The sequence below is a fragment of the Phaenicophaeus curvirostris genome, chromosome W (assembly GCF_032191515.1).
Source record: "Phaenicophaeus curvirostris isolate KB17595 chromosome W, BPBGC_Pcur_1.0, whole genome shotgun sequence".
Taxonomy (NCBI): domain Eukaryota; kingdom Metazoa; phylum Chordata; class Aves; order Cuculiformes; family Cuculidae; genus Phaenicophaeus; species Phaenicophaeus curvirostris.
Genome location: NC_091430.1, coordinates 1,527,471 through 1,671,649, shown reverse-complemented (window position 1 = coordinate 1,671,649; position 144,179 = coordinate 1,527,471). Strand labels below are relative to the sequence as shown.

At 43.0% G+C, this 144,179-nt stretch overlaps 3 protein-coding genes, 1 long non-coding RNA gene and 1 other non-coding gene across 10 annotated transcripts; 4 read left to right on the top strand and 1 right to left on the bottom strand.

The window, feature by feature from the left end:
- Positions 1–54,720: 54,720 nt before the first annotated feature.
- On the top strand, positions 54,721–62,572 carry LOC138732935 (uncharacterized). Its single transcript, XR_011339340.1, has 2 exons — positions 54,721–55,546; positions 60,491–62,572. It is a non-coding gene; the product is annotated as an uncharacterized lncRNA (long non-coding RNA).
- Positions 56,153–60,852, top strand: LOC138732918 (uncharacterized). The gene is given in 2 exon segments (XM_069879699.1): positions 56,153–57,309; positions 57,409–60,852. Coding segments are annotated over 2 exon segments (3,345 nt in total). The 3' UTR covers positions 59,597–60,852.
- A 6,490-nt stretch (positions 62,573–69,062) lies between the features above and the next one.
- On the top strand, positions 69,063–126,810 carry LOC138732936 (zinc finger RNA-binding protein-like). 6 transcript variants are annotated; one of them, XM_069879724.1, is made up of 21 exons: positions 69,064–69,195; positions 69,452–69,536; positions 89,638–89,920; positions 92,309–92,453; positions 92,942–93,160; positions 94,404–94,654; positions 95,651–95,842; positions 100,609–100,909; positions 102,492–102,685; positions 104,809–104,928; positions 105,905–106,050; positions 106,432–106,594; positions 108,614–108,819; positions 109,047–109,197; positions 110,639–110,780; positions 115,692–115,789; positions 116,608–116,703; positions 119,638–119,749; positions 119,863–119,960; positions 122,840–123,049; positions 126,479–126,810. In XM_069879724.1, exons 1-20 carry the CDS (start codon positions 69,159–69,161, stop codon positions 123,017–123,019), a joined length of 3,219 nt encoding a protein of 1,072 aa, XP_069735825.1. In that variant the 5' UTR covers positions 69,064–69,158; the 3' UTR covers positions 123,020–123,049; positions 126,479–126,810. The 6 variants fall into 6 exon arrangements, 5 of the variants coding, with proteins under 5 accessions (XP_069735827.1, XP_069735828.1, XP_069735825.1 ...); XM_069879725.1 differs by lacking the exon at positions 126,479–126,810 and having other exon boundaries at positions 100,609–100,897; positions 122,840–126,003; XM_069879722.1 differs by lacking the exon at positions 126,479–126,810 and having other exon boundaries at positions 122,840–126,003.
- LOC138732934 (zinc finger RNA-binding protein-like) lies at positions 71,382–75,528 on the bottom strand. Its single transcript, XM_069879721.1, has 4 exons — positions 75,381–75,528; positions 73,138–73,257; positions 72,016–72,161; positions 71,382–71,634 (listed from the first exon to the last, which is right to left on the bottom strand). Exons 2-4 carry the CDS (start codon positions 73,174–73,176, stop codon positions 71,382–71,384), a joined length of 438 nt encoding a protein of 145 aa, XP_069735822.1. The 5' UTR covers positions 73,177–73,257; positions 75,381–75,528.
- LOC138732955 (small nucleolar RNA SNORA66) lies at positions 87,579–87,695 on the top strand. Its single transcript, XR_011339350.1, has one exon. It is a non-coding gene; the product is annotated as a small nucleolar RNA SNORA66 (small nucleolar RNA).
- Positions 126,811–144,179: the final 17,369 nt, after the last annotated feature.

Here is a 144,179-nt window from a genome sequence, read left to right as displayed (position 1 = left end):
TCCTGGAATTTATTTACATAAGTTTCCTCCCCTTGGCGCACGTGCCCTGCCCTCTGGGGATCTTGGGCTGGGGGCTTCTGGAGGAAGGCTCGCACTCTTCTTCACAGTGAGCTTTTCAACTTTCCTTCTTGCACACGCTCTTAGACTCTTTGGGCATCTCTTCAAGGTTGCATCTGGTCCTAGCTGGTTCTTCTTTCTCTTATCATTGCACTAGTCCTTGTTATCTGCCTTAATTAGATATAGTTACATTCTTTCCCATTCTTTCTAACTGCAGCCTTGTTAAAATACCTTATGTAAGCATAAGTATCCAGATGCAGGCTAGCTAAAAGTTATTATTCAAGCTAATCCTATGTTTTAGTTCTAAACTCACAAAACCTATACATAATATTCAAACATATAATAGGTTAGCAACATATAAGAAATCTCTTCCTTCATAGTGATAGGATGAGGGGCAATGGGTATAAACTGGAGAGGGGCAGATTTAGGCTCAATATAAGCAACAATTTTTTCACCATGAGAGTGGTGAGGTACTGTTACAGGTTGCCAAGGGAAGCTGTGGCTGCCCCGTCTCTGGAGGTGTTCAAGGCCAGGTTGGATGGGGCCTTGGGCAGCCTGATCTAGTGGGACGTGTCCCTGCCCATGGCAGGGGGGTTGGAACTGGATGATCTTTAAGGTCCCTTCCAACCCCAACTATTCTATGATTCTATGATTGCATAGCTTAAATTAAGTGTGAGTGCTGTCCTTCCATAAGAACTTTTGTTTAATTTTGTTGCTCTTCAGTTCCCTGGCATGCAGGTCTTCTTAGGGGTGGATGCTTTTGTGCCACAGCCTATTGGTGGTCAGTGCTGGGGAACAGGGTTGGCTGTTTGCATGCTCCTGCCAGTAATTCAGTTCAGTTGGCCCCCCCAGTTTGAACAGGAGTGGTGGTGAGGCCTCAGAGTAGCCCACAGTGTGGATGTCTGTCAGAGATGGGGCCACCTTTCTTGCAGAGGGGGTATTTTGTCCCTGGTTTTACGGTGACCTGCCCCATAAGGCCTTGCTTCTTCCTCCCAGTGGATACTCTGAGGCAGCCCCCAGTTCCCTCTACGTGTCTGGGCCACTGGGTAGGTACCACCACCATGGCAGGTGATGGCGCTAGTAGCACCACCGCTGCCACCATGGTGGTGGTGGGGGGGACGGGTATCACCACTGCCGCCAACGGCTGTGGTACCACGGCCGCCACCATGGTGGGGGAGCAATGGTGCGGGGAGCCCAACAGCCACTATTTCAGGGGGCATGGGGCGAGCGGCAGCGGCTCAAGGTGAAGCAGCGGGAATGCGTCAGTGGCGAAGGGGCAGGAGGGGAGGCTCCCGGGGGAGATGATATCGGATGCCGGGCCACAGGACTGGGAGAAGCAAGAGATGAGCCGGAGAGCACTGTGAATGCTGTCAGGGAGCTCGGCCGCTTCTACCTTCTCTCATAACGCCGCCGCGGGGGGGGAGGGGAGCTGCCTGGCCGGCTGAGGTGAGACTCGGTGCATCAGGGATACGAGAGGTAGCCTACTGGGGAGTCCCACTTCTCTGAGCAGCCCAGCCAGGCCTAGCTAGGCGAGTGTAAGGACTTGGCGGATGCCTACTGCGGCCGGGGTAATCGGAGGCAGGTCCGGCCCGTCGTGCCAGTGGGCATGAGGCGTGCTGCCCATTGGGAGGCAGGATGGGCAGGCAGAAGTGGCCGCTGTGCTGCGGCAGGCCCCAGCGCCAGGTGTCTACCTGCACCCCCGCCACCACCTCCCTCAGGTGCTGCGCTCCCTCCTAGGGGATAGCGCCCAGCCTTCACCACCCTCTGCGGCCATCGCAGCGCTGGGCAGGCTTTCATGGCCGTGCCAATCCTGCCATCGTGGGGGCCGCCGAGGGGGGCAGATGCGGCTCTGTTAGGGCTTGGGCAGGCGGTAGGGGAAGCCTAGACCATCTTCCCTTGTCTGGGTCCACAGTCCTTCGCCTTGCTTGGCTTCTGCCTGGCGCCGAGCCCGGGTGCCGTGGGGTGCGAGCTGGGCCGTGCGTCGTGCCAAGTTTTGTGCGAGTTTTCAGGAAAACAGCCATGTTTTGGCTCAGGCCACTCTGTTGGGTAGGGCCAGTTGTCTTTTGTGGAGGCATCTATTGTGGTATTGCAATTTACATATTATAGCTACACACATATATAAGATCTATTATATAAACATATCTTTACGCATATATGTGAAAATAAAATTTGCAATGCTGTTGTAATGAGTAACAGAAAATAATTTGCTGATCAAGCCAACTAAACGAGCAGCAGTCTTTCTGTTTCAAAGCACAGGAACATCTTGTTTGGTAAGAAAGAGGAAGCCACAATGCTATCTTAATTAAAAGCTAAAGGTTACCATGACCATATACGTTTTGTATATAGATAGTATCTACTGAATTTTACAACTAAGCCTTTTGAAACCGCCTGAAGCAAGCACCAAAAGCAACAGATCACCTCGGGCCCCAGCAGACGTAGATTAGCCAGCTCAAAGAATGTGGCCTTGTGCAATTAAGGAACAAGTTGCCCAGAGATAAGAAGGAAGAGGAGGAGTTAGCAGCTGCTTGACAAAGCACAGGAGTACAACCTTGAAGATTGCTGAACTAAGACAACTCTGTAAACTTAGCTGATTTATTATCTGACCATATGGAAACTGCATGTACCGGGAAGGAATCAAGGGGGCGTCTTCAAAGATTTTGAAACAAACTCGGGGCGGGGGGATAAAAGGGGTTGCTCAGCTTACCTAACTTTGCGAGCCTTGGTGGAGCTGCGACTCCCCCAGCCGCCCAGCGCTGCTTTTGCTTTCCTATCTAAATAAATAGTAAATTGATCCACGTTTGGACTTTGTGTTGTTAATGCAACTATAACAATTTGGTGCCGTGACTCGGATCCAGACAGTTGACTCGGACCTTGACTCTGGGAGGGCGCCCTATCTTCGGATGGTCCCGAAGGAGAGTTCCGATCTAACTTACCTGGATTTTCCGAACTGAGATAGGAAAGCAAAAAGAAAGAAGAAATACTCCAGTTCCCCGTAATTTTCGTGCACGAAAAGCCAGGATACTGCCTGGTCGAACCAGGCGAAGACCCAGGATAGGGTGAATATATTTGGATACCGCTTGGTCAAGCCAGGTGAAGACTCGAAAAAGAGTAAAGTGGATACCGCCTGGTTGCACCGGGTGAAGACTCGAAAAAGAGTAAAGTGGATACTGCCTGGTTGCACCAGGTGATGACTCAAAAAAGAGTAAAGTGGATACCGCCTGGTTGAACCGGGTGAAGACTTGAAAAAGAGTAAGTGGATACCACCTGGTTGAACCGGGTGAAGACCCAGGATAGGGTGAGTATATTTGGATACCGCTTGGTCGGGGATTTTGGGTACCCGGAGTGTGAGTGAGTGAGACGTCCAACGGACTTAGGAGTCCACCGGACGAAGTGAGTGTGGACCTCCAAATAGTGCGGTTCCCATTGTCCGCGAGGACTTGGGCCACGAACGGAGGGAAGTGAGAGGATTGTGTGTGAGAAGGCACTTTCGGAAGATGGGCCAGAAGAAGAGTAAAGCCTCTGGTTCCATGCAAGAGAAAAGGGGTGGGGGTGGGCTCCCTGATATACCCCCAGATAGCCCCTTAGGATTAATGATTAAAGATTGGGATAGTTCCCCTCTCGAAGAGGGAAGTCCAAAGAGAAAATGATTCATTATTGTATGGAAGTATGAGAAGGTAAGCAGATAAGAACAGGTTTATATTGGCCGATTTATGGGTCTTTTAAAGATTGGATATGTCAACAATTAAATATTTAAGTTAACCACAAGCAATCCTTTAATAAAGAGGAGAGTGAATATGCCTTTTTATGGATCTTGAGTACAACTCAGACAGCAAATTTGTTCCCATTAAAAGAGAAAAGGAAATGGGGCGCTTATTAAAAGACCCACTAGGGGTCGCTGAACGTTTTGACCAATTTCTCGGTCCCAATATTTACACCTGGGATGAGATGGAGTCCATCTTAAAATTTTGTTTACTAATGAAGAGCGGGGAATCATCAGAACCGCAGGTATGAGGCACTGGGACCAGAGACACCAACACGGTTCTGCTAGAGATATAAAATGGCCCCTACAATGACCCAATTGGGATAACCAGGATCCCGCACATAGAAATAACATGGTTGATCTCCGGGATATGATAATTCAAGGAATCAGGGATTCTGTACCCAAGGGACAAAATATTAACAAAGCCTTTAGTGAACAACAGAAAAAGGATGAAACTCCTACCGAATGGTTGGAGAGATTAAGAAAAAGCTTACAACTATATTCAGGCTTAGACCCCAATAGCCAAGTGGGTCAAGCTCTTTTGAAAACTCAGTTTGTAGCAAAATCCTGGGTGGACGTAAAGAGAAAATTAGAAAAGATAGAAGATTGGCAAGAAAAAGGATTGGATGAATCATTATGGGAAGTGCAAAAGGTGTATGTGAGGAGAGAAGAGGAAAATCAAGAGAAACAAGCCCGAATTTTGGTAGCAGCCGTAAGAGAAGGGCAAACCCAAGAAAGAAAATTTAACCCGGACAGGGGATTTAATCAGGAAAGAAGGAGAGATATCCTCCAGGAAGGCCCAGTAAATCCCAGGAGAAGTTTTGGCCCCCCAGCAATAGAATGTTTCTATTGCCACAACAAAGGACACCTGCAGAAAAATTGTCCTAAGAGGCTGCAGGATGAGGAAATCTTTAAAGAAGATTAGAGGGGTCAGGGGCTCTATTTGCTGGGGACTCCTAAAGTTTCAGAGCCCTTGATAAAATTGGAATTGGGTCCTCAGCATGAGGTGTTCGAGTTCCTTGTGGACTCGGGTGCCGAAAGATCAACTGTTCAGAGGTTGCCCTCTGGATGTGTCGAATCTAAAGACAAACTCCAAGTAATTGGTGCAAAGGGGGAACCTTTCAAGGTACCCCTGCTAAGGAATGTAACTATAGAAACTTCCAATAAATATGGGGTGGGAACATTTCTCTTGGTCCCGGAAGCCGAATACAACCTTTTGGGACAAGATTTAATGGTAGAATTGGGAATCAGTTTAGAAGCAGACCAAGAAAAATTGAAAGTAAAAATTATGGGTTTTTTGACTGCGGAAGATGAAGCCAAAATTAATCCGGACACTTGGTATAGTCCAGGATCGGTGGGAAGATTAAATATCAAACCGATCACGATCTCTATTAATGATCCGCACTGACCAATTCGGATAAGACAATACCCCATACCTAGAAAAGGGAGAGAAGGGTTGCAGCCAATAATTGAGAGACTTTTGGCTCAAGGACTTTTGGAACCCTGTATGTCTCCTCATAATACTCCTATATTACCGGTGAAGAAACCGGATGGGTCCTATTGCTTAGTACAAGATTTGAGAGCTGTAAATGAGCAAATGATTACCCGGTTTCCTGTAGTGGCAAACCCCCACACTATACTAAACCAATTAAGTCCAGATTATAAATGGTATAGTGTTATAGATTGTCCTTTAGAAGAAAAATGTAGAGATTATTTTGCATTCGAATGGGAGGACCCTAAAACACATAGAAAACAACAATTGCGATGGACTGTATTGCCCCAGGGGTTTACAGAATCCCCAAACTTGTTTGGACAGGCTTTGGAACAATTATTAGAATCTTATGAATTAACCGAAGGCCTGATCTTGATACAGTATGTGGATGATTTACTGGTTGCCGGGAGGACCCAAGAAGAGGTTAGAGGAGAAAGCATCAAATTGTTGAACTTTTTAGGCCTTAAGGGGTTAAGTCTCTAAATCTAAATTACAATTTACTGAAGAAGAGGTAAAATATTTGGGACACTGGCTTATGAAAGGATACAAGAAATTGGATCCCGAAAGAATAAAAGGAATATTATCTCTAACTACACCCAGTAACAAGAGACAGATAAGACAATTATTAGGATTATTGGGGTATTGTCGACAGTGGATAGAGAACTATAGTAGCAAGGTAAAATTTTTGTATGAAAAACTGACCAAAGATGGGTTGGTAAAATGGACTCCCGAAAATGAAAGTCATTGGGAAGCGATACAAAGAGATTTAATAGAGGCACCTGTCCTTAGTTTACCCGATATTCGTAAACCCTTTCAACTTTTTATCAATGTAAACAATGGGACAGCATATGGGGTTTTAACCCAAGGGTGGGCAGGGCAGAGAAAACCTGTGGGGTATTATTCAAAGATACTGGACCATGTCAGCCGAGGGTGGCCCACCTGTTTACAAGCAATAGTGGCCACAGCATTATTAGTAGAAGAAGTCAGAAAAGTCACCCTGGGGGGTGAATTAAAGGTATATACACCCCATAACATTCGCGGAGTACTGCAACAATGAGCCGATAAATGGCTTACTGACAGCCAATTGTTAAAATATGAAGGGATTTTGATTAATTCTCCTAAGCTAGAGATAGAGACCACCTCTATCCAGAACCCAGCTCAATTTCTCTATGGAGAACCCAGAGAAAACTTAACCCATGATTGCCTCCAGGCAATAAATTTACAGGCTAAAATAAGGGAAGATTTAGAAGAAGAAGAACTAGACGAAGGAGAAAAATTATTTGTAGACGTCTCCTCAAGAGTAATTAAGGGACAAAGGAAATCAGGGTATGCTATTATAGATGGGCATACCTTTCAGATAAAAGAATCAGGGCCACTAAATAGAACTTGGTCCGCGCAGGCTTGTGAATTATATGCCTTGCTGAGAGCTTTAAGGCTAATAGGGGACAAGATCGGAACTATATACACAGATTCAAAATATGCTTTTGAGGTGGTACATACTTTTGGGAAAATCTGGGAAGAGAGGGGTTTGATTAACACCCAGGGAAAAGGACTAGTTCATGAAAAACTGATTTTAGAAGTTTTAAAAGCATTAAGGAACCCCCTCAAGACAGCAGTAGTCCATGTAAAAGGACACCAAAGGGGATTAAGTCCTGCAATTAGGGGAAACAATTTAGCAGATGCAGAAGCAAAACGGGCCGCATTATTGGTGGTACAAACACAAACCGTAAGAGAAGAACCCCAGATATTAACAGTAGAAAAGACGTTTACTCTCCAAGAACTGGAGAAACTGAAACAAATTGGGGCCAAAAGGGATGGGGATAAGTGGCTATCACCAGATGGTCGAGAGATTCTTCCAAAAGGCCTAGCAAGGGGAATATTAAATAAACTACACCTTAAAACTCATTGGGGGGTCCAAGCCTTAGTGGATCAATTTGAGACACACTATACTTGTATCGGGATATATGGCCTGGCTAAAAAGATTTTGGAAGGATGTTTGACTTGTCACAAAGTAAATAAGCGACAACTAAGAGAAAAACTCCAAGGGGGGCGTGAATTAGCTAAAAGGCCATTTGAAAAAGTGCAAGTAGATTTTACTGAATTACCAAAGGTTGAGAGATACCAGTATTTATTGGTTCTGGTGGATCACCTTACTTATTTTGTGGAAGCCTTTCCTGTAATTAGGGCTATGGCAAAAACAGTGATTAAAATACTCCTTGAAGAAATTATTCCTAGATATGGAACCATTGCTGTTATTGACTCAGACCGAGGCCTGCATTTTATTTCCAAAATAATAAAAGAAACAACCGAATTATTCGGCACGAAATGGGAATACCACACACCCTGACATCCACAAAGTTCTGGAAAAGTAGAAAGGATGAATGGAGAAATTAAAAAGCATTTAACTAAATTAATGGTAGAGACAAAAATGAGTTGGGTTAAGTGCTTACCACTAGCCTTACTCCATATTAGAACTCAACCAAGAACTGATACTGGTATATCCCCTTTTGAGATGTTATATGGAATGCCTTATGACTTTGGAATGTTAATAGAACATCCAAAAGTTGAAGATAAAATTTTAACAGAATATATTTTGGAACTTTCAAAAAGAAGACACGAGCTTAGAAGAAAGGGTCTGGTAGCACAGAGACCTCCTTTGGACATTTCCATACACCGAATAAAGCCTGGGGATCAGGTTTTAATTAAAACTTGGAAAGAAACCTCCCTAACACCCCAGTGGGAAGGGCCTTTCGTTGTTTTACTCACTACAGATACTGCCGTACGGACCACAGAAAAAGGATGGATGCATGCCAGTAGAGTCAAGGGACCTGTGTACCCAGAAAAATGGACTGTGACATCTGAACCAGGGGATCTTCGATTAAAGATAAAGGAGGAATCAAAATACCGACGAATGAGTCACCCCAGGAGGAAGTAAGACGCGACCTAAATCGGTGGTTCCAAGTATCCCCCAATATCCCTTACAAAAGGTATATTTCGCACTTTGGAGAAGGGAAAGAATACCTGATCAATCAGGAAGGACTGGATTATATAAACTCACAAGAACTTTGCAAATTTTTCTTTCTGTTGTGAACTAGAAGTTGAAATACTTAGAACTCCTAGGACTGAGAATTTGTTTGGAATACCGTGCCTGAAACACCCCCTTTCGGGTCATTGGGCTTGGGTGATTTGTAAATGTCTAAGGTGTGATAAGAAGTGGCTCTGTGTCTCGTTTAAAGGACAGCCTTATTGCATGAAATGTCACAGTAATACCATATATGTTGAAGAAGGAATACAGGCAGAGATCTATAAAATATTTTGTATGTGGGAACAGTTGATACCCGAATTTTGGGAAGTATATGAGGTGGATTGGCAGAAAGTGTAAAAAGGTGCGCTGTGAGGTTTGCTTGGAAAAGGCTTTGTAGCAAAACAAATGAATTTTGAAATAATTCAATAAGAACCAGGGATCCTTTAAGCAGGTCAAGGGGGAGGATTGCGTTGAGTCCACGCGGCACCGTAAATACAGGAGGATTAAAGAGACAACCTAAGACTTCCCTGAAGATTACCTACTGCCGTCGAGAAGATAGTATTATCCCGTTGCTCTCTGCAAAAGAGTAGACGAGGAAGATGGAGAGGTATCATATAGTGGGAACATGACTCTATTAATAACACTGGTTGTCATGCCCTGTACAGTGACAGTGGGCTTAACGCAAGACCGCTATCCTCACCAACCTTTTGAGTGGATCTTGGTTCGACTGGAGGATTCAGAAGTGATAAAAACGAATATCACTGCAGGTGCTCCAGAATTTATTGTTACTAATTATTAATAAACTTGTAACCTTTGTTAAAAGCAGGTTGGAAAAGGTACAGTTAATGGTGATGAAGCAGTCGGAACTCGAGATGAAAATTTTACCCAACGAAGATCATGAGCTGGCTGCCGCTTGTGAAGTGTTATCCAGGTTTGATCAGCAAATTACGGGTAAATAAAAGAAAAGGGGGGAATTGTAATGAGTAACAGAAAATAATTTGCTGATCAAGCCAACTAAACGAGCAGCAGTCTTTCTGTTTCAAAGCACAGGAACATCTTGTTTGGTAAGAAAGAGGAAGCCACAATGCTATCTTAATTAAAAGCTAAAGGTTACCATGACCATATACATTTTGTTTATAGATAGTATCTACTGAATTTTACAACTAAGCCTTTTGAAACCGCCTGAAGCAAGCGCCAAAAGCAACAAATCACCTCGGGCCCCAGCAGACTAGATTAGCCAGCTCAAAGAATGCGGCCTTGTGCAATTAAGGAACAAGTTGCCCAGAGATAAGAAGGAAGAGGAGGTTTAGCAGCTGCTTGACAAAGCACAGGAGTACAACCTTGAAGATTGCTGAACTAAGACAACTCTGTAAACTTAGCTGATTTATTATCTGACCATATGGAAACTGCATGTACTGGGAAGGAATCAAGGGGGCGTCTTCAAAGATTTTGAAACAAACTCGGGGCGGGGGGATAAAAGGGGTTGCTCAGCTTACCTAACTTTGCGAGCCTTGGTGGAGCTGCGACTCCCCCGGCCGCCCAGCGCTGCTTTTGCTTTCCTATCTAAATAAATAGTAAATTGATCCACGTTTGGACTTTGTGTTGTTAACGCAACTATAACACTGTGATAGATACTTCCCATAAAAGATGGCTCTGTGTGTGCATATGTGTGAAAATACATGTGGACATGTATAGTCTCACATGCGCACTGTCTTCTTTCCCTGTATTATGTGTGGGGTTTTTTAAATTTTATTTTGAGGTAGGGTTGAATCTTCCCTCTTACAACAATGGGAAGCATTTTGCCTGACATATCCATTGATGTAGCATTGCTATCCGGCTTATGGAGTGTTAAATCCAGCCTGAGAAAGTGGGTTACTTTAGGAGCTAGAGCAAAAGGTTTTACTAGCATTAATAGAAAACAAAATATAGTAACTCACTGGTTTTAGATACATATTAATGTCCTATTTAGAGGAAACAATTAAAGAGTAATCTTTAAGCTGTTTTGGGCTATAGTGTTTTCAGTATTAATAATGAGATATTTGAAAAAAATACCCTTTGGTGTGGGAACACTGTCCAGTTGATACTTTTTTGTGTGTGTGTGTGTGTGTGTGTGCATGCAAGAGAGAGGATGGAACCTTTTTTTCCTTCCTGCTTAAGTTCCAATACTTGTTTTGTGTATTGGACCCACCATTGGCCAGTCTGGTATATAACCCACCAATTTTTAAGGGGAATAAATATTGTGGCAAAGTGATCAGTATAATAAAATTGGTGCTGCTTTACTGGAGGACCTATAAAAGATTGCTGCAGATCAGAGTGATTGTGGTCTCTCATCTATCATAATGGTGGTTGTGAACCTGCTGCTGCACTGGCTTTTCCTGAGCACTGAATATCAATGAACTTTGAATGGTATGGAATGCTGTGTTAACCATAGCTGATTTTATACTTCTTATACACCAGATGTAAAAATGTGAAATGTATTTAGGTTAGCAAATGTATTGCTAGAAGAGCAATCTTTTATCTAGTTCTTTTGCAGGTAGCAAATGCTGCAAATATAAAGGGTTTCTAGTTTGAATAGCATTTCTCACAGCTGTTGTAGAATTAACCAGGAAAGTTCATCATTTTGGGGAATTCAAATAATTTATGAGTTGATAATAAAATAGTTGGGGTTGTTAACAAAAACCACTTAAATGTAATTACAGTGCAGCAGAGACAAAGGATTTTAAAATGTAGTATTTTCTTTTGATCATAGAATCATAGAATCACTAGGTTGGAAAAGACCTCTTAGATCGAGTCCAACTATCTGCCACTAAGCCATGTCCTTGAGTACCTTGCTGTACCTGATACTGTACTATTGAGAGTCTATGCTGTTAATCTTTACTCTGAAGCTGCAAAAAATAGCTTACTGAAGAAGCAGGAGGTAACAACCTGATTCCTCCAGCTGAGGCTTAAATCTGAACACTAATTTAGGATTAATAGGATTACTATCATGAGTTAGCAGTGCTGATACTGTTCCAGTAATTTATACAGTATGGTATGATGATATGTTCAGAGGTATGATTAACTTGCTTATCTTTCTTCACTATGGAATCCATCTGTGAACTGGACTGGAGTTGGGATAGTCTGTGTGGCCTTTGTAAGGGTGAGGAAGCATTGGTGCTGTTTTGCACGGACATATGAAAATGCTTGCACATACAATTCTATTTGTGAGAATGGTATCTGTCACCTGGGATGGTAGCTTGAAATATCTCTTCACAAGATGACTGGGCTAAGACTGATGCTCAGTAATGAATTCCTCATCATGTCTGTGGTATAATCTGATTTTCACCCTATCTTTCTCTTAAGAAAGAACTTGCTTTACCTTCTTTCTAATTATCTGTGTCCCTAACTCTCCTGATCCCATTCAGGGATTGCCCATGGAGTTCATAATTATGTTCTACACAGTCAAGCTTTCAGTTGCGTGCAGCTGAAAGAATTTGCTACTGTAGAATGTTGAGTGCAAATATCAGGTAAAATTCAGAATTTGCCCTTATTCAATGCCATATTTTTAACTATCTTTCATCATCGGAAGAAAATTGTAATAATGGTTTGTGATACCTGTCTATTCCCTTTCTGGAAAAAAATGCAATTCTTAATCTACAGTAAGGTTTAAATTCTTATTGTTCCAAATGTTACACTTACTGTAGTGCTGACTTCCAGTTTCTGATCCTCACGCTATGGTAAATGGGCCATAAGGCCATATAGTCAGGCTCTGAAATTTCTCAATTCTGTGTGCTTGCTGGTCTGCAAGCAAGTTTTAAGGTTGACTGACAGGGTTCTGTTGTTCATAGAACAGTATGGGTTGGAAGGGACCTTTAAGATCATCCAGTTCCAACATCCCTGCCATGAGCAGGGACACCTCCCACTAGATCGGTTTGCTCCAAGCCCCATCCAAACTGGCCTTGAACACCTCCAGGGATGGGGCAGCCACAACTTCCCTGGGCAACCTGGGCCAGGGCCTCTACACCCTCATTGTAAAAAAAAAAACTTCTTTCTTATATCTAGTCTTAATCTCCCCTCTTTTGGTTTAAAACCATTCCCCTTGTCCTATCGCAGAAGGTCCTGCTAAAAAGTCTGTCCCCATCTTTCCTCCTAGGTCCCCTTTAAGTATCAAAAGGCCACATTAAGGTCTTCCAGAGCCCTCTCTTCTCCAGGCTGAACAACTCAAACTCTCTCATCCTTTCTTCATAGGAGAGCTGTTCCATCCCTCTGGTCATTTTTGTGGCCTCCTCTGGACCCACTCCAACAGGTCCATGTCTTTCTTGTGCTGAGGGCTCCAGAACTGGATGCAGTACTCCAGGTGAGGTCTCACCAGAGCAGAGTAGAGAGGGAGAATCACATTCCTCATGCCATCTTCAGAAGGATGGAAAAAAGGCACATATGAACTAGAACAGGAAAATAAATCACCTTGTTGTAGGGATATGTTGTTTATCTGCTTTCCCTATGTATTGGGTTTGCATGGCAAGGTTTTGGTAATGTGTAGCGATTAAGTCATGGACCCCATCAATGAGGCAACAAGCGAGATCACCTTTATTGAGGGGATGCAAACCTTATATAGTGTTTCTGTATCCAGTCAGCAGCTACCCCAGTGAACTCCCACCCGTGAGAATCCCACAGTTACAGCGATAGACTGCAACCCACTATTTACCACAGATGTGCCCCTTATCTTCATGTTTTCTGTCTAATGCATTCTTTTCTTATAAACTCACGGATCTTAGTAAAGATTCCAAGGTCTCACCAAGCCAGCAAGCATGAGAACACCGGCTGTTTGCTCTGTGCTTGCTGCTAATATCACGGGTACGCCAAGGCATCGGCTGCTTGTCCCAGCATACATGCCACAGTGGTCCTTTTGCTCATGGCTTGTTGCGTGTCGTGTCTGTCCCAACCACGACATGACAGTGCTTCATTTACACTTCAGTTTTCTGACTGAATCTGACAAAGCTGATCTGGATCAGACACAGTATCTTTCTTTACACAGATAGCCTTATCCGAGCGAAGCAGTTGTTTTCTACTCCTAATACCATGCATAAGGACATACTGCTGCAGGCTTTTCATGATGCATCTGTTGATGCATAGAGACTATAGAATCTTATCAAACCACAGCCTAAAGATTTTCCTTACATAGTGGATTTCTTAGGGTAATACACAGGTGGCTACGCAGATGTTATAAACCAAAGAAAGCACAGGATTAAGGTGTCAGCAGCAGACTGTTGCTGTCATACTGGTTACTTTGGACCAGAGACAAACAGACAACTTTTAGCAGATTTTAAGTGTATGATTCATCCTGCCTAACTGTAAGTACATATGTACCTCCAGTAATCTACACAGAAAGCATTGAACAGGAGAGTTTCTATATTTTGCCATAAATTGGTAATGAAGTTGCATAATATTAATAGCTGTAGCCTAAATGACATTGTGAGGCATAGATTCTCTTTCACCTTTACTGACAAATGTCTCATGATGTCAAATCATCGTGGCTTTCTGTGAAAGGGGAACTTCATCCAGACTGGAAAAGGTACATTTTCTGGTTGCTCTGAAGTAGCTACGCTTTTTGTGGAATTTTCTACCTAAATATAATTTGATCATATTTTGTATAAACATATGTCATTCTTTAAGCTGAACAAATGTGCAGGTTGATTATTTTTTCTTTGAATGTGCTTTTATTTTCCAAAATTTTATTGGCACAAGACATATGCTCCCAAAACTCACTGTCACATAAAATGCAGGCTTGATGATAATATGTAACAGGATTATTTAATAAAAATGCAGTAAACTGATCTTATATAAGGATAAGGCAAGAGGATATATGTGTTTATGGAACAAACTGAAAACCAAATACGTATTTATAATTGATTTATGTTAAAGCAGTGAATTCTGTGGTATATCTGTTTATGTGTCTATGTTTAGATGGCTGGAAAATATACAGTTGCTTTAACCTTCATTTAAGTTTTTGAAATGTAGTAATAGCAGATGTTCAAAATGAATAAACAGGTTTTTTTGTGATTTCTGAAACATTGTGTATGTGGAGTTCCCATCATTAAATCTGTAGATGTATTTAATAATTTTTCATTAACTGCTACTGTTGAGCTACTAAATCAAAGTCAATTAATGGATATTAGACATTTTCTATAAAGACAAATGACATTTGAAAGCGTAATGAGATCAGGCACCATATTCTCAAATAATTGTTACCTTGGGGGGGGTTTCTCCCTTTAAAAAGGCATTTTACTTTGTGTGTCAAACTGAGAATCATTTACGAAAACTGACAAAAAAATATTTGTCTTGTATATTTCTAAAATTTAAGAAATTATAGAAAGTAGATTTCATATGCAGTATGTAAATTGGTTGGAGAATGCCAATATAAAAAAAGTTGCTCAGGAATTCCTCATTGTTTCTAAGTGTATTTGAAGGAAAAGTCTTTAAAATGTATTTTTTAAGTTCTTAATATTAAAAATGCTGGCTTTAATAAAATCTATTAATCTATTAAGATCAATATTGTTACTGAAATTTGTAGTTTTCTGATGGACTTTTCAATCTTCTGTTATTGTAAAATCTCTGCAGTGGTGTTTTCATTTTAGTGTAATAAAAGTTCTTGAATAAAATTCACAAAATATTCTAGCTTTCTTCATGAAATTTAGCAATTCCATTATATAATATAAAACAAGAAAAACAAAAAGCCAGACATCTGGCACAGTAGGATTGTAGGATGGGCTCCCACTGTTCTGCATGTGGAAGGCTCAGCAATAAATTCATTTAAACCAATGTTTATGCATTGAGCAATTGAGTCAGTAAATGCAGATGGTTCATGCACTAGGCCACAACTTTTACACTCATGCTTCTTTATGTGTCTTTGTTTTAAAAAATTATCTTTATAACTGAAATTCAGACATTGTGTGTTATCAAAACTAAAGTTTGATTGAGAAAGGTTGAGAATTTGGGAGTCCTAAGGTATATAAGCACTGCCCTGGTTAGTAGAAAGTACAAATCTGTGATCCATTGCAGCAAGATCAGGCAGTTTTCCTGCAAAACCGAGGCTGCCCTTCAGGGTAGGTGAAGTAGGCAATCTTTCATTGGCAATTGTGTCAAGCTACAGTGTCTGCGAATTACCATTCTAGGGAACACCATCACAAATCTATTTATTTTAGTATTATGAGGAACTGGAAGGTAATGGAGGAAAGCAACACAGAGCTTCCTGCTTTTCCCATCCTTGTAGGAGGTTGTACTGATACTCTTTACAGAGGAAGAAAAGAAAAAGGAAGAAATTGGTCATCAATTATCCCTCTCTTTATAATATCATCTTTCAATTTCTCCTTGTTGCACAGCTGTATTTAAAGATAACACCTCCTTCAGTTTTTTTTCCTGATGTGACTTCATTTTGCTGATCTGCCCTCACGCTCATTGTTGCTTAGGCCAAGCACAGTCTGCCATGCTCAACCTTAGAATTACTTTCTCTGCCAAGCATAAGAGCTGCTGTGTGAAGATGGCCAACACTCACAAAAATTATCACTGGTTTATAAGGATGAAACGTACTCACAATCACCTTTTTAATTAACACAAATTCAAATTTTACCAGAAAGTGAATAAAGATAGGATAGCATTGGATGATGGCACAATTAAGCTGTGAGTGCTAGGAAAATAACAATTAGTATATGGCGCTGTTGAAGTCAATGGCTGCTACCTGTGAGGCTGCAGTAGTGACCTCTCCCACTGGCATGTGTGGTTGGGCCCTGCTGGCCATGGAGGTGGGGTGAGGGGCAGGGCCCACCTGGCACTGCCCTAGACCTAGCCAACATGGCGTGGGAGCTTGGGTCACTGTTGTGGGGGTGCAGTTTGTCAGCTCGGCAGTGGTAACAGACCAATGTGATAAAGGGAAGTGGCTCCAGTGGGACAGGGTAATGGCAGTTGCTCAGGCAGGTGCAGGAGACATATCCTGCTCAGTCCCTGGGGTTGTGAGAGGTGAGGTTATTCTTCCTGTGATGGGGGCTTGCCCTGCCTGGGTCTGCTGGAGCAGCTACTGTGTGTGGAGCCCAAAGCTCCCAGAGGCCTGAGCTGACTGGGGAGGCCTGGAGGGTCAGTGTTTCTTCCTGAATGCCTGTTGTCACAGAGAGTTTTGATTGCAGTAAGATGTTTGTACATGGGGAGTGAAAAGAAGAACTTCCAGCATAGCTGTAGATTTCTTTGAAAGAGATCCAAAGGTAGAACATCTCTAACTTATGGGTTTTAATTAATATTTTTGAATCTGGACTCTTGTGGATGATTAATTCATAAGTGCTGTAACAGGTTGTAAGGGAAGTGATAGCATATCTAATTTATTTCAGGAAATTTTCATTCATTTACATTTTGGAGTTGGAAGCTGTCGTAGGGCAAGGAGGCTATGATGTCGTTGCCATCATGGAAACATGGTGGGATGACTCATATAACTGGAGTGCAGCCATGGAGGGGTGTAAACTCTTCAGGCGGGACAGGAAGGGTAGGAGAGGAGGCAGGGTAGCCCTCTATGTAAGGCAGGACTTGGATACCATTGAGCTGGATTGTGGTGATGAGGAGATGGAGTGCCTGTGGGCAAAAGAGGAGCCCAAAAATCAATCAGAGGAGCCCAAAAGAAGGCAGATTTTATGATGGGAGTCTGTTACAGACCACCCAGCCAAGGAGAAGCAGCTGATGAGCTCTTCTATAAACAGCTGGGGATAGTCTCTAGATCCATGCCTCTTGTTCTCATGGAAGACTTCAATCTTCCGGATATCTGCTGGAAGTACAATACAGCAGAAAGGAAGCAGTCTAGGAGGTTCCTGGAGTGTGTGGAAGACACCTTCTTCACACAGCTGGTGAGCAGACCGACAAGGAAAGGTGTTCTCCTGGACCTACTGTTTGTGAACAGAGAAGGCCTTGTGGGGGATGTGGTGGTAGGAGGACGCCTGCGACAAAGCAATCACGAGATGATAGGGTTTTCAGTTCTAGGTGAAGTGAAGAGGGTGGTTAGCAGGTCAGAAGCACTAAATTTCCAGAGGGCAGACTTTGAACCGTTCAGAAGGCTGGTTGGCAAATCCCATAGGAGACAGTACTTAAGGGCAAGGGAGCCCACGAGGGCTGGGAGCTCTTCAAAAAGGAAATCCTAGCAGCTCAGGAGAAAGCCAATCCCGTGTTCCAAAAAAAGAGCCGGCATGGGAAAAGAGCAGCTTGGTTGAGCAGGGAGATCTTGAGAGATATCAAGAAGAAGAGAAATGTTTACGGGCTTTGGAAGAAGGGACAGGCATCTTGGGCGGGCTACAGGAGGGAAGTGAGATTGTGTAGGGAAAAAATCAGGAGGGCTAAGGCCCAACTAGAAATCAGATTGGCAAAGTCTGTGAAAGATAACAAAAAATCTTTCTATAAATATATTAACAATAAAAGGAGGACTAGGGAGAATATACAGTCCCTATTGGACGCAGACGGAACAGCAGTGACAGGGGATGAGGAAAAGGCTGAGGTACTTAATGCCTTCTTTGCCTCAGTCTTTAAATGTAAAGAAAGTTGCTCCCTCTGTGTACAAACCCAGGAGTTATAGGAGCAGAATGAGGCTCCCATGATCCAAGAGGAGGTGGTCAGAGCCTTGCTAGCCCGACTAGACACCCACAAGTCTATGGGGCCGGATGGGATCCACCCAAGAGTATTGAAGGAGCTGGCGGATGTGCTGGCCAAACCCCTTTCCATCATCTTCCAGCAGTCCTGGCTGACTGGGGAAGTTCCACTGGACTGGAGGCTGATGTTGTGCCCATCTACAGGAAAGGTCACAGGGAGGATCCAGGGAACTACAGGCCTGTCAGTCTGACCTCAGTGCCAGGGAAAGTCATGGAACAGGTGATCTTGAGTGCTATCATGAAGCACATGCAAGAGAACCAGGTGATCAGGCCCAGTCAACATGGGTTCACAAAAGGCAGGTCTTGCCAAACTAACCTGATCACCTTCTATTACAAAGTGACTCGGCTGCTGGATGAGGGAAAGGCTGTGGATGTATCTTCCTGGACTTTAGTAAAGCCTTTGACACAGTTTCTCACAGCATTCTGCTTCGGAAACTGTCAGCCTCTGGCCTGGACAGGCGCACACTCTCCTGGGTGGAAAACTGGTTGGATGGCCGGGCCCAGAGAGTGGTGGGAAATAGAGTTAACTCCAGCTGGAGGCCAGTGACAAGTGGGGTTCCCCAGGGCTCAGTTCTGGGTCCAGCCCTGTTCAGTGTCTTTATCAATGACCTGGATGAAGGCATCGAGTGCACCCTTAGCAAGTTTGTGGATGAAACTAAGCTGGGTGGAAGTGTCAGTCTGCTGGAGGGCAGGGAGGCTCTGCAAAGGGATCTGAACAGGCTGGACTGCTGGGCTGGGACCAGTGGCATGAGGTTTAACAAGGCCAAATGCCAGGTCCTGCACTTGGGGCACAACAACCCTATGCAGTGCTACAGACTAGGAGAAGTCTGTCTAGAAAGCTGCCTGGAGGAGAGGGACCTGGGGGTGTTGGTTGACAGCCGACTGAACATGAGCCAGCAGTGGCCCAGGTGGCCAAGAAGGCCAATGGCATCTTGGCTTGTATCAGAAATAGCGTGGCCAGCAGGTCCAGGGAGGTTATTCTCCCTTTGTACTCGGCACTGGTGAGACCGCACCTCGAATCCTGTGTTCATTTCTGGGCCCCTTGCTACAAGAAGGATGTTGAGGCTCTGGAGCGAGTCCAGAGAAGAGCAACCAAGCTGGTGAAGGGGCTGGAGAACAGGTCTTACGAGGAAGGGCTGAGAGAGCTGGGGTTGTTTAGCCTGGAGAAGAGGAGGCTGAGGGGAGACCTCATTGCTCTCTACAACTACCTGAGGGGAGGTTGTGGAGAGGAGGTGGTTGATTCACCTTCCCTGGAGGGGTTTAAGGCACAGGTGGACGAGGTGCTGAGGAGCATGGTTTAGTGTTTGATAGGAATGGTTGGACTCAATGATCCAGTGGGTCTCTTCCAACCTGGTGATTCTATGATTCTATGATTTTAATGTGGTTTAGAAATTGCTTAAAATCTTATATATTTAAAAATAAATATGAAGTTCTCATTGGACAATGCTAGACATTCAGAAAGAGAATGTATTTAAATTATAACTTTTTCTGATACTTGCTTAATTATACTTCTAGTTAAATGACAGGTAGGGGATTTTGATGCTTTCATGATTTTGGAAACAGGATGGAAGATGGCAGTGAGAGTTGTCAGGGCCCTGAGTGTACCTTGATTGCCCTGAGCTTCACCTGAATCACAGAAACCTTTGGTTGGAAAAGACCTTTGAGATCACTGAGTCCAACTGTATCTGTCCACTACTAAATCATATCCCTGAGCACTCTGACAGGTGTCTAAGGAGACCCTCCCGTGGAGTCATGAGGTTCAAGACGGACTCCCTTGCTTTCTACGCGTTCTCTCAGAGAGGAGTCCAGGGGCGACTGGATCCATTTCTGGTTCCAGACCTGGTCGACAGTTTATGACTAAAGGATTATGTGTGTGTGCTTAGACATGTTTTGCCACAAGTCACAATCCGATTACCTGTGAGAGTTTCCTCAGAGACTGTTACTCACAGGGTTAATAAGTGTGGTTCCCACCCATAAGAAGGGCCAGCAGCCTTGCAGCAGTGCCTGTCAGAGAGACAATTTCCCAATGCTGGAGGCAGTAAGTGATTTAATTCAAGTGACAGATGAAAACAATTTTGGATTGCCTTGATAAATTCACTGGCTGCCTTAGCACTTAAACGCTTATAACCGGTTAATGATTAGCGCATATATATATATATATATGGAACAAGTAACAATTGAAACTCAGGTTAGTAGTTATTTTCCTGGGAAAACATGCAACAGAGGCAGAGGTGCAATTCTTACCATATGTCCCTCCTTGGTGGGGGAAGAGAGGTCCAGGCACATCCACCCATCCATCAGGTAAGGTGGCCATCTTTCCTCCCCCAAGGAAAGGGTTTCAGGTGCCAGTTTTATACCTTTTGCAAACTCTTTGGCACCTCTTGGCAAGGTGGGACTAAGTCAATTTGTAGGTGTTGATTGGCCCTTGGCAAGGCTGCTTGTGTCATCCAAAGTGGGGACTCGTCGGTTCCCCACACCTTGGAGGCAGGGAGCTCAGTCTGTGCTTTCTAGGGCGTTTCTGCTCTTAACTGAAGCAACACCAGGCTGTGAGGCCTCTGCCTCACTCAGGCATCACTCAGCTGATATAGCCACCACCCAATCGGTCTGTTTTAACAGATACAGTTGTCTGTTGCCAGCTATTCCCTTCACCAAATGCTCTCTTTGGCAAAAAAAAAAAGCTTACTTTGCAGAAACATGCTCGCCTCTGCCAACTCACAATGCCACAGGGCCTAGCCAGTCCATTATACTACAATCTCATTTACCCATCTTTTAAACACCTCCAGGGATGGTGACTTAATCACCTCCTTGGACAGCATCTGCCAGTGCCCAAGAACCCTTTTGGTGAAGAAATTGTTCCTGATATCCAATCTCAATCTGCCCTGCCTCAACTTGAGGCTACTCCCTCTCATCCTATCACCTGTCACTTGGGAGAAGAGACCAACACCCAGCTCACTACAACTTCCTTTCGGGCAGTTGTAGAGAGTGATGAGGTCTCCCCTAAACCCCCTTTTCTCCAGACTAAACAACCCCAGGTCCCTCAGCATCTCCTCATGAGACTTGTTCCCTTCACCAGCTTCATCGCTCTTCTCTGGACACACTCCAGGACCTCAATGTCCTTCTTGTAGTGAGGGGCCCAAAACTGAACACAGGATTCGAGGTGCGGCCTCCCCAGCACTGAGTCCAGGGGCACAATCATTTCCCTGATTCTGCTGGCCACGCTGCTTCTGATCCAAGCCAAAATGCTGTTGGCCTTCTTGGCCACCTGGGCCACTGCTGGCTCATGTTCAGCTGGCTGTTGACCAGCACCTCCAGGTCTTTCTCTGCCAAGCAGCTTTCCAGTCACTCTTCCCCAAGCCTGGAGCGCTGCACAGGGTTGTTGTGCCCCAAGTGCAGGACCCGGCATTTGGCCTTGTTAAACCTCATCCTGTCAGCCTCAGCCCATGGATCCAGACTGTCCAGGTCCCTCTGCAGAGACTCCCTACCCTCCATCAGATTAACACTTCCTCCCAGTTTAGTGTCATCTGCAAACTTACTGAGGGTGAACTCGATCCCCTCATCCAGGTCACTGATGAAGATATGGAACAGGACTGGACCCAGCACTGAGCCCTGGGGACACCACTTGTGACAGGGCGCCAGATGGATTGGACTCCATTCCCCACCACTCTGTGGGCCCAGCCATCCAGCCAGTTATTTACCTAGCAGAGGGTGCGCCTGTCCAGGCTAGCAGCAGCCAGTTTCTCAAGCAGAAAACTGTGAGAAACGATGTCAAAGGCTTTACTGAAGTCCAGGTCCACTACAGCCACAGCCTTTCCCTCATCCACCAAGTGGGTCACCTTGACATAGAAGGTGATCAGGTTAGCTTGGCAGGACCCGCCTTTCATAAACACATGCTGAGTGGGCATGATCACTCAGTTGTCCTGTGTGTGCTGTGTGATGGCACTCAAGACAACCTGGCCCATGACCTTCCCTGGCACCGAGGTCAGGCTCACAGGTCTGTAGTTTCCTGGATCCTCTCTCCGGCCCTTCTTGTAAATGGATGTAACATCTGCCTCCAGTCCAATGGAACCTCCCCAGACAGCCAGGACTGCTGGTAGATGATGGAAAGGGGTTTAGTGAGCACCTCCGACAGCTCCCTTAATGCCCTCCGATGGATCCCATCCAGCCCCATAGACTTGTGAATGTCTAATGGCTGGGCAGGTCTCTAACCATGTCCGCTTGAATCATGGGAGCTTTGTGTTGCTCTCCCTCCTTGTCTTCTGGTTCAGGGGGCTGAGTACCCAGAGAACATCTCACCTTACTATTAAAGACTGTGTTAAAGAAGGCATGAAGCACCTCATCCTTATCCTCATCCTTTGTCACTATTGTTCCTCCTGCGTCCAGTAAAGGTAGAGATTCTCCTTGGCCCTCCTTTGGTTGTTAATATCTTTGTAGAAACATTTCTTATTACCTTCCACAAAATTGGCCAATTTCAGTTCTAGTTGGGCTTTAGCCCTTCTGATTTCTCCTCTGCATGACCTCAATTCATCCTTGTAGTCCTCCCAAGCCACTTGCCCCTTCTTCCAAAGCTCATAGACTTAGAATCACGGAATCATAGAATAGTTAGGGTTGGAAGGGACCTTAAAGATCATCCAGTTCCAATCCCCTGCCATGGTCAGGGACATCCCACTAGATCAGGTTGCCCAAGGCCCCATCCAACCTGGCCTTGAACACCTCCAGGGGTGGGGCAGCCACAACTTACCTGGGCAACCTGTTTGAGTGCCTCACCACTCTCACAGTGAAGAAATTCTTCCTTATGTCTAGTCTAAATCTGCCCCTCTCCAGTTTATACCTGTTCCCCCTTGTCCTATCACCACAAGCCTTTATGAATAGTCCCTCTCCAGCTTTCTTGTAGGCCCCTTTCAGGTACTGGAAGGTCGCTATAAGATCTCCTCGGAGCCTTCTCTTCTCCAGGCTGAACAAGCCCAACTCTCTCAGCCTGTCCTCATAGGGAAGGTGCTCCAGCCCTCAGATCATCTTTGTAGCCCTCTTCTGGACCCATTCCAACAATTCCACCTCCTTATTTTGTTGAGGATTCCAGAACTGGACACAGTACTCCAGATGAGGTCTCACAAGAGAGGAATAGAGGGGCAGAATCACTTCCCTCGACCTGCTGGCCATGCCTCTTTTGATGCAGCCCAGGATACAATTGGCCTTCTGGGCTGCGAGTGCACACTGCTGGCTCATGTTGAGCTTCTCATCGACCAGCACCCCAAGTCCTTCTCTGCAGGGCACCTCTCAATCACGTCATCCCTCAGCCTGTATTGAAATCGGGGATTGCCCCTACTCAGGTGTAGGACCTTGCACTTGGCCTGGCTGAACCTCATGAGGTTCTCAGAGGCCTACTTCTCCAGCCTGTCCAGGTCCCTGTGGTTGACATCCCGTCCTTCCACTATGGCAACTTCACCACTCGGTTTGGTGTCATCTGCAAACTTGCTGAGGGTGCACTTGATCTCGCTGTGAGTATCATTGATAAAGATATTAAACAGCACCGGTCCCAGTACGGAGCCCTGAGGGACACCACTAGTCACGGATCTTCATCTGGACCTCGAGCCATTGACCACTACTCTCTGAATATGACCATCCAACCAGTTTCTTATCCACCGTACCATCCACCCATCAAATCCATATCTCTCCAATTTAGAGAGGAGGATGTTGTGTGGGACCATGTCAAAGGCTTTACAGAAGTCTAGATAGATCACATCCGTCGGTTTACCCATGTCCACTGCTGCGGTCACCCCATCATAGAAAGCCACTAGGTTGGTCATACAGGATTTGCCCCTGGTGAAGCCGTGCTGGCTGCCATTAATCGCCTCCCTGTCCTCCATGTGCTTTAGTAGAGCTTCTAGGAGGTTCTGTTCCATGACCTTCCCAGGCACAGAGGTGAGGCTGACAGGTCAGCGGTTCCCAGGGTCGTCTTTTCTACCCTTTTTAGAAATTAGTACAATGTTACCCTTCTTCCAGTCACCAGGGACTTCTCCTGATTGCCATGACTTTTCAAATATCATGGAGAGTGGCTTGGCCTCCACATCTGCCAATTCCCTCAGGACTCTGGGATGCATCTCATCAGGTCCCATAGAGTTATGTATGTTCAGGTTCCTCAGGTGGTCACGAACCTGATCCTCCTCTACTGTGGGATGGTATTATCCCCCTGGTCACCATCTTGCTGTCGCATGACCCAGGAGGGGTGAGGAGAGCAGTTATCGGTTAAGACCGAGACAAAAAGTTGTTGAGTCCCTCAGCCTTCTCCTCGTCTGTTGATACGAGGTCACCATTCCCAACCATCAGTGGCGGTACGTTCTCATTGACCTTCCTCTTTTGATTGATGTACCTGTAGAAGCCCTTCTTGTTGGTCTTTACTTCCCTTGCCAAGTTCAGCTCCAACTGTGCCTTGGCCTTCCTGACTTCCTCCCTACATCCGGGCAGCATGTCTATACTCTTCCCATGTTCCCTGTCCCTGCTTGCACTGCCTCTGTAGTTCCCTCTTCTTCTTTAGGTTAACCAGTAGGTCTTGACTCAGCCATGCCGGTCTCTTCCCTTCCCTGCCTGATTTTCTACATACAGGGACTGAGCGCTCTTGCACTTTATGGAAAGCATCCTTGAATATTTTCTAGCTCTGTTCTTGCCTCTTTTTGCTGAGATCCACTGAGATTTCACTGCTCAGCCAGGCTGGTTTTCTTCCCCTCTGGCTCATTTTCCGGCACACGGGAATGGCTTGCTCTTGTGCTGCCAGGATTTCCTTCTCGAAGAGCGTCCAGCCCTCTTGGGCTCCTTTGCCCTTTAAGGACTATCTCCCAAGGAACTTTATCAACAAGCCTTCTGAAAAGACCCAAGTCCGCATTCCAGCAGTCCAAAGCGGCCACTCTGCTGGCCCCTCTCCTTACTTCTCCTGTACTGAGAATTCCATCATCTCATGGTCACTGTGCCCCAGGCATCCTCCATCCGTCACATCTCCCACAGACAACGTCACATCTCCCACAGACAACGGGTCCAGGGGGCACCTTCCCTTGCCGGCTCACTTAACCCATTGTGTCACGAAGTTGTCCTCCATGCACTCCAGGAACCTCCTAGACGGTTTCCTCTCTGCTGTACTGTACTTCCAGCAGACATCTGGTAGGTTGAAGTCTCCCACAAGGACAAGGGCTAGCGCTCATGAGACTTCTCCCACTTGCTTGTAGAATATCTCACCAGCCTCCTCATCCTGGCTGGGTGGTCTATAGCGGACTCCCACCACGAAATCTACCTTGTTAGGTGCTCCGCTGATTTTCACCCATAGACACTCAACCCTACCATCACCATCACTGAGCTCCAGGCTACCAAACCACTCTCTAACATAGAGGGCTACCCCACTGCCTCTCCTTCCTCTACAATCCAGCCTAAAGAGTTTATAGCCAGCCATGGCAGCACTCCAGTTATGTGAGTCATCCCACCACGTTTCCGTGATGGCGATTATATCATAGTTTTCTTGCCATACAATGGCCCCAGCTTGTCCTGTTTGTCGCCCGTGCTGCGTGCATTGGTGTAGGCGCACTTCAGTTGGGCTGTTGATCCCGCCACGCTCCTGAGGGGAATAGTCTCAGTTCCGAAGTGACTCCTCACTGTCGTTTCTAACCCATCAATAACCTTTGTGTCTTTGCTGCCACTTGGAGTGCTGTTCCCCACTTCCTCTGATGTGGCAGAGCAAAGGGCCTCGCTGCCACACCGTTCCCCAGACACTAGAGTGCCATCCCCAGGCTATTTTCGATCGAGTCTGGTTTCGTCCCCCTCCCGCTTCAGACCTAGTTTAAAGCTCTATGGATGAGCCCTGCCAGCATCTCGGTGAGTATCCATTTGTACCCCATCATTTGCCAGCAGGCCTGCTCTTGTACAGGCCAACCCACGGTCAAAGAACCCAAAGTTCTGCTCCTCACAGCAGGTTCGGAGCCAGGTATTTATTTCCTGGCTCTTCCTACTCCTTCCCTCATCGTTCCCTGGAATAGGAATGGCAGGGGAGAACACTACCTGTGCCCCCAATCCATTCAGGATTCGTCCCAAGGCCCTGCAGTCCCTCTTAATTGTCCTCAGGTTTCCTGTTGGGGTTTCATTGCTGCCTACTTGGAAACTCAACAGTGGATCATAATGCATGGGCCTGACCAGAGTTGGAAGCTTTCTTTGCACATCTCTAACGAGGCCCCAGGTAGGCAGCAGACTTCCCTATGAAATGGGTCCAGTCTGCAGATCAGGCCTTCCGTTCCCTTCAGAAGGGAGACCCCTGTGACAACGACCCGTCTTTTCTTTGTTTTGATGGAGGCCGTTTTGATGGAGGACTTAGGGCATCTTAACCTAGGGAATGGTTCAAGGCTGTGAGACTCATCATCCACGTTAAGGTTGGGTTCCACTTGCAGAGCTTCGTATCTATTGCGTAAGGGAACCTGGGAGGCTGAGGTTGTCACAGGGCAGACACGGCTGTGTGCCAGGCAGGAACCTGCTGCCATTCCCCTCCATCTCCTGCATTTCTCTGTTCAGCTGGATGGAGAGAGGATGGGGTGTCCTCTGTCACACGAGGCACGCCCACCTGTTGGGTCTGAGACAGAGAGCATAGGGTGTTGCTCCAGTAGTCAATCTCCCTCCCACACTCCCTGATGGTCCTCGGCCTGCTCACCTCCTCCCTGAGCTCTGTCACCAAGCGGAGGGGTTCCTCCACCCGAGCACACCTCCCACAAGTGAATTCCCCACCGGTGTCCGATACCGGTGCAACAGGGGGGCGCGCCCTGCAGCCCGGCATCTGGGTGGCAGCTTGCATGCACTGGGGCTCTGTCTGGGAGGCTACATCAGCCATGGCCAGTGCAGAGCTTGGAGAGGCCTTCATGTTCTGCTGAGTGGCCACCATCTTTCCCTGGTACTTCTGGCCGAGCTCCAGCGTCCTGCCCACACCCTTGCCATCTTACCCTGCCTCTCAAACTGCCACATCACACCCTTCTGCTGGGCCACGCTCCTGTTCACTGCACTCCTGTTGCTGGTGCTCCTTAGGGGCTGTTATAATCTCCTGCAGATGCTTCCAGGAACTCCCTCTCCTTGTCAGCTGCCCGCGTGGGAGCTGCTGGGACCAAGAGTCAGGAGCTGCCTGCCCCTCCCTCCCTGCTTGATTTCCCTTGCTCCGGGGACCGCCAGCCTGCCTCGATCTAGCACCCGGCTGCAGAACTTTCTGTCCCTGCCACCAGTTGTTGCTGATCGAGATTGTGTATCTGATAATTTGTTTAGAAAATAATGTTTCAGGAGAAACTCTGCTTCAACTTATGTTTGTCCTATTTCGTTCTATCTTAATTTTTTTCACGCAGATTCTGCATGTGTTCATTATTTACTTTGTGACTCTTCAACAAAATAAATCAACAATGTTTTAAGTCTTGGGTTTTCAAAATATTATGTTTATCAAACTGAAATACTGTTTTAAATCTTGTTGAACTTCTTACAATTCCTGTCTTTGTTATGTAAAACTGGAAGAGGTCATTCTGCAGAGGGATATCAAATATATTGAATAATTTTGGCATGTGAGGAGTAGATAGATTCCCTTTTTCATTTTGAAGTGCTGATATACAAGGTGTTTATATCTAGAGCCAGAGGCATGAATTTCAAAGTCTGACTGTGAAAGGCATTCTTGTGTGGCTACCTTGAAAGAGGGACTGCTTCATTTATTTTTCTGATGATTAGACACTGGGAAAAGAGTCAGCTACTTAGAATAAGGGTTATATAGAAAAATCAGGAACAGTAAAACTTAAAAAATAGTGTCTCTTTGCTAGCAACTTTTTTCCCCAGATAGCTTGGAGGGAGGGGACGTGGTCGCCTCAGCAGGTCAAAGATAGCTTAGCTTGTAAGTAATTCTAATTTTGTGAGTATCTTAATTTTTTTTTAAAAAAGCAAGTTATACTATTTTACCAGTTGTCAAAATAAACTCAGTAATACTCTACATCCAAATTTTTCTTATTGCTTTAATTATGGAGCTAGTTAAGATGGTGAAGAACCAAAAAGTTGCATTTGGCAGGCTCATTAAGCCCACGTGGGAGCTGCTGGGACCAAGAGTCAGGAGCTGCCTACCCCTCGCTCCCTGCTTGATTTCCCTTTCTCCGGGGACTGCCAGCCTGCCTCGATCTAGCGCCCGGCTGCAGAATTTATCATCCCTGCTGCCAGCTGATGCTGATCGAGACTGTGTCAGTCTTCAGCTGACAATGTGCTTATGTGGGAAAGCTGGTAAATACTGACACATGCAGTACATGCATGGGGACAAACACCAGTATGTGGCAAGGGTAGTGGTGACTGGTTTCACCTAGATTTCTGTCACTTGAGCTACCTCCTGTGGTGTATTGTGCCTTTGCAGACAAGAAAGTGAAACCAACCCTATCTTTGCAATGCGATTCCATGCATAAAGGTGCGGTGTTGATACAGTATGTGGAATATGTCAAAGTGGAATATTTGGATTTAAGCTAAAGTACAGTTAAGTTTTGTCTAAGCAGTTGTGGTTTGAAAGTTAGACAGAATATCCCTCTGAGAGCATGTTTTCTTTCTCTGATAGCAAGTTTTCCTTAAAATGGTGCTTTTCAGACACTGTCCTTTCTTTGAACATGATAACGTTTTGGGTGAGGAATGATTTGTGCTAAACAGATATCTCCTCTGTAATCACCTCTGTTTGGAGTCCTAATTAATCTGAAAGCCAAGGTCAAGCAGAGAGCTGGAGTCTGCTCCAAATTAGCAAGAGTTCTGACTGTTGCAAAGTTTCATAACATTAAAATTAGACCTCGGAAAGTAATAGAATATGCATAAGATTTCAGGGAAAATGTATACATATGCATATAAGTGGGAAATATATTCTGTAACCAGCCTTTGTCCCGTTGCACATGATTGATGGACATGATTGATGCACATTCCCGCATGTTGCCCAGGCCTGAGAAAGGATGCTTGCTTTCTAAAACTCCAAAAGGAGTCTTGGAGAGTTTTATTTGCCGACATTTTTGGTATCATTTTGGCGACCCAGATGGGACTTGCTTTTAGGATTTCTGATCTGTGGGTGTTGAGAATGCTCCAGCCGGAAACTGAGAACTTCTCAGTGGGGGGGGGGAACCTCCACCCCCTCGGACTGCCTCTTTGAAGCAAGGATTCCACTGGTGAGAGTTAAAGAATTAAAGCATCCTTTTTGGATTTTGGTTTCATTGCCTGCTCATAAGTCAGTGGTGAAAGCTCTGCAGGGTTGGGCTTGAAAGGTACCTAATTTGGTTTTGGGTTTAAAGTCCCCAACTTGGTATATTTGGTATATTGGGTAATCCGGATTTTGGTATTTGGTATTTTGGTTTGGGCCCCAATTTGGTGCATAATCGTGATTTTGGTTTGGGTTTGTTTCTCGTTTTTCTTTTTCTGTGACCGTCTGCGTGAGGGACTCTCTGTTTGTAACTGTGTGTGTGAACAGTGACTGTGATTGCCTGTGTGAAGGGTTAGAGTCCTAACTGGTTTAAATTTGGAAAACTGACTTTGGAGCAGCTTGCTGACCTGTTTTATGTAAACTGACTTTGATGTGGTTTGTTGATTTGTTCTGTTTAAGATCTTGAGACTGCGATCTGTGATCTGTTTCGGTTTGCTTCTGATCTGCCAGCAATCACCTGTTTTAATAAGCATGCAGGTTTATTGCAAGGAGGTGTTTGTGTTGTTTAGAAATCCCCTCTGGGGTGCATTTTCATGCATTGGAAACAACTAGGTGGGCCTCCAGGAGGAACAGCAACAAAATAAAATTTAATTAAATACAGTAATCAGTGGTGCCTGTAGTATAAATCAGATGAAGGAGAACGATGGTCTGCTAAAGGGTCACTGAATTATAATGCTTGGTTGCAATTAATGCTTTTTCTAAGGAGGGAACAAAAATGGGACAAAACTATATATTCAGATATGTTTTAAGCTTTGTAGAACTACTCAGAGCAGCAAAAAGAATGTGGGATAAATTTAGTGCCTAGTAATCTCCTTGTTTTAGCCTTGGAAAAGATAAGGGAAAGGCTTTGAAAAAATGAAGTAAATGAAATAAAATGATGCTTGGGGTGGTCGATTGTTAATTGGAGCAGAAACTTTCAGTCCAATAGCAGGGTGAATGAGAGGTAAACAGGGAGAAGTTCTGCCAACTCCCTTATGTCAGACTGTGGAAAATGCAGAACCGGTGATTTATTATATAGTCTGTTTTTCTCATTTTTATTACTGATTTGAACAATTGAAAATTAGCAGCTGAAAATCATAGAGACAATTCAAATTGGATAGCTAGCGCTTTTGAAAGAATGATTAAAACGCAAGGCTCTGACTGGAAAAACATTAGGGCAATTCTGCAAGTGGTGTTTGATGACTCATAAACAAGAGATCAGGAGTTTTACGGACAATAGTGACTATTGTTTTCAAGGAGCTGAGGCATGAGACTCAGGAAAGTTATTGTGTGTTACTTGAGTGGCATACAGAAATAGGGAGAGAAAAAAGGATTGATAGTGGTGCTAGAAGGGAACACTTGTGGAAAAGAGGATATAGGAAGGATGTCGGAGTGGGAGGCGGACCTGGAGTAACGATGGAATCTCAATATGAGTATAGTCATTCTCCTTTATTCATACACACAACACTCCTTATATACTTATTCTAGCAGAGCACGCGCTAATAAACAACTTACAATTGGTTCTACTGTACTGTCCATACGCCTTAAACAGTTACAAGATTGGTTAAAAAGTACTAAGCACTCGAAGGGGGCTGATACAATGGTCTTGACGTCTTAGGGACTTTCCAGCGCTGAGTTCCGTTATGCACTTCCTTCTGTCAACATACCAAGGTCAGCTTAAAGGGGAACGCCAGGCCTAATCACAAGTGTTGAACCCTGGATTGTTCATTGCTATCAAATCATGTCCTCGGTCGTCGAGCCATTCTTCCACAGAAGGACACAGAGGAGGGGGTCAAGGCTGGAGCCCCCTTACCACAGAAAGTCTGGGTACAGCAAGGAGAAAATCAGTGTGCTTAATGTAAATAGGAGGGGCACTGGAAGTGGGAATGCCCTCTTTTAAATTAAGGTACCCTTGGAATCCCCTCTTCTCCGTAGAAAAGTATTAAGGAAGAACAGAGGGATTTTCCACAGAACCTCTGGTTAAAATCAAGCTGGAGGAAGAGGAAATTGAATTACTGGTGGACACCAGGGCTGTGTATTGAATACTTTGAAATAATAATAATAATAAGATAAATAATAATAATAATAATAATATTATTATTATTATTATTGGTGTGATGGGAGCCAGGGAAAGCTGACCATTTTTTTTAAATCTTTGAAATTTAAATTAGGAAAACAGTGGGCAACTTGTCAGGTTTTGTATTTGCCAGGCTCCCCAAAGCCATTGTTAGGAAAGGATTTCCTTGAAAAATTAGAAGCTCAAATAAGATTTGGAGAAGGGGAAGTTGAAGTTTCTATACCAGAATCTAAATCATAGGATCATAGAATAACCAGGTTGGAAGAGAACCACCGTATCATCGAGTCCAACCATTCCTATCAATCACTAAACCATGCCCCTTAGCACCTCGTCCACCTGTCCCTTAAACACCTCCAGGGAAGGTGACTCAATCCCCTCCCTGGGCAGCCTGTTCCAGTGCCCAATGACCCTTTCTGTGAAGAATTTTTTCCTAATGTCCAGCGAATATATCGAATTATATATATCGAAGCGACAGCTTTATTATTACAGGATGTCAACATTCAAAGAAAATAATCCCTCGAGAGTCTGGAGATGCTGTGGTCCCAACAGTGTGGGCTGGAGATACCTCTGGGAGGTCCAAGTGAGCAGAACATATAAGAGGTGATTTGAAACCAGGATCGGTCCCAGTAAGAATTAAACAATACACCTTAAAATTAGAAGCTATGCTTGAGTTAGTATCAGTAATCCAGAAATTCTTGAAATATAAGTTGTCAGCGGGATGTGAGTCAAAATATAATATCCCGATTTACTCGTGAAAAGGCAAATTGTAAGGGTTACCATTTAGTACAGGATCTTAGAGCAATGAATCATATTGTTCAGGACATACAGCCAGTGGTTGCGAATCCCTATACTCCTTTAACAGCTTTAACTGAAATAATAGGGTTGGTTTACAGTGCTAGATGTATAGGATGCCTTTTTCTGCATTCCCCCTGAAAAGGGAAATCAAGAGCTTTTTGCTTTCGAATGGGAAAATCATGAAACTGGCAGACAAACACAGTATACATAGACTGTTCTACCCCAAGGACTGAAAACCAGTCCAACAGTTTTTGGGAATCAATCAGCCAAAGAACTAGAAATATGGGAAAACGAAAATGATGGGGGAAGAGTATTACAGTGTGTGGATGATATCCTCATTGCTGCAACTGCTAGTGAAGATTGTTTGTAACTGACTATGAATCTTTTAAACTTTTTGGACTAAAGTGGATACATAGTTTCCAGAGAGGAGGCTCGAAGAACTGTGACTTGGATTTGAGATACAACAAGGACAGAGACAACTGGGAACAGAAAGAAAAGAAACTATTTGACATCTATCCCAGACATTTCATGAGTTGAGAACTTTTCTTGGGATGGCAGTATGGTGTTGGCTCTGGATTTCAAATTATGGACTGTTAATCAAACCTTTGTATGAGGTGTTGAAGACATCTACCCCTGAGCACCTGGACTGGACTGATAACAGCAGGGCAGCCTACAAATATTTGAAGTTGTCTTTAATAAAAGCACCAGTACTTGGGCTTCCACACTTATCAAAATATTTTGTTGAGAGGTATGGGACAGCCCTGGGAGTGCTATTGCAATTTCTGAGGGAGCAGAGATGCTCAGTGACTTCTCTGTCAAAACAGCTGGATAATGTCAGCCAAGGATGGCCGGCCTGCCTGAAAGCAGTTGCTGCCACAGTAATATTGATCTGGGAAGCTTGCAGATTTACAATGTGTCAGAAGACAGTATATGTATCACATATGGTCAACACTGTCTTGGAACAAAAAAAGAGGACATTGTCTCTCTCCTACTCAAATGGTAAAGTACCAGGTGATATAATTAGAGCAAGATCATAGAATCATAGAATAGAATAACCAAGTTGGAAGAGACCCACTGGATCACCGAGTCCAACCGTTTCTATCAAACACTAAACCATGTCCCTCAGCACCTCGTCCACCCGTGCCTTAAACACCTCCAGGGTTGGTGACTCAACCACCTCCACTCTGCCAGTGCCCAAAGACCAGTGCCAATGTGAAAAATGCTTTCCTAATGTCCAGCCTAAATCTCCCCTGGCGGAGCTTGAGGCCATTCCCTCTTGGCCTGTCCCCTGTCACTTGGGAGAAGAGGCCAGCACCCTCCTCTCCACAACCTCTTTTCAGGGAGTTGTAGAGAGCAATAAGGTCTCCCCTCAGCCTCCTCTTCTCCAGGCTAAACAACCCCAGCTCTCTCAGCCATTCCTCATAAAGCCTGTTCTCCAGCCCCTTCACCAGCCTTGTTACCCTTCTCTGGACTCGCTCCAGAGCCTAAACATCCTTCTTGTGGTGAGGGGCCCAGAAGTGAACACAGTATTCAAGGAGCGGTCTCACCAATGCCGAGTACAGAGGGAGAATAACTTCCCTGGACCTGCTGGTCACGCCATTTCAGATACAAGCCAAGATGCCATTGGCCTTCTTGGCCACCTGGGCCCCAGGTCTTTCTCCTCATGCAGCTTTCTAGCCAGACTTCTCCTAGTCTGTAGCACCGCATAGGGTTGTTGTGCCCCAAGCGTAGGACCCGGCATTTGGCCTTGTTAAACCTCATGCCATTGGACTCAGCCCAGTGGTCCAGCCTGTTTAGATCCCTTTGCAGAGCCTCCCTACCCTCCAGCAGATCAACACTTCCACCCAGCTTAGAGTCATCCGCAAACTTACTAAGAGTGCACTCAATGCCTTCATCGAAGTCATCGATAAAGACATTGAAAGGAGGTTGTAGAGAGGAGGGTGCTGGCCTCCTCTCGAAAGTGACGGGGGACAGGACAAGAGGGAATGGCCTCAAGCTCCGCCAGGGGAGGTTTAGGCTGGACATTAGGAAAAAATTCTTCACAGAAAGGGTCATTGGGCACTGGAAAAGGCTGCCCAGGGAGGTGGTTGATTCACCTTCCCTGGAGGTGTTTAAGGGACGGGTGGACAAGGTGCTAAGGGGCATGGTTTAGTGTTTGATAGGAATGGTTGGACTCGATGATCTAGTGGGTCTCTTCCAACCTGGTTATTCTATGATTCTATGAACAGGGCTGGACCCAGCACTGAGCCCTGGGGAACCCCACTTTTCACTGGACTCCAGCTGGATTTGACGCCATTTCCCACCACTCTCTGGGCCCGGCCAGCCAACCAGTTTTCCTCCCAGGAGAGCGTGTGCCTGTCCAGGCCAGAGCCTGACAGTTTCCAAAGCAGAATGCTGTGAGAAACTGTGTCAAAGGCTTTACTGAAGTCCAGGAAGATCACATCCACAGCCTTTCCCTCATCCAGTAGGTGAGTCACTTGGTCCTAGAAGGTGATCAGGTTAGTTTGGCAAGACCTGCCTTTTGTGAACCCATGTTGACTGGGACCTGGTTCTCTTGCATGTGCTTCATGATAGCACTCAAGATCACCTGTTCCATGACTTTCCCTGGCACTGAGGTCAGACTGACAGGCCTGTAGTTCCCTGGATCCTCCCTGTGACCTTTCCTGTAGATGGGCACAACATCAGCCAGCCTCCAGTCCAGTGGAACTTCCCCAGTCTTCCAGGACTGCTGGAAGATGATGGAAAGGGGTTTGGCCAGCACATCCGCCAGCTCCTTCAATAACCTTGGGTGGATCCCATCCGGCCCCATAGACTTGTGAGTGTCTAGTCGGGCTAGCAAGGCTCTGACCACCTCCTCTTGGATCATGGGAGCCTCATTATGCTCCTATAACTCCTGGGTTTGTACACAGAGGGAGCAACTTTCTTTACAATTAAAGACTGAGGCAAAGAAGGCATTAAGTACCTCAGCCTTTTCCTCATCCCCTGTCACTGTTGTTCCTTCTGCATGCAATAGGGACTGTATGGTCTCCCTAGTCCTCCTTATATTGTTAATATATTTATAGAAAGATTTTTTTGTTATCTTTCACAGACTGCCAATCTGATTTCTAGTTGGGCCTTGGCCCTCCTGATTTTTTCTCTGCACAATCTCACTTCCCTCCTGTAGTCCACCCAAGAGGCCTGTCCCTTCTTCCAAAGCCCATAAACATTTCTCTTCTTCTTGATATCTCTCAAGATCTCTCTGTTCAATCAAGCTGTTTTCTCCCCTGCCGGCTTTTTTTCTGGAACATGGGGATGGCTTTCTCCTGAGCTGCTAGGATTTCCTTTTTGAAGAGCTCCCAGCCCTCGTGGGCTCCCTTGCCCCTAAGTACTGTCTCCCATGAGACTTTGCCAACCAGCCTTCTGAACAGTCCAAAGTCTGCCCTCTGGAAATTTAGTGCTTTTGACCTGCAAACAACCCTCTTCACCTCACCTAGAACAGAAAACCCTATCATCTCCTGATTGCTTTGTCCTAGGGATGCTCCTACTGCCACATCCCCCACAAGGCCTTCTCTGTTCACAAACAGCAGGTCCAGGAGGGCACCTTCCCTTGTTGGTTCATTCACCAGCTGTGTGAGGAAGTTGTCTTCCACACACTCCAGGAACCTCCTAGACTGCTTCCTTTCTGCTGTATTGTACACCCAGCAGATATCTGGAAGATTGAAGTCTCCCATGAGAACAAGAAGCATGGATCTAGAGACTATCCCCAGCTGTTTATAGAAGAGCTCATCAGCTGCTTCTCCTTGGCTGGGTGGTCTGTAACAGACTCCCATCACAATATCTGCCTTCTTTTGGACTCCTCTGATTTTAACCCACAGGCACTCAATCTCCTCATCACCACAATCCAGCTCAACAGTGTCCAAGTCCTCCCTTACATAGAGGGCTACCCCACCTCCTCTCCTACCCTTCCTGTCCCGCCTGAAGAGTTCATACCCCACCATAGCTGCACTCCAGTTATATGAGTCGTCCCACCACGCTTCCATGATGGCAATGACATCATAGGCTCCTTGCTCTACGACAACTTCCAACTCCTCCTTCTTATTCCCCATGCTGCATGCATTGGTGTAAATGCACTTCAGCTGAGCTGCTGAGCCTTCAGCCCTCTTAGAGGGAATAGAGTTTATTCCCATTTGCCTGGTCATTGGAGTAACTAGCACCAGAGTGCCAATAACTTCTTTACCACCCCCATGTGTAATCGCCCCCACTTTCTGTGTGGTGAGGTACTGGTGGTCCTCACCAGCACACCCTCTCCGAATCACCAGTGCCCCATGTCCAGGCTCAGTCCTGTCTAGCCTGGTCTCATCCCCCTCCCCCTTCACATCTAGTTTAAAGCTCAGTTAATGAGCTTAGCTAGGTTTTCAGCAAGGGCTTTAGCCCCCCTAGGAGACACAGTGCCCCATCCTTAGCAACAAAGCCTGGGTGTGCGTGAGCCACCCCGTGATCAAAGAAGCCAAAGCCCCTTTCCTCGCACCAGGCTCGGAGCCAGGCATTAATCAAATTCTTCTTGACTTCCTGCTCCTCTGTATTTAGCCTTGGAATGGAGCAGAAAACTATTTGAGCCCCAGAGCTCTCCATCATTTTCCCAAGGGCCCTGAAGTCTCTCTTGATGGCTTTGGGCTTTCTATTCTCTATCATCACTACCAGTTTGGACTACTATCAGAGGATAGTAGTCTGTCTCATGGACCAGGGAAGGAAGTTTTCTAGCTACCTCCTTCACTGATGCCCCCGGTAAGCAGCAGACCTCTCTGTGGAGCGGGTCTGGTCTGCAGATGGGTCCCTCCATTCCTTTTAGAAGGGAGTCCCCTTTGACAATCACTCTCCTCCTCTTCTTAATGGAGAATGTTTGTATTTTTTTCTGAGGATGGTGCAGCTTAGGGAAAGATTCTAGGCTGTGGGAGCCATCATCCTCGTCCTCAGGGTTAGATTCCACCTGCAGTGCTTCGTATTTGTTCACCAGGGGGATGTGGGGTTTTGTTGTCTGGCTGAGGGAAGGAGGTTTCCTTCATCTGGCAGGAACTTGCTGCCACTCCCCATCTCTTGTTCCCCCAACCTTGCAGTTTGTGGGTGGACGGTGTTTGGACACACCAGCTCCAGCAGGCTGCTGAGTTAGTGATAGGGCCCTGCTCCACTGGTCTATCTCCCTTTCACACTCCCTGATGGTCCTCAGCCTCTTTACCTCCTCCCTTAGCACCTCCACCATGTGAAGGAGTTCCCCCACTCGGGTGCAGCTTCCACAAGTGGAGCCACAGTACCAGAGGCACGAGCTGGTGTGGGAGGGTGGCACTGCCTGCAGCCCAGGCTCTGGGTAGCTGCATGCACCCACTGTGGCTCTGTCTGGGTGGCAACATCCATCCTGCCTGCTGCAGCACACAGAGCAGCTTTAATCTTCTGCCAGGTGGCCACCAAGGTCTTCAGTGTCTTCTAGCTAGCAGCTAGCCTCTCTCTGCACCCTACTCGCTCGAACTGCCATACACCTCTTCACTGTGCTCCCTAGGGAGCGTTTAAATCTCCCGCGGTAGCCGCCGGGACCGCCCCCTCCCGTCAGGCACCGCGCGGGACCGGCCGCTTCCGGTTGTCAGGAGCCCAGCGCCGCCCGCCCCGCTCCCGCCTGGGTTTTCCAGGGCTTTTCCCGGCTCAGGGAAGTGCCCCACCGCCTCAAATGGCCACCCCGCCGCAATACTCACTGTCCTGCAGCCGGGTGCCGCCGAAGAATCATGGGTTTGAGTCAAGACAAGAGAGTCAATATATAGACAGATTCTAAATATGCCTTTGGCGTTGTGCATGGAGCCATACGGAAAGAGAGGGAGCTTTTAACAGCACAAGGCACTGGAATCAAGCGTACAGAATATATTCAAAATTACTAGCCAGTATTCAGAAACCTACAGAAGTGGCTTGCATTGTAAGGCACATCAATTGGAGACATCTAATATTGGATTGGGAAATCAATTGGCTGATAAAGCTGCTAAAGAGGCTGCAGAAACAGGTATAATGGGTTTTGTGCCAGAGAAAGAGATGAAATTGCCAAAACCAGCTCCTAGATAGGATAATAAGGACCCTAGATTGATTAAAGCATTGTAGGTGAAAGAACAAAATTATGGGTGGTTTGTCACCCCCACCAGGCAGGTGGTAATACCTCTTTTTCTTTTAAGGGAATTGGCCAAAAGGGAACATGATAAAGTACATTGGGGAGCAGAGAATCTTTTAAAACATTTGAAGAAACTAGTTATAGGAAGGGCCGTGACAGAAATTGTTTGTTCAGTTACGGAAAATGTCTGGTATGCCAAAGAAACTATCCCAATGCCAACAATCGAGTAATGTTTGGAAATGTTAGGGAAGGAAAGTCCCCTAGAAATTACCGGCAAATAGATTTTACTGAGTTATCCCAAAAAAGGGTAGAGATATAATCTAGTTTTAGTAGATACCTTTTCAAACTGGCCAGAGGCTTTCCCTGCTCGCACCAATAAGGCAAGAAAAGTAGTAAAATTTTACAAAGAATTTATTCCAAGGTTTGAGGTGCCTTTAGGAATGTCTTAGGACAGACGTCCTCATTCTGTGGCAGAAGTAATCAAACAACTAAGCAGTGTTCTGGGAATATCCTGGGATTTCATACACCTTATAGGCCTCAATCCAGTGGGAAAATGGAGAGAATGAATTATACTTTGAAATTACAGCTGAGTAAAATATGTCAGGAAACCTCTATGACCTGGGTAAAAGCACTACCTTTAGTGTTATTAAGAATTCAAATTCCACCTCGACACGGAGGCCTTGGCCCGTATGAAATATTGTACGGAAGGTCTTATCAGATGCCATATGTCCCAGGAGATACCACTGTTAAAGGGAATTTGGACATTAATAACTATTTGATATCTCTCCAGGAGTTGCAGAAATTTGTGACTGTTAACAAGTCTTTAGAGCTTGATACGCCGGCACATCCATTCCATCCTAGAGATTTGGTGTGTATATTCAAGTCCTAGGACTCGGAACCATTAACTCCTAAGTGGAAAGGACCATATCAGTTACTTTTAACTACGTTCACAGCCATGAAGCTAGCTGGACAAGGACCCTGGATTCATCATTCACGGATTAAGAAGGTTCTTGCTTCATGGACCACAGAACAACGATCCCCAGCTGCTCACCACATGGCAGCTGAGTGAGTATTGAAGCCTGAGTGGAAAATAACGGGACTCGGGGAACCCACTAAAGATGAGGATTCAAAGAATTAGATCACAATAAATTTCGGGACTATGTTTCAAATGACTGTTATTGCAACAATAACTGTGGGCAAAGGGGTGGACTACCTCAGACTCCAGACCTCGGAGAATTATTCCATTAAATTTTAAAGATCTTCAAAAATTGGATAATATCACCAAAGAGCTAAAACAGGTTAATGGGAGCTATTATTTAGATAGTGAAAACCAGTACAGACAAAGAGGGAGTGGCATACTGCAGGATACAACACTTTGGAGGCCAGGAAGTAACAGGACTGTCTTTGGGCACCATGCTAACACTCCTTGCCCAAAGGGGTCCACCCCATTAGACCACCATTTCTTAGACTGGGTTGCAGGGTACAGCGAGACACAAGCTGCTGGTGGATTAATGACCCTGTGTGTTACCAACTGCAGCCGTGATGTGACAGAAGTACAAGAATGTTATATTTTGAGAAAAGGCTCTGAGACTTGGGATAAAAGTTACAAGGAGATTGGAGATATATTTTGAATTGGTGCCTTAGATAGGGAAAGAAAGGTAAATTTGATTACCCCAAGCTGTCCTGGAACTGCCCACAGAAAATCACGTGCAACTTGCCAGGGGCAGATATAATAACAACAGCCTTCCCTTTATTATAAAAAGAGCATAAGAATTACAAGAAGGCTGGATTAACACTTCCAGCTGTTCACAGGTTGAAGTGCCAGCCCCTGGGTACAGTGTATGGGCATTGGGAAATGGGCCTTGGACTACCAGATTATCTTTTACTGAAGAAAATACACCTGTAACCTTAGGCCTCCTGGCACTGTGCCCTATTTGGAAGCAAAGACCTATAAATCCTTGGTATTGGGGGAAAAATCAAAAGAGCTAGTGATGAGGATAATTGACAAGGGCTGAGTACATCCACTGAGGTAGGATAGGGATTACAGAGTTTTTATTCCCAGAATGGACTGCACTGGAAAACCAGATTCTAATTGAAAATCTTACCTGGCAAGTGGAGACACCAGCCAGTTCTGTTGCTAAAGGATTCAAATTGGTCTTCCTGGACTTCAGTAAAGCCTTTGACACAGTTTCTCACAGCATTCTGCTTGAGAAACTGTCAGCCTCTGGCCTGGACAGGCGCACACTCTCCTGGGTGGAAAACTGGTTGGATGGCCGGGCCCAGAGAGTGGTGGGAAATGGTGTGAAATCCAGCTGGAGGTCAGTGACAAGTGGAGTTCCCCAGGGCTCAGTGCTGGGTCCAGCCCTGTTCAATGTCTTTATCAATGACTTGGATGAAGGCATCGAGTGCACCCTTAGCAAGTTTGCGGATGACACTAAGCTGGGTGGAAGTGTCAGTCTGCTGGAGGGCAGGGAGGCTCCAAAGGGATCTGAACAGGCTGGATCCATGGGCTGAGACCAATGGCATGAGGTTTAACAAGGCCAAATGCCGGGTCCTGCACTTGGGGCACAACAACCCTATGCAGTGCTACAGACTAGGAGAAGTCTGTCTAGAAAGCTGCCTGGAGGAGAGGGACCTGGGGGTGTTGGTTGACAGTGACTGAACATGAGCCAGCAGTGTGCCCAGGTGGCCAAGAAGGCCAATGGCATCTTGGCTTGGATCAGACACGGCGTGACCAGCAGGCCAAGGGAGGTTATCCTCCCTCTGTATTCGGCACTGGTGAGACCGCTCCTTGAATCCTGTGTTCACTTCTGGGCCCCTCACCACAAGAAGGATGTTGAGGCTCTGGAACGAGTCCAGAGAAGAGCAACAAAGCTGGTGAGGGGGCTGGAGATCAGGTCTTATGAGGAACGGCTGAGAGAGCTGGGGTTGTTTAGCCTGGAGAAGAGGAGGCTGAGGGGAGACCTCATTGCTCTCTACAACTACCTGAAAGGAGGTTGTAGAGAGGAGAGTGCTGGCCTCTTCTCCCAAGTGACAGGGGACAGGACAAGAGGGAATGGCCTCAAGCTCCGCCAGGGGAGATTTAGGCTGGACATTAGGAAAAAATTCTTCACAGAAAGGGTCATTGGGCATTGGAACAGGCTACCCAGGGAGATGGTTGAGTCACCTTCCCTGGAGGTGTTTAAGGCACGGGTGGACGATGTGCTGAGGGGCATGGTTTAGTGTTTGATAGGAATGGTTGGACTCGATGATCCGGTGGGTCTCTTCCAACCTGGTTATTCTATGATTCTATGAAATTGATCAGTCAGCAGGTACAGGCCAATACAAAGGCAGTATTACAACACCGCCTGGTTTTAGATTTATTATTGGCCAAAGAGCATGGAGTTTGTGGATATCTGAAATAGGACATGGATCATTGTTGCATCCATATCCCAAATGTAACGGAAGATTTAAATAAGCAGATAGAACAAATGCAGGCTGTTGCCTGACAAACTCGGGATATTAGAGAGGATGCAGAAAACAAATGGCTGAATAAATTTTTGAACTGTGTAGGTGGAATGCCGCTGACTGGATGCCTTCCTTGTCACAAACCTCAGTGTTAATCACTGTCATAATAGGGATAGTCTTCTCAGTATTAAGTTGTGTAAAATGCATAGTTTTGAAAAGGGATCACATTTCTAAAACAGATGTAGTAATCTATGTTGGTGTTATTCTGCCTTGCTTACTGTCCTGTGGGAAGAAAGGTGGTGTGCACCTTGAGTTGAGAATCAAAGGTCCAAAAAGAAAAGGAGATATTTATTTGATACAATATGTGGAATATTTCAAAGTGGAAAATTTTGATTTAAACTAAAGTACAGTTAAGTTTTATCTAAGCAGTTGTGGTTTGAAAGTGATAAATGGCAATTGTTTAAGCTTGTATACTGATCAATAGCAATTGTCTAAGCTTGTATATCTTATAGTGGTATGTGCCTTGAGAAATATTTTTCTAAAGGCAGACCCATTGTGCAAGGAACAGGCATCCCGCAAGATGAGATAAGGAAGCCTGGAATCCACACTGCTGCAGCCAGCAGAAAAGGACCGCAAAGTTTGGGCTGCACCCCCCTTAAGGTCAAAAGTTTAACAGCGAGGAAGACTTCGAGCCTTCATCTTTGGGCCCCAGGAGGGGTCCTCATGACCACTCAAAGGACCGACTGCATGTGCGAACGAGGCGTGGAGATATGTTAATGATTTCTCGAAAAATAATGAATATGTAATACATTTTCAGCAGATGAAATGAATATGCATAGATCTGTAACATAAAAGACATGCAGTTTACTTGCTTGGGGTGCGTGGTATTGGAGGATCAATCCCACATGCACCTAGCACTGCAAATAAAGGGAATACCTCCTTCATAACAACTATCCAGTTGTTATTGACTTATTATCTCAGAATCCTTGCCCAGCCGCACCTAGCCTCCCACTTTGGTGAAGAGTGTTAGAAATCAAGGGGGCTTGGAAACTCTGTCCTTTGAATCAAAAGTTAGACAGAATGGCCCTCTGAGAGCATGTTTTCTTTCTCTGATAGCATGTTTTCCTTAAAATGGTGCTTTTCAGACACTGTCCTTTCTTTGAAAATGATAACATTTTGGGTGAGGAACGATTTGTGCTAAACAGATATCTCTTCTTCTGTAATCACCTCTGTTTGGAATCCTAACTAATCTCAAAGCCAACAAGAGCTGAAGCCAGTTCCAAATTAGCAAGACTTTTGATTGTTGCAAAGTTTCATAACATTAAAATTAGACCTTAGAAACTAATAGAATATGCATAAGATTTCAGGGAAAATGTATACATATGCATGTAAGTGGGAAATATATTCTGTAACCAGCTTTTGTCTCATTGCACACGATTGATGGAGATCACTCCCACATGGTAAAAGAGTGGTAGTAAATGAGTTAACTCCAGCTGGAGGCTGGTCACAAGTGATGTCCCCAGGGCTCAGTGCTGGGTCCAGCCCTGTTCAATGTATTTATCAATGACCTGGATGAGGGGATCAAATGCACCCTAAGTAAGTTTGCGGATGACACTAAGCTGGGAGGAAGTGTCAGTCTGCTGGAGGGTAGGGAAGCTCTCCAAAGGGTTGGCTTTGAAGAAACAACAGCCTGGACCACTGATATGAGGTTTAACAAGGCCAAATGCCGGGTCCTGCACTTGGGGCACAACAACCCTATGCAGTGCTACAGACTAGGAGAAGCCTGGCTGGAAAGCTGCCTGGAGGAGAGGGACCTGGGGGTGTTGATTGACAGCCGACTGAACATGAGCCAGCAGTGGCTCAGGTGGCCAAGAAGGCCAATGGCATCTTGGCTTGGATCAGAAATAGCGTGGCCAGCAGGTCCAGGGAGGTTATTCTCCCTTTGTACTCGGCACTGGTGAGACCGCTCCTCGAATCCTGTGTTCATTTCTGGGCCCCTTGCTACAAGAAGGATGTTGAGGCTCTGGAACGAGTCCAGAGAAGAGCAACCAAGCTGGTGAAGGGGCTGGAGAACAGGTCTTATGAGGAACGGCTGAGAGAGCTGGGGTTGTTTAGCCTGGAGAAGAGGAGGCTAAGGGGAGACCTCATTGCTCTCTACAATTACCTGAAAGGAGGTTGTGGAGAGGAGGGTGCTGGCCTCTTCTCCCAAGTGACAGGGGACAGGACAAGGGGAAATGGCCTCAAGCTCCGCCAGGGGAGGTTTAGGCTGGACATTAGGAAAAAATTTTTCACAGAAAGGGTCATTGGTCAGTGGAACAGGCTTCCCAGGGAGGTGGTTGAGTCCTCCTCCCTCGAGGTATTGTTATAAATGACTACACTGCTAGGCCAATTCAGCAGCAAAGTATTTTATTATCCGGGGATGGGGAGCTGGGTAATACAGCGCTGAGTGCGCAGGGAGCTCCTGCCCCACCAACACGCACACTAAACCACGCTTGGCACGCCTTGTTATACATTTGTTCTCATGCATATTCATTCAGTTTCATGAATATTACAATCACCTGTGGGAATTAGCGATAGCAACATAGACCTGTTTGATACCTCTTTGACTTGGGAACCTTGAACTGACCTTGGGTTGTAGGAGCAGGAAGCTGGACTCAGGCCAGACATGGAATAGGTACGTGAGCATTGGAAAGATACAAATCAGGATGGAAATAGCACTTGGAGGCTGCGTGTGGGCCAACCAATCAAATGTTGGTTGCTAGTGCTTGCAAGCGCGTGGACAATAGGCTTGGACCAATCAGGTTGCTATGGGAAGCGCATGGACAGATGAGCAAAGATATATAAACCTGTAAATTGCAACAATAAACATCTCTGCTTTTACATCTATCTGGTGTCCATCTCGTCAGTCATTCCCGCAATCATCTTCAAGAATGTTCCTTCATGCATATTCATTTAGTTTCATGAATATTACAATCAACTTTGAGAATGTTCCTTCCCCTTAGTGCACCCGGCCCCTCCCGGCCCACCCAGGGACTCTCAAGAGCTCCTCCCCGAGGCTCCATGAACGCAGACCCCCCCCATCCCCACACACCAGTCTGCACAATCCAATACAGCTAAACCCTGCACCAATGATAAACCGCTAATTTTGTCAAACACTTAAACTTGAAGATAAACATTCACAACTTCACAATTGCCGCCATTTCCTGTCACGCTGACATGAATCTCTTTAATATCCATTCTCACAATCCCTCCCCTTCTTTTGTAATAAATTGATTCGTGTCTTTCAGAATTGGAGAGAATTAATTTTGTATTCTCATCTTCTTTGCTCTTCTTTAAAACTTTAATTTGGATCGTTTTGCCCTGTTTTTCAGGATTATCAGTTGAAATGACGGAAAAGGTGGCTCTTTCAATTATTTGTTTCACTAAATTACTTATTAACGGGATACAACATGGGAGCAATAGAAGGATGGACATCAATACAGTTATTCCTAGGATGATTCCTTTTAACCCTCCAAAATTCCACCAATTGTCTTTCCACCATTTATCAATGTTAATTCTGTTCCAGGTTTGGACGGGCACATAAGCTATTTTTTTTCATGTCATCTACCAATTGTTCAATGGCTTTTCCTTCCTCATCAATCTGTAAACAACAGTTAGTGAGACTGAATTTTCCACAGACTCCTCCTTCTTGTGCTAGGAGGTAGTCTAAAGCTAATCTAATTTGATATACTGCTGTTCTTATTTTTGTATTTTGTTTGGCCAGTAGGGTGAGGGCATTCCCTGTTTTATTGGTAATAATTTCTAGTACAGCCTGTAATCTAATCATTCGGTTCAGCATGTATATAGGTGTTCGATATCCCCATGACCCATCCTCGACCCAAGTAGCTGTATCATAGTATGCAATGATTCTTTCAGGTGGCCATTCATTATCCTTCCAATTTCCTATTGCTAATTCTCATTTTTCACGATTTATGTAAACTTGTACACCCAACTTTTCTCCTTTGTTTAAGGGTAACAGGAAAAAACTAGGTCTTATGGTTCCTAACATACATGTGCTGGTCCAATTAGGTGGAAGTATGGAATAGCATACTTTCCACATATCCAATACTGCCCCCAGGGAGCTTCCCATTTTTCATTTGAGCCCTTTCCCAAAGTCCAATCCTTTCCTTCTTTAGCTAAAGTTTGTGGTGTTCCCCAAACTGTCCAATTTGATTGAGTATCATTCCATACATATACTCCTTCACACACCAAATCTCCTACTGGTCTTTTTCCTGTCGGCTTTTGCCAACACGTCTAACCGATGATACTGGTTTGGAGGGCCCACTGCTTAGCCCTCCCTGGGTCAGTATTGTTCCATATGCTAGGATCCGAGAGATTTGACTCAAGATTCCCAAGGCCATCGCTCCCCCATATTGGTTCCTCCACGCATTTAACAATTGGTGACATTTAAAGATTTAGCTGTGTTTTCTGCAAGATTTGTAAAGAAGTTCTGGGCAACTGAGGGAATTTCATATTTGACTTCTGCGGCCATTTCCTGATAAAATGAATGAAATACTAGTTCGTTTTGCTCTTGATCTCTACGTTCTTCTTTAACTATAATGTTAATTATAGTTCCAGGATCCTTTCCCCTACCTTCAATCTGTATACCATAGATTGTTTCCTTTCTACCCATTAGAACTTCTGGGTTATATATAGTAAAATTTACAGGAGTACAAAAAGTAGCTGTGCAATTTGAGAGACTTATGGCCTGCGTCAATTGTGCCTTCAGTTTCCCAGAGTTCTGATCAAGGGATGTTTCTCTAGGATTTTTATCCCAAGTAGCCCATACAACACAATCCCAGCCAGGACAATAACTCCAATCTTCAGCATTAGAACATGGGCCATGAGGGTCACACATGTACTTATTACTTTTTATATAAGAATGCCTCCAGCTCAGGTCTCCAGAGTATCCCTGTATCCAGGCATTTTGGTCTATGGCTTTGCATAAATTGAATATTATTGATATAGGGCTTTTGATATTGATATTTTTTGTCTTTTCTATTAAAATCCCTTTTCTTCCCCTAATTTCCAAGTGCCATTTGTTGGGATTCATCCAGGGGTCATAACAGAGAATTGATCCACTAATATTACACTGGTGATAAATAGTCAAATTCAATTTACAACTTTCAATTTTGGTGCCTGTACAAATATAAAGGGTATGGTATACCAATGTCTGGGTAATTACATTTCCTTGTCTTGTTTCCTTTATACAAGAGGTGCATTTTGATTCCTCTCCGGATATAGCGACTAGTAGGAGCATGACTAAGGTAATTTCTCTTAAGTGAGGTCCAGTATGGGATCCGTTTCCATATCCAAGTGTTTAGCGGAATCAAACTCTATAACTCTGTTAAGGGTTATAAAGCAGGTATGCGTTTATTCGCCGGCAGGTGCGAGGGGTTAATCCTCCTAACTCGCACACCGTATGGTCTAACAAGCAGATAGTTATAGTGCAAAGACATGCCCATTCATAAGCGCCTATTACATATTCATGACCTTTCCCCACTTCTTATTATAATTAGATTCGAGAAGCTTCTCCCATACTCGCGCAGGCGCGGTGTCGTGGTCTGGGGCTCAGGGCTGAAGTAGCCTTCATCTTCCTCATGAATTGTCCCTGAACCCAATCTGTGCGCAGGCGCATTCTCATCCTGGTCGAGCTCCAAGACTGCAGAGACAGGTGCAGTCAGCTTTCTGCTGTTGTGCACATTTCAGCTTTCCCTTACCAGTGAATGTCTGTGTATGAGCTCCTCCCTTATCAACATCCAGGGTCTTCAAGGCCTTTACTAGCAGACAGTGCGTATTTCAGTGAGCTAAGCCTTCTAAGTTTTTCTAGCTTTTCCCCTATATCATATACCCACACATCAATTCCCCCCTGTCTTTTAAAATCAGGCAAATTCATTTGCCTCACACATGATCTACTTTTTGAAGGGGAACTGGATAGTATTTTGCTTGAAAAATACCTTTTAATGCATTCTCATGAGCACTAGACATAGAAGTCAACATTGTTAGTCGTTGTAGCATTCTCCAATTCCAAACAAACAACACAGTAGAGAAAACAAAGCTAACTAAAACTAACATCAACAGGACAATAATATATATGAGTACGGTCTTGTGATTAGTGTCCACATGGATCTCAACGTGACAGATGGGTCACTGGAACTCCAAAACAGTGTATCATCTCTTGTATTAATGTTCTGGTTACCTCTCGAGCCTTGGCTGTTCTGGTAGGCAATGCCTCTGGCCAACCTGGAAAGGTATCGGTTAGTACTTATGAATATCAATACCCTCCTTTTCTTGGAAGTTCTAAAATAATCAATTTGCCATTGTCATCCAGGCCTGTTGCCTTTCCTGATTTGGCCCATTTCCAATGTGGGGGTATTTTTGGGATTAGTCTGGAGGCAAATATCACACTGCTGAGTCACTCGTCTCACAGTAATGCATACATTTCTAGCTACAATTCCTCTAATTAGGCATTTCTACAGGGCCTCTGCTCCCCAATGCCTTTTTCTATGCTTCTCTTTTAATAAAAACCATATGATTAATTTACCTTGTAGGGTGAGAACTCATCCCTCCTCATTATGTGACCCTTCCAAATCTGCAGTGAGCTTTTGATCTTCTTTGGTATATTGGGGCTCTCCTTCCAGGGAGATTCGCCCATCAGGGGTCAAAGCCCCTTCTGTTTTTACCTCCCCTTTGGCTGCCTGTTTTGCCTCTCTGTCCACCAGCTCATTTCCTCTTTCCAGTCCCAAATTCACTTTCTGTTGCACTTTGATTTGTGTGGTTGTTACCTTCTCAGGGAGCTGGACTGCTTCCAATAGTTTCAGGATGTCCATGTTTGATGTGTTTACCCTGTAAGTTCAGTACTCTTTCTCCTTCCAGATTGCTCCGTGCGCATGTACAACTCCGAATGCACACCTCGAATCTGTATAGATATTTGCAGCTTTGCCTTTAGCCAACTCCAAGGCACGGGTCAGAGCAGTTATCTCTGCCTTTTGTGCAGAGGTATTCATGGGTAAAGGTCCTAACTCTGTTATGTCTCGACTAGTGATCATGGCATATCCAGCATGTCTTTTACTGCTTAGGACATAACTGCTCCCATCCATGAACCAATCTCCAGCACTTCCCATAGGACTGTCCTTCAAGTCCAGATGGCTCGAGTATGTTGCCTCAATAGTTTCCAGTCAGTCATGATGTACTGGTTCCCCTGTGTTTCCCCTAAAAAGAGAGGCTGGATTGACAATGTTAGTAATTACAGTTTTCTACCATTGCAGTCTGGTATTTCAAGAACCTTTGTATGGAAAGCCAGTGTCCACCTTTCACTTCCAATACAGCAGATATTGTATGGGACACCAATAGAATCATTCTCTGGCCCAGGGTGAATTTTTGGGCTTCCTGGATATCTAGTATTACGGCTGTAACCGCTCGCAGGCATCCAGGCCAACCGTTTGCAGTTGCAGCCGATTGCTTGGAAAAGTATGCAACTGCTCGGTGATACGGGCCCAGATCCTGTGCCAATATTAGAGGAGAAAAAATGGCTTACTCACATCTGGGAGTCCCAAGGCTGGAGCCGACATCAGGGCCTTTTTCAGTAGTTCAGAGGCCTGTATAGCTTCTTTATTCCTTTGAAGGTGTTTCTGTCCAGTGGTTGTTAGTGCGTACGGGAGTTTAACAAGCAGTCCAGCCACAGTCAGCACCACCCAGTCATTCCCAGGAGAATTTGTAACTCTCTCACTGTTTGCAGTCTCGGAGTTTGCATGTTGCCTCTTTTCGGGCTCATCCCAAAGTCCTCTGTCCAGCACTGACTTCATAGCCCAGGTAAATCATCTCGTGCTGCATTATCTGGGCCTTCTTTTTGGATTCCCGATATCCCTGGAGTCCTAGAAAATTCAATAGGCTCACCGCCCAGGTCATGCAAGCATCCCTTGTCCTGGTGGCAATCAGGATATCACCCACGTACTGTAACAGCTTTTCTTCCACAAACGGGGCTTCTTGGGACTCAAGATCTTTTGCAAGTTGATTGCCATATATAGTAGGGCTGTTTTGAACTCTGCAGTAATACTGTCCAAGTAAGCTGATTTCTGTATCCACTTTTGAGATTCTCCCCTTCAAATGCAAATATTTTCTGGCTGGCCTCATGGAGAGGGAGACGAAAGAAGGCATCCTTCAGGTCTAAAATGGTAAACTAGGTTAGTTCAGGTGTCAATACAGTCAATAGAGTATATGGGTTTGCCACCACCGGATAGAGGTCTTGATTATTTTATTTACAGCTCATAAGTCCTGGACCACTTGGTATGATCCATCAGGCTTACAGACAGGTATTGGCCGAATTTCTTCCCTGTCTTCTCTCTTTAGGGGATTTTATTTAATTCTTACCAGCTGCTGCCCTTCTTTGATTTGACCTAAACAGGTGGAGCATTCTTTGTTTTTCCAGGCACATCAGTGGCCCATACCCCAGGGTATACCTGGTTCATAATTTCCTCGTTGACCTTTCCTCCTGTGGGCACACTAGCTAGAGATAAACTCATTATTTGTATGTATTGCTGATCATTTACCTCCAGAGTAATTTCTCCTTTTGCTAATTTAATCACAGCCCCTAATTGTTCTAGTAAATCTCTCCCCAAGAGTGCCTTCGGGGAAGTGGGGCATGTACAGGAATTGGTGTATACCCCATCGTTTCCCCAATTTGTATTTCAAAAGTTTGCAAAAATATGCCTTTTCGCTTTGGCCAGTTGCTCCCTTTACCATCATGTAGCCATTTCCCAGGGGTATCAAAGCTTGGTTTAAAACTGAATATGTTTCCCCAGCATCAATTAAAATTCTACCTTATTTTACTCTTTCCCTAGCTTCATTATAACCAGAGGATCTGCTAGGGTGGATTTCCCAGATCTCCCTCAATATTAATTGCAAGAGGATGTTATAATCCATTGTCTCATTAAGTGGCCACTTTGCCCCATCATCAGATTTGTAAAGCGGCCACCATTGATTACAATGTTCAGCCGTGCGGACTGCCATTTCTGTAACCAAAAGAACAAGAAAAGGACCTTCCCACTTTGGGGTCAGGCTCTCTTCTTTCCAACACTTTACTAATACCCAATCCCCAGGTTTTCTTATGAATGCTCATCCCTAATGGTGTTGATTGAGCAATCCACCCCAGTTTGTGCATCTCATTCAAGCGTCTCACTATAACTGAGATGTGTTTTTGTATTGTCATATCCTCAATATCTGGAGTTGCAATCGGCCCCATACACAAATAAGGTAATCCATATAACATTTCATAGGCAGATAGGCCTGTATCACTACAGGGTTGAGTTCGAATATTTACTAGTGCTAATGATAAGCATTTTACCCAAGACATCTGTGTTTCATTCATCAATTTAGTTAATTGTTGTTTAAGAGTTTGATTCATTTGCTCAACTTGTCCTGAACATTGGGGGTGCCATGGGGTATGGAAGTTCCATCTTATCCCCAGCGCTCGCATCACTTCTTGCAAAACATTTGACACGAAATGGGTGCCTCTATCAGAATCAATAGCATACACCAGCCCAAAGGGCGGAATTATTGATTCTAGAAGTATTTTTGCCACAAATTGGGCTGTTGCTCGGGTGGCTGGAAAGGCTTCAACCCAATGAGTTAGTTGATCCACTATAACTAATACATATTTCCATTTACTTACCTTGGGTAATTCAGTATAGTCAATTTGAATCCTTTTGAATGATCTATAAGCCAGGTCCCTGCTGCCCAAAGGTGTTTTCCTCATTGCACCTTCGTGGGAAACCTCGGCTGCTCTGGGGAGTCAGGGTGTGTGAACTTAAACATTGGCCTTGAATAGATGCCCGTGTATCCTTGGAGAAGCTGGAAGGTGCCAAGAAGAGCCGAGTAAACAAGATTAGGAAGCTGTCAGGCTGCAGGTGGAATCACCCAATTATGAAGTTACAACTGAGAAGCAGCCATCCAATTATGAACTGTCGATCTCTAGCTAAACCAATCGTGCATGGATACGCAGCTCAAGAAGGGGTATTAAAAGTCTTGTAAAATCAATAAAGATGGCCTTTTGCCCACAACTTCTATGTGTTGTGGATTGCCCCGACCGCGACATCTGGTGACCCCGATGTGATCGCAGCAATTGGACCGTAGATGGTGGACCAGAGAGCTGTGAGGAATTGGACGGCAGATCCGGAGAGCCATAAGAATACCCAGCAAAGCTGAGCGGTGGAGGAGTGGGGCTCCAGAGCTGCAAGCTGAGTGGTGAAGGAAGAAAGTTTCCAACGCTGCCGGCTGACCGGTGGGGGAGAGAGTCTTCAGAGCTGTTATTAGAAGAAAGCACCTGGATTGAGGTGAGCTGCTGGGAGATATGGGTACTTCCTTAAGTAAGGAAGAGACAACGATCATTACTATGTGGAAAATGATCTTGCAAAAACGGGGAGTTAAGTTAGAAGAGTCAGTACTGTGAAAAATGCTCCTATAGAGTAAAGAACAGGGATGTGAAGCAACTACTGTAACTTCTTTTATTGTTTCTGTCTGGAAAGACGCGGGCGATAAACTGTTTGACTCTGCTACACGGGGGGATAAAGATGCTGCAGTACTTTTACTGACGTGGTGTCTGCTTTATGAGACTCTGAATGATTTTAAGCTGTAGCGAGACCAGGCGGAGGGCATGGCCTCTGCTTCTAGTACCATGCAGTGTCTTGCACCTCCCGTGCCATTCCTTCCAGAGGAACAGACTCCAGGGAGTAAACAAGATATGAACGCAAAGGGAACAACTGGGAAAGTAAAGTTAGAAGGTGAAAAGAAAGTAGATTGTGGAGTATGCCCTAAAAATCATGAGTTGCCTTTTGATGTTTGCTCAGCATTCAAGCAGCAAGAAACCTGGGATAGAATTGGAGTTCGAGTATGAGATCAAGCGACTTGGGCGGATAACGTGGCTATTAAGTTGCTCAGTCCCTGGAGAAATGATTTTGAAGCGCTAAAGGCGTATGTCTGCTCTAAAGAGCACAGCGATAATTCAGAGCCGAGTGCAGGATCGTCAACAACTGCACTAACCCCCCACTCTCCTGAACTGGCTGCGCTTGGTCCTGCACCCTCCGACGGGGGGGCGACAACCCCTTCGATCCGGGTCCGAGAGACCCTGGGAAGGAGCCCGATCCATCTCGCTCCTGTCCCTCAGACTGACGGGCACAAACCAGGAGGGAGGCGCAGCGGCGGGGGGACCTTGAACTGTTGCAAGCTTTGCCTGTGATCTGTGCATCAGACGTCGGTCTGCGCTGGGAGCCAGTTGGTTGCAAAGTTATGGAGGAGATTCCAAAAGCTGCAAAAGAGAACGTACGAACTACTCCGCAGCCAAGCCGCTCAGCTGAGGGGGGGCCGCTGCCCCGGGCCGGGGGGGGGGGCGGGCGCTTTCCCCTCCCATCCCCAGCTCCCGCGGCTCTACCCGGAGTGGCTGGAGCAGCCCCGGGTCATTTACAGCGCCCACAGGATGGTCCTTTGGGACCGAAGGGACTGCAACAGATCAAAATAAGTGAACCTGCAACGTACAGTACTCACCGAGCAATGAAAAAAAAATAAAAATCAAGTGTTGCATGTGCCCAGTACCGTGTGTAGTTTAAATATCCATGGCATCGAAAAATTGTGGATTCAACAGCGATAACCAACATTGTATGAATGTATTCAGCTAGCTGAGAAATGAGTGGGGGTGTGGGTGTTTGAAGCACTTCAAACGTTTATAAGACTTGCAAATTGGTTTTGATGAATCTTAGAGATACATCTCTGGGACCTTTCAATCTCAAATGTCCACTAAGCTGGCAAACAGGTAGATTTACCTGGGGACTTTTTTGGAACTAAAGGCTCCAGAGGGTAGAATTTTTAAATACCTAACAAAACAGAAAAAAAACCCCAAAACAAAACTGGAAAAAACCCCAGCCTTGCAGCTGTATGTGTGAGTGTGCCACCCCCCCACCCCCCCTTCCTTTCTCCCTGGATGTGAAGTTTTTTTTCTTTTCAGCTCTTTCACCAAGCAGTCCAGAGGAGTTAACCGTTTTATCTTTCTAGGGGAATGCCAATTTGTGAGAACACTCTGCATTCCAGTGTCCCTTATCAAATCAGCAGCTGCTGGGCCCTGGCACAGACAACAGTGAATGGGGTTTTAGCAAAGGAATAGAAAGCCCGATTAATAACTTTTTACAGCACAAAACTAGGAATGGAACGATATGCAGTGCTAAAAACCTTTCTCACACAGGTAAAATCGGACAATGGGCCAGGATGTAGAAGTGACCAACTTAGGAAGTTTTTCAAACCTAGGGAATACCACATGTCACAGGCTATAGTAGAGCGAGCCTATCAGGCACTGAAGAAAATGTTATCTTAGTTAACCTAGGTAATAGTGTTAGTTACCTAGGTAATATTTGCAGCTGCTGGAGGGATCCTAACTGGAGTGATATTTGTGTGTTTGATTTTGTGATAGCCTGAGAATTCTGTGTTAAATGTGCTGTGTGTGTGTTGAGACATAGTATTGCTGTGAGGGGCATGGCCTTGCTTGTGTGTTTGGTGCCAGACATGGGAAAAAAAAAAACCCAAAAAAAACCCCAGCCCCCCCCCCCCTAAAAACAGGGAAAAAAGCCCAAGCCTGTCTGTGGCTGTTGGTAGCCCTTCCCCTGGCTTCTCCTCCTTGATTGTGAAATTTTCCCCTTTTGGTCTGCAGGCGTTAAGTGTTAAAAGCTTTTGGCAAGTGTTTGCCTGAGATAAGGATCGGAGACTGGGATAGAGAGAAGGGGGGTTACAGGGGGACGGAAGGGACTGCAACAGATCAAAATAAGTGAACCTGCAACATACAGTACTCACAGAGCAATAAAAAAAAAAAAATCAAGTGTTGCATGTGCCCAGTATCGTGTGTAGTTTAAATATCCATGGCATTGAAAAAATGTGAATTCAACAGTGATAACCAACATTATATTGATACGGGGCAGGTGAATTAACCATTGATGAACAGGATAACCATTGTTTAGCAGCTCGAGATAAACACAAAGAAAGGACTAACGCTTAAGGGTAAACAGAATAGTAATAATTTAGCCGAAGCTGATATAGGGATTTGACATGGAGGGACCACTTAGAGATATAATAGTTGCATTAGTACTTGGACACTATGTACTCAGTGTGTGTGCCGATATCCTGTTATTCTATACACTGAAGGCCAAATGTAGAAACTATATCCTGTTATTCTATACACTGAAGGCCAAATGTAGAGACTATATCCTGTTATTTTATACACTGAAGGCCAAATGTAGAAATTGTGTGTGCTCGGCCTTGTACTTTGTTCTGTGCTAATTTCCTATTATCTCTGAACAATGCATACTCAGCAAACGGACTGTGGTCAGCTATATAACTTGTATACCATAAAAGGAAAACACATAGGATCGTGAGCTAAGGAGCTGACTGCGCAGACGCAAAAGCTAGAGGTTCAAGGAAAGGACAAGTGAGGAAGACTATGCTCGACCACCAGAAGACCCCTGAAGACCACCAAGGGATAGGACTGCGGCTGCGCAAGGACATTTGAAAATGTAAACTGATTTCCTGGAAAAATCATGAATATGTAAATGAGTTCTGAAAAAAAGTAATGAATATGTATACTTGAGCTAGATAAAAGCAGACAGTATTTGTGCTACGATGCACATGTTCGGAGGAGTGATCCCCCATGTGCCCAGCGCTGCAATAAAGAATACCTGCTGCTAGATCGTGTCTGTCTTTGACTCAATCTGGCGACCCAGGTGGGACCTTCTCTGCTCGGCTGCAAGACCTGCTGAGAACAGGACTCCCTTGGGTACCCCCGAGATTTTCTCGGAGGGACTCCTCGCCCCACCCGGATCATTGCAGGAGCAGACAAGGACTCCATCCGCTCTAAAACAGCACAGGTATTCTTTAATGTTTGTTTTGGGACCGGTCATTTGGGTAGCTTTCCATAAGACATAGAATTAATCTATGCGGGATAGCATTTGTTATACGATCGTATTTGTTTTCGGGTTGTTTGAATAATATTTGTTCTTAGTTTTGTTTTGTTTTGCTTTGGCTCAGAAAAGGTTTGGATAACGAATTCAGAGACAAGATTAATGGTTTTGGAAACTTATTGGTATTGGGTTCTTATCATAGGAGTGATTTTAGTGATTGTGGGTGTTTTGTGTTGTTGTAAGAAGTGTCCTGTTTGGTGTATAGTATAAAAGTATAAGAATGGGAGGACGGCAGAGTGGAGGAATTGTGGAGAAGAGCCCGTTGGGGTGTGTTTTGGCACATTGGAAAGACGTTGGAGGAGTTCGGGGGGGGAATGTGAATAAGAAAACGCTGATTAAGTATTGTAATCAATGGTGGCCATTATATAAATTAGAGAGTGGCGAAAAATGGCCATTTAATGGGACCCTGCAGTACAATACCCTGTTGCAATTAATGTTGTTTTTACGGCGAGAAGGGAAATGGGATGAAGTAATGTATGCAGATATGTTCTTTACCCTAAGAAATCATCCAGAATGGCAGAAAGAATGCGGGATAAATTTAGCCCCCAAGACCCTTTAGTGTTAGCTATAGAAAAAGAGCATAAGAAAAATGGGAGCAAGTTAAAGAGATGTTGCTCGGCTTGTAGCATAGGACAAAGGTGCATAAAACTTAAGGAAGTAGAAGAAAGACTGGAGGACTATGTTTCCCCGCCTCGACCCCCTACCCCTCCTGGACCTCCTACCCCTCCCAGACCTAGACCCCCTACCCCATCAGGAGAGTCAGTTGAGGACGAAAATTCAGAGAACTCAGGCGAAGGAGTAAGCGATGATACTCCTGGTAGTGCGAGCTTTTCCCCTATCACAGCTCGTACTCGGAGCAAAGTGGGTCCAATAATTCAAGCCCCATTACGGCAGGCAGTGGGGACAGCAGGACCTACCAGAATTAAAATCCCCTTTTCAATGAGTGATCTGGATACTTGGCGGGAGATCGTAAAAGGATATCGGGATGACCCCGAAGGGGTAGCAAAGAGATTTGAACTCATTATTAAGAATCAAGACCCTGACTGGAAAGATATAGATTTAATGTTAGATGCACTAACGGAGACTGAAAAACAATTAATAATCAAGAGTGCCCGCACTCAAGTCCAGATCCAGATTACGGCTGGGACCCTCCCAGGTACGGTTGAAGTCCACGTACCTAGGGACGATCCTAATTGGGATCCGAATAATGATCAAGAATATCGATTGTTGAAAAGATACCAAGAGTGGATCAGAATAGGCATTGAGACTGCCGTACCAAAGGCGGTTAATTGGTCAAACCTGTATGAAATCAAGCAAAATTTAGCAGAAACCCCCACTGAGTTTCTCGACAGGCTGAGGACAGCAATGAGAAAATATACTACTTTAGATCCGGTGCCCGATACGGGGAGGCAGCAGCTAGTGTCCTTGTTTTTGGGACAATCCTCAGAAGACATCAGGCGAAAACTTCAGAAACTGAAAGAACCTGATATTAGGGACTTAGAAAAATTACTGGAGGAAGCATGGAGAATTTACAGGAATAGGGAAGAACAGAGTAAGCAGAGGATGGAACAAATGATTGCGGAGGCAACAGTAGCAGTCTTAGAAAGACCAAGAGGCAGGGGACAGGGGAATAGACAAAGGGAACCACGTCAAACGTTACGACCAAACCAGTGTGCTTATTGTAAAGAAATAGGACATTGGAAAGGGGAATGTCCCAAATTAACCAAAAGACCTCCTGTATTAGCCCAAATAAGTTCAGATCAATGAAGGGGACCGGGGGAATCTACCCTAGCAGATCCCCTGGTTAAAATTGAGCTAGGGGAAGAGAAGAAAGAAGTAGATTTTCTCATTGACACCGGAGCCTCATACTCAGTACTAAACCAAAGACTAATGCCAAAAGATAAGGATTTTATAACAGTAATTGGGGCCACTGGGCAACCAGAAAAGGCTTATTTTTTGAAACCACTTAACTATCGATTGGGAAAACAAATTGGAATACATAGGTTTTTGTATTTACCGAATTCCCCGAAGCCATTATTAGGACGAGATTTATTAGAACAATTAGAGGCAAAGATTGTTTTTCAAAAGGGAAAGGTCAAATTTCAGGTACAAGAACAACAATTGGTAGAAGTTCTAAGTTTGGCATTATTACAGACTCAGCATCATTTAGAAATACCCACAGAAGTCTTAGATTCAGTATATCCAGGAATATGGGCTAGTGAAGTGCCAGGAAGGGCTAAGAATGCTAGCCCCATAATAATTAAGCTAAAATCAGAAGCAAGGCCAGTAAGAATTAAACAATACCCTTTGAAGTTAGAAGACAGGAAGGGAATCAAAGAAATAATTGATCGGTTTCTACAATATAATTTGCTGACGGAATGCGAATGAGAATATAATACGCCTATATTACCAGTCAAAAAGGCAGATGGGAAAAGTTACAGATTAGTACAAGATTTGAGAGCGATTAACAAAATAGTTGAGGACATTTATCCTGTAGTGGCCAATCCATATACGTTACTCACCAAGTTAAAAGACACGTTACATTGGTTTACCGTGTTGGATCTTAAAGACGCCTTCTTCTGCATACCGCTGGCTTCAGAAAGTCAGAAGCTATTTGCTTTTGAATGGGAAAATCCTGAATCAGGGAGAAAGACACAATTGACCTGGACTGTATTACCCCAAGGGTTTAAAAACAGTCCTACAATTTTTGGAAATCAATTAGCTAAAGATCTGGAAACATGGATCCCTCCGGATGAAAAAGGGGTTCTATTGCAATATGTGGATGATCTCCTAATAGCCACAGAAACTAGAAAAGAATGTGTTCTATGGACTATAGAACTCCTTAATTTCCTGGGACTAAATGGATATAGAGTTTCTCAACAGAAGGCTCAGATAATTCAGCAACGAGTAACATACCTGGGACTGGAAATCTCGAGAGGACAACGGGAACTCGGAACTGAGCGAAAAGAGGCAATTTGTCGCACCCCGGAACCCCAAACCGTAAAAGAACTACGAACATTCTTAGGAATGACAGGTTGGTGCCGCCTTTGGATATATAACTATGGTGTAATGGTGAAACCTTTGTATGAACTATTGAAAAGGAACCAATCTAAGATAGACTGGACCACTGAAGCAAGAAATGCTTTTAAACAGCTCAAGCAGGAGCTGATGAGGGCTCCGGCCCTTGGTTTGCCTGATGTTTCTAAACCGTTTTGGTTATTCTCTCATGAAAGACAGGGAATGGCTCTTGGAGTATTGGCTCAGAAGCTCGGTCCTTATAAACGAGCGGTGGCTTACTTCTCCAAACAGCTAGACGAGGTGAGCAAAGGATGGCCGGGATGTCTGCGTGCGGTAGCTGCAGTCGTAATTAACATCCAAGAGGCCCGAAAGTTCACCTTGGGGCAAAAGATGACGGTGATGGTCTCTCATACTGTTTCAGCAGTCTTAGAACAGAAAGGAAACCATTGGCTCTCGCCCCAAAGGTTCTTGAAATACCAGGCTATATTGGTAGAACAAGATGACATTGAAATAACTGTCACTAACATTGTGAATCCAGCCTCTTTTCTCAGTGGAGCTCGGGAGGAGCCAATATCTCATGACTGCATAGAAACCATCGAAGCCACCTACTCAAGCCGCCCAGACCTCCAGGAGACTCCCCTAGAGGATGCTGAGGACTCATGGTACACTGATGGGAGCAGCTTTATAAAGCAAGGACAACGTAGAGCAGGGTATGCAATAACCACAACCCAACGAATAGTTGAAGCTAACCCTCTTCCTATAGGAACCTCAGCACAGAAAGCAGAGATAATTGCCCTTACTAGGGCTTTGGAACTCGCAAAAGGGAAAAAGATAAACATTTGGACTGACTCAAAATATGCATTTGGAGTAGTTCATGCACATGGAGCAATCTGGAAAGAAAGGGGACTATTGACAACTCAAAAGAAACAAATTACTTAAAAGGTAAGCAAGGAGCAGAAGGGTGGGTTCAGCTGGAAGATGGCCGGATTGTAATACCATTCAATATGACGTGGCCATTGGTGAGGGCAGAACATACCAAGACACATTGGGGAGCAGACGCATTATACAAAGAATTAACCAAAAGAATATACTACAGTAAAGCAAGTGACACAACAATGTGAAATCTGCCAACGGAATAACCCAGATACAACTAGCCGGTTAAAACTAGGAACAATTGGCAAAGGGAATTATCCCGGGCAACAGTGGCAGATTGATTTCTCTGAACTCCCAAGAAAAGGGGGGTACAGATATCTTTTGGTTTTGACAGACACCTTTTCAGGGTGGCCGGAAGCATACCCCTGTAGGACTAATAAGGCAAGAGAAGTAACCAGGATATTGCTAAGTGAAATTATTCCCCGCTTCGGGATCCCAGCAACTATATCCTCAGATAGAGGACCACATTTTTGTGCTAAGATAGTTCAACAGGTAGGGAAAGCATTAGAGATAGATTGGCAGTTGCACACTCCTTATAGGCCTCAGGCAAGTGGCCAAGTAGAGAAGATGAATCACATGATTAAGCAACAGATAGCAAAAATTAGCCAGGAGGCGAATTTGACCTGGCCACAGGCCTTACCATTAGCATTGCTCAGGATACGAGTTAAACCCCGAACGAAGGAAAATTTAAGTCCTTTTGAAATATTATATGGAAGACCATATCAGTTTCAGTTTAAGGGTGAGGAATTAACTCAGATAGGGGAAGGATATTTGTACGAATACATGAAATCATTACAAAAACAGTTAACAAAAATTCATAAGAATGTCTTAGGAACTCGAGCAAGAGGATTAGATCAGCCGCTTCATGCTTTTGAACCTGGTGATTATATATATGTAAAGAATTTTTCAGGACACCCTTTAGAAGAGAAGTGGAAAGGACCATACCAAGTGCTGCTGACAACGTTCACCGCGGTGAAGATTAAAGAGCAACCAGCTTGGATCCATTATTCAAAGATAAAGAAAGCTCCAACAAAACCATGGACTACTACCCTCGCTGGACCTACCAGATTGCGATTCTCCAGGTTATATTAATTTATGGGGGAACTGAAGCCCGGTGGGATTTAAATATACACCTTTCTTTGACAGAAGGTATTTCACGAATTTTAAATAAGACAAACTGCTGGATATGTACACACATGCCAGAATATAGTGGGAAAAGAATCTCATTAATAGGTATTCCTATACCAGGCAATGAGTCATGGGTAACGTTCTGGGAAAACACTTCTTGGCCTAACTATACTTACAGAACTCAACCTTTAGAAATTTATAGCCCCTCAGTAAGAGAACCTTATTGTAAATGTGTGCAAAGGTGCAATCCAGCCAGAGGAATGGATAAAGGTGGAGGGTGTGAGAATACTATTTATGTAGGAAATCACGCTGGATGCAATAAGACCAACTACATTGGAGCCTCCACCTCTATTAACACTACACTTTGGCCAGTCCCAGAAGGAAAGGGATGGTATTGGTTATGTAATGATACAGCATGGAAGGTATTACCTGAAAATTGGGCGGGGACGTGTACTTTGGGAGCAGTGGTTCCGAATATAACCATCCATGATTATCTGTCAAAAGGTTGGCTCCAGACTCATATTCGGAGAATTGAGCGAGGAATAGAAAATCCCTTAGTAAAACGGCAAACAGCGTTTCACTCCTTTGCTAGGTGGTTTCTCCCATGGTTGGGGGTGAGTGAGCTTGAAAAAGCGATAGTGAATATTTCAGCTGTAGTAGAAGAAATTGAAAATAGAACAGTAGATGCAATACAAGCACAACAGCTTGAAATAAACAGTCTAGCACAAGTAGTGCAGCAGAATAGGATGGCATTAGATTTGCTATTAGCATCACGAGGAGGAGTATGCACAATTATAAATACGAGTTGTTGTATGTATATAGATCGGAGTGGCCGAATTGCTACAGATTTAAGTGAAATATGGGAACAAACAAAAGTACTACATGAGGTAACTAAAGATGATACCACCTGGGGATTCCAAGAAGTGTGGGAAACACTCACCTCATGGTTACCTAATTTACAGCGGCTAAAGCAGGCCTTCATTGCTATAATAGTTATTGTAATTTTAGTAATATTAGTTTGCATATCACTTAAGTGTGTCCTATCCTGTGGCCAACGGACTACCGAGAGTTATGAGGCCTGGAAGAAAAATAAACTAAAACATCAGGTAGAAACAGGAAGGTATTTTATTAAAACCTTGGATAATAATGGAGTTGTGTAATTGCAAAAGAATTTGCAATGTGTATAGAAAAGGGGGGACTTGATATAGGGATTTGACATGGAGGGACCACTTAGAGATATAATAGTTGCATTAGTACTTGGACACTATGTACTCAGTGTGTGTGCCGATATCCTGTTATTCTATACACTGAAGGCCAAATGTAGAAACTATATCCTGTTATTCTATACACTGAAGGCCAAATGTAGAGACTATATCCTGTTATTTTATACACTGAAGGCCAAATGTAGAAATTGTGTGTGCTCGGCCTTGTACTTTGTTCTGTGCTAATTTCCTATTATCTCTGAACAATGCATACTCAGCAAACGGACTGTGGTCAGCTATATAACTTGTATACCATAAAAGGAAAACACATAGGATCGTGAGCTAAGGAGCTGACTGCGCAGACGCAAAAGCTAGAGGTTCAAGGAAAGGACAAGTGAGGAAGACTATGCTCGACCACCAGAAGACCCCTGAAGACCACCAAGGGATAGGACTGCGGCTGCGCAAGGACATTTGAAAATGTAAACTGATTTCCTGGAAAAATCATGAATATGTAAATGAGTTCTGAAAAAAAGTAATGAATATGTATACTTGAGCTAGATAAAAGCAGACAGTATTTGTGCTACGATGCACATGTTCGGAGGAGTGATCCCCCATGTGCCCGGCGCTGCAATAAAGAATACCTGCTGCTAGATCGTGTCTGTCTTTGACTCAAAGCAACTGACACTTAAAGAATAGCAGAATAGAAGCTGCTCACACTTAAAGAATACACAGGATGACAGTTGTTTAGCTAAAGCAACATATTTCTATAAGCCTTTATGTGGGAAGGGGGTCTGTTGCTAGAAGATTTCTGATAAGCAGGACAAGTCATCTGGACCTGTGATAAGAGCGAAAACAACACTGATAAAGATGGCAAGGATCCAGAGAACACGGACGCAGATTGAAGCTAAAGGAAGTTAAGACAACTGACTCCATCCCTGAGATAACCCTGCACAGGCACAAAACAGGAAGACGACTCTTCTCAAACTTATTATAATAAGAAGCGGGGAAAGGTTATGAATATGTATAGGCGTTTTGGGGAATATGTAATGGTTTACTGTATAAAGCCAAGACAAGTTGTCATGATGGGTACGCACGTTGTTTTGGAGAAATAATTCTCCTGTGCGTCTCAGCGCTGAATAAACATGCCTACTTTATAAGTTATAGAGTCTTGATTCCACGTGTCAATTTTGGAGAGCCAGCCAGGAGACCTTTCTGCCGGCTGTGGGACCGACTGTGGAGTGGACATCCTAGGCGCGCCCCGAGCTTATTCCTCGAAGGAGCTCCTCTCCCAGCTGTTCAATACGGGGCAGAAAAAAATCACCTGTAGCAGTGGACAAACGGTGCGTTTAACAAAGGTTAAGGAGTTTGGGAAGGTTGGAAAGGTTGGGAAGGACAGTAAGTCATTGGGGACGTCCACACGTGGCTGGGGCTGCTGGTAAAGTGTGCAGAGACGTCTGGCGTACAGCATAGTTCCCCATATGGGAAGGAGGGTACCCAGGGTTTGCTGACCGATAGAACAAACGCTAGCGATCTTGGTGGTAGATCGAGCAAACCTGAGCTTGTTGCTGCATCCCAATTGGGAGCCAGGATGGACCTGCTAATGACTGTGAGAAGTGGGAGAAGGGTAAGCACAACCTCTTAGTTACCTAGGTAATATTTGCAGCTGCTGGAGGGATCCTAACTGGAGTGATATTTGTGTGTTTGATTTTGTGATAGCCTGAGAATTCTGTGTTAAATGCGCTGTGTGTGTGTTGAGACATAGTATTGCTGTGAGGGGCATGGCCTTGCTTGTGTGTCAAAGAGACAGTATTGGCATTGGTGCAGTAAAAAGGACAATTTGAAAATGTGAAATAGTAAAGTTTATCTGCAGAAAGGGATACTTGGTAACGTTTGGGAGGAAGATTGGGAGCGAATCTTAAAACAGTGTAAGAGGAGATTTGAGTAGAAGCTAAGAAAGAGAGCAATAAAGAGTAAGAAACAACTTTAGGAGTCAGAAATGGGTAATACTCAGAATAAAGAAATTTTAAGGAAGAGCTCCCTGGGTTGCATACTGATGCATTGAAGGGATATTGCTGGAACTGGGGGCACAGAGAATAAGACGACTCTTATTAAATATTGTGAAATGGTGATTTGTAAATGGTGAGGTGGAATGTCAACTGCAATGTATTAGAAACAAGATTAACAACTAAAATACTGATAACGACCCTTATGGTCTTGTCAGATAGAGTCCCTGAGACTGACTGCTGGGATATGTCCACACCTTAATGGCTCTGGGCGGGCTTGGTCTCATCTCCCTCTGGATATGCAGTGAGGTTCCAGGAAAGAAGCATGCTTGTCATTTGAATATGATATTTGAAATATGGATATGGAAATAATTTTGTGTATATAGAATTCTGAAACCACTGATTGGCAGAAGCACTCTGAGGACAAATCCCGAGCATTCTCCAGCACTGAATAAAGTGTACCTGCCTTAATGGTTAAATTAAACTGTTAAGTCTAAGTTTCTTTGTTTCAGATTTGGTGACCCAGATGGGACCCTCTCTGCCCGGCTGCAGGACTCATTGAGAACGGGACTCTCTTGGGCACCCCCAGGGATTTCTCCGGAGAGACTCCTCTTCTCAACTGGATCTCTGCGGGGGTAGACAAGGACCATCAGATAAAAAGGTATGCTTTAAAATTTTTTTTCTTTTTCTGGTTTGAGGACCAGTCCGTGTGGTTTGGCTCCTCATAAGTCGTTACTGTATAAGGCAGGGTGAGTGTATGCTGGACTGTTAGCATCTTATAGGCATACATTGAAGTTGTTTAGGTCTTAATTGTAAGAGGAGAACATTCGGTTTCTGTGAGGAGTCTTGGTTGTAAAAGCAAATATTTGGTTTTGCTGTGGACATCTTGATAGCAACTGAAGATCTACATGAATATCTGGTTTCTGTCGGTTTGATTAGGAGGTCTTGGTTGTAACAGGTGATATTAACCAAAGAAACTGGAGTTATGTGGAAGCTTGAGTGAATATTTGGTTTCTATGTGCCAATTTGATTTGTTCAAGTTAACGTTGTTGTGTTGTGTGTGTTATTTTTGCGATGATGCTGTGATGTTAAAGCCAGACCCAATTATCAATGCCAATTCGATTATTAAGCAGGGATGATTTTAATAAACAATTCTGGGGCACACATGGGTTAGTCCACTTAATGTGTCCCACTAATGAGTCCCCCATTGGCTGCATGACTTTTATACTGGTTGAACATGTATGTTTGTGTGGGTTTCAGGAAATGCTGGTTAAGCAGTTACATGTTGCATGTCCATTGCTTTCCGGGATGCATATCACAGTTTCTTTGTGTCTTCTCTTTGCCTCTGTTGGTCTTTATCTTATCTCACTCCTTCTTGTGTCTTCAGGCCTGTCCTGTGTTCCTGCTGTGGGAAACCCTTAACATGATTTATTCCCTCATTCAGTGAAATGGGGTATTTGTATAAAATTGTGGGGTTTTTGTTGTAGAAATAATGATGAGTTTTGTCCAGATTGTATACGAATGACTGGTGGGTGTTTATCGCATCCTGATGTAATGCATGTGGCGTAACAAGAAACTGTGGGTAACACATAGTTGGGATTTAAGTTGCCCTGAATGTAAGATCCAGGACAACAAGGAAAGATCCACCTATGCAGTGCAAGTGATTTGCATCTGGGAGACAGAATACAGAACCCATGAGATGGGAGGCTGGCAGAGTGGCTGCACTATAAAGAAGAGCCAGCTGGGATATATTTTAGACCACTAAGATCTCAGATTATAAGGGGATCAGTGGTCTACCGAATGGTGGACAAACAGAAAAACCCTGACAAAAACTTTTGATAATCAGTGGTGGCTGGTGTATAAGCTTGATTATGGGAAAAGTGGCCATAACACCTTGTTGTAATTAATGTTGTTCTTGAAGTGTAAGGAGAACTGGGTGAAGTAATGTGTGCAGATCTGTTTTTCAGTTTGCAAAATCACCTGGAGTGGCAAGAGAACGTGGCAAGAGAATGGGGTCCGGGATTAAGAAATAATCGATGCGCATACTGTAGAGGAATCAGGACCAGGTATTGTAGCTGAGCTTGAATGGCAGGGACCTGGGGAAGTTACCCTAGAGGATCCACTGCTTAAAATAAAGCTGGGGAATAAAGGTAAAGAGGTTATATTTTGATAGATACGGGAGCCTCTGTGTAAACTAGCAACTGATTCCTGCAGATAAAAATAAAATATTGTAATAGGAGCTACTGGCCAAATTGAAAAAAGCATTCTCTATGCAGTCTGCTAAATATGAATTGGGAAAACAAGTAGGTATATATGATTTTTGTCAGGAGCCCCTAGACCATTATTGAGAGGAGATTTATTAAAGCAGTTAGAGACGGAAATAATATTTGGAGCAGGAGGTACGAAATTTAAAGTGAGAGATCATCAACTAATCAAAGTATTGAGTTTGTCTTTAAAACAGGTGGAAAAGAAACACCGATAACAGCAGAGATTTTGGAATAGGTTTATCCAGGCATGTTGGCTTCTGAGATATCTGGCACGGCCAGAAATGTGGAGCATGTGAAGGTAAAATTGGCCCCTGTGAATGTCAGGTAATACCCTCTACGATTAAAAGATTGCAAGGGGATAGAAATGTTTAGTGACAATTTTTACAACTGAGATTACTAAAAGAATGTAAATCAGAATATAATGCCTGTAAAGAAACTAGATAAAAGGTTATAGGTTAGTGCCAAATGTAAGGGTCAAGAATAAAATTGTAAGAACAACTACATCCAGTGGTGGCAAATCCCTATACTTTGCTGATCAATTAAAAGATCAGTTGTGGTTTACCATACTGGATTTAAAGGAAGCCTTCTTATTGCCTGAAGAAAGTATATTAAAAAAAAAAAGAAAGTGATTTGCCTTTGAATGGGAAAACCCTGAAACTGGTAGTAAAACACAACTAACCTGAACAGTATTGCCTCAAGGTATTAAGAACAGCTGAACTATTTTTGGGAACCAGCTGGCTCGAGACCTGGAAACATGGGACTGGAACCCTGCTGCAGTATGTGACCTCCTGAGAGTTACACAAACAGTACAGTGTAACTGTATCGTGTCAGTAAGAATGTATTCAGCTAGCTGAGAAATGAGTGGGTGGGTGGGTGGGTGTGGGTGTGTGTGGGTGTGTTTGAAGCGCTTCAAATGTTTGTAAGACTTATAAATTGGTTTTGATTAATCTTGGAAATACACCTCTGGGACCTTTCAATCTCAAATGTCCACTAAGCCAGAAAGCAAGTAGATTTACCTGGGGATCTTTAGAATGAAAGGCTTCAGAAGGAAAAAATTTTAAAATACCTAACACCACAAACAAACCCCAAAACAGCCCAGCCTTGCAGCTGTATGTGTGAGTGTGCCACCCCCCCACCCCCCTTCCTTTCTCCCTGGATGTGAAGTTTTTTTTCTTTTCAGCTCTTTCACCAAGCAGTCCAGAGGAGTTAACCGTTTTATCTTTCTAGGGGAATGCCAATTTGTGAGAACACTCTGCATTCCAGTGTCCCTTATCAAATCAGCAGCTGCTGGGCCCTGGCACAGACAACAGTGAATGGGGTTTTAGCAAAGGAATAGAAAGCCCGATTAATAACTTTTTACAGCACAAAACTAGGAATGGAACGATATGCAGTGCTAAAAACCTTTCTCACACAGGTAAAATCGGACAATGGGCCAGGATGTAGAAGTGACCAACTTATCCGCACTCACTTCATAGCTATGCTACGTCACACACACACATTCAATCATACTTTCGTTTGGTCCCGGGGAACCCCCCCCCGTCTCAGGACCCTTCTTAGGGAGTTTGGTCCCGGGGAACCCCCCTGTCTCAGGACACCTCCCTACCCCCAAACCAGTGATATACTCACGACTCCAGCTGTCCAAACGTCTTCACTTGGGTCTTCATGTGCACAAAAATTATGGGGAATAACTGTACTATTACTTTTTTTTTTTTATTATTGTTACCTAGGAATCCCCCAAAATCCTCCTTTGCCCGGACCTGAAATATCCAGACTTTATGCTCCAAATAGGGAGCTGTAGGCGCCTTGCCTGGGTATTCCGAGCCCCAAGCGAGACTCAAAGGAGGATCCCGGATGAGCCCCCAAAATTTGTTATAAATGACTACACTGCCAGGCCCATTCAGCAGCGAAGTATTTTATTATCCGGGGATGGGGAGCTGGGTAATACAGCGCTGGCTGCGCAGGGAGCTCCTGCTCTACCAACACACACGCTAAACCACCCTTGCCATACCTTTTTATACATTGGTTCTCATGCATATTCATTCAGTTTCATGAATATTACAATCACCTTCGAGAATGTTCCTTCCCCTTAGTGCACCCGGCCCCTCCCGGCCCACCCAGGGACTCTCAAGAGCTCCTCCCCGAGGCTCCATGAACGCAGACCCCCCCCATCCCCACACACCAGTCTGCACAATCCAATACAGCTAAACCCTGCACAAATGTTAAACCGCGAATTTTGTCAAACGCCTAAACTTGAAGATAAACATTCACGACTTCACAATTGCCGCCATTTCCTGTCACGCTGACACGAATCTCCTTAATATCCATTCTCACAGTATTCAAAAGACGGGTGGATGAGGTGCTGAGGGACATTGTTTAGTGATTGATAGGAATGGTTGGACTTAATGATCCTAGAGATCTTTTGCAACCTAGTGATTCTATGATTCTATGTTGCCCGGGCCTGATAAAGGATTCTCGCTTTCTAAAACTCCAAAAGAAGTCTTAGAGAGTTTTATTTGCCGACATTTTTGGTATCAGTGCGACTGCGAGTGTAAAACACAGGATAATGGAGAGAGGAAGACGGCAGGCCCAGCGGTACGTGCAGCGCTTCTCTAACAGCAGCTCTCCTTCGCGCCTGGGCCTCAGGGGGAGAGACGACAGTTCCCAAGAGTGTTTGCACATCCCGCGCACGTGCATATGAGGATCTGCTTCTCAAGTGCAGCGGCGGCTACCGTGGCACTAAGCGCGACCTTCTGTGGGCGTGGGGTGGTGTGTGTGCAGTCATGGGCCAGACTACAACTCCCAGCGGCCTCTCACGTCTCGCGCGTGCGCACGGTCCTGGCCCGGCCGTACTCCGCCGTTGTCGCCGTAGGTGTGTGTGGGGAAGGGAGTAATCGAGACGGTGAGGAGGGGGGGAGGAGGGGGTGAGAGTTAAGACTTTAGTCGCTGTTGTCGCTGCCTGCTTGGACTCATGATCCCTATATGCCCGGTAGTTTCGTTCACCTATGGTAAGTAATGGCGCTCGGTGTTTATTTGTGTCTGTGCGTGTGGGGGTCGGCGATGAGGGGGAGGGGATGCGGCCCGCGTGCAGGGCGGGGGAACGGGGTCTTGAGGCACCGTGTCTGACCTGGCGCTCGCGCGCTCTTTCTGTCTTTTGTCTGTCTGTCCCCTTCTCTTCCTACCCTACCCCCGCTTTCTCCTCCTGCCGGGCCTCCTGTCATGGTCCCGACCACCGCCGCTGCCTCTTGGTTATCGTCGCCACAGTGCCCAGTCGGCTGGGAGAAGATGCCAAAATGGCCACCGGCAACTACTTTGGTTTCACCCATAGCGGGGCTGCTGCCCAGTATAGGTAACTGCCGCGACCCCGCCCTGCCCCTCCATCTGTCCAGGCCTGGAGCTACCTCTCCCCTCTTCGCCTCCAGTCCCTTGTCTCTGATCGGGATCTCCCCACCCCCTCGGGGGTGAGTGCTCGGGATTGCTCCCATCCCCCGCCCGGTGTGGGGGCCTCCTTCTGCATCCTACTTGTTCGGGATGTTTGTACTTGGGACTCTTCTGCTTGTCTGCCCTGCCCGCGGGTGTGTTTTCTTATCCTCCTGGCAAGGGCCTCCCTGTATCCCCAGTGGCGTGAGGGTGGGGAGGTGGAGCCGGGCACCACGGAGGAGGAGGAGGAGGAGAATCAGCATCAGGTCTCAAGGCCTTTAAATTAAAATGGCCACTTGTAGTTCACAACACTAGTGAGTTACTATCTGCTGCCTTCAGGCCCTTCTTCAGCTTCAGAGAAAATATCTATTGTTTCCTGGAAATGGACATCAAGTACATACATTATCATTTATAATATAATATATATAATAAAAGAAGAGGTTTAAATTTTGTTCATCTTCTAGTCCTTCTAAGATTAGGTGTTCACAGTATGTTTTACTTGATAGTTATAGCAAAATTTGAAACTGAGTCATCATGGGATGAAGGAGTTTCTAAATAGCATAGAGGATTTTTTTTTTTTTAGTAAATAAACACTCTTAAGTGAATAATAAATTGAGATCCATCTGTAGTTTTGAAGTGGAGATTAATTTTTTTAAATTATTATTCCTTTTATTGAGGTGGTTTATAGACTTAAGAACCTGAACAACTCATTTAAAATTTCCTTTTGAGTTGTAATATAAAAATATCATTGGAATACAGCTCAAGTTCAAAACTGTTTTCATAGTTAATCCTAAATGCGTTCTTGAGAAAATGGAAAAACTGATTGAAAGAAACTTTTTTCTTTGTTATCATAAGCACAAGATGCTATTCTGTTTGTGTCTTAGCAAAAGACTGCACCCCATAATTGGTTTCTATGTTTACCACATCTGAAAGTGAAGAGACATAGCAGTTGGGTTAAAGCAGTCCTTTCATAAGAATAAATTTAATATTTTGAGCAGAAAACACAGGATTAACTTAAAATGCCTAAAAGGGAACTTCTTGAAGCAGGTTTGGCAGGTCCTTAATAGCTTGTTTACGGAGTGCTACAAAATGTGTGTTCTACTCCAGTATAATTGAGAAAGAGATGGTGGTGGCAGGGGAAGATAATAAAAGACTTAATATTGCAACAAGTCCTCTATGATTCTTACTAGTATTCAAAGTAACAGTTTATAAAATAATAAAATTCCTGTGTCATTAGAAACTAGAATAATAGAGAATACAAATGGATGTTTATCTGGATAGTTAATACATAGGCGAGTCTCATAAATCTACAAAACAAAAAAAAAAATTCTGGCCACAGGACTAATCCACAGATTTTTAAAAAGTTGCTCAAAATAACAAGTTGTTTTGTGGACAAATCAGACACTTGAAACCGAAGACCTTAGTTTTTTTATATATGCCAATTAGAAGTCATAATGCTGTAGTTTTTATAGCAAGTAACAGAAACTTTGATAATAAACTTTGATAAGTCACATTTTTTGGGGGGTTCTTTCGATGAAATAGGTGTCAAAAATTCTGATGCACTGGCAGAACTTTAGGCTGCAGCTTTAAAGGAACCTCAGTCAGTGCTCCCTAATGATAATATATAGAATCCTGTTGATTTCAGCACTTACTTTAGCTAAATGCAAAAATTCTTTTTAGGATACAAGCCTTTCTTAGAATATCTCACAGTATGAAACTTAAATTTCATCTTGACTGCAGTGTGCTTCCTGATGCCTTGTTCCTGAAGGGTCCCTCATACAGGGGCATAATCACGAGTGACTGAATACATTTTTCGGGCATCTTTTTCTCTTCTTTCATCTTTTTCATAATCATGCAGGCCCATTGTATCTCCTGTGACCACAGTAGGCATTCCTGGTCTAACTCCCAGCAGTCCTAGAGGTCCTGGAGGACCATGAGGATATCCTCCATCTGGTATTCTGCGACGCTCATCCCAGTGATGCTGCTCTTCCTCCATTCTCCTCCAGTACATGTCCTCTTCATATCGCCTGCAGTGTATCAATCAAAGTGTTCTCTTTATATAGTAGTTAATACTTCCAACAATTCCAAATAAGTTCTTGGATGTCCTCACCAACTCATTACTAGTAATCATAAGCAAACACCAGTGAACTCCAGGGGGTAACTAAAATGAACAGTTATTTTGAAAGCAGGCCTGAATTTATAGCAAATAATTCTAGTAGGTCTACATTCCTCAAAAGAATTGAACACTAACAAACAAAACAAATAAAGACCCCAGAGAGGTAATGACAACATAATTTATAACAAGTACAGAGTTCCAAAAACAAGTATTCAAAATAAGTAACTAGAGAAGCAGAGTAAGTTTTACATAATTTAACTGCAGCTTTTTCTCATTCATTGATAAACATTACCTCATTTCCATCCTCCAGCGTTCTTCCTCTTCTCGTCTTCTCCAGTATTCTTCTTTCTGCATCTGTTTCCTCATCTTTTCTTCTTGAATTTTTCTTGCTCGAATACTGGGCTTTACTTCTACTTGTAAGTCTGGGTTTACTTTTTTCTAGTTCAGAAAAACAATGAATGAAACGTTGATTTGCCTCTTGTCATCTCAAGGTTATGGAGTTCTTCTGACATGTTTAACACAAACTACTGGTCTACGATAAAATCAATGGGAGTAAAATGCAGTTAGAGAACTGCACTGAATGAATAGTTGAAGAAGAAAAATCTGTATCCAGTATTGTAAAGGAAAGAAACAGCAGCATATTACAAAGAGCATGATTTCCCTCTTCAACTATAACAGAATAAAGCAATTTCAGATTAAAATCTTACATGAAATACTAAGTAATTTGCTGTTCATTCTGTAGCAAGATGATGAATCTATAGCCTGAAAAAAAATTCATCTTGACTGCAGTGTGCTTCCAGATGCTCTGTTCCTGAAGGGTCCCTCACATAGGGGCATAATCACGAGTGACTGAATACATTTTTCGGGCATCTTTTTCTCTTCTTTCATCTTTTTCATAATCATGCAGGCCCATTGTATCTCCTGTGACCACAGTAGGTTCTTCCTATATAATCTTATACTAATCAAAGCGTACGCCATATGTCAGGGCAGGTGTCTCTCCATTCATGACTAAAAGTCTGCAACGCTTGTTTCTCTAATGTCTCCACAAAGGGTTTATGTTGCTTATCCTGCCAAAAACATTGAGCACTACTATTTACACTATTTGAAATTCATGGTAAAGGACGGCAAGCACCTAACGTGCTTGCATATGTTGTACGAATATTTTAATTTTGCACAGGTTGCCTGAAAACAATGTTCAGAATGTTTAAAGAAAAACCCCAAACCAAAATGCAGTTTCACAGTCTGCATTACTACTTTAAAGACTATACTCCCTAAGAAATAGATTTCTCTAGCTTTTTTTATATGCTGTTTAATCAGAGTACCTACTTTTGACTAGTTTAAAATGTAAGAATGTGTAATCAGTCAGCTGACATCAAGTGGGTTTTCAGATAGAAGCATTAGCATTTCTACTAACCTTATACTGAAGTCTGTGCCGCCTCCCTTTTAAGTGCATCTCCTTGGCATTAGGATCATTAAAACTGCATTCACAAAGTTTACAGTGAAAGCGGATCACCTTTCCTTCATCATTTCTTACCTGGAGAATAAAGTTATAATACGCTAATTCAGTGACATTGGATAATGTCTACCCATCTCCAAACACGCTAAAGAGCTCATGCAGTAACCGAGAGAAGGCAAAATAGAACTTTTGATTCTGACAGGCACACTATTGTGTTTAGTAATGAATGAAGTTCTTCCATTCCAAGGAGTGCATTTTTAAACTCAAGCCTGAACATATCGAGTTGAATAATTACAAGCCTGCAAGTGATGAAAAATTTTCATCAGGCTTCACCCACATATCTCATGCCACCCACGTGAAGAATGCCCCAGTGAGCATGAGAGAAATGGACACAAGCCTTTGCAGGTTCAATACCTTGTCGCTCTTATCTTCAAGGAGGACCCAGGGAATTACAGGCTAGTCAGCCTCGCCTCAGGCCCTGGGAAGATGATGGAGCAGCTAATCTTGGAAGCCTTTTCCGGGCACATTAAGGACAAGAAAACTGTCATCAGTAGTCAACATGACTTCACCAAGGGGAAGTTGTGCTTGATCAACTTGATAAGCTCCTGCAATGAAATGACTGGCCTGCTAGATGTGGAGAGCAGTTGATATTGTCTACCTGGACTTCAGGAAAGCCTTTGACACAGTCTCACATATCCTCATAGACAAGCTGGATGAGTGTGCAGTGAGGTGGATTAAAAGCTGGCTGAATGGCAAGTCCCAGAGGGTGGTGATCAGTAGAATGAAATCTAGTTGGAGGCTAGTAACTAGCAGTGTACCCCAGGGCTCAATACTGGGTCCAGTTCTGTTTAACATCTTCATTAATGATCTGGATGATGGGGTAGTGTACCCTCAACAAGTTTGCTGATGATACAAAACTGGGAGCAGTGGCTGATGCACCAGAGGGTTGCGCTGCCATCCAGAGAGAGAGATCTCAACGGGCTGGAGAAGCAGGCTGACAGGAACTTTGTGAAGTTCAACAGGGGGAAGTGCAAAGTCCCGCACCTGGGAAGGAACAATCCCAGGGACCAATATATGCTGGGGGCCACCCAGCTGGAAAGCAGCTCGGCAGCAAAGGACCTGATGGGTCCCGGTGAACATCAAGTTGAACTTGAGCCAACAATATTCCCTTGCAGCAAAGAAGGCAAATGGCATCCTGGGCTGCGTTAGACAAAGTATTGCCAGCAGGTCGAGGGAGCTGGCTGATCCTTCCTCTCTACTCAGCACTGGTGAGGCCACGCCTGGAGTCCTGTGTCCAGTTCTGGGCTATCCAGTGCAAGGGGGACATGGGCATAGTGGAGAGAGAGTCCAATGAAAGGCCACAAAGATGATAAAGGAACTGGAGCTTCTCTCCTATGAGGAAAGGCTGAGAGAGCTGGGGCTGTTCAGCCCGGAGATGAGAAGGCTCGGGGGGATCTTATTAATATAAATACTTGAAGAAAGGGTGCAAAGACGACAGAGCCAGGCTCTTTTCAGTGGTGCCCAGTGACAGGACCATAGGCAATGGGCACAAATTGAAACACAGGAGGTTCCCTCTGAACATCAAGAAACATTTTTTTTTACTGTGAGGGTGACTGAGCACTGGCACAGGTTGCCTAGGGAACTTGCGGAGTCTCCCTCCTTGGAGACAGTCAGAAGCTGTCTGGACGTGGTCCTGGGCTCTAGGTGGCCCTGCTTGAGTGGGATTGGACCCCTAGAGGTCCCTTCCAACCTCAACCATTCTGTGATTGTTTCATGTTTAATGTGAGGAGCGGCTGAGAGAGCTGGGGTTGTTTAGCCTGGAGAAGAGGAGGCTGAGGGGAGACCTCATTGCTCTCTACAACTACCTGAAAGGAGGTTGTGGAGAGGAGGGAGCTGGGCTCCTCTCCCAAGTGACAGGGGACAGGACAAGAGGGAATGGCCTCAAGCTCCACCAGGGGAGGTTTAGGCTGGACATTAGGAAAAAATTTTTCACAGAAAGGGTCTTTGGGCACTGGCAGAGGCTGCCCAGGGAGGTGGTTGAGTCACCAACCCTGGAGGTGCTTAAGGGATGCGTGGACGAGGTGCTGACGGACATGGTTTAGTGATTGATAGGAACGGTTGGACTTGATGATCCGGTGGGTCTTTTCCAAACTGGTGATTCTACGATTCTATGAAAATAGTCTGCATTTTCATATAAATACCTCCTCCACATAGTCATGGCCCACTGGCTGGACATCGCTTTGCAAGGCAGCAAGAGTTGTAGGAGTCACTGGTTCAGCTGCTGTGTCCGATTTGACTTCCTGTGTTTGTACTGCAGCAGCAGTTGTTGTTTTAACACTTTCAGCCGATTTAATTTATCATAGAATCATAGAACAGTTAGGGTTGGAAGGGACCTTAAAGATCATCCAGTTCCAATCCCCTGCCATGGTCAGGGACATCCCACTAGATCAGGTTGCCCAAGGCCCCATCCAACCTGGCCTTGAACACCTCCAGGGGTGGGGCAGCCACAACTTACCTGGGCAACCTGTTTGAGTGCCTCACCACTCTCACAGTGAAGAAATTCTTCCTTATGTCTAGTCTAAATCTGCCCCTCTCCAGTTTATACCTGTTCCCCCTTGTCCTATCACCACAAGCCTTTATGAATAGTCCCTCTCCAGCTTTCTTGTCTGTCCCCTTCAGGTACTGGAAGGTTGCTATAAGATCTCCTTGGAGCCTTCTCTTCTCCAGGCTGAACAAGCCCGACTCTCTCAGCCTGTCCTCATAGGGAAGGTGCTCCAGCCCTCAGATCATCTTTGTAGCCCTCTTCTGGACCCATTCAGGATTCCAGAACAGAACACAGTACTCCAGATGAGGTCTCACAAGAGAGGAATAGAGGGGCAGAATCACTTCCCTCGACCTGCTGTCCACGCTTCTTTTGATGCAGCCCAGGATACAATTGGCCTTCTGGGCTGCGAGTGCACACTGCCGGCTCATGTTGAGCTTCTCATCGACCAGCACCCCAAGTCCTTCTCTGCAGGGCACCTCTCAATCACGTCATCTCTCAGCCTGTACTGAAATCGGGGATTGCCCCGACTCAGCTGTAGGACCTTGCACTTGGCCTGGCTGAACCTCATGAGGTTCTCAGAGGCCTACTTCTCCAGCCTGTCCAGGTCCCTGTGGATGACGTCCCATCCTTCCGGTGTGGTAACTGTACCACTCAGCTTGGTGTCATCTGCAAACTTGCTGAGGGTGCACTCAATCTCGCTGTCAGTATCATTGATGAGTATATTAAACAGCACCGGTCCCAGTACGGATCCCTGAGGGACACCACTAGTCACAGATCTTCATCTGGACTTTAAGCCATTGACCACTACTCTCTGAATACGACCATCCAACCAGTTTCTTGTCCACCCATCAAATCCATATCTCTCCAATTTAGAGAGGAGGATGTTGTGGGGGACTGTGTCAAAGGCTTTACAGAAGTCTAGATAGTTCACATCCGTCGGTTTACCTGTGTCCACTGCTGCGGTCACCCCATCATAGAAAGCCACTAGGTTGGTCAGATAGGATTTGCCCCAGGTGAAGCCGTGCTGGCTGCTATTAATTGCCTCCATGTCCTCCATGTGCTTTAGTAGAGCTTCTAGGAGGTTCTGTTCCATGACCTTCCCAGGCACAGAGGTGAGGCTGACAGGTCAGCGGTTCCCAGGGTCGTCTTTTCTACCCTTTTTAGAAATTAGTACAATGTTACCCTTCTTCCAGTCACCAGGGACTTCTCCTGACTGCCATGACTTTTCAAATATCATGGAGAGTGGCTTGGCAACCACATCTGCCAATTCCCTCAGGACTCTGGGATGCATCAGGTCCCATAGAGTTATGTATGTTCAGGTTCCTCAGGTGGTCACGAACCTGATCCTCCTCTACTGTGGGATGGTATTATCCCCCTGGTCACCATCTTGCTGTCGCATGACCCAGGAGGGGTGAGGAGAGCAGTTATCAGTTAAGACTGAGGAAAAAAAGTTGTTGAGACCCTCAGCCTTCTCCTCTTTTGCTGTTACGAGGTTACCATTTCCAACCATCAGTGGCGGTACGTTCTCATTGACCTTCCTCTTTTGATTGATGTACCTGTAGAAGCCCTTCACTTCCCTTGCCAAGTTCAGCTCCAGCTGTGCCTTGGCCTTCCTGACTTCCTCCCTACATCCGGGCAGCATGTCTATACTCTTACCAGGTTCGCTGTCCCTGCTTGCACTGCCTGTGCAGTTCCCTCTTCTTCCTTAGTTTAATCAGCAGGTCTTGACTCAGCCATGCTGGTCTTTTCCCTTCCCTGCCTGATTTTCTACATACAGGGACTGAGCGCTCTTACACTTTATGGAAAGCATCCTTGAATATTTTCCAGCTCTGTTCCATTCCCTTGTCCTGGAGGGCCACATCCAAGGGGATTCTATTGAGTAATTGCTTGAAGCCCTGGAATTCTGCTTTCCTGAAATTTAGGGTCTCGACTATACTCCTCACCTGTCCTATATCCCTCTGGACCTTGAACTCCACCAGCATGTGATCACTGCAGCCCAGGCTGCCTCCGATCCTAATATCATTGATGAGTTTGCTTGTATTGGTGACCCTAAGGTCTAGTTTTGCATCTCGTTGGGTGGGAGTCCCTATCAGCTGGACTAAGAAGTTATCCTCAATGCACTCCAGGAGTCTCCTGGATTGCCTACAGCTTGCCGTGCTACTTTTCCAGCAGATGCGGGGTGGTTGAAGTCCCCATGCAGGATGAGAGCTTGTGAGCATGAAGCCTCCTGTAGCTGGAGGAAGACGACTTCATCAGTTGGTTCTCCTTGATCGGGTGGCCTGTAGTATACACCAACCACAAGGTTCCCATTGGTTCATCTGTCTTCAATTCTGACCCACAAGCTATCAACCTGTTCGTGGCTATTCTTCAACGACAGCTCTTCACATTCTATCCCTTTCCTGAGATAGAGGGCAACTCCTCCACCCCTCCTTCCCAGTCTGTCCCTTCTGAGCAGCCTGTAGCTGTCGATAGCCACACTCCAGTCATGGGATTCATCCCACCACGTTTCCGTGATGGCAACTAGATCATAGGTTTTTAGTAGCAAGGTAGCTTCCAGCTCCTCCTGCTTGTTACCCAAGCTGCGTGTATTAGTGTAAAGGCACTTCAGCTGGGCTGCCAGTTGCATCACCTTCCCAGTGGGACCCTTTATTACCTACAAGGTGTTTTAGAGAAATGGCCTCCCTAACACCTGACCCCTGCCACCTGTCCTCCCACTGCTTGTTACAGGGTAGCTTGATGTTGTCCCCCTCCCCCTTCACATCTAGTTTAAAGCCCTATCTGCAAGTCCTGCAAGCTCCTGGGCAAAGACCCTCCTCCCCTTCCAAGAAAGGTGGCTCCCATCCGATACCTGTAATCCCACTGCTGTGTAGGCCATGCCGTTATCAAAACCACCAAAGTTATTGCGGTGACACCAGCCATGGAGACATGTATTAATTGACTGGATCCATCTGAGCTGTGCTATGTCACCACCTGTAACTGGAAGGAGGGAAGAAAAAAAATCACCTGGGCCCCAGATTCCCCCAGTATCTGTCCCAAGGCCCTAAAATCCCTTTTAATCCCCCTTGGGCTTTGTACTGCAGCTTCATCCCCTCCCACATGGAGCAGCAATAATGGGTAATAGTCCGTAGATCTCACCAGGTTGGGAAGTTCCCTTACCTGGGCTCCTGGTGGCACTCCGTGCAGCCCGAGACCTAGACAGCTGCGTGCTTGCCCAGGAGCTCAGTCTGAACTGAATCGCGCCTTCTGGCAGGTGCAGAGGATGCAGCCTTTCGCTGGGTGGACACTGTGGCTGGGCTCCCTCACACTGACCTAGCTTACCTTTTGAGCACAGGAACCGTGCCCTGATCTCACAAACTGATCTCGCAAACTGTTCGAGCGTGCCTCTCTGACAAGCGCACCCCTGTTTGCAGCACTCCCAGAAGACTGTTCAAGTCTCCCGTGGCAGCTTCCAGGACTGCCCCCCCACCACGTCAGCAACCACGTATGAGCCTGGGCTTCCAGCAGTCCAGACCTGTCTGCTGGGCTCCCTCCGGGGTTCCTGGGCTTCCCACGCTCTGTCAAGTGCCCCTCTGCCTTGATCTAGTGCCTGGCTGCAGCACTTACTGTGTCTGCCACTGAACGATGTTGACTGGAGTGTTGTATCCAGTTCTGGAATCCTCAACATAAAGAAGATATGGAACTGTTGGGACGGGCCTAGAGGAGGGCTACAAGGATGATCTGAGGGCTGGAGCACCTCTTGTACAAGGACAGGCTGAGAGAGTTGGGCTTGTTCAGCCTGGAGAAGAGAAGGCTCCGAGGAGACCTTATAGCAACCTTCCAATACCTGAAGGGGGCCTACAAGAAAGCTGGGGAGGGACTGTTCACAAAGGCTTGCCGCGATAGGACTAGAGGCAATGAGCATAAACTGGAGAGGGGGCAGATGTAGACTGGATATGAGGAGGAATTTCTTCACCATGAGTGTGGTGAGGTACTGGAACGGGTTGCCCAAGGAAGTTGTGGATGCCCCATCCCTGGAGGTGTTCAAGGCCAGGTTGGATGGGGCCTTGGGCAGCCTGATCTAGTGGGATGTGTCCCTTCCCATGGCAGGGGGTTGGAACTACGTGATCTTTAAGGTCCCTTCCAGCCCCAACTATTCTATGATTCTATATACCAAGCTCCAAAACGCTTGAGGTCGGCCTCTAATCTCTCCATGTACTTTCTACCAGAGGCCCCAGTTGGGGCTGTTATCCCTGACTGAGGTGTAAAGCATATTTTTCATATATCTTGTCCTGTCTCAACTGGTCCAAGTGCTACTGCAAGAACTATCTCCCATTTAATTTGTTCAAAGGCTTGTTGCTGCTCAGGGCCCCATTCAAAGTCATTCTTCTTTTGGGTCACTCAGTAGAGAGGTCTTATGATCAGACTGTAACCTGGAATATGCATTCGCCAAAACACCACCACACCTAAGCTGCCTTGTGTTTCTCCTTTGCAAGTTGGTGGGGACATAGTTGCTGTTTTGTTGATCCCAGTGTGATCAAAGACTTTGGTTTGCACCAAGCAAAAATAATTACAGATTGAACGAAGAACTGACCCTGACTTGCTCTCGAGATCTCAAGCCATCCTTCCCCAAGGTCAAATGTGCAAAGGAATTTCTACAAGCGAGTTCTGGAGAACCAGTCTATGGAGATGCCTAGTGGGGTAGGAACAGCACAGGTGCCTGGATGCACATTGAGGAGGCCATAGGGTGCATCGGTAAGTGAGGCAGCAGCAGCTCTCCCATGTCCCCTCTCTAACTTCACCCTCAATGGCCAGTTGTGGCATTATCCAGCTGAGGAGCAGGCAGGTGACAGTCCCTCCTTGGTGCTGTGTTCTCCCTGCAAACTGTTGAAGAGGACATCCCAGCCAGGAGACAAGACACATGGTAGTGCCAAAGAGTTTGCAAAAGGTATAAAACTGGCACCTGAAACCCTTTCCTTGGGGGAGGAAAGATGGCCACCTTACCTGATGGATGGGTGGATGTGCCTGGACCTCTCTTCCCCCACCAAGGAGGGACATATGGTAAGAATTGCACCTCTGCCTCTGTTGCATGTTTTCCCAGGAAAATAACTACTAACCTGAGTTTCAATTGTTACTTGTTCCATATATATATATATATATATATGCGCTAATCATTAACCGGTTATAAGTGTTTAAGTGCTAAGGCAGCCAGTGAATTTATCAAGGCAATCCAAAATTGTTTTCATCTGTCACTTGAATTAAATCACTTACTGCCTCCAGCATTGGGAAATTGTCTCTCTGACAGGCACTGCTGCAAGGCTGCTGGCCCTTCTTATGGGTGGGAACCACACTTATTAACCCTGTGAGTACAATTCTAGTTCCCTTTGGTATAAAGCGAGGAGGCATAGGCGTCCAAGCCATTACTTGTATTGCTGTCTTAAAGTCGGCATCAGTCACTTCTGGTAAAACAAGCAATCTTTGTGACAGGCACTGCTGCAATTAACAGTACACTAAGTCTGCTTTTGCATTCTCTAAGGCTCATTGTTTAAGCAAAACTTCTCTAGCGGCAATATTGCCTGCCTGCTTATTCAAGGCCTCTTGTAGTTTGTCTAGAAAAGTCATGTAATAAACGCCATTTTCCACATTTCTTTTTTATCACAAATACAGGTGCGTTCCAAGGACTATTAGTCGGGACTATATGCCCTTGATCTATTTGCTCCTCCATTAACTTTTGCAATGCACCCAATTTTTCACTCATTCATGGTTCCAACTCCTATTCCCATTGCACTTAGCACATCTCTCCCCCACAAGATTAGTGGAACATGCACAAGAAAGGGTTGCACTACAGCCATTTTAAGATGTTCTGGCTTTCCCCCTTTTTAAACTTAATGTGCACTTCAACATAGGACGCTGAGTTTGTAACGACTGAACCCAATGTATTTCAGGGACTCCCGTGGACCCATAACCTTGCGAGCCATGCTTTCTAGAGTCAGCTTGGAACATAGCTGCTTTGAACAAAACTAATTGTGCTCTCCGGCTATCCTTTGGATTAACACTGGTGGAGACGGTGTCCATACCATTGCTTGAATTATTCCAGTAAAGTCTGCATCTATGACCCTGGGTAAAACAAAGATTCCCAACCGAGTTATTGATGATAACTAATAACAAGGCAGTAAAGCCACTCCCCAATGGTCCTTTTACATTCTGTGGCATTGTGTAAACTGCGGATGATTGCAGCACAACTGCGATGGTGGTGATCACGTCTATCTCGGTGCTGCCTCTGGTTCTTGCTCTGAGGTGAGAGCTGCTGCTTGCCATGGAGGTGTCTGTGTCAGCACGTGCCTCTGAACCCTGCTTTGCTCCTGGTTTTCCAACAATGCTGTCCCCTTCTTATCTCGTTTTGATCTACACCAACTGGCAAAATGTTTACCCTTTCCACACCGAGGGCAGATTTTAGGCCCTCTATCCTGGCGTTGCATGTGGCAGTCTCTTTTAAAATGTCCCTCCTTACCACATCTATAACAGAACGTCTTTCTGTCCTGGTTTGCATTCAGGGCGGCAGCCATGAGCTGTGCTTGATAGGCGAATGACCTCAACTTACTATTGTAGGATTTTTCAGACTGCACAATATCTTTCTGCATTCATCATTAGGATATTTTACGGTTTTGCTTGGTTGTCTCCCTGCTTGTTGAGCGCATCCTTCAATCTGTCTATAAATGCCACATTCGGGTCATGCCTGTTTCAGCTTTCCGACATCTGGCGTCTTTATAAGCGTTTGATAAGCAAAAAGTTGTGCCTGATGTAAAATCGCATTATTTAAACTGGCTTGATTCTTGAACTGCTACCAACGTCATTTAATCAGGTTATTTCTTATTGTGATCTGTTGCAGTTCCTTCTGTAATGTTGAAACTGCCTGAGTTACAGAAAGTGAGTCTAGCCACAGCAGCGGTAGAGCAGTTAGTCCTTTCTCTTTTGCAGCTTTTTGAATCTCCTTTATCTCTTCATGACTAACTGGACTGGCATCCTGTGAATAAATCTCAGAACAAGTTTGTAGCAGTTTAAGGTCACCCCACCGATGCAGGTAGAAATAAATTGGAGTTCTCTCGGACCTGGATCAAAGGGGTTGTCAGCAGTTGCTGATGGTCCTGCACTCAGTTCAGAATACAGAATATCAGTGTCCTGTCTCTTTCTTTCCTTGGTTCTTAAGTGTTTTAATGATTCACTCATTAACCTCCAGGTAGATAATAGGCTTAGCATCACAAGGTCTTCCCTGGTAGCCCCGTCCCACAATTTAACTCCCGCGGCGTCCCAGACTTCTATACATGAGTCACATCTAAACCTGGATCCTGACCCTGTATCCATTTCAACAAAGCCCTGAGTTGTTGCTCAGCATACTTAACTCCCTATTTCTTCAAACTTGATTTTAAGATATCAAGTGTAGACCGCTTTTCTGTGGACATTGAAGACCCCATTATTCCCGAGTTCTCAGCTGCTCACCTTCTTTAAGGAGTTACTCGTCTGGACTGCTTCAGTGCTTCTCACTGGCTTTATTTGTTCAACCGAGCATCGCTACCGTATTCTGCGGTTCCTGGGCTTCCTCCTCTCTGGCAAGTGCCCTTCCGCCTTGATCTAGTGCCCAGCTGCAGCACTTACCATGTCTGCCTCTGAACCACGTTGATTAACTGTTGCTGGTGGCTTTGCCACATTTCAATCTCCCGCGGCGGCTTCCGAGACCCATTTCTTCTAGTTTACTTCCTTTTGCCTGAAGCTTATTACCACCTACAAATCAAAAAAGTTAAATCATTAACTTTCATTAAATGAGACTATGTTTACACATGATGTGTGTTTCTGTCTTTCTATTAAAAAGACTTATGTTGAATTGACTTACTCCACAAATATCCTAATGTGGAAAATAAAATATCTTGCAATCTTAAGTCACATGGAGTTATTATCTGGCAAAATAGATAGCAATGTATCAAAGTTTTGCATTTTCTCAATATTGTTAATGTGCAATAAATAAAGCAAGCTTTCTGCTTTCAGTTTAATTTTTTACAAAAAAAAAAATCCTCAAAACTTTTTTTTATTAGAAAAGGCCAATAGCTGGAAATGAAAAAGGACAAAAGCAAAGTGTTCTCCAGAAGATAATTTAGTATTTGTTTCTTAAATGCTCTTAACTCTCTGTCATTCTTGGGCTGATAAATCACAGCAAATCCAGGCCTTCTATCAGTGTCGCTATATAAAAGTAACAAGTGTGGATTCTGCTAGTTTAGATCTACTTATAATCCAAGTTCTCATCTAAGTTTTTCTTTTTTTTTGTGGAAGAAGGTTGCTCGTTTGCAAAACTATATTAAATAGCTTTTTAATTTAGACAAACCTTTTTGGTTGCATAATGGGAGAAAAATGTTTTGTTAAGTGGACACCAATACTTCATTAATTGCTGTTGATCATCAGTTTTTGCCTCCTAGCCAGCTTCTGACTTTAAATCATTTTAGGTGTGCTGCCATCTATTTTCACTTTGGAAGCCCATATTTCTTTTTCTATATAAAATCCACTGCTACAGTTTCCTTGTTGAAGATGTTGTGCAGTTCAGAAAAGATTTTTAATTGCTTCTTGAATATTTGAGTTTTTGAAAAGGGGAATAAAAATTACTAACAGTAATGTGAAATAATTGATACAGATATTTTAATAATTAATATGTAGTAGCGATGGCTAACTTTTTGGACTTTTTGTTGATGGTGTTCTAATACAACTTAGCCAAATGTAAGTGTTTAGGCTGGACTTCTCCAGCCTAAATATCTACCTAGGATTATACTTCTTTTAAAGCTATACTATAATTTAATTGATTTTATGAGCTATACTATAGCTTAATTTGTGGTGTAGAATTGGGCAGGGAGATCTTAATAACCGTGATGCCTTAGTGTTTTGGAATGAGGACTTAGAATTTGCAAATGGGAAAAAGACTTTTACATGTTATACTGTCTCAGGATCACAGTTCTGAATGTACACAGCAATATTAATTGTTGACACCATGAAAATAGCTGCAGTGTTAGTCTTATGTCCAGCTTGCAAAGTATCAAAGCAAAACATGCATCTGTCTTGTGAAAACTTCATTTCACTCGGTGAAAGGAGTTCTGTATACCAGACAGCAACATGGACAAGGCTAATTTTTGCTGTGGCTTTTTCTCAGGGATGAATTCTGCAAATTTGTGAGCCAGTGTGGCCCTTGACTCCACAGAAAATCGGATGTAGACTGTAAACTGTCTGTGGCTTGGATAGTGAAAACAGTGAAACAGAAATCAGAGACAGAAGATGAGTATTGAAGAATGTTGTTTCTAGAAAATATAAATTAAAGTGAGCTTGGTGGGGAAGCACTGTTACTATCAGCTAAAGAAATAGGTGTGTTATGAATGAAATACTTTTTAGATTAAAATCTCTGGCAGAAGAGGTATTATTAGAGCAATGCAGCAGAGTAAGATTTGAGCTGCCAAGTCCTTTGCCTGTAACTTCTTAAATTAAAGAATGATGTTTATTTTGATAGTACATTAAAACAGTATAAGAATTGTAATATGAAGTTACCTTGAATTGAATGTTCACAAACTGGATTTACTTTAAGTAAATGTTGGTTTCATTTGCTTTTAAAATTGAATCTTTCATAAACTAAGGAAAAAATTCTTGACAGGGAGGGTACTCAGGAGCTGGAAGAGGTTGTCTAGAGCAGTCTTGCAATCTCCATTATTAGAACCTGACTGGACACAAAGCCCCAAGAAGCTTAATGTAACTTTGAAATTAGCTGTGCTTTGAGCTCAGGGTTAGAACATGACCTCCAAATCTTTGTTTCAACCTAAATTATTCTGTGATTTTTTAAGCCCCACCGGTTAGTAAAGCCAGATGGACTGTGTATCTTTTCATATCAAGAGTGCTAGAATTCCTTTAACTCAAGGATGCTAATGAGGATATTAGAATTTATTTTGGGAAAGAAAAGAATTGACCTACAAAGAAAACTCATTAAGTTACCAAGTCAATCAGTTAGCTTCTCTGTCCGCTTGTAATTTGGTTCAACTTTTTCCTGCTATATTGGGGGATTAAGCTAAACCAAATTACTTACTTTGTTGTGGTGAAGAACACACATGTGGTTTGTTACCATAGCTCAGCTGACATACTGTATTTCATTGTTGCTCTAACAACTTGATCAGGTGCCTGTCTTTTGGAGGCTTATTTATTTGGATTAAGTTGAAATGCTTGATGTGGTGCAGTATGGAAAATTATTACTTAAGGTAGAGATTAGTAAAAGAATTGTAGAGAAGGAGCTGGTAGAGGTGGTTAGTAGAATTAGAAAAGTGATTATCAAATAGAAATAATTGCAGTGGAGTACCCTAGGGATTGGTGTTGAGTCTTACTGAGTATTTTCGTATGGTGTGTCGTGATAGTTGATGCAAGGGAAATATTGTAAATACACAGGTAACTTTACAAGAAGCTGCTCTGAGGAAGCTAGACTGTTTGGAAAGAAAGCAGTCTAGAGCAGAGTGGGTAGCACAGCTGAAACTTTCATCTGAAATGATGCTTACAATTCTTTCCACCTGTAGTCAAGAAAGAAGAGTAGATAATACTAGGATAGGTGCAAAGAAAGATTGGTGGAATAGCAAGTATGGCAAAATAGTCTGAGAGGAGGCAAGTTCACATCAACAAATGTGGTGAGGCACTGATCACCAAACAAGGATTAAAAACTCTTGGAAGTTAAATGAAGTTGGCAGAAAAAATCTTTTGATATAAATTAATTATATGAAAGTGTCTGATAATCATTATGTTAAAGGTTCTCAGTAAGACCATGGGGAGCAAAAGAGACATCATAAATTTAGAAAAGATATTGTCGTGAATATCTGTAACATAGAATCATAGAATCATTAAGGTTGGAAAAGACCTCTAAGATCATGAAGTCCAACCATCAGCCCAACCCCACCGTGCCTACTAAACCATGTCCTGAAGTGCAACATCTACATGTTTTTTTAACCCTTCCAGGGATGGGGACTCCACCACTGCCCTAGGCAGCCTCTACCAGGGCTTCACCACTCTTTCAATAAAGAAATTTTTCCTAATATCCCATCAAACCCTCCCCTGGCACAACTTGAGGCCGTCCTCTCTCTTCCTATGGCTTGTTACATAGAATCATAGAATGGTTTGGGTTGGAAGGGAGCTTAAAGATCATCTAGTTCCAACTCCCCTGTCATGGGCAGGGACACATCCCACTAGATCAGGTTACCCAAGGCCCCATCCAACCTGGCCTTGAACACCTCCAGGGATGGGGCAGCCACAGCTTCCCTTGGCAACCTGTTCAAGTGCCTCACCACTCTCAGAGTGAAGAAATTCTTCCTTATGTCTAGTCTAAATCTGCCCCTCTCCAGTTTATACCTGTTCCCCCTTGTCCTATCACCACAAGCCTTTATGAATAGTCCCTCTCCAGCTTTCTTGTAGGCCCCTTTCAGGTACTGGAAGGTCGCTATAAGATCTCCTTGGAGCCTTCTCTTCTCCAGGCTGAACAAGCCCAACTCTCTCAGCCTGTCCTCATAGAAAAGGTGCTCCAACCCTCTGACCATCTTTGTAGCCCTCCTCTGCACCCGTTCCAACAGCTCCATATCCTTCTTATGTTGAGGAGAGAGAAAAGAATGTATAGGAGAAGAGACCAACACCCACCTCGCTTCAACCTCCTTTCAGGCAGTTGTAGACAGTGATGAGGTCTCCCCTCAGCCTCCTCTTCTCCAGACTAAACAACCCCAGTTCCCTCAGCCCTCCTCACAAGACTTGTACTGTAATCTTATACATAGTGTAACATAACTTTTAAAAAGGAAGAAGCAGTCAATTCTAGAATATTTTCCTTGCAGTCTTGCAAACTTGATCACTGCATGATGTTGCAGAAGCAAGGGGAACAGGTTTGGTCATAAAACTGTTTTAGCCTTAGAAATAAAATTATTTTGGCTGTTAATTCTATAACATGATGAGAAAGTTTGATACAGAAACAGCACCAAAGAACTGAAAATGTCTGCAGCAGAACCTTGTTAATAGCCCTGCTCAGACAGCTTTAATCATATATATCATGAGAACAAAAGCATTTTCTTTGATAAACTGACTGATGCTGTTTACCTCATAGTGTGTTGTGAACACTGTATTGCATTTTGTAATAGTAACTTAAGCACCATTTCATGAAATTTGAGAGCCAAATTAATGCTTCCTGGACAGGTCCCTGTTCTTTTTCCCCTTCCCATTTTTTCCCCCCCGCTTTGATACCTCTAACTTATGTGGGCTCTAGCACTCAGCAGACTCTTTTGTGAGCTCTGACGTTTCTAACATTTCTACCATGTTAGAAAATGAGCCCAGCAAAAAAAAAAGAAAAAAAATTCTCATATTTGTCTGCTAGATTAATTAGTTAAATCAGCGCACTGCATAGCTTGACGAGTAGCAGAACTAGCACTAGGGGTGGAATAGGATGGCATAGCCAGGTTTGGTACATGGGAGGAAGGAAGAATAAGACTGACAAAACAGAGGAATTGCCTATATAAGGTCTGACACCCCCACCCCCCCCAGACTGCACCTGTAACTCTTTATTTAACAAATTAAGCAAATCAACCATGCTCACCTTCACAACAGTTCCCTTCTGAGCTGATACTCGGCTGCATCTGATGCTGCCCACGTCCAAAGCAATTCCACAGATCACTCTCTGAAAGGCTGTTGAGGATCTCCATCCGTTTAGCTTTCACGTCTTCTGCTGACAAAAAAACAGGTTCCTTTGAGCACCGACTTGATCTTTGGGCTCTTCACCGCACACCTCAGTCAATAGTTGAGAAGTTTCTTTTGCGGATTTGTTCAGTTTCACAAGAAACTTGATGTTCACTCTTGCACACTGACATTTTCCGACTGAGGGTAAGGCAACATCTGTATTTCAACACGCGTCCACTTGCACTGAGTGAAGGGGTCGAGCTGAGCCCTGTCTCACTGTGACAGGTTAGAGCATGTTCTAGAACCATATCTCTGTCTCTCCTCTCCCACTCTTGGTTCCCCAGCTATAGGGTTAGTCTCAGGTTTGTCGTGTCAGACCTTGTAGATCAATATAGGACAATAATATTAGTTTCAGTTCAAATAATTAAGCCATCATTTTTTATTTTTGTTGTTAATATTTACTCATTCTGAGTAAATAGCCACATATTAATGTCCTACCTGGAAATTTAAGATAAACAGATTAGTCTCAGCATGTGCCTGGAAGAGCTCTGGTAGCAGTTGTCTTGTTCCATATGACTGTTCTTTTGATGCTTCATATTGTGAGGCAGTGGACTTCTGTATGAGTGAGTGGGGCCTGCTTTTATAATTCTAAAGATTTGTGGGAAAAGTCCTTTATCAGAGATGTGTATTTAAAGTGTCTCTGTCTTAAATTTAAGAGTTCTGAGCTAATTTTCACAGAAATCTTTAAAATCTCATTGTTTCAATGATGTTTACTGAAAAACATCATGCAAGTGCATGTCAGTAATGAACTCTCATAGAAAAGTAATTTTTATTAATTTTCTAGGTATGTCAGTTTTACTGAAGAACTACTAAAACACTTGAAAACTTATCAGTCATGAAAAGATTAACAGTGTAAGGTTTCTGTATTATTTTGAAATTAAGATTTGGCCTCTTTTCAAGGAGTGAAATACAACACCTCCCACACCGCCCTGCTAAGAAGAAAGTCATCACCTGCATGATATATCTGCATCCACAGAAACTTCAAAATTATACAGCCTTTTTAATGGGGGCGTAAGAGAGATATTAAAACCCATTAAAGTGTATGCATAGATAGATAGCTGCTTCAGGTTTGTAGAAGTATTAATGAAATCTGGGATTTTTAAATGTTTAGGCATTAGCTAAATGTTGAATTAATCTAATTATTTACTTACTGTCTTTTTTCAATATAGCCAGCAGCCAGCTTCGGGTGTAGCCTATTCCCATCCAACGACAGTTGCTAGCTATACTGTCCACCAGGCACCAGTTGCTGCACACACTGTTACTGCAGCCTATGCTCCAGCAGCAGCTACAGTTGCCGTAGCCAGGCCTGCTCCAGTAGCTGTTGCAGCTGCTGCAACAGCTGCTGCTTATGGAGGCTATCCTACAGCGCACACAGCTACAGATTATGGTTATACACAGAGGCAACAAGAAGCTCCACCACCACCACCTCCTGTCACTACGCAGAATTACCAGGTGTGTTTGTTTAAAAAACAGATTACTTGTGTGATTTTGAAATTATATATTAAAAGGAGGAAGCATGTTTGGATAAGAGAGTGCGATGATATTTATATTTTTTCTTCCATGAATCACAGTTTGAATGCATCTCAAATTACTTAGTAGCTAAAACTGATAGCATGTGAAGTGAGTGCAGTCTCATATGGTATGTATAGAGGATTATCAGCAGTAGTAATGCTAGAGCTGAGATTTAGGCATTCACACAATAAGCAATGAATTGACATTTATCTCTAAATGATTTTGTGAACTACTGCTGAAATACTTGTCTCAGCTAACCTAAATGTTCAAGTGGCATGTGGTAAACTGGATCATGGAACTGATTTATATGAAAAGGTGTTCCAATAAAATTTTTCAGTGGGAGATAGAAATAGTTCCCTTGTCAGATTACCCTATGAGAGAAACTACCCTTTGGTTAAGTTTTGTGTACCGTACCTTTGTGAGACCACTGCCTAACCTTGTGTGGCTACAGACTTATACAAAAGGGAGCTGTTTTCTGCTTTCATCTTGCCCTAACCTTTGCTGACACTTCCTTGTGTTGAATCTAGCAGTTATCAGCATTTGGGTGAGTCAGTTCAGGATAAGGATCCCACAGAAAACTAACCAACCAAAAAAGGAGTACCAGCTTCCCACAGGATTGACAGGCTTCTGCAGAACTTCCTCGGTTCAGCACAGTTGTGATGCCAGTGCAAGAGATGGAGGTGGGATCATGTAGGGCTGTGAAGAGAGATGTGATAGTACCTCAGACAACTTCCCATTCTTACACTGGCTTAAATATCATGAAACAACATCCTGTTAGTGACTTGTATTCCACTTCAGTTCAAGAATCAAGAAACTTAGCGGTACAAATCAGAGTGCTGCATCATTTTTTGCAGTTGGAAGATTTCAGTCTGTAGATGTTATCTTGGGAATTATCTAACATAAGTGTTTACTCCTGTTCAGTTTTTAAGAGTGAGAAGATGCGTTTTTTCTGTCTGTCTAGATTAAGACAATGCAAGGCATATATGCACATCAGTAACCCTAGCCCATTGGTTTTGATCAGAAAGCTTAGATGCAGAAAGATGCATGGGTTTACATGGCTAGGTAGTTTCCCATTGGAAATGTGAGCTTTATTTGTATTTTTATCAGCTTTTTTTTTCTACATTAGCATTTGTTGTTCAGTCTTAAGTGGATATTTCTAGGACGGTGTGTTTATGCACAAGAGTTATCAAGCTCTTATGATGTGGCTCATATTTAAAATGTACATTTACTATGAGATAGAGGACATTGAAATAATATGTCCCTTGTAGTAATTCTTTAACTTTTTACTCTTAAACTTATCAAGGCATTATGTAGATTCTAATTGGTATTAGAACTATGCTGTTGCTGTATGTTATAAATTCCTTTGTACAGCTTTTATAATTTGTTACATATGGTAATGAATCAAAACATAGGAGTCTTTCCAGTAGCATGTTTACTCATAATTAAAATGTCATTAAACTAGTCAGTTATTAAATGCGTTCAGACAGAGTCCCCTAAATTAAAGAAAAATAATTATGCTTTACAGAGGTTGGATGAAAATGATCTTATTGTTATATTTCTTTGAAATAAAAAGAAATTTTATACATTAGTACATTTCAACTAATGTAGTTTCTGTCTTGCTACCCCTCAGTTGATCAACTCTTTATGCTTGGCTATAAATATGGTGAGGATGGGAGAATATATGTACATGCATATAGTGTCTTCCAAGCCCTTCTAAGCTTACTAACAGTCTCCTGAGTTCTGGTGGTGTTGAATCAACTACTTGCCTTGCCCTTACAAACTAGGTATGGTTTCCCAATGGAATAGTTTATACACCAAAAAGTAAAGAAGGTTTTAAAAGTATAACTTTCATGCTCTAAAAAATATAAATGAGAAAAGTATTGTTGATGATGGGATTTTCAAAGCCAATAAACAGTCATGTTTGTAAACTTGTGAATTTATTGTGGTTTGTAGAGAACTGTGGTGCTTTTTTTCCTTCATATTTTACAGGAATGTAATCTGATACAGTCATTATGAAAAACTAGTGAGAATACTTGCTTTTTGCTAACAAAAATAATTTGGAAGGGAAAGTCATTTAATAGCATTAGGTTAATTCCTATATTAATTCAGAAAAAGACCACGAGGGTTGTCTTCAGGCCTGAAGTATCTATAAACATAAGTTTAATTTCTGTAATGCATATATTAGTATATACTGTATCTGTAAATGTTTTTCTTTTAAATCTACTTTAGTACAATAGAAGAACATTCTTTGATTCTGCTAATTATTTTTATTACTCCAGATATATACTTAGGGAGAAATTTGCTGGGTTTTATTTTTTGAATTCTTAGGATTCCTATTCTTATGTTCGGTCTACTGCCCCAGCTGTAGCCTATGACAGCAAACAATACTATCAACAACCAACAGCGACTGCTGCAGCTGTGGCTGCTGCTGCCCAGCCACAACCTTCAGTAGCTGAATCATACTACCAAACAGGTGGGTGGCATGATTCAAACTCCTGTTATTAGACACAATCTGTGCACTATTTTAATACCTTAAAAATATGTCTTTGAATATTTCACATTATCCATATATATATGTATTTAGTTTTGACGTGTCATCATATCGAAGAATTTGCTGCACCTAGAACTTGAACATTATTGTGACATTGCCATAAGTAACTATCTTTGAGGTTTGGATTGTTATTAAATAAACTCAAACAGTACTTCTAGACAGCACAGTTTAAAATACAGTGTGAGCTGTGACACAGTTAAACAGTTGTGTGGTATATGGTAGGCAATACATAACCATTACTGTAAAAAAATCCAAACAAAACAAAAGCAATGAACAACCACATTAAAACAAAAAACACTTGTTATGTGTTTATTCCCCAGCATATCATTAAGTATCACTTAATATGATTTGCATTTCATCCAACTAAAATATATCAATGTTTGTACACATCTATTTTCTATCCTAATCAGCTCCAAAAGCAGGATATAGCCAAGGGGCAACTCAGTATACCCAATCCCAGCAAACACGACAAGTGACAGCTATAAAACCTGCAACACCAAGTCCAGCAACAACTACATTTTCTATATATCCGGTATCCTCTACTGTGCAGCCAGTAGCAGCTGCAGCTACTGTTGTTCCATCCTATACTCAAAGTGCAACGTACAGTACTACAGCGGTTACTTACTCTGGTAAGAATTTTGCATATGATGTTGCTGGGATCTTTGCAACTGTTACAGGAGAGGATTTAAATACTCAGAATTTTAGCTTTTTGTGTTCAATTACATCATAGTCTACTGAGAAGTATCAACCAGTTAAATCATAATAATGGCAAAGTATTTTGATGTATCTTTAAAAGAGATATGTTTGTGTATGTCTATTTTGCTACACGTGAGAATATACAAAGCACTGACATTGCTATGTGCATGGTATGACTTACTGTAAGGTTTGGAGAGAAAAGATGGGGGATAGAAAAAATAAGGAAACACATCCACACAAATATAACCCAGGGAAATTGGGAGCATGCTGCCATCAAACAGCAATTACAGAGACAGGAAGAAGCAGTCTAATACATATCTTTTAAGTTTGTGTTGTCTTGACCCAAAATGGGAGGAGAATGGGTTCTAAACCCAAGACTTTCCTTCAAACATTAGAAATCATAGAATGGTTTGGGTTGTAAGGAACTTTAAAGCCCATCCAGTTCCACCCCCAGCCATGGGCAGGGACACCTCCCACTGGACCAGGCTGCTCCAAGCCCCATCCAACCTGGCATTGAACACCTCCAGAAAGTAGTTAAAGATAAAAAGATGTTAACTTTATGGCCAGATGGTAGTCATCTGGCATATTATAGCTACCATGAACATTTTGTTTTGTTTTTCTGTTTAAAAAGATATTTTAAGTCTTCCTTGAAACAGAGCCTGATCAGATAATTAAAATAGTTGAACAAATAGATATAGAAAGTTTATGGGAAAACTGGCTCAAATGTATGAAAGCCCAGTTTCCTTGATATATTCAACTTTGATACTAGAAATCAAGGAGTGTATAGACAGGGTGCGCTGCAGAGGTTTTAGCGGGCAAGCAGTTTCTCTGCACTAAAGCAGTTACATCATACTTGGTCTTACCAGATATACCAGGAAATTTCACGTATTCTTTAAGAATACTTTGTTATATAACATAACTGTGTGTCTGAAAAGATTTGTCTAAAATCGAATATATTCCTGATAAAAGTGGTATGCTATGTATTTGTGTACTGTGAAACATCAAGAAAAATTCAGACTGCCTAACAACATCTCAATAAATTGTTTATGCCCTGCCCTGCCCTGCACCCCCCCCTCCCCCATTGTGCACCTTATGCAGCATGCTTGGAATTAGTGTATTATGTAACTGATATGTGATGTACAGTGATGTAACATTTATTTTATTTTGATCTTTGAGGTACCTCTTATTCTGGCTATGAAGCTGCAGTGTATTCGGCTGCATCATCCTATTACCAGCAGCAGCAGCAGCAGCAACAGAAACAGGCAGCAGCAGCAGCTGCTGCTGCTGCTGCAACAGCTGCTTGGACAGGGACCACGTTTACTAAAAAGGCACCATTCCAAAATAAGCAACTGAAACCAAAGCAACCTCCCAAACCACCCCAGATCCACTACTGTGATGTTTGTAAGATCAGCTGTGCTGGACCACAGGTACCTGTATTATGTAATATTTTGTTATATGATGTAGTCATAAATTTTTCAACTAAAAAAAAGACCACTTGAAGAATATTTGTTAATTGTTAAAGATCTGATTCTATACTTTTACTAAAGGAATAATTAAATGAAAATATGTGCTGTTATAGAAAGAGGTCCTATGAGAAGACAAAAAAATGCATCCCTTTAGCTTGTACAGAGAAGTTTCAGCTGTGCTTTGAACTCCAGATGTATTCTAAACTTTGAATTTAATTTGCTTTTTTAGCATAACTTCTTAGAAAAAGCCTTTTTCAAAACTTTGTGAATGGTAAGCCTGAAAATTTATTCTTCATTGTACTCCAGCATCCCAGTTTAGTTTCACAGTCGGTACAAGTGCACAAAAAGTAGATATCAATTCATGCAGTTTGTGTATGTGTTTGGCAAAACAGTTCTTACTCTTTAGGTAAATTTGTCATTATTTCTCACCCTGTTCGCTCTATGGATTGTAAGTGTTGGTATAAGAACAAATAACAACTTCTGTATTTCATTTTCAGCATAGCTTTATTTATGCACTGCCTTCTTTTGAATTTATTTTTTTATTTATTTGTATACATTTAATAAGTGTGGTCTTGCAGTTTGAGGAAAATTCAAAATAAAAAATAATTAAATGCAATGCAGGAAACTGTAACTGATATGCGATTTTCTGATCTTATCAAGCTTTCAATAATAATATCTGCTGACCAGTATTTGATTGAAGAAGTGAGAAGGTAGAGGAGAAATCACCATATTGTATTACCTAAAAGTGGCATCCTGGTGGAGAAAAAAATTTCTTGGTCTTAGAAGTGCCCTGCTTATGCCTTAGAGCATATCATATGGAAGAAATGTTCAGTGTAGGAAGTATTTCTCATACAAAGCATGTGTTTTATGCTATGTTTAATATTACATGTATTCATATGAATGATGAACAAGCAATACAAAGACAGCTTATTGTGTGTGTATTGTTTATTTAAATAGACTTATAAAGAACACTTGGAAGGCCAGAAACACAAAAAGAAAGAAGCAGCATTAAAAGCTTCCCAGAACACAAATAACAGCAGCACTTCTGCTCGTGGAACTCAGAATCAGTTGCGCTGTGAGCTTTGTGATGTGTCTTGTACAGGAGCAGATGCTTATGCTGCCCATATCCGTGGAGCCAAGCATCAGAAAGTAAGAACTTTCTCTTGTCCTTATTATACAAGTCAGCTGTATATTTCTTCCCATAATTTTTTTCTCAGAGAGGAGAAAATACACAGAAACAATATAGTTAGAATTATTTTGCTTAAAGACGTTTAGTTCCACTTTTGGTTTCAAGATGTTTAGTTCTACTTTTTGTTTCAAACTTATCTTTAAGCTCACTATTAGAAGGGCCTTGTTGGGAGAAAGGGGGAAAAATATTGCCATGACATCAATGAGAGGAGGATGTATTGGGTAAAGTACGTAAATCATAGGAAGAAGGTGTAGAGTAAGATGGGGAAGAGCATCAATGAGGATATGCAGTAGCATGCTTGTGCCCCCTAACTCTTTTCAAGACTTTTCTTGTCATTGTTCTTATTTGTCTGGTGCTGTGAAGTGTGCTTTGAAACACTGTAAGCTGAGTTAGTGCCAAGGGACAGGACTATTAGGCATCACTTTTTGGTATTTCTTGCAAAGAAAATTGGCATATGGGAGCAAGGAACAATGTCCTGTAGTAGACTTTATAATGAGTATGTTTTGGTAAGAGTTTTGGTAAGAATGCTTTCCCCATTATCTGGGTGCAGTTATGTGGGCATTGTGGAATAGAGACTGTGGGCTGCACTGTGAACCCCCTGGGACCTCTGTTTTAAATTTGGCCATACAGTAGTAAATGGAATGTCAGCATAGTATATGTATTTAGATATTACAGGTTTTCCTCATAATTCTGGAAAATTAATGTCAGTAACAGATACAAAGAGTTGTAAAAGCTGAATATTAATACTGTATCTCAACACTGTACAAAGTGGCATCAGTAACATCAACTCCTATTAAAATAAATAAAACTCATGGCAAATTTAAAACCATTTTCTCAATATTATTTTCTGTTAGTAGAAGATCAAAAATTATAATTTAGATAGACTTTCTTTCATCAATAAGTTGAACCATTAGATGTTTGGGTTGTGCCCAGTAACTCCATAGGTATATGGAGTATGGTATATATTATATTTATATATTTGGATGTCACTTTCTCTTCCTCATAGATAGTCACTAACTAATGCTAATTTAGGTTGTCGTCAGTGTGAAAATAAAATCTCAAAGGACTCTTATTTCTTTGGTACACTGTAGAGTCTTAGGGATTCTACTGTTGCTTCTTACCGTTGAGATGGATTGTGGCAATGAGGAGATTGAGTGCCTGTGGGTTAAAATCAGAGGAGCCCACCAGAAGGTAGATTTTGTGATGGGAGTCTGTTACAGACCACCCAGCCAAGGAGAAGCAGCTGATGAGCTCTTCTATAAACAGCTGTGGTCAATCTCTAAATCCATGCCTCTTGTTCTTGTGGGAGACTTCAATCTGCCTGATATCTGCTGGGTGTACAATACAGCAGAAAGGAAGCAGTCTAGGAGGTTCCTGGAGTGTGTGGAAGACAACTTCCTTGCACAGTTGGTGAATGAACCAACAAGGGAAGGTGCCCTGCTGGACCTGCTGTTTGTGAACAGAGAAGGCCTTGTGGGGGATGTGGCAGTAGGAGGATCCCTAGGACAAAGCGATCATGAGATGATAGGGTTTTCAGTTCTAGGTGAGGTGAAGAGGGTGGTTAGCAGGACAGTAGCATTAAATTTCCAGAGGGCAGACTTTGGACTGTTCAGAAGGCTGGTTGGCAAAGTCTCATGGGAGACAGTACTTAAGGGCAAGGGAGCCCATGAGGGCTGGGAGCTCTTCAAAAAGGAAATCCTAGCAGCTCAGGAGAAAGCCATCCCCATGTTCCGGAAAAAAAGCCGGCAGGGGAAAAAACCAGCTTGGTTGAACAGAGAGATCTTGAGAGATATCAAGAAGAAGAGAAATGTTTATGGGCTTTGGAAGAAGGGACAGGCCTCTTGGGTGGACTACAGGAGGGAAGTGAGATTGTGCAGAGAAAAAATCAGAAGGGCTAAGGCCCAGCTAGAAATGAGATTGGCAAAGTCTGTGAAAGATAACAAAAAATCTTTCTATAAATATATTAACAATAAAAGGAGGACTAGGGAGACCATACAGTCCCTATTGGACGCAGACAGAACAGCAGTGACAGGGGATGAGGAAAAGGCTGAGGTACTTAATGCCTTCTTTGCCTCAATCTTTAATTGTAAAGAAAGTTGTTCCCTCTGTGTACAAACCCAGGAGTTATAGGAGCAGAATGAGGCTCCCATGATCCAAGAGGAGGCGGTCAGAGCCTTGCTAGCCCAACTCGACACCCACAAGTCTATGGGGCCGGATGGGATCCACCCAAGGGTATTGAAGGAGCTGGCGGATGTGCTGGCCAAACCCCTTTCCATCATCTTCCAACTGTCCTGGCTGACTGGGGAAATTCCACTGGACTGGAGGCTGATGTTGTGCCCATCTACAAGAAGGGTCACAGGGAGGATCCAGGGAACTACAGGCCTGTCAGTCTGACCTCAGTGCCAGGGAAAGTCATGGAACAGGTGATCTTGAGTGCTATCATGAAGCACATGCAAGAGAACCAGGTGATCAGGCCCAGTCAACATGGGTTCATAAAAGGCAGGTCTTGCCAAACTAACCTGATTGCCTTCTATGATAAAGTGACTCACCTACTGGATGAGGGAAAGGCTGTGGATGTATCTTCTTGGACTTCAGTAAAGCCTTTGACACAGTTTCTCACAGCATTCTGCTTCAGAAACTGTCAGGCTCTGGCCTGGACAGGCGCACACTCTCTTCAGTGGAAAACTGGTTGGCTGGAGGGCCCAGAGAGTGGTGGGAAATGGAGTTAATTCCAGCTGGAGGCCAGTGACAAGTGGGGTTCCCCAGGGCTCAGTGCTGGGTCCAGCCCTGTTCAATGTCTTTATCAATGACCGTAATGAAGGCATTGAGTGCACCCTTAGCAAGTTTGCAGATGACACTAAGCTGGGTGGAAGTGTTGATCTGCTGGAGGGTAGGGAGGCTCTCTAAAGAGATCTGAACAGGCTGGACCGCTGGGCAGAGTCCAATGGCATGAGGTTTAACAAGGCCAAATGCCGGGTCCTGCACTTGGGGCACAACAACCCTATGCAGTGCTACAGACTAGGGGAAGTCTGTCTAGAAAGCTGCCTGGAGGAGAGGGACCTGGGGGTGTTGGTTGACAGCCGACTGAACATGAGGCAGCAGTGTGCCCAGGTGGCAAAGAAGGCCAATGGCATCTTGGCTTGTATCAGAAACGGTGTGACCAGCAGGTCCAGGGAGGTTATTCTCCCTCTGTACTCGGCACTGGTGAGACCGCTCCTTGAATCCTGTGTTCATTTCTGGGCCCCTCACCACAAGAAGGATGTTGAGGCTCTGGAACGAGTCCAGAGAAGAGCAATGAAGCTGGTGAAGGGGCTGGAGATCAGGTCTTATGAGGAGCGGCTGAGAGAGCTGGGGTTGTTTAGGCTGGAGAAGAGGAGGCTGAGGGGAGACCTCATTGCTCTCTGTAACTACCTGAAAGGAGGTTGTGGAGAGGAGGGTGCTGGCCTCTTCTCCCAAGTGACAGGGAACAGGAGAAGAGGAAATGGCCTCAAGCTCCGCCAGGGGAGGTTTAGGCTGGATATTAGGAAAAAATTTTTCACAGAAAGTGTCATTGGGCACTGGAACAGGCTGCCCAGGGAGGGGGTTGATTCACCTTCCCTGGAGGTGTTTAAGGCACGGGTGGATGAGGTGCTAAGGGGCATGGTTTAGTGTTTGATAGGAATGGTTGGACTCAATGATCCAGTGGGTCTCTTCCAATCTGGTTATTCTATGATTCTGGAAAAAAGTAATTTTGAAGAGTTGCTTGAACTTAAATTTATAGTATTATGTGACATTAATATGTCTGCATTCTGATAGGGAACATGGTTAAAAAATAAGAATGAAAAAGTGTATGTATACAGTTGTGTGCATATCATGATTGTGTATATGTATTTGCATTAAAGGCATATCTAGCAGATCTGTAATTTTTTTTTACTGCAACTTTCAAGCTTTAGTTTTCATTTTACATTTTTTGTTCTTATGGAGTAGATGATGGTAATCGTCAGCTGTCACCAAAAAGATGTAGTCTATTTCAAGCATGTTGTGAAAAGGCCTCTGCTTACTACTTCTAAGAATAAGCATGTATCTCTTCACTTTCTATGAAATACTAAAGAGCTCTGAATATACCTCTTGCATCCTCATCTGCAGATATGCTTTAAAAAAAAAAAAAAAGAAAACTTTTCTCTAAGGAATATTTTCAGTTTTGCTAGGTAACCTGGAAACTTGGAAAGTCAATATAAATACTCTTAAAATGTAGTGATCAAAAAAGACAGTATTGTTGAATCTGAATTAAATAACTTTTATTTATAAATATTAATTGGAACCACAGTAGTTCTATATACTACAATTTTTGGAGGGAGAATAAAAATCAACCAGGCAACACAACAGTGACAGTGAAACAGTTTGAGCAAAATGTTTTCCTTGAATTTTACTGGCTTGTGAGTTTATTGGCTTTATCTACACAGCTTTTGGAGTAAGTATCTGAATTTCTAATGGAAATAAGCAATCTGTGATAACTATTAACTCTTTCCTTGTTACAGATGACAAGAACTTTTATGTGTGGGTTTGTTTTTTTCCCCCAAGATCACTTTTTGTAAAGAAGCAATAACTTTTTAGTTGCATTTATTTATTATTTATTTATCTATTATTGATATTGATGCTTCTGTTAAAGCCTCCATAACCTATAACAAGTTCATTTTTAAAGCCATTCCAGGGAGATTATACTATGCGTTTCTCCTTATTCTTATAGGTAGTAAAGCTGCACACTAAACTTGGTAAACCCATTCCTTCAACTGAACCAAATGTGGTTACCCAAGCTACTTCCTCAACATCCACATCTGCTTCCAAACCAACTGCCTCTGCTTCAAATACAGCAACTAGCAGCAGTACTGTGAACTCCTCTGTTGCATCCTCTGCAGTGAAAATTCTTACTCCCATGGCAAACATACCACTTAACACGGCATCCAGCAACAAAACATCTTCAACTGCTGCTAATATAGCTGTAAAGAAAATATCTACACCAAAAATAAACTTTGTTGGCAAGTACAGAAGTCAGTCTTTATTCTGAAACCTAACCTATTCTATTTTCTTTTAAGATCTTAATGCAACCAATACAAATGCATTTAGTTAACTTTATGCATGAGTAACTGTTACGTTTAAGAGAATTACTGATAGGTGAAAATAAGAATGTATATAAAAGTTTCACTTCACAATTGATGATGTTTTCTGCCCTGTTGTCTCCACCTGACCTCTTGGAGGCTTCTCCCTCCCACCTTCATAAGAAGCTGCTCACATTTGGTTTCTTATATAGTAGCTGTTGGAGTACTGTGGTTTTAGTCCAGTTGGTCCTAATTTCAGTTTAAAGCCTGAGGAGTTTTTTTGTAAAAAAATAAACTGAAAGTAGAAAGCTTTATTTATTGCACATTAACAATATTGAGAAAATGCAAAACTTTGATATAATGCTATCTATTTTGCCAGGTAATAACTCCAGGTGACTTAAGATTGCAAGATATTTTATTTTCCACATTAGGATATTTGTGGAGTAAGTTATGCATTAAGAAAATTAATAAGATATCTGTAGCAATTGTCAGAGTAATACATTTCAGAAAAATGCAGTCTATTTCCATATAAGATATATAGATATATAGAGGAAAGAACATAAAAGATTCCCTATAAGCCTTGCTTTTCATCACACTGACTGTTTTAATTTAAAACCAAAAATGAGTTGTAGTTCATGTGCACATAAGCTGAAGGAATACAAAACTGCTGATCTCCAGCACATCTCTGTACTAACAACCAACGCACACAAATGCTGCTGCTATTCCAGCTCCATTTAGGGCGATGAACACTGAAAACTGTCTTCCTAGAGGCAAAGGACATTTAATTTTTCTTTTTTAGGCTTTTTGAAGAGTGCTATTTTGATACAGAGTTACGATAAGGACTAAAACCAATTCTGTCTTTACCCAAGCTACCAGCTTCCTCAGAAATGACAACTTCTAAAATATATTTTTGCAGGGTTTTTTTGCAAGCAAATGCAGAAGTGATTTTCAGGCTAGATTAACACACCAATTAAGCAACTCTTAAAAGTTATTTTTAAAACATAGTGGAAGCTTTTGAAATAAACATTGCAGACATTTAGAGATAGGAAGCAGTTGTTCAACAAGAAGTTATCCTGCTCTTGAAGGAAAGACCTTTGCAGTTGCAATACTGCAGTTGCAGTACCTTTGTTAGTGCAAACATTATAAGGTTTTGAAGGAATTATTTGATCTGTTTACAAAAAAAAAAATCTGATGACAAAAAAGAGAGGTGATATAAATACATTTGCTGAGTTGTGTTCCCATTCAGTCCTGTCTTTTTTGAAAAAGCATGAAAATGAATGATTAACATTGCAACTACATAAAGTAGAAGGTTTTCTTGATAAAATAAAAAAGCTGTTTAAATAACTTGTTAAACCTTTTTTGAAAAAAACTTTAATTGAATTTAAAATACGTTTAAGTTTTAACTACTTTTAAAAGACTGATAATGCTTTGGCCAGAATATCAATGCTTGCAAATAAAGGCTTCAGTTTGCACATCGTGTGTAATCATAGTCTCATTTTATGAAAGTTAATGATTTAACTTTGTTGATTTGTAGGTGGTAATAAGCTTCCGGCAACAGGAAGTAAACTGGAAGAAATTAAATCGGCTGAAAGTGTTAAAACAACAACTGCTGCTGCAGTACAAACACAGGAAGTCAAATCGGACACAGCAGCTGAACCAGTGACTCCTACAACTCTTGCTGCCTTGCAAAGCGATGTCCAGCCAGTGGGCCATGACTATGTGGAGGAGGTATTTATATGAAAATGCAGACTATTTTCATAGAATCGTAGAATCACCAGTTTGGAAAAGACCCACCGGATCATCAAGTCCAACCGTTCCTATCAATCACTAAACCATGTCCGTCAGCACCTCGTCCACGCATCCCTTAAGCACCTCCAGGGTTGGTGACTCAACCACCTCCCTGGGCAGCCTCTGCCAGTGCCCAAAGACCCTTTCTGTGAAAAATTTTTTCCTAATGTCCAGCCTAAACCTCCCCTGGCGGAGCTTGAGGCCATTCCCTCTTGTCCCGTCCCCTGTCACTTGGGAGAGGAGCCCAGCTCCCTCCTCTCCACAACCTCCTTTCAGGTAGTTGTAGAGAGCAATAAGGTCTCCCCTCAGCCTCCTCTTCTCCAGGCTAAACAACCCCAGCTCTCTCAGCCGCTCCTCACATTAAACATGAAACAATCACAGAATGGTTGAGGTTGGAAGGGACCTCTAGGGGTCCAATCCCACTCAAGCAGGGCCACCTAGAGCCCAGGACCACGTCCAGACAGCTTCTGACTGTCTCCAAGGAGGGAGACTCCGCAGGTTCCCTAGGCAACCTGTGCCAGTGCTCAGTCACCCTCACAGTAAAAAAAAATGTTTCTTGATGTTCAGAGGGAACCTCCTGTGTTTCAATTTGTGCCCATTGCCTATGGTCCTGTCACTGGGCACCACTGAAAAGAGCCTGGCTCTGTCGTCTTTGCACCCTTTCTTCAAGTATTTATATTAATAAGATCCCCCCGAGCCTTCTCATCTCCGGGCTGAACAGCCCCAGCTCTCTCAGCCTTTCCTCATAGGAGAGAAGCTCCAGTTCCTTTATCATCTTTGTGGCCTTTCATTGGACTCTCTCTCCACTATGCCCATGTCCCCCTTGCACTGGATAGCCCAGAACTGGACACAGGACTCCAGGCGTGGCCTCACCAGTGCTGAGTAGAGAGGAATGATCAGCCAGCTCCCTCGACCTGCTGGCAATACTTTGTCTAACGCAGCCCAGGATGCCATTTGCCTTCTTTGCTGCAAGGGAATATTGTTGGCTCAAGTTCAACTTGATGTTCACCGGGACCCATCAGGTCCTTTGCTGCCGAGCTGCTTTCCAGCTGGGTGGCCCCCAGCATATATTGGTCCCTGGGATTGTTCCTTCCCAGGTGCGGGACTTTGCACTTCCCCCTGTTGAACTTCACAAAGTTCCTGTCAGCCTGCTTCTCCAGCCCGTTGAGATCTCTCTCTCTGGATGGCAGCGCAACCCTCTGGTGCATCAGCCACTGCTCCCAGTTTTGTATCATCAGCAAACTTGTTGAGGGTACACTACCCCATCATCCAGATCATTAATGAAGATGTTAAACAGAACTGGACCCAGTATTGAGCCCTGGGGTACACTGCTAGTTACTAGCCTCCAACTAGATTTCATTCTACTGATCACCACCCTCTGGGACTTGCCATTCAGCCAGCTTTTAATCCACCTCACTGCACACTCATCCAGCTTGTCTATGAGGATATGTGAGACTGTGTCAAAGGCTTTCCTGAAGTCCAGGTAGACAATATCAACTGCTCTCCACATCTAGCAGGCCAGTCATTTCATTGCAGGAGCTTATCAAGTTGATCAAGCACAACTTCCCCTTGGTGAAGTCATGTTGACTACTGATGACAGTTTTCTTGTCCTTAATGTGCCCGGAAAAGGCTTCCAAGATTAGCTGCTCCATCATCTTCCCAGGGCCTGAGGCGAGGCTGACTAGCCTGTAATTCCCTGGGTCCTCCTTGAAGATAAGAGCGACAAGGTATTGAACCTGCAAAGGCTTGTGTCCATTTCTCTCATGCTCACTGGGGCATTCTTCACGTGGGTGGCATGAGATATGTGGGTGAAGCCTGATGAAAATTTTTCATCACTTGCAGGCTTGTAATTATTCAACTCGATATGTTCAGGCTTGAGTTTAAAAATGCACTCCTTGGAATGGAAGAACTTCATTCATTACTAAACACAATAGTGTGCCTGTCAGAATCAAAAGTTCTATTTTGCCTTCTCTCGGTTACTGCATGAGCTCTTTAGCGTGTTTGGAGATGGGTAGACATTATCCAATGTCACTGAATTAGCGTATTATAACTTTATTCTCCAGGTAAGAAATGATGAAGGAAAGGTGATCCGCTTTCACTGTAAACTTTGTGAATGCAGTTTTAATGATCCTAATGCCAAGGAGATGCACTTAAAAGGGAGGCGGCACAGACTTCAGTATAAGGTTAGTAGAAATGCTAATGCTTCTATCTGAAAACCCACTTGATGTCAGCTGACTGATTACACATTCTTACATTTTAAACTAGTCAAAAGTAGGTACTCTGATTAAACAGCATATAAAAAAAGCTAGAGAAATCTATTTCTTAGGGAGTATAGTCTTTAAAGTAGTAATGCAGACTGTGAAACTGCATTTTGGTTTGGGGTTTTTCTTTAAACATTCTGAACATTGTTTTCAGGCAACCTGTGCAAAATTAAAATATTCGTACAACATATGCAAGCACGTTAGGTGCTTGCCGTCCTTTACCATGAATTTCAAATAGTGTAAATAGTAGTGCTCAATGTTTTTGGCAGGATAAGCAACATAAACCCTTTGTGGAGACATTAGAGAAACAAGCGTTGCAGACTTTTAGTCATGAATGGAGAGACACCTGCCCTGACATATGGCGTACGCTTTGATTAGTATAAGATTATATAGGAAGAACCTACTGTGGTCACAGGAGATACAATGGGCCTGCATGATTATGAAAAAGATGAAAGAAGAGAAAAAGATGCCCGAAAAATGTATTCAGTCACTCGTGATTATGCCCCTATGTGAGGGACCCTTCAGGAACAGAGCATCTGGAAGCACACTGCAGTCAAGATGAATTTTTTTTCAGGCTATAGATTCATCATCTTGCTACAGAATGAACAGCAAATTACTTAGTATTTCATGTAAGATTTTAATCTGAAATTGCTTTATTCTGTTATAGTTGAAGAGGGAAATCATGCTCTTTGTAATATGCTGCTGTTTCTTTCCTTTACAATACTGGATACAGATTTTTCTTCTTCAACTATTCATTCAGTGCAGTTCTCTAACTGCATTTTACTCCCATTGATTTTATCGTAGACCAGTAGTTTGTGTTAAACATGTCAGAAGAACTCCATAACCTTGAGATGACAAGAGGCAAATCAACGTTTCATTCATTGTTTTTCTGAACTAGAAAAAAGTAAACCCAGACTTACAAGTAGAAGTAAAGCCCAGTATTCGAGCAAGAAAAATTCAAGAAGAAAAGATGAGGAAACAGATGCAGAAAGAAGAATACTGGAGAAGACGAGAAGAGGAAGAACGCTGGAGGATGGAAATGAGGTAATGTTTATCAATGAATGAGAAAAAGCTGCAGTTAAATTATGTAAAACTTACTCTGCTTCTCTAGTTACTTATTTTGAATACTTGTTTTTGGAACTCTGTACTTGTTATAAATTATGTTGTCATTACCTCTCTGGGGTCTTTATTTGTTTTGTTTGTTAGTGTTCAATTCTTTTGAGGAATGTAGACCTACTAGAATTATTTGCTATAAATTCAGGCCTGCTTTCAAAATAACTGTTCATTTTAGTTACCCCCTGGAGTTCACTGGTGTTTGCTTATGATTACTAGTAATGAGTTGGTGAGGACATCCAAGAACTTATTTGGAATTGTTGGAAGTATTAACTACTATATAAAGAGAACACTTTGATTGATACACTGCAGGCGATATGAAGAGGACATGTACTGGAGGAGAATGGAGGAAGAGCAGCATCACTGGGATGAGCGTCGCAGAATACCAGATGGAGGATATCCTCATGGTCCTCCAGGACCTCTAGGACTGCTGGGAGTTAGACCAGGAATGCCTCCTCAGCCCCAAGGACCAGCTGTGAGTTTCTTAACTTGAGGGGGAAAAATAGAAGCTGTATTTACCAGGAAGCATAGTTAAGATATTAGGAAGAAATCTTTTACTGGTGGTGAGGCCTTGGCCCAGGTTGCCCAGAGCAGTGGTGGCTGCCCCATCCCTGGAGGTGTTCAAGGCCAGGTTGGATGGGACTTGGAACAACCTGATCCAGTGGGAGGTGTCCCTGCCTATGGCGGGAGGTTTGGAACTGGATGGGCTTTGAGGTCCCTTCCAACCCAAACCACTCTATGATTCTGTAATTCAGTGGTGCTTGAGTTGTCTCCCATGTTTCTTAAAGATTTGCAAAAGTGAAGAAAAAATTATATACTGATGAAACTGCACAGATGGACCTATCTTCCAAAGTAAGTCTGCTTATCTGATGAATGTATGACACTTCTGAAATACAAGTCTCTCTGGGTTTATTTACTACTTTTCATTTCATTTAATTGCGTTATATTTTATTTATCTAACTGTGAAGAAATTATGCATAAAAAGGGGTTGGGTTCTAAGTCCCAGAGGATAATGGTTAGTGGTGTGTCATACTCTACCTGGAGGTTCATAACAAGTGCAGTACCACATGGGTTTATCCTGGGATTTGTCTCATTAGCACCTTATCAGTGATCTGAAAGTTGATGGAGTGAGCACACGCTCATCAGGTTTTCAGCTGACTCAAAACTTGAGTCGGTTTGGGGTGGGTAAAACAGTTGGGCTGCCATCCAGAGGGACCTAGGCAGACTGGAGAAATGGACCAACAGGAACTTTATGGAATTCTGCAGGGACAAATGCTTAATGCTGCACTTGGGAAGTTATAACCCCTTGCACTGAGGGACTGGGGAGTGACAGGCTGGGTAGCAGCCCAGCTGAAAGGGACCTGGGGTTCTTGGCAGATAGCAAGCTGAATGTGAGCCAACTGAGTGCCCTGGCAGCAAGGAAGGCCAACAGCATCCTGGGTGATATTAACAGAAGTATAATCAGTAGATAAAGGGAAGTGATCAGCTTTCATTAGACCCAAAGTACAATATTGCATTCAGTTTGGGGCTTTCCAGTACAAGAAAGATAACTGATAAACCATAGCAGGTTCAGTGTGGGGCTACCAGTTTGGTCAGGGGTCTGGAGTGCATGCCCTGTGAAGAGAGACTAGAGGGATCTGGGTTTGTTTAGCCTGGAGAAGATATAACTTCAGTGGGACATAATAGCTTTCTAATACCTGTGCATTATAAAGACAGTGGAGCGAACCAGCTTAAGCTGAGACAAAAGAGGTTCAGACTGAATCCAGAAAATATTTTTTAGCACACAGATGTTGTATAGCTTCCATTTTTGTTGATTTTCAGGAATTGACTGGATAAAGCCCTGAGCAACATGATATGGTCTTACAGCTGACCGTGGTTTGCATGGAAGGTTGGACTAGAGGACCTCCTGAAGTCCCTTTCTATTTGAATTCTTCTGTGATTTTATGAAAGCAATCATGGATACTTTATTTTGCAGCAGTATGCAAGTATTTCCCAGTTAACAGAAAGATAATAGATATTTATTGTGGAGATACTTTTGATCCTGGGATTTCATAATGTGGGTTTTTTTTGATACATTTAATGTTTTTTCAGACATGATTGATTGTGACTAGTGCAAGTAAATTTATTCCCGTTACCCTCATGATCTGGGGCAACTCCAAAACAGCACCCAGCACAAGAAACAACCAGGAACGCAGGCACTGAGGAGCTCGGGCCTTGCTAGAAAGAGTGAGAGCAAACTGCTGCTTTTTCTGTATTTATCAGAGGAGAGCAGAGTCTTTGACGTTTCTCACAGCAGGGCTGGAATCTCAAGCACATTGTATGGCCCTGAATTTCACAGGCCTATGTTAGCTAAAGACAAAGGGTTCGGCTTGTCAAGCACCCAAGACTAGGCAATGATTAGCATGGCTTATGTGCTTTTCTACATCCCAGCTGCAAGGTCACTCAAGCATGTTTTACAATTCCTTCTCACCAATCTTCACTTATATCCCCATAGCCTCTACGCCGCCCTGACTCCTCTGATGACCGCTATGTGATGACCAAACATGCAGCTATATATCCAACAGAAGAGGAACTTCAAGCAGTCCAAAAAATTGTTTCTATTACTGAACGTGCTTTGAAACTTGTTTCTGACAATATGACTGACCATGAAAGAAGCAAGAGCAAAGAGGGAGATGATAAAAAAGATGGCAGTAAAGACAGGTATTTTTAAAATTATTTTTTAAGAATTTTTTCACTTCTTTCCAAAGTTATTTTATGGTTTTCCTTGCACTGTTATCACTGCTTCCAGGAATTCTGTTCTCTTTGGGTTTTCATACAGCATATGTCTTCAAGAGTATATGGAATATTTTATTTCACTTTTCTGTCTTTGGGATTATTTTTATGGTTTTTATATTATTTTAAATACAACTTTTAACTATAATTCACAGAGCTTTGAAAGGAGTTTTACGGGTAGGCGTTTTGGCTAAAGGTTTGCTACTCCGTGGAGACCGAAATGTTAATCTTGTTTTGTTATGTGCCGAGAAGCCTTCAAAGATGTTACTCAGTCGTATTGCTGACAGTCTTCCAAAACAACTTGCTGTAAGTAGAATTTAGCTTTTTGGATTTCAGTTTTTATAAAGATACCGTAAAAAACTTATCCTTGAGTCAAATGTCTGCAGGGCTGACTGTACTGCATTTCATAGCTCAAGTTCAGTTTCTTTTCATTTTCTGGGTTTCTATCTGAATTCAGGGATTATGCTGCATGTTTTGCTTTCTGTATAGTGTCCATACGAGTGTCTAGGTGTTTATGCTAGTGGTATATTATCAATCATCATTTAATATATTTCATTTAACTGGGATATCGAAATGAACAGAAGACAGTTATCCAGTTGCCAGCAGCGATAGAGGTAATTTGTGCAGTGTTAGAGGAAGCTTGCACTGCCTGAATGTCAGAGACCTCCGTTAATGCTAGTTTGTACTTATGTCTTGTTTCCAATTTGTATGTGTCAGTGCTTTGTAGCATAATTAGTTAACTCGGTTTTGTGTTTTGTTTTTTTTTAATTTGGCACTTTAAAACCAAAACAAAACACACCAAAAGTACGTGCAGTCTTAGACCATTCAACAGAATTCATATAAACCATTTGCTCTATTTCTACAAGAAATGAAAGTACAGAATAAAGTCCTTAGCTCCAATGCTCTCTACTGAACAAAGCCTGTCCAGCATCATTATAGAATGCTTGTTCACAGCATTAATATTTCAATGCAGTCTGGTAAAATGCTCAGTAGAATCAGTGGCATGGTAGAAGCATTAGCAGGATCAGATTAATTAGAAAATAATGTTGGGTTTGCTCTTGTTTGATAGAACAGAAGAAAATTTAAAAACTGCACATCTTGGTCTGGCTTTGTGGAGAAGTCACTTGTCCCTCTAGTTTGTGGAAGAAGGTGATAGAGGTGCCTACAGCTTCCTTTTGGGGGTATTTAGAATTATTAACTCTAGTTGCAAGAAGCAATTCTGAATAAACACTTTATTACTCTTACATTTTTTCCCTGGTGTTTATCTTGTCCTTTGCTTTCATGAGACAGCCAAGTATAGAATGTGCCTAGCGGTACCCATCCTGTAACTGTAAGCTTGAAGAAGAACCACTGCATCTTTGTGCTTTTTAAAGGCTCCTGTGTTTTAAGGAGAAACATATCCAACTGGCATTTTAAGTGGCACCGAGGCTTTTCTTTATCTCAAACACTGTCATGATTCTTGTTATGTAATTTACTTAGTATATTAATTTCCTTTATGTGTAGTTTTTTTCTTTTGCATGCTTGGTGAACACTATGTATTTTCATTAGTGATTTGGAAACAGTATACAAGTTTATACATATGTAATTTTAATTGTGTATACTGTTTCTTTGAATACAGAGGTATCTGCTTCATATAATTATATTGTGTTTCCGTCTTTCTATTAAAAAGACTATGTTGAAATCCATTTTCTTCCCCATGCTTTTCTTGGCCACATGCTAATAGAAATTTCTGTTTCTCAATATTTAGGTAATAAGCCCTGAGAAATACGATATCAAGTGTGCAGTCCCAGAAGCAGCAATAATTTTAAATTCATGTGTGGAACCCAAAATGCAAGTTACTATCACACTGACATCTCCAGTCATTCGGGAGGAAAACATGAGGGATGGAGGTTGGGAAGTTACCAAAAATGCTATTTCTTTCTCACCTGTGTTTATGTTTACCTATTCTGCTTAAGATGGCATTAAGGTCCTAGAAGGCAACATGCTGGCACAACTAATTTATTTGATCAAAACCTTGTTTTTCAACAATCTTGGTAGAGAACAGTTGGTTAAAATAAATGCTTATATGATACAGTTATTTAATCTTTGAAAATTCTAATTTTATGTCCAACCTCAGCTTTCTGGAAAAGGTACAAACTTTTTTTTTGCCCTCTTATAAAATTATGTGGAGAACTAAGTATTTTATAGCAAATGGCTATAAACTGGCTTTCTAGAGCAATCTTGCCCTAAGAGAAAGATTGTATGAATTTAGAAAAATCACAACTTTTTGGGTTTAAACTGCATCAGTGTTCCATCATTTATACATTCTAAATAGCACTGCCGCTTAAAATGCACTTTTATAATACATGGTATTAGTATGGATGGTAACAGTGCTTCTAACTTTAAAAGACAGTGCAATTTTTTTTCCAGCTCTCTGAGGTTGTTTTTTTTCAGTCTAGAGTGCTTTTAGAGTATATTTAGGCTCCTGGTATTACAGTCTTCTATCCAACTAGCAAACCCAGACTAGTACAATAAGAAATGGCTTTGTCCTTGAGCTGAAGCAGAAGGTGGAGTTTATAAATCAATTTACGTTTCTGAAGTTCACAGTTTCTCTGGTGCCAGCAGTGTTGCTTTAGGATGTGTTCTATAACACTTTGAAAGCTCCAGAAGCTTTTAATTCAACAAGCATGATTATTGTCTGCAGTACATTGGTTCTTTTTGTTTATGGGTCAGATAAAATTAACTTTTGTTTCCTGTTAATCTAATATTTTCATAGTCGAAAGAGATCACGGCAAACTGAGTTTTAGTGTTTGACAGTGAACCTACCGATAGGAAATCTGAGGCTATCTTAAAACCTCTCATATGCAGGTTGAAAAAATTGTATGTGTATATATGTATACATGTGCTTGTGTATATATGTATGCCACAGAGGCTTTTTTATTTCATCTCATCATTACATGGCCTCTAAAATACTTGAGGTTTTTATATTGCATTAGTAAATGTTCTGTAGCTATGACTAGTGCATTGTAAACAAGCTGTGTTAACAAAGTCATCCTACATAATCAGAAAGAAAAAATTCAAGATACATTCTCTAGTTTGGATGACTTCTGAAGAGTCTTTAAGAATACTTTGTACATTATTTTAAAGCTGTGCATATTATTCCTAGCTATAAAGGCTTTCTACATGTATTGTCATACTCAACCAATTTTATTTGGGTTTTGACAGTCTAAGTGTAACATGACGCTTGGTTTGTCTGTGCTGAATCAAACTTCACATATTATTTGAGTTCATAAAGAATACTTTAACCTAAAAGATCCGATTATAAAATTATGTTAACTGTTACATGAAGTTAACCTTAAACATCATGGTTATTTCTTAATGTACTGGGCAAAAGTGCAATATTGATTCCTGCCACAATACTCAATTTCAATTTTCAGACCTAAAAATCTATGACATAGACTAAAAAGTAAATAAATTTCAAATTACTATGATCAGTCCCTTAATTTATGCCACTTAAAGGAAACAAATCTGTACTTTTGTCTGACCCACACTTGAGTTAAAATGATCATTGTGAATTTATTCTCTGCTGAATGCAGTACTGCCTTTAGGCAAGCAAAATCAAGTTAGATTTTTCTTCAAGACACTGAGCGGTATAAAATTGATATGCAGAAAAGATCCTTTTTGAAACTCTAGAGCAAATAGAAGACTGAATTGCAAATTATTGCAGCAAAGAAAGCCTTATAATGAAAACTGCTGCTTATTTGCTGCAGAGTAATGGTATGTGTTTGTGGTTTTTCTTACTGCAGCTTCTCATGCTCTGTGTCTTAAAATGGTTTAAAGTTTTAATATTTTTTTTTACCCTGCTTGGGAAGCTAGTTTGGGTGATAAGGAAGGCTTTAACAGAAGAACTAGTTTGAGTAAAGATGAAACTGAGACTTGCACATGGAGTAGAATCATGTTTGATGAGTAATAATCCCATAACATGATAAAAGGCTTAAAAAAATACAGTGTGAAATAAAATTGTTAACCACATAGCTACTGTACTCTAACCCCTGCTGTGGAATCTTTCCTTCAGCAAACAAAATGTAAATACTTGTGAAAACATATATGTGTGCACACATGTCTTTTTTTAATCCTTAGCTAACAGCCCAAAGCCAAAGCCTTCTAGCAGAGAGACTTGATTCCTGTCAGGGGTTGCTGCCAAGACATCGGAAGGATTTTTGACCAAGGTTTTCTAAAGCTCAGTGTCACATCTGCCATGCTTTACAAAGGAGGGGGTTTGGATGCATAGTCCTAGCATCTACTGTTACTTTATGTGGTTTTTTTTCTTTTTGTCTTTGTCTCTCTCCTAGAATGAAGCAGTGTTCACATTAGTCTTGAAGTAGTTGACTGGGTAAAATGTATTTCCCATAATAAAACTTATCAAAATTGATATACCTGTTAACCTTTAATGAAGAGGTAGTGTGGACACAGCATGTCTAATTGAAGATTAACCCCTTATATTTAGGCTAGTAATAAATGGTTATATAGAGTAAGAAATTGTGCTTGGTTTTTGTAAATTAATTCATTTTTTTGTCTTGGCTTAATAGGGTGATAGGTTAGGCATCTGAATTTAGTTAAATAGTCTTTAAGGGGTTAATCCTGAAATGTGAGAGACATGCAAAAATCCACAGTTTAAGTATTACAACAGTTTCCTGGATGCATTTTTTCAGTCAATGTATTCTCAGTGCAATAGGTGCCTTGCAACTTCTAACTTACAGTCTTTTTAAGTTTTCAAGGGTATTCATAGGATTAATAGCACATTTTAGACTGACATTTCCAGCACTAAGATTCTTTTCTGTGTACTTAAACTGTAATTATTTTTAGTGAAATTATTTTCCAAATTGAAGGGGTTTTGAGCTAGAAGTAGTTGGAATTTCAAATTATGTAGTGAATTATTGTGATAAAAGTTTGCACCGTGTCACCTATTTGCATACTAGTTTTAGAAGAATGTAAATAATTGGCTCATTAGGCTACCAGACCAAACAGACCCATATTTTTATTTTTAATTTCTCAGCCTTACTTTGCCTCTTTTTTCCTGCTGTGGGTTTTTTCTAAATGTACTCCTTGTCTTTTATATTCAAATTGTACTCATTTCATCTATTATCTTACCTGGCACGTCTCTTGTATAGGCTTGGGATTTTTTTTTGGATGTTACATTTTGTTTTATTTTAAATTAAAAACCACTTAAAATGTCTTCATTTGCTCTGTAAATGCCTTGTTAGTGCAGTTTTTCTTCTGTCTACTTCAACATATAGTCTATAAGTTTGAATATCTGTGTGAGAAGATACCTATGTTCTTCTCAGCTTCATTTTTATTTTGAAATCCTTCTCCTTTTAACCCTGTGCAGAGCAATGGGACTATCCTATAAAAATATGCCCAAATCTGAATGTAGTAGTTCAGATTAAAATTAATTACTATACTGCACAGTTGTAGCACTGTGTTCATACATGGCTTTTCAGTTCTCTGTATAGTAAAATATTCTATTATTTATTTTACATTTGTGTATAAATAGGTGGTTTCAAAGCTGTCTCTCTGCAGCATCCCTAGAAGCTTCTCCTTGCTGGCATCTTTCATGAGACTATGTATATATAAAATTTATTCTCAGACTTACCTATATGTTGCTGGAGTAAACTTCATTGTTCCATACAGCCAACTCCTGTGAAATTAGTGCCATTGAGTGAGGGCTTTTTCTTTCATCTTATCTGATGTATCACCAGTTATGCTACCAATATACTTTGTCGCTAGTCACAGTAGCCATTTTCATAATTAGTAAAACAAAGAGCTTTTAAAGCTGATCATTGCATTATAATCCCTACAACTTTTAAGTAACCTAAAGATACTATTTCATATTGTTCAGTGATTCCAGTTTCATTGATTAAACCATTTCCAAAAGGGCCTTGTGGTCTTATCCTTTCTGGTAACAAAGCAATCAGCTTGGTAATTTAATTAATCTTTTTCTGAACATTTAAATATACAAGATCTACTATGTTTTCTTTATCTTTCAGACATTCTGTTTTGTTTTTTAAAATATTCCTTGCTTTTATTTTTCTTGCTGAATCTTAAGTAAAACAGTCCCTTTTCAGATCCTTCCTTGTGTCCTAAATTATATTGGAGCACGTATATCACGGGCTGAGGAATTCATTTATATGAGTAAGAGAGAGGATACTAGAAAGTAACAGAACTCTGTAATACTGAAGAGCATTTCACATTCCTTTAGTCATTTCATTTAAAGCAAAATCATTTCCATTTTAAGTTTAAGGTATGATAAAAATAATATCATTACTAAACATCTAATGCTTTTAAGATATATTTTTTTATTCTTAGTTTTTCTTTTAAAGAGTTGGTCTCAAATAACACGTGACCATTTACATTAAACTAAGTTTGAATGTTTCTACTTGGTTAAAGTGTATTTTTGTATTCCTTCTGTCTTGCGTTCTTTGTGCTGGTGCACTGTGTCAAACCAGCCTTCCTTCAGTATTTAATTTTAGGGAATATGTGTTTTTCCAGTGTCATCTTAAATAAAGAAGTACTACACATTGCATAATCTGCAATGCATTCGAAAATAACCTGAGAGCTAAAGTATAATATGCTCTTGATCTTCATACTGGGTTGATGCCCTAATCCTAATTGAATGGCTTTTATTGAACATTTACATTTGTTGTTCAAATGTTTAAACTTTAAATGGCACGTGTGACATTGAAGCTAGTTTAAGGAAGTGTCTTGCTCACCTGGTCAAACACCCATTCCTCACTGCATTTTGCCAATTCAATCCATTTTAGATGTAACCTCGGGTATGGTGAAAGATCCACCGGACGTCTTGGACAGGCAAAAATGCCTTGACGCTCTGGCTGCTCTACGCCACGCTAAGTGGTTCCAGGTTTGGAACATCATTTTACTTTCTTCTTGTAGCCTTATGAGAGATTAGTTCAGTTGCAATATAAATGTTTAAGTGTGTGAAAACACTCTGTGTTGTTCATGCTAATAGTACTATATATTCTTCTGGTCCCTAAATTCAAATGTAGAAGGTTGAGTATGGAGGAACTGCTTTATGCAGTTATTGCTCATTTGAAATGATTTTTTTTTTCTGATCTGAGAAGGCGATGTTGAAAGCATGACTCGCTTGGGGTGATCATATGTTGTATATTTGTTATATATTCCATAAGGCTGCAGAGTAACTTTGCTTTAAATAATGCAATATGCATTTAAAGCTTTGTGTTTAGGTTTAAGACCTTTTTTCCTATTTCTTTAAGCATATTAAGCATAGGGAATGAAAGGCGAGAAGCGACTGTTTGGTTTAGTGACTTTGCATTCTGGCAAAGGCACAGTAAAGAAACCAAAGAGATTGCCTTGACCTTTCAGTCTCTATACCTATTTCTTAAACCTTCACTTTATCTTTTTTATTTCTAATATAGAAAAAATACTGTATTTATTTTTAGAAGTGAACATAGGTCAAAGTGTACAGGAGATCAAGAAACCTTATTCTTGTATAACCTGTGCACTTTGACTTCTAACACCTTAAATTACTAACCCCATATAAAATACTGCTGTAAATGGCAGCTCATGGAATAAAGTTATAGAATGATTTGTCTGTCTTATATCTGAGCTTCCATTGAACAGTGGTGTTTTAGTCTTTCAACAAGTCCCATTTGCTGTAGGTGCTGGGATTAATTAATTTGATTTTGTATTGCTCTCAAGGCTAGAGCTAATGGTCTGCAGTCCTGTGTGGTTATCATACGTATTCTTCGTGACCTCTGTCAACGGGTTCCAACTTGGTCTGATTTTCCAAGCTGGGTGAGTAATGTTCTTTTGGATGAGTCTTTTTAATGCACATGGTACTGCAAGTAAAGAATAGGAAAGTGTTACTACAGTTTTAAAATGTAGAATTTTTCAAGGAGTTTGGGATTTTTTGTTTGGGATTTTTGTTTTTCTGTGTGTGTAGCAGAAAGTAGGAGCAAAAAGGCTACTTGAAAGAATAAATCACAGTAATTCCTGTGATCATTAATATATGAAATACCACAGTAATAGTTAGTGGACGTGTCGCCATTAGTCTTCTAATCCATGTCACTTAGAAATAGATGTCTACATTGTACCCAGCTACCTCTCAATTCTTGCAGCCGAGTGTTCTTAGAGCATTCCTTTATACTGTTCCTTGCTCTCTAGGAGTGAAATCTGTGCTCCAAATATTAACAGATGTTCAGTCTGTGGACTGGATAAACTTAGTCTGAAATGTGTATATGTGGAGGTAAACTCAGCAATGAGTGTTTTGTTTCATAGACCAAATCCTGTTCCACTGTGCTGCTTCCTAATGTAGACTTTTCAGTTTTGGCAGGAAGAGTGCTAACATTGTCAAGGCAGTTACAGCAGTTGGCATTATTTCAATGAGAAATGTTTTATTAAATTTTATTAAATTACTTCTGATAAAATTTATCTGAAATATCTGAAAGATTCCTTGAGATTGGTGAGAATACTCTCATTCAGTGCACCAGCATTCCCAACAGGTGATGATTTGCTCCCAAGGGGGGATGACTCCACCTAAGGCCTTTTAATTTGCTGTGTTTGCAAATGAGATCATGCATACCACCTGAGAGGCATCCCGACTCAGGGGCAACTGGACCCAGCCTGCTGCAATCCAGAAGAGCTCAACAGCCTTCCATATGATCACTTACTTATAGGGTTTTGAGATAATTTACTTTCATCAGATGTTTGAATTTTAATTTTTTGCTATTTCAGTGTTCACTTTGGCCGCACTTGGAAGATGTCATATAACTGGCAATTTATACCAGTTATATCAGACCATCTCACTTGGGCCATTATCCAAGTATCAGGCATATTCAGCTGCCTGGAGGTGACTGATGGTCAGTCTCTTGCTCAGGCAACAAGGGAACCTTTCCCCAGGCACACAGGACCCCAAGAGTGCTGAGGGGGTGCTCAAGTGCTCTGGATCACTGCATTGTGACTAATGGGTATTCTCTCTCCGGTGTGCTTGGTCAAGATGATTGATTATCAGTCCCCTTCTTCAGGTGATGTTTCTTTCCCAAGCATAGCAGTTTCAGGTAGGCCAAGGGAGATGCCTTGGTGTCCTGGATCACTGCCTCTGTACAATGGGAATTCTTCTCCCTATAAAGCCTGTGTTCTATTGGATCAGGTAGTAGCCCAGAGAGGGGAGGGAAGGTGTTGTTCCAAGTGTGTCAGAGGTTGTGCTAAGCAGCTTAGAATGGTCTGTGTGGCCTAGCAGGGGAGGGGAAAGAATCACACTACCACAGTTGCCAAAGAATAAACCCTATCACACTTAGAAAAGCATCCTTAGAACTGTTGCAACACACAGCAGGCACATAGATGAAGAACGAAGAATGTTGTTTCTTATTTCTCATAATATCTGTTCTAAGGCACAGCCAGAAGGGAAGAGAGATGTGAAGCAGTATGTCAGGCCTAAAGTGCTTCTTGGCTTGCTCCTGGTACCTGATGCATTGTCAGTGACATGAATCAACATTGAAGTCTGTGTAGTCAGTTGTTCTTTTGTCCTGTTGGCAAAGTCTTACTGACAAAAACAATGACAGAATGAAAATGGTGATTTTAAATATATGTAATTTCTGACAGTTGAGGATGAAATGTTGTAGATCAAAGAAATATATCTTTCTGAATACACTTCTCCTGACCTGTATGCTAGAAGCCTGTTACAAGCCAAAGAGATGCCAGAGCTTTTAAAAAAGCCTAAGTAGTTGTAATAATAGAAAACATTAAGAAGTCTAAATGCAGACATTAGTATCAGCCTCTTTATATACCTAAAAATAAAAACTAAATTAGAAATTTTTTGTCAAGTTCCTACAAGTTATAAGGAACTAATATTCAAGGTTTATTTTTTTCAAACTTGAAATCCAGCCTTTTGTGCACATAAACACCAGGGCATCATAATTCACATTTTCTTAGGTTTAAGTTGTGGACATCAATGTATTGTATGAGGATCCAAAAGAACTAGATTTGAATGAATGAAGTAACATGCTCTACTTTATTTCTTTCCTGCTGTATTTTGTTTCATACTTGAAAATAACTAAATTACTGTTGCTAAACCTCAAAAGCTTGATCCTAAGTGATACAGTGGGAGTATGGAAATACCATGCTCAAGAATTGAAATTTGTCAGTTAAATTGAGGTAAAAAGAGGTAGAAAGGAGTGGGCACCCTTAGTGAAGGATTGTAATCAACAATGCCTATAGTTACTCACATGCAATGGAATAGGCATTTATTCTTGAAAGATAACAATAAAAGTCAACACTTGAATAGCTGTGAACTCAGGAGAGGAACCAAAAAAATGAACTCCCCACAAAACCCACAAAAAACCAAGAGAGACACATTGTGTGAAAATGAATCTTGCCAAAGAGGTGGTAATGAAACATCCATTGAATGCTGAAAAAGCTAAGGAAAGCTATTCTTTACTTTTACAAATATATTTTATGGGTTTTTCTGGAAAAAATAGAGTCTAATAAAATAAAAAAATGGAAATATTCACAGGAAAAAACTATTTAAAATACAGCTAATAATTTTAACCATTTTAACTAATATAAAAAATGTGTAAATTTTAGAAAACCTGTTTATCATCAAAGGTTTTTTTTACACTTGTTTAACATCTGAGTTAGTGTTAGCCTATATCCAGGAAAAACTTAGTAGTAGCTTTTTTTCTGGTTTAATCAATCTTCTAAATTGGCTGGATTTTTTTATTGTTGGTCTAGGCTATGGAGTTGCTTGTGGAAAAAGCAATTAGCAGTGCTACTGGACCACAGAGTCCTGGGGATGCACTGAGAAGAGTTTTTGAGTGTATATCTTCAGGAATCATCCTTAAAGGCAAGTTGCATTTGATCAGTGTCTATATACTACTTATGCTTAACTAATGTAAAATCTGTAATCTTGGTTGAAATAAGGTAGAGAGGTGCTTCTAATTAGCCTAACCGTTGTAGGTGGTCCTGGTCTTCTAGACCCTTGTGAGAAAGATCCTTTTGATACACTTGCTGTAATGACAGATCAGCAACGAGAGGATATCACTTCAAGTGCCCAGGTAAGGAAAAGTATGTATGAAGTAACGAAATTTGATGACTGTTTTTTTGGGTGGGATTGTTTGTTTGTTTTTTAAATGGAACTATATGGTGGACATGAATTTTCCTCTCTTAGAATAAAGTCTGATCTTTCAGATGGTGAGTCTTAAGCTAGGCAATGAAAATGTCAAAACAGAGGATGATGTATAATAGTGTTCATTTTTGCACTAAAAATAATGTAATAGTATTAGATTTAAAAATACATTGGCGTTTAATATTTCATAAATAAATCTGTGTAAGTTTAATTTTTAATATTTATTGTGTCCACTTACAGTATTGACCATTCATGCTTGCAGCTTAAGAGGTTACTGTCCCTACCTCTTCATTTGTTCCTTTTGCTCAAGAGTACTAATGTGTAATGCGACATGCCCCATCCCTGGAGGTGTTCAAGGCCGGGTTGGATGGGGCCTTGGGCAGCCTGATCTAGTGGGACGTGTCCCTGCCCATGGCAGGGGGGTTGGAACTAGATGATCTTTAAGGTCCCTTCCTACCCTAACGATTCTATGATTCTATGTGACAAACCTTGGCTGCTTCAAGTGCAAGTCCAGCAGCTAAAATGTGTATTGCTTTTAAGCTAAGATGATGTACTTTGTACAGAAGCAGCAAATGTGAAATACAGTACTTAAGGGCAAGGGAGCCCATGAGGGCTGGGAGCTCTTCAAAAAGGAAATCCTAGCAGCTCAGGAGAAAGCCATCCCCATGTTCCAGAAAAAAAGCCGGCAGGGGAGAAAAATAGCTTGGTTGAACAGAAAGATCTTGAGTGATATCAAGGAGAAGATAAGATGGGCTTTGGAAGAAGGGACAGGCATCTTGGATGGACTACAGGAGGGAAGTGAGACTGTGCAGAGAAAAAATCAGGACGGCTAAGGCCCAGCTAGAAATCATATTGGCAAAGTCTGTGAAAGATAACAAAAAATCTTTCTATAAATATATTAACAATAAAAGGAGGACTAGGGAGACCATACAGTCCCTATTGGACTCAGACGGAACAGCAGTGACAGGGGATGAGGAAAAGGCTGAGGTACTTAATGCCTTCTTTGCCTCAGTCTTTAATTGTAAAGAAAGTTGCTCCCTCTGTGTACAAACCCAGGAGTTATAGGAGCAGAATGAGGCTCCCATGATCCAAGAGGAGGTGGTCAGAGCCTTGCTAGCCCAACTCGACACCCACAAGTCTATGGGGCCGGATGGGATCCAACCAAGGGTATTGAAGGAGCTGGCGGATGTGCTGGCCAAACCCCTTTCCATCATCTTCCAGCAGTCCTGGCTGACTGGGGAAGTCCCACTGGACTGGAGACTGGCTGATGTTGTGCCCATCTACAAGAAGGGTCACAGGGAGGATCCAGGGAACTACAGGCCTGTCAGTCTGACCTCAGTGCCAGGGAAAGTCATGGAACAGGTGATCTTGAGTGCTATCATGAAGCACATGCAAGAGAACCAGGTGATCAGGCCCAGTCAGCATGGGTTCACAAAAGGCAGGTCTTCCAAAATTAACCTGATCGCCTTCTAGGACCAAGTGACTCACCTACTGGATGAGGGAAAGGCTGTGGATGTGATCTTCATGGACTTAGTAAAGCCTTTGACAGTTTCTCACAGCATTCTGCTTAGGAAACTGTCAGGCTCTGGCCTGGACAGGCGCACACTCTCCTGGGAGGAAAACTGGTTGGCTGGCCGGGCCCAGAGAGTGGTGGGAAATGGTGTGAAATCCAGCTGGAGGCCAGTGACAAGTGGGGTTCCCCAGGGCTCAGTGCTGGGTCCAGCCCTGTTCAATGTCTTGATCAATGACCTGGATAAAGGCATCGAGTGCACCCTTAGCAAGTTTGTGGATGACACTAAGCTGGGAGGTAATGTCGGTCTGCTGGAGGGTAGGGAGGCTCTGCAGAGGGATCTGAACAGGCTGGACCGCTGGGCAGAGTCCAATGGCATGAGGTTTAACAAGGCCAAATGCCGGGTCCTGCACTTGGGGCACAACAACCCTATGCAGTGCTACAGACTAGAAGTCTGTCTGGAGAGCTGCCTGGAGGAGAAGGACCTGGGGGTGCTGGTTGACAGCCATCTGAACATGAGGCAGCAGTGTGCCCAGGTGGCCAAGAAGGCCAATGGCATCTTGGCTTGTATCAGAAATGGTGTGACCAGCAGGTCCAGGGAGGTTATTCTCCCTCTGTACTCAGCACTGGTGAGACCGCTTCTCGAATCCTGTGTTCATTTCTGGGCCCCTCACCACAAGGAGGCTGTTGAGGCTCTGGAGCGAGTCCAGAGAAGAGCAACCAAGCTGGTGAAGGGGCTGGAGAACAGGCCTTATGAGGAACATCTGGTAGAGCTGGGGTTGTTTAGCCTGGAGAAGAGGAGGCTGAGGGGAGACCTCATTGCTCTCTACAACTACCTGAAAGGAGGTTGTAGAGAGGAGGGTGCTGGCCTCTTCTCCCAAGTGACAGGGGACAGGACAAGAGGGAATGGCCTCAAGCTCCGCCAGGGGAGGTTTAGGCTGGACATTAGGAAAAAATTCTTCACAGAAAGGGTCATTGGGCACTGGCAGAGGCTGCCCAGGGAGGGGGTTGATTCACCTTCCCTGGAGGTGTTTAAGGCACGAATGGACGAGGTGCTAAGGGGCATGGGTTAGTGTTTGATAGGAATGGTTGGACTCGATGATCCGGTGGGTTTCTTCCAACCTGTTTATTCTATGATTCTACATGTTTTGTTGTGTTGACTTTGTTGTGGGAATGAAGGGGGGATAATAAGAGTTAAGGATAATATACACCACTCGTGTTCTTCATTAATTTGAAAAAATTACTCAAAATTGAGATTTGTTTCTAACCAAAATATCTTCTTTCTACCCTTTTTCTAGCTTGCGCTGAGACTTCTTGCATTCCGACAAATACACAAAGTTTTAGGAATGGATCTGTTACCACAGATGAATCAACGCTTCAACATCCATAATAATCGTAAAAGGAGAAGGGACAGTGATGGGGTCGATGGATTTGAAGCAGAGGGAAAAAAAGACAAAAAAGATTATGATAACTTTTAAAAATGTTTGTCATCAGTGCTAAGATCAAAGGTGATAAAAGGTCCATTTGTTGCCTTTCTTTTAAACAGACATCATAACGTCTTTTTAAAACATCCTAAACCAAATTTGTAATTAGATTTGAAAGAGAACAACATAACTCTTCTGTGGATTATGAATATTTTAATGGATGTACTGTATCAGACAAACTATTGATGAAAAGACTGCAAATGAAAATTCTATTGTCATTGGAAAAAATAGTTTGAGTTTTTTTCCTCATTGCATTTTCTTGAAATGTGTTGCTAACTTTAGTAACTTTTCTTCTTTTTTTGTCTTTTTTTGTCTTTTTTTATTAACAAGTGCGTCATTGTCTTATATTGACTGAATTTAACACAGCATTTGTGCTTTTGTTGCTATGTGTATTTTGACTTTTTATTTAGTTTTTGTTTGCCTTTGACACTAGTTGTATAAGTTACTTTGTGTTAGATAGTATAAACTGTTCCCCTCCCAATTAATATTTTACAGGATTATGTTGGTGTGTTTTTTTTCTAAATATGAAGGGGTTACAACACATAATTATCCTGCCATTTGAGTGCTCAGAATTAAATGTTTTTGCCAATCTTGTGGCGTTTGTCCCCTTAGTGAGATATAATGGTGTAATTAAGACAAATTTGTGCTAATCTAATCAAGTTTGCTGTTAGTTGTGCATTAGCAATATAAAAGCTAATATATACAGTATGGTCTTGCAACAGTTTTACAGCAGCTGCCTAACTGAACAAAGTTTTGCATGATGTTTTTGTTTTTTAATAGAAGGGCATTTAAAACTTTCATTTTAGGTTAAATGCATAGGTCTTTGTATGATTGACTTTGTGACACAGCAAGGCCAAAAAATATCTTTATGAATTTCTTTTCAGTCAATATGATATTAATGCCTCTCAGCCCTTAAAATAAATGTTTGTCATATCAGTGTCTGTAAGGTTATTCCTTATAGCTATTCCTGTATAAACTTTCTGTGATTTTTTTTCAATAATACAAATTTTAAAAAGTGAAGTGTTACTGAAAAAGTGAAGTTTATTGAAGGAGAAAAAAACCAACCCAAAATTATTTGATGTGGCCATAAAGTATGCTTATGTTGCTTTCAAAAAGCTAAATATAGCAGTGCTGTGGTAAAGTTACATCATACTATTGATGTATGCTCTGGTACCTAGGTGTGATTTGTTGTCACAGCACTACAATGGAATATGCAAGTAAAAACTAAAATGCATTAAATGACTAAAATTCATTATACACTGGAAACTGAAGTTTCACTCATTCTGTTCAACGTGTATTATGCTTTTTTGCAAACCCATAAAACACACAGATTAACATAGACCAACATTCTTGTAACTACTTTATCGATGGCTATAGGAAAGTATCACACATTATGAACACCATTTGTTATTTATGGTGAAATTTATCAAGAAAAACCTTTTTGAGGTCCAATTTATCTTTGACCTTTTTAATAAATAGCTCTTTGAGTAGGGGGATGGGGTTTTTTGCAACACCTACTGCTAACAGCAGGGGCCTGTGGAATAAAAATACAATATTTTAGAAAAACAGGGAGTCTTAAAGAAAAATTTTAATAATATGGTGATCTTCAAGCATCGTAGTGCAATTTTAAAAGGAGTGGTTATTAGTGATTAGCAAATAAAAGGAAAGCTTTCTCATTGTAGGAAAGATTTCTTACCAATTTCAGCATGAGAATACAATAATTAACATTTTAAAATTACTTTAAAAAGAGATTACACTAGTTTCTGTTGTCCAGCCTTGATGCATAGCTCCAAGCATGTGCTTGTTGTTAGTCTTTTTTTTAAGAGAATATCTTGCTGCCATGATATCTAGTTAGACATTACTATTTATTTTGAAAGCTGTAGGCGCTGTTCATGTGGCTAGTTCAACTCCATACCAAAGTTTCTTTCCTCATAATGCAAACTTGTCTATTCAGGCATGTGACCCTAAAATTTAGGATTAAAAAGGTCAAAGATGTATTTTGGGTTTCCTGTATTTTTTGTTCTACTGGCTTTTTACTCTTAATCAGTTGCTGGATCTTTTGAACTATTGTATACTTAAAGTGATTACACATTAAATATGAAGCTGTGACCATGATTTTTGCACTGTGTTATGAAGAGTGAATTTACAGTTTGTTTCTGGTTTTCCTGCTCATATTAATGGGTTATTTTAACTAGGTCACTTCTGACTCTTGTTAAGCTAAGAAGAATGGACAAACAAGGTTTTAAAATGTACAGAGCTAGACAAAACTTAAGACCAAGTAATCAATTTACAAATATGTAATCATTTTAATATCCTATGTTTTCATAATGCTAGTGATTTACTAATAAGCAGTGTTTAACTTTTTATTCAGCAATGCTGTGCATTAAATCTCAAAGTACTAGACACTATAGTCATCATATACAAAAGAAAAATGTACACAACAAGACTTTTCCCCTCAGTGCTCACTTTAGAGGAACAATTTGGTAAGATGAGAGCTGTTCTGTTTTGAAGCTTTTTCAAGCTTTAACTTCTCTGCTTAGTTTTTAAGTATGTCCTGTCTGTGAGCAGTGTGATTTCACATGGGTTCCTGTATAGAGACATTGGTAGAAATGCAAGTCTGTTGGACATGAGCCATCAGCTTCTTGCCCAATTATAAAATTCTATATAAAGTACTAATCTTATAGACCTATTGAATGTGATGGCTTTTTGTGTCATACCTGTACATTATAGCTTTACAAAGTACAGTGACAGATAGATACAACCTGAACGTCTGTTTTCCTTCTAGTTGTTGTTGGTTTTTTTTTTCCTCTGAAAGCTGTAAGCCGAAGAGCTTTCCTAGCCAAAAAGAGAGGATCTTTAATAAATCTTCTCGAGGTGTTTTGTTTTTCCTGCATTGTGGTATTTCTCAGGCTTTTTGAAATGAAAAAGACATCTAGGTTTTGGGGTAAGTAAAAAGAAAAATCCAAGGAGTGTCATCTACAGTACTATCACAACGGTTTTGATTTACATCCAAATAAAAAATCAGGCTTAATTCTGTTAACAGCTGTTAATTTGTATTCTCCAATTTTGTTCCAATTTCTCATTCGGATTTGTGCAAATGTGTATATATACAAGGTCTGACACGAGAAACCTGAGACTAACCCTATAGCTGGGGAACCAAGATGGGGAGGGGAGAGACGGAGAGCTGGTTCTAGAACATGCTCTAACCTGTCACAGTGAGACAGGGCTCAGCTCGACCCCTTCACTCAGTGCGAATGGACACACGTTGAAATACAGACGTTGCCTTACCCTCGGTCAGAAAATGTCAGGTGCAATAGTGAACAGCGAGTGAACATCAAGTTTCTTGTGAAACTGAAGAAATCCGCAACAGAAACTTTTCAACTATCGACTGAGGCATGTGAACAGCCCAAAGATCAAGTCAGTGCTCAAAGGAACCTGTTTTTCTGTTGACAGAAGACGTGAAAGCTAAACCGACGGTGATCCTCAACAGCCTTTCAGAGAGTGATCTGTGGAATTGCGTCAGATGCAGCCGTGTGTCAGCTCAGAAGGGAACTGTTGTGAAGGTGAGCATAGTTGATTTGCTTAACTTGTTAAATAAAGAGTTACAGGTGCAGTCTCGAGGTGTCAGACCTTGTATTCTTGTGATACTTGGTTTTTTTGAGACTCTCTTTCCTGCCAGGTTCCCGTAGCAGGGAAACTTGTCATAAAAGGGCTTGGATTATATCGTTACTGTATTTCCTGTTTACTGCAATGATTCTAATTTGAAAAGTGACCCTCAATAGAAATTCATGCTTTGAAGCTGTTTGAAAAGTAAAAACTTTCTCTAGATTTCAAGCATGTCCAAAACTTAAATCCAACTGGATCTGCAGTTTCTAAACTATGTCTGTGTAACCTGCATCTGTCTGTATTTTAATAACTATTTTTCAGTGTTTCAGTGTTTAAACCTTGCACAGTTTAAAGAAGTAATACTGTTAAAATATGTACTGAACACATCCTTTTCTTGTGAGAAAGTGATATCTGCGGTATGTGCTGATGGATGTTAAGTTTCATCTCCTTTAGTGGATGTATACTTCTACTAATTTAGCTAAGAAGCATCTATCTGTGAATCCTTTGGGATGTATACAAGGCTTTGTATGCTACTGTTGTTAAATAATGAAATCCTGAAAGTTTTGCAGACCATGGAAGCAAACACCAATTTTCCAAATAACTAAATCTTAACTATTTATTCTAGAACTGTCTTGAGAGGTCCAAACTGAGGTTAAGTACTTATCTTTGCTTCTGTGGGCCTTGAACAGAAATAGTGTTGATTGATACTGGGAATTTATTATATATTAAATGACATTCTTGAATTGTGATGTGAACTCCTTACGAGGCATGGAAACAGAACTAGTTGTTTCACAGTACAAGGGTATCTTTGAAACAGCGAAGAGTGAGAGAACCTAGGTGGTCTTAATCAGTCTTGGATGTTACAATTAAATATAGGACTTAATTGCAGCCTTGGAAAGGCAGGGGAATGTTACAGTAAAAAGATTGGAAGAAAATACCTCATCCAGCTGAAAATAAAGGGGAGGATGTTGAGGACAACACAGTTATCTTGTAGGAAAGATTATTGTAGCTATAAGGGTGAATACATAGGGGTTAATGTGGGTTAGAACACTCACCATCATTAAAAGGAGGTTATAGCTTGTTCTTTGGTTTTTTAAGTGCAAGAAACTTTTTTTTTGTTATTTTAGGCTGCTTTTGTATTTTGTTGTTCCAATATGCATTTCTGAAGAGTATCTTGAAGCATGAAGGCAGAGGTGGTACCGAAAATGCAAGCAAATCAAACTCTCAAAGACTCATTTTGGAGTTTTAGAAAGCAAACATCTTTGTCAGGCCTGGGCAACATACAGGAGTGATCTCCATCGATCACATGCAGCAAGACAAAAGCTGGTTACAGAATATATTTCCCACTTACATGCATCCATATACATTTTCCCAGAAATCTCATGCATATTCTATTACTTTCCAAGGTCTAATTTTAATGTTATTATGAAACTTCACAACAGTCAGAACTCTTGCTCATTTGGAGCTGGCTCCAGCTCTGCCTGACCTTGCCTTAGAGAAACACTGCAAACAGAGGGGATTACAGAAGAAGAGACACCTGTTCAGCACATATCATACCAAACACAAGACATTATCATCTCCTGAAGAATGAACAGTGTCTGGAAAAACACTGTCTGAAAGAAAACCTGCTCTCAGAGGGACATTCTGTCTAACTTTCAAAACCCACAATTACTTAGATGAAACTGAACGCTACTTTAGCTTAAACCAAAACTATTCCATTTTTTTAATATTAACTACTTCCTGTATCACACTGTGTCAAAACCACCTCCATAAAGAAAAAAAGATAGACCATTGTTATAGGAGATCCCATCTTATGCTAACTGAACCCACTTCTTAGGGAAAGCTGCTGCCTCCCTGGGGCCTGGGTTAAAGATGTTTTTCCAGTTTGGACTAAAGCAGAACACATTCTCTCACTTTTCAGCTAAGCCTCTTTCAAAATTTCAGCTCCTGAAGCTTACTAACACAGTTTTTCAGACAGTGACTGTGGCCAGAAATGAAAAGGCCTGATGTTTATCCACAAGGTAATGGGCATTGGTGTGTAGAGAGGCCACTGCTCACGCCTATTTCTATGGAAATCAAGGTGGTGAAAGGGGTCACACCTGCACTGGAGAGGCAGACAGGAAAGGTGACTCCAACGCAACCAATGGTTGATGGTCAGGGAGGACCTCGTCTGTCTGTCTGCCCCTGAACCTGTCTACGTGTTCCTGCCTCCAGTTCCCAGATCCAGTTCCTGAGCCCAGCTCCCTCCTGCCGCTGAGTTCAGTCCAGGACCTTCCCTGCACCTGCCCTGTAGCAGCACTGGTGACATATGGGTATCGTGGGAGTTTGAATTGGGTTTGTATGCTTGAATATATTTTACTATTTTCTTCTTATTGTTGTGTTTTCATTTTATCATAATTGTTTCCTTAAAGCTGCTTTAGTGGTAGTTTCCAACCTGAAAGTCTCTCATTTCTCTTTCCTCTGTGGGTGTGGGGATTGGGATAAAAGCTGCCCAGGTTAGCTACTAACCTGTCCGGGGAGGGGGGCTAAACTGGGATAGGTGTGAAGACAAAACTTCCTACCCTGGTACAACCCTCAGACTATTATTTATTGTTGATTTTTCATGTAGGCAGATGATGAAGTTGCAACAAGAAATCTAATGGCAATCAACTTCAGGTCCTTGGGATGACTGGTTAAGGCATCAGGAGCACAAGTAGTGTTTTCTTCTGTCCTTCAAGCAGCAAGGGATGATGAGGGAAGAAACAGTCAACAGGCTCTTTTGCCTAGAAGTAATGTTAACTAATTGTTCCCTCAGTGCTCATTTTTCAAGAGATTCCACTGAAGCCCTATGGAAAAATTTAAAAGGTAGAAATAAAGACACCAGAGTTTCTGTGAACAAAAAGAGTTTACTAGATGTAACAGACTAGGATATATTACTTCACTCAAAGGGTTGTCAAGCACTGGCTGCCCAGGGAGATAGAATCATAGAATCACCAGGTTGGAAAAGAGCTCTTGGATCATTGAGTCCAACCATTCCGATCAACCATTAAACCATGTCCCTGGGCCCCTCATTTACTTTTAAACGCCTCCAGGGAAGGTGACTCAACCACCTCCCTGAGCAGCCTCTGCCAGTGCCCAATGATCCTTTCTGTGAAAATTTTTTTCCTGATAGCCAGTCTGAACCTCCCCTGGCGGAGCTTGAGGCCATTGCCCCTAGTCCTGTCCCCTGTCACTTGGGAGAAGAGGCCAGCTCCCTCCTCTCCACAACCACCTTTCAGGTAGTTATAGAGAGCAATGAGGTCTCCCCTCAGCCTCCTCTTCTCCAGGCTAAGAAAACCCAGATCTCTCGGCCGTTCCTCGTAAGACTTGTTCTCCAGCCCCTTCACCAGCTTGGTTGCTCTTCTCTGGACTCGCTCCAGAGCCTCAACATCCTTCTTGTGGTGAGGGGCCCAGAAATGAACACAGGATTCGAGGAGCGGTCTCACCAGTGCCGAGTACAGAGGGAGAATAACCTCCCTGGACCTGCTGGCCACGCCGTTTCTGATACAAGCCAAGATGCCATTGGCCTTCTTGACCACCTGGGCACATTGCTGCCTCATGTTTAGATGGCTATCAACCAGCACCCCCAGGTCTTTCTCCTCCAGGCAGCTCTCCAGCCAGACTTCTCCTAGTCTGTAGCACTGCATAGGGTTGTTGTGCCCCAAGTGCAGGACTCGGCATTTGGCCTTGTTAAACCTCATGCCACTGGACTCAGCCCAGCAGTCCAGCCTGTTCAGATCCCTTTGCAGAGCCTCCCGACCCTCCAGCAGACCGACACTTCCACCCAGCTTAGTGTCATCCGAAAACTTGCTACGGGTGCACTCAATGCCTTCATCCAGGTCATTGATAAAGACATTGAACAGGGCTGGACCCAGCCCTGAGCCCTGGGGAACCCCACTTGTCACTGGCCTCCAGCTGGATTTCACACCATTTACCACTACTCTCTGGGCCCGGCCAGCCAACCAGTTTTCCGCCCAGGAGAGTGTGCGCCTGTCCAGGCCAGAGCCTGACAGTTTCTCAAGCAGAACGCTGTGAGAAACTGTGTCAAAGGCTTTACTGAAGTCCAGGAAGACCACATCCACAGCCTTTCCCTCATCCAGTAGGTGAGTCACTTGGTCCTAGAAGGCGATCAGGTTAATTTTGGAAGACCTGCCTTTTGTGAACCCATGCTGACTGGGCCTGATCACCTGGTTCTCTTGCATGTGCTTCATGATAGCACTCAAGATCACCTGTTCCATGACTTTCCCTGGCACTGAGGTCAGACTGACAGGCCTGTAGTTCCCTGGATCCTCCCTGTGACCCTTCTTGTAGATGGGCACAACATCAGCCTCCAGTCCAGTGGGACTTCCCCAGCCAGCCAGGACTGCTGGAAGATGATGGAAAGGGGTTTGGCCAGCACATCCGCCAGCTCCTTCAGTACCCTTGGTTGGATCCCATCCGGCCCCATAGACTTGTGGGTGTCTAATTGTCCAAGCAAGTCTCCAACCACCTCCCCCTAGACCATGGGAGCTTTGTTCTGTTCCTCCAGCTCCTGGGTGTGTGCACACAGGGAAAAACTTAATTAAAGACTGAGGCAAAGAAGGCATTAAGTACCTACGCCTTGTCCTCATCCTTTGTCACAGTTGTTCCCTTTGCATCCAATAAAGACTAGATATTCTCTCTGGTCATCCTTTTACTATTGATGTATTTATAGGAAGATTTTTTATTATCTTTCACCAAACAGGCCAGTCTAAGCTCTAGTTGGGCTTTAGCCCTCCTGATTTTTTCTCTGCACGATCTCACTTCCTCCCAATAGTCCACCCAAGACGCCTGTCCCTTCTTCTAAAGTTCATAGACATTCCTCTTCTTTTTGATGTCCACCCAGATCTCCCTGCTCAACCAAGCTGGTTTTTTTCAGCTCATTTTCCGGAACATGGGGACAGCTTGATCCTGCACTCAGCCTTTGTGGGCTCCCTTGCCCTTAAGGACTGTCTCCCACGGGACTTTGCCAACCAGCCTTCTGAACAGTCCAAAGTCTGCTCTCTGGAAGTTTAATGTGACTGTTCTGCTAACCCCCCTCCTCACCTCACCTAGAACTGAGAATTCTACCATCTCGTGGTCGCTGCGCCCCAGGCATCCTCCAACTGTCACATCCCCCACAAGGCCTTCTCTGTTCACAAACAGCAGGTCCTGGATGGCACCCTCCCTTGTTGGCTCTTTCACCAGCTGTGCAAGGAAGTTGTCTTCCACACACTCCAGGAACCTCCTAGAGTGCTTCCTCTCTGCTGTATTGTACTTCCAGCAGACATCTGGTAGGTTAAAGTCTCCCACAAGGACAAGAGCTAGCGATCTTGAGACTTCTCCCAGCTGTCTGTCGAAGAGCTCATGAGCTGCTTCTCCTTGGCTGGGTGGTCTGTAACAGACTCCCATCACGATATCTGCCTTCTTGTGGGCTCCTCTGATTTTAACCCACAGGCACTCAATCTCCTCATCACCACAATCCAGCTCAACGGTGTCCAACTCCTCCCTTACAAAGAGGGCTACCCTGCCTCCTCTCCTACCCTTCCTATCTCGCCTGAAGAGTTTGTACCCCACCATAGCAGCACTCCAGTTATACGAGTTGTCCCACCACAGTTCCGTGATGGGAACTACATCATAGTCTCCTTGCCCTACAACAGCTTCCAATTCCTCCTGTTTATTGCCCATGCTGCGTGCATTGGTATAGATGCACTTCAGTTGGGCTGTTAATCCTGCAGCTCTCATAAAGGGATTAGTCTTCATTCCCAAATGACTGGTCCTTAAATTATCTAACCCATCAGTGCCATTTACATCTTTTCCGTCATGAGATGTACTCGCCCCCACTCGCTCTGAGGTGACATACTGGAGGTCCTCACCAGTACACCATCTCTCAGGCACTTGAGTGCCCTTTCCAGGCGGCTCACTCCTGACTAGCCTGGCTTCATCCCCCTCCTCCTTCACATCTAATTTAAAGCTCTATTAATGAGCCCTGGTAGATTTTTGGTCAGAATTCTTACACTCGTAGGAGAAAAGCGTGCCCCATCCAGGTAGTTGAGTTCCCATCCCTAGAGAGATTTAAAAGAAATGTAGATGTAGTGCTTAGGGACATGGTTTAGTGGTGGACTTGGCAGTGTTAGGTTAACATTTAGACTTGATGATCTTAAAGGTCTTTTCCAACTTAAACGATTCTGTGATTAAGTATTTTTAAACATAAATGCATACACACTCATTTAAAGCCTTAAAATCTTCCCTAATAACTCCCTTAAAGCAGGTTGAGAGCGGCTGAGAGAGCTGGGGTTGTTTAGCCTGGAGAAGAGGAGGCTGAGGGGTGACCTCATTGCTCTCTACAACTACCTGAAAGGAGGTTGTAGAGAGGAGGGTGCTGGCCTCTTCTCCCAAGTGACAGGGGACAGGACAAGAGGGAATGGCCTCAAGCTCCGCCAGGGGAGGTTTAGGCTAGACGTTAGGAAAAAATTCTTTACAGAAAGGGTCATTGGGCACTGGAACAGGCTGCCCAGGGAGGTGGTTGAGTCACCTTCCCTGGAGGTGTTTAAGGCACAGGTGGATGAGGTGCTGAGGGATATGGTTTAGTGTTTGATAGGAACGGTTGGACTCGATGATCCGGTGGGTCTCTTCCAACCTGGTTATTCTGTGATTCTATGATTCTGTTGCATGAGCAAGCATAGTGTAGTTAAGTAATAATTATACTGGGACCTCCTTAGCATTTTTATATCATTCATTTGTCTTGCATCCTGTACATTTTATTCCAGCAATATAGAGACTGCCTGTTCTTTACGTGACACAAGGCGTTCTTAGTGTTCTTCCAGATTCTTTTTTTGTCTCTTTGCCAATTTGAAGACCTGAGGTGACTCAAAACTATCATTGATCAACCTACTCTAAGTTAATATAAATCTCATCTACAGCCTATTGAAATCTGTGGACATTTTTCCTATTGCTGTCATTTCCTGATCTTGAACCTTTCATAAATGATCAATAGTTCTGTCTGAGGAGAGAAACATCATCCCCTTCTGAACTTACCTGTGGTTATCCACTGCAGTTAAAACCTGGCAACATTCAACATACATGGTTTAAGGGATGTTTATTTGCCTAATTGTTCAGTTTGTAGAGTGGTGTTCTGGTTTGAGCTGAAGCAGAATCAATTTCTAACTTTTCAGCTAAGACTCATGTGAGCAACTTCAGTTTCTGAGAGTGAACTGCATGTTTTCAGACAGCGTTTCTCTTGAACTGATAACATGGGGCACTGGTGTGCAGAAAGGCCACCGCTTACACTTATCCTGCCCCCTGACTTCAGGGAGCATGGGGAAAGGTGCAGGGGTGAATATGTTTCAAAGTATTTTGCCAAAATCTAAAATTTGAACAATCCTTTTATCATATATAGAGTTTATAGTTAAAATTCCAGGTTTATGCACAAAAACTGCAGAACCCCTCCTAGAAATCTGACACAAAGGATCACAACTACAGGAATAGCCTTTTCCTCCTATACCACCCTTAATTTATATTCCCTCTGATAAGAATTTCAAACAGTTCTTGATGTGGTATTAACAGGTTCTTTTACTCTTCCAGCTTAACCTGTCTTACAAGAATATATAGTACTGTGTATTTTGATAAGATTACATTTTCCTGGCAGAAGCAGTGTTTAAAATTCAGGTAGTAAGTGAACAGATTAAAAAGCACCTTTGAAACATTGTTTTTGGTGAACATGTGAGAAACTACCAGAAGTCAGCAATTTTCTGGAAGACAGGAGAAACACCCAAATAGGCCTCAACAGAAGGTATCTCTAATAGTGTAGTGAATTAGTTCTCCTATTTGGGCAAACTGCATAATTAATCTTTGAGGAGAATAAATGTGTACAGGGTTCTGCAAACAAGGTGAGAGGTTCTGGTATCACCTCCACTATGTTTAGTACTGTATAGTAGTCATATTATCTTAACATAAAATAAGAGGGTTAAGGAAATTTCACCAAGCCATGAAGTAAGCTTAAAATATCGCAATTAAACCAATATGTTTTCTATTGTTTTATTGAAACAGAAAAAGTAGTTCTGTACCAAAATTTACACAATTTAGTAATAATACAAACTGTTAATTCTGCAAGACAGAATGTCAGTTAAACCCACCCAAAACGAACACTGAACCACCATTTATTGCTAGTAGAGTGTTACTTTAAATAAGATCACTGAATCAACATAGAAACAAAGGAGTTCCCACTTTCCTTAAATAAAATTGTAGCTATTAGCAACAATACTGCAGGAAGATAAACAATTATGTTATTTACATGCTACCATAACATATCCAGCATGTACTATGACTTCCTGCTTGCACATTAGCTTTATGAGTTCATTACAATGATATTAGTGTGTCAATGTACTACAAAACAACCCATCATGATTTATATCAAAATTGCACATTAGAAGAGCACCTCTGCTAGTCACCCCTTTAGGAATGTTGCTGCATTCCTGTAAGAAATCCAGTCCAATCCACCAATTCCCTCCTTCTCCTCAAACCAAAATGAAAAAAACCCCATCATCAAGCATATTAACAATTTACTTCTTGTGATTAACTAGGCGAGGTGATGTACTTAGCAATCTTCCCAAAGGTGAATCAAACCAGAATAAACTTGGGATTCCTGTATTACATTAAGAGCACCTGAAACTGCTTCACAGATCCAAGTACAGTATTTTAACACAATAACTGCTTGTTGCATTATCATATCATTTCACTGAATTCCCTTAATTAGTAATTTTCATTGAAAAAAGGATAAGATTTCTTCTTAACATAAATACTACCCCCTAAAAATAAAGTTTAACATTAAAAGGAATTAAAACATAAGAACTAAAGAACAGCGTGATTGCCTAGCTTCACTTTATCTCAGCTTAAGCACTGGATACACACCTATTCCTGGGGAATGTATCAAACAGTTAAAAAAAATAGCATATACAAACACCCTGTACCTTACGAGACTTCTTTTATCAGAAGTCTAAACATCCATTCTCAATTCCTTTTTTTTTTTGTAGGAGTACAATCAAATAGTTTTGAGAAACTTCATTGGCTTACCAGGGGCATCAGTGAAGGAGGTAGCTAGAAAACTTCCTTCCCTGGTCCACGAGACAGACTACTGACCTCTGATAGCAGTCCAAACTGGTAACGATGATCTAGTAAACAGAAAGACCAAAGCAATCAAGAAAGACTTCAGGGCTGTTGACGGGAGCATGGAATGAAAACGCAGAGATCAATGCGGTCAGTGAGTGTTCACTTTATTGAGCTTAGCTGTTTCTTTATAAACCCTTTTTGGTTACATAACTGGGTGCCCACAAGGGTATCTACAGTGTATTATTGGTTAAAGGTAGCTGTCCATAAGGCTATTACTAACATATTATTGGCTAAACTACTGCACATGCTAAGAAACCAAGTTATACTAAACTTAACTATGTTGACAGTTCTCTTCAATTGTTTTTCTTTCAGCTGGTGCTTGTTCCCACAGAAGTAGCCACTACATTCCTCCCAACTGGCCCCTGTTTATCTTTCAGCTCTCTGTTTCAAGGCCTTGTTAGAGTTGTTCAGTATTGAACAATCTCACGGCATCCAGGCCTTGTTCTCTGTAGAATGTTCCAACACAGGGCCATTGGGAAAATGATGGAGGGCTCTGGGGCACAAATAGTATTCTGCTCCATCCCAAGGCTAAATAGAGAGGAGCAGGAAGTCAGGAAGAAGAATTCGATTAATGCCTGGCTCCGAGTCTGGTGTGAGGAAAGGGGCTTTGGCTTCTTTGATCATGGGGTGGCTCACGCACACCCAGGCTTTGTTGCTAAGGATGGGACACATGGGTCTCCTAGGGTAACTAAAGCCCTTGCTAAAAACCTAGCTAAGCTCATTAACTGAGCTTTAAACTAGATGTGAAGGGGGAGGGGAATGAGACCAGGCTAGACGGGAGCGAGCCCGGACGTGGGGCAATGGTGATTCAGAGAGGGTGTGCTGGTGAGGACCACCAGTACCTCACCACACAGAAAGTGGGGGAGAGCACACCTGAGGGTGCTAAGGGAGATACAGGCACTCTGGGGCTAGCTACTCCAGTTACCAGGCAATTGGGAACGAACTCTGTTCCCTCTAAGAGGGCTGAAGGCTCAGCAGCTCAGCTGAAGTGCATTTACACCAATGCACACAGCATGGGGAATAAGAAGGAAGAGCTGGAAGCTGTCATAGGGCAAGGAGCCTATGATGTCGTTGCCATCATGGAAACGTGGTGGGACGACTCATATAACTGGAGTGCAGCTATGGTGGGTACAAACTCTTCAGGCGGGATAGGAAGGGCAGGAGAGGAGGCGGGGTAGCCCTCTTTGTAAGGGAGGACTTGGACACTGTTGAGATGGATTGTGGTGATGAGGAGGTTGAGTGCCTGTGGGTTAAAATCAGAGGACCCCACAAGAAGGCAGATATTGTGATGGGAGTCTGTTACAGACCACCCAGCCAAGGAGAAGCAGCTGATGAGCTCTTCTATAAACAGCTGGGGTTAATCTCTAGATCCATGCCTCTCATTCTTGTGGGAGACTTCAATCTTCCAGATATCTGCTGGAAGTACAATAGAGCAGAAAGGAAGCAGTCTAGGAGGTTCCTGGAGTGCGTGGAAGACAACTTCCTCGCACAGCTGGTGAATGAACCAACAAGGTTGGGTGCCCTCCTGGACCTGCTGTTTGTGAACAGAGAAGGCCTTGTGGGGGATGTGACAGTTGGAGGATGCCTGGGGCACAGCGACCACGAGATGGTAGAATTCTCAGTTCTAGGTGAGGTGAAGAGGGTGGTTAGGTCTTCAATACCTAGGCAGAGTGATACTTTTATTACGCCATTCCTCAGGCAGGACTAGAAATACCTCATTTCATGTTTAATGAGCCCCTGGTCCTTGTTTGCTTCCATATGGAATTTGACTAAATCATTGTCCTAGATAACCACTTCTATCTTTGTTCAAAATGAACCCTTTCAAATGCAGACCACAATGTCCAAGTAACAGAGGAAAAATCAGTGCAAAAGGTTTGGACTTGCACCGGCCTTAAGAAAATTTCATCAGCTACCTTCTCAATTTCAAATTCTCATTTATCTTCAGTATGATACAAACAAAATCAACTTGGCAGAAATATCCCATTAATTCGCCTTAATCTGATAGCAACTTTCCTCCTAATTTTCTCCAGACAGTAAACCCTCCCCAATTTTGCTGTGCCTAAGAACAAGGAGCTAAACTGAAGAGTTTAAACGCAACACTTTACTACACTGCTAAATAAACATTGTGCACAGTAATATCAAATCAAGTGACATTTATACTATACTGACTGTATTTTGAAACCTTCAGATAAGAGATTTACACTGAATTTATTATAAAAATGATCAAAGAGAACAAACAAGATAGTGCTGTGAACATAATTTAAGATATGCTAGTGTAGTAAGAATAGTGATTGATGACAAAGATCTGCACAAAGTCTACAATGCTTCCAAAACCATAAAGTTTAATATACTAAAGTTCAATGTAAATAAGTTTAATGATGTATATATTTAGATGGTGGGAAAAAACATTCCAAATTTACCTAAAAAATACCAATGCCAATTACCAAAGGATGGGCTCCCCATTATTAATCTGGAATCAAATCCTGGGGTTATAATAGATATTGCCAATGAATCAGCAGTAAAAATGCAAACAATTTGAAAATTAGAAAACTACTAGGAAGCAAAACCAAAACACACAATTATGCCAATGCATAAATCATAGAATCATAGAATAGTTAGGGTTGGAAAGGGACCTTAAAGATCATCCAGTTCCAACCCCCCCTGCCACGGTCAGGGACACCCCCACTGGATCAGGCTGCCCAAGGCCCCATCCAACCTGGCCTTGAACACCTCCAGGGATGAGGCAGCCACAACTTCCCTGAGCAACCTGTAACAGTGCCTCACCACTCATGGTGAAGAAATTCCTCCTTATGTCAAGCCTAAGTCTGCCCTTCTCCAGTTTATAGCCATTGCCCCTAGTCCTATCGCTACAAGCACCAATTCACACAATACTGAATGTGTTGGTGAAAGTCTGTTCTGCATGTAGTGTAGTAAATTCCTCCTTAGATATTGTCTGTCATAGCCAGTACAGACAACCAGGTAACAAGCAATGTATTTGGTCTGACATAGATTCTCTTCCACCTGCACTCAGAAGATTGGCTAAGATAGCTCTTATGACGTAGGACAAGTTTGTCGGGGGCTAGGACTGCCACTGGTTATAAAGGTTACCCTTCGACATGCAAGATATTAAGGCAGCTTAGGAATTAAGTGAGGGACCCGATTATCTGTTTACATTGTAGAGGAGGGGCATATAAACTTTGAAGAGAATGCCAGGTTTGTGCAAGAGACAATAAATGAGTGAAATGATCAAAGTGACTGGGTATGTCAGACAAAATTCATGTGTAAAGAAAAAACAAAATTTAAAAAACCCAAACAAACTGGGGCATAATTTTTTCAAAGGTAAGAAGTGAAACTCCTAATGCCTTCAATTAGATATCCATCATTAAATATATAGTACATTATCTTAGAAGAAAGCGAAAGGAAAAAAATATCTACTTTAAGAGGTTCTTGGGACAAATTACTTATCCTACAGTAGTAGTCTAAAAATATACATAGAGATCATCCTTACATGGAATACAACTTACAGTTAATATCTGCGATGTAAAATATGTATCAGTTTTGTAAGATGTATGCTTTTTTATAAACAAATTAAATAAAATAAAGCAGACAAGTACTTCAACAACCTTGGCTGGAACAACGGCTTCGCAGACAACAGACTTCCCTCTTCCTTCTATCCAATTTATAGCAGCAAGTTTTTTGTCTGTACGATAGTTACCACTAATAGCTATAACCTGGAGATCAAGAAACTCTTCATTCAACCTTGCCAATGCTTTTTCAGTACCCTGTTAAAAGAGAAACAGATATAGGGCTAGTATATATCTCTCAAGATCTCTCTATTCAACCAATCAAGATCTCTCTATTCAACCAAAATGAGGCGCCCGTGATCCCGTGAGCCAGCAGTGTGCCCAGGTGGCCAAGAAGGCCAATGGCATCTTGGCTTGTATCAGAAAAGGCGTGACCAGCAGGTCCAGGGAGGTTATCCTCCCTCTGTACTCGGCACTGGTGAGACCGCTCCTCGAATCCTGTGTTCATTTCTGGGCCCCTCACCACAAGAAGGATGTTGAGGCTCTGGAGCGAGTCCAGAAAAGAGCAACAAAGCTGGTGAAGGGGCTGGAGAACAGGCCTTATGAGCAGCGGCTGAGAGAGCTGGGGTTGTTTAGCCTTGAGAAGAGGAGGCTGAGGGGTGACCTCATTGCTCTCTACAACTACCTGAAAGGAGGTTGTAGAGAGGAGGGAGCTGGGCTCTTCTTCCAAGTGACAGGGGACAGGACAAGAGGGAATGGCCTCAAGCTCCGCCAGGGGAGGTTTAGGCTAGACATTAGGAAAAAATTCTTTACAGAAAGGGTCATTGGGCACTGAAACAGGCTGCCCAGGGAGGTGGTTGATTCACCTTCCCTGGAGGTGTTTAAGGCACGGGTGGATGAGGTGCTGAGGGATATGGTTTAGTGTTTGATGGGAATGGTTGGACTCGATGATCCGGTGGGTCTCTTCCAACCTGGTGATTCTGTGATTCTGTGATTCATTATGCTCCTCTAGCTCCTGGGTTTTACACAGACGGAACGACCCTCCTTACGACTAAAGACTGAGGCAAAGAAGGCATTAAGTACCTCAGCCTTTTCCTCATCCCCTGTCACTGTTGTTCCTTCTGTGTCCAATAGGGACTGTATGGTCTCCCTAGTCCTCCTTTTATTATTTATATATTTGTAGAAAGATTTTTTGTTATCTTTCACAGACTTGGCCAATCCAATTTCTAGCTGAGCCTTAGCCCTTCTGATTTTTTCCCTACACAATCTCACTTCCCTCCTGTAATCCACCCAAGAGGCCTGTCCCTTCTTCCAGAGCCCATAAACATTTCTCTTCTTCTTGATATCCCTCAAGATCTCTCTATTCAACCAAGCTGGCTTTCTTCCCTGCCAGCTTTTTTTCCGGAACACGGAGATGGCTTTCTCCTGAGCTGCTAGGACCACCCTTTTGAAGAGCTCCCAGCACTCATGGGCTCCCTTGCCCTTGAGTACTGTCTCCCATGAGACTTCGCCAACCAGCCTTCTGAAGAGATCAAAGTCTGCCCTCTGGAAATTTAATGCTACCGTCTTGCTAACCACCCTCTTCACTTCACCTAGAACAGAAAACCCTATCATCTCATGGTCACTTAGTCCTAGGTGTCCACCTACTGCCACATCCCCCACAAGGCCTTCTCTGTTCACAAACAGCAGGTCCAGGAGGGCACCCTCCCTTGTTGGTTCATTCACCAACTGTGCGAGGAAGTTGTCTCCCACGCACTCCAGGAACCTCCTAGACTGCTTCCTTTCTGCTGTATTGTACACCCAGCAGATATCTGGAAGATTGAAGTCTCCCACAAGAATGAGAGGCATGGATCTAGAGATTAACCCCAGCTGTTTATAGAAGAGCTCATCAGCTGCTTCTCCTTGGCTGGGTGGTCTGTAACAGACTCCCATCACAAAATCTACCTTCTGGTGGGCTCCTCTGATTTTAACCCACAGGCACTCAATCTCCTCATTGCCACAATCCATCTCAATGGAGTCCAAGTCCTCCCTTACAAAGAGGGCTACCCCGCCTCCTCTCCTACCCTTCCTGTCCCACCTGAAAAGCTTATACCCCACCACAGCCGTACTCCAGTTATATGAGTCGTCCCACCACGTTTCCGTGATGGCAATGACATCATAGGCTCCTTGCCCTATGACAGCTTCCAGCTCTTCCTTCTTATTCCCCATGCTGTGTGCATTGGTGTAGATGCACTTCAGCTGAGCTGCCGAGCCTTCAGCCCTCCTAGAGGGAACAGGGTTCCTTCCCAACTGCCTGGTAACTGGAGTAGCTAACACCAGAGTGCCTGCATCTCCCTTAGCACCCCGAGGTGTGTTCTCCCCAACTTTTTGTGTGGTGAGGTACTGGTGGTCCTCACCCACGCACCCTCTCCCAATCACCAATTCCCTACGTCCAGGTTCATTCATGTCTAGCCTGGGCTCAACCCCCTCCCCCTTCACATCTAGTTTAAAGCTCAGTTAATGAGCTTGGCTAGGTTTCTAGCAAGGGCTTTAGCCCCCCTAGGAGACCCATGTGTCCCGCCCTTAGCGAGAAAGCCTGGGGGTGCGTGAGCCACCCCATGATCAAAGAAGCCAAAGCCCCTTTCCTCACACCAGACTCGGAGCCAGGCATTAATCGAATTCTTCTTCCTGACTTCCTGCTCCTCTCTATTTAGCCTTGGGATGGAGCAGAATACTATTTGTGCCCCAGAGCCCTCCATCATTTTCCCAATGGCCCTGTGTTGGAACATTCTACAGAGAACAAGGCCTGGATGCCGTGAGATTGTTCAATACTGAACAACTCTAACAAGGCCTTGAAACAGAGAGCTGAAAGATAAACAGGGGCCAGTTGGGAGGAATGTAGTGGCTACTTCTGTGGGAACAAGCACCAGCTGAAAGAAAAACAATTGAAGAGAACTGTCAACATAGTTAAGTTTAGTATAACTTGGTTTCTTAGCATGTGCAGTAGTTTAGCCAATAATATGTTAGTAATAGCCTTATGGACAGCTACCTTTAACCAATAATACACTGTAGATACCCTTGTTATTGTTATTAATCAAATTCTTCATCCTGGCTTCCCGCTCCTCTCTATTTAGCATTGGGATGGAGCAGAATACTACTTGTGCCCCAGAGCCCTCCATCATTCTCCCAATGGCCCTGAAGCCATTCTTGATGGTTTTGGCCTTTTTGTTTACTAGGCCGTCGTTACCAGTTTGGACTATCAAAGGATAGTAGTCTGTCTCGTGGACCAGGGAAGGAAGTTTTCTAGCTACCTCCTTCCCTCATGCCCCCGGTAAGCAGCAGACCTCTCTGTGGAGCAGGTCCGGTCTGCAAATGGGTCCCTCTGTTCCTTTTAGGAGGGAGTCCCCTACAACAATCACCCTCCTCTTCTTCTTGATGGAAGATGTTTTTATCTTTTTCTGAGAATGGTGCAGCCTAGGGAAGGATTCTAGGCTGTGGGAGCCATCATCCTCATCCTCAGGGCTGGATTCCACCTGCAGCACCTGGTACTTGTTCTCCAGGGGGATCTGGGGCTTTGCTGTCTGGGTGAGGGGAGCAGCTTTCCTTCCTCTGGCAGGAACTTGCTGCCACTCCCCATCTCTTGTTCCCCCAACCATGCAGTTTGCAGGTGGATGATGTTCGGACACACCAGCCCCAGCAGGCTGCTGAGTTAGTGAGAGGGCCCTGCTCCACTGGTCAATCTCCCTCTCACACTCCCTGATGGTCCTCAGCCTCTTTACCTCCTCCCTTAGCACCTCCACCATGTGAAGGAGTTCCCCCACTCGGGTGCAGCTTCCACAAGTGGAGCCACAGTACCAGAGGCACGAGCCGGTGTGGGAGGGGGGCACTGCCTGCAGCCCAGGGTCTGGGTAGCTGCATGCACCCACCGTGGCTCCGTCTGGGTGGCAGCATCCATCCTGCCTGCTGCAGCACACGGAGCAGCTTTAACCTTCTGCCGGGTGGCCACCATGGTCTTCGGTGTCTTCTGCCTAGTCTCTAGGTCCTCTCTGCGCCCTGCCTTCTCGCCCTGCCCGCTCAAACTGCTGCTCAAACTGCCCCACTCCTCTTCGCCGTGCTCCAGGTCGCGGTGCTCCCAGGGGCGCAGTTTAAATCTCCCGCGGTAGCTGCCGGGACCGCCCCCTCCCGTCAGGCACCGCGCGGGACCAGCGTGTGGGGGCTGTCAGGACCCCCGCCTGGGTTTTTTCTGGGGTTTTCCCGGTTCCGGGAAGCTCCCACCGCCTCAAAAAGTCCACCCCACCACAGAACTCACCGTCCTGCTGCCAGGTGCTGCCGAAGAAGCCCGTGAGAATCCCGCAGTACAGCGACAGAGTGCAACCCCCCTGTTTTCCACAGATGTGCCCCTTATCTTCATGTTTTCTGCCTAGTGCATTCCTTTCCTATTAACCCACGGGTCTTAATAAAGATTCCAAGGTCTCAACAAGCTAGCAAGCATGAGAACATCAGCCGTTTGCTCCCTGCTTGCTGCTAATATCGCAGGTACACCAAGGCATCGGCCGTTTGCCCCAGCATACACGCAGTACTGGAATCTTTATGCCCACACCAAAGTACTAAAATAAATTTAACTCCTTTGTATTCCCTAAAACATCTGACTACCAGGTATAAACTAGAAATGAGGCCTTTAGAAATTCTTATGTCAGTTTTACAGCAAGGCAAAACCCATGCTATCTTCAACAATAGTGCAAACTCCACAAGTCAAAGCTTCATTCATACAGAGTAAGAGTCAACCAAAAATGGAAAACACCATATTTAAGCAGCAGCAGGAGTTGATTCTTGCCAAAATATACCTATGCCCTTAGGTGACA

Excerpts from the sequence above, each read along its gene's own strand:
- LOC138732936 (XM_069879724.1), top strand. The coding sequence starts at position 69,159 with ATGATCCCTATATGCCCGGTAGTTTCGTTCACCTATG. Across the intron at positions 93,161-94,403 it reads TACAGCGGTTACTTACTCTG|GTACCTCTTATTCTGGCTAT; the intron begins GTAAGAATTTTG and ends TTGATCTTTGAG. Across the intron at positions 106,051-106,431 it reads CGCTGGAGGATGGAAATGAG|GCGATATGAAGAGGACATGT; the intron begins GTAATGTTTATC and ends GATACACTGCAG.
- LOC138732934 (XM_069879721.1), bottom strand. The coding sequence starts at position 73,176 with ATGCACTTAAAAGGGAGGCGGCACAGACTTCAGTATAAG. Across the intron at positions 72,162-73,137 it reads GGCACAGACTTCAGTATAAG|AAAAAAGTAAACCCAGACTT; the intron begins GTTAGTAGAAAT and ends TTTCTGAACTAG. Across the intron at positions 71,635-72,015 it reads CGCTGGAGGATGGAAATGAG|GCGATATGAAGAGGACATGT; the intron begins GTAATGTTTATC and ends GATACACTGCAG.